This window comes from Rhodamnia argentea, chromosome 9, assembly GCF_020921035.1.
Source record: "Rhodamnia argentea isolate NSW1041297 chromosome 9, ASM2092103v1, whole genome shotgun sequence".
Lineage (NCBI taxonomy): Eukaryota > Viridiplantae > Streptophyta > Magnoliopsida > Myrtales > Myrtaceae > Rhodamnia > Rhodamnia argentea.
In genome coordinates this window covers 19,918,630-20,061,061 of record NC_063158.1, presented here as the reverse complement: position 1 = coordinate 20,061,061, position 142,432 = coordinate 19,918,630, and the positions used below count along the sequence as shown (strand labels likewise).

General features: G+C 38.8%; 10 protein-coding genes across 16 annotated transcripts in view; 4 read left to right on the top strand and 6 right to left on the bottom strand.

Annotated features, from left to right (window-relative positions):
- The first annotated feature begins 17,617 nt into the window (after nt 1–17,617).
- Nucleotides 17,618–24,427, top strand: LOC115755984 (3-oxoacyl-[acyl-carrier-protein] synthase I, chloroplastic-like). Its single transcript, XM_030695635.2, has 7 exons — nt 17,618–18,224; nt 19,816–20,247; nt 20,822–20,995; nt 23,007–23,120; nt 23,192–23,293; nt 23,829–23,895; nt 23,984–24,427. The coding sequence occupies exons 1-7, from the start codon at nt 17,763–17,765 to the stop codon at nt 24,049–24,051; spliced, it is 1,419 nt and encodes a 472-aa protein (XP_030551495.1). The 5' UTR covers nt 17,618–17,762; the 3' UTR covers nt 24,052–24,427.
- Nucleotides 24,428–25,816: 1,389 nt separating this feature from the next.
- On the bottom strand, nt 25,817–28,912 carry LOC115755990 (60S ribosomal protein L18a). The gene is made up of 4 exons (XM_030695646.2): nt 28,753–28,912; nt 28,277–28,392; nt 28,092–28,155; nt 25,817–26,354 (listed from the first exon to the last, which is right to left on the bottom strand). Exons 1-4 carry the CDS (start codon nt 28,765–28,767, stop codon nt 26,013–26,015), a joined length of 537 nt encoding a protein of 178 aa, XP_030551506.1. The 5' UTR covers nt 28,768–28,912; the 3' UTR covers nt 25,817–26,012.
- A 1,397-nt stretch (nt 28,913–30,309) lies between these two features.
- LOC115755991 (60S ribosomal protein L18a-like protein) lies at nt 30,310–33,131 on the bottom strand. 2 transcript variants are annotated; one of them, XR_007199664.1, is made up of 5 exons: nt 32,739–33,131; nt 32,181–32,256; nt 31,378–31,492; nt 30,940–31,262; nt 30,788–30,908 (listed from the first exon to the last, which is right to left on the bottom strand). XR_007199664.1 is itself a non-coding variant. In XM_048284998.1 (4 exons), the coding sequence occupies exons 1-4, from the start codon at nt 32,968–32,970 to the stop codon at nt 30,566–30,568; spliced, it is 483 nt and encodes a 160-aa protein (XP_048140955.1). In that variant the 5' UTR covers nt 32,971–33,131; the 3' UTR covers nt 30,310–30,565. The 2 variants fall into 2 exon arrangements, 1 of the variants encoding a protein (XP_048140955.1); XM_048284998.1 differs by lacking the exons at nt 30,788–30,908; nt 30,940–31,262 and adding an exon at nt 30,310–30,625.
- Nucleotides 33,132–69,123: 35,992 nt separating this feature from the next.
- LOC125316705 (cytochrome P450 710A1-like) lies at nt 69,124–71,940 on the top strand. The gene is made up of 4 exons (XM_048285756.1): nt 69,124–69,883; nt 70,101–70,504; nt 70,786–71,016; nt 71,598–71,940. Exons 1-4 carry the CDS (start codon nt 69,265–69,267, stop codon nt 71,898–71,900), a joined length of 1,557 nt encoding a protein of 518 aa, XP_048141713.1. The 5' UTR covers nt 69,124–69,264; the 3' UTR covers nt 71,901–71,940.
- Nucleotides 71,941–80,427: 8,487 nt separating this feature from the next.
- On the bottom strand, nt 80,428–83,334 carry LOC115756002 (40S ribosomal protein S14-3). The gene is made up of 6 exons (XM_030695663.2): nt 83,207–83,334; nt 82,425–82,544; nt 82,289–82,334; nt 81,371–81,456; nt 80,976–81,105; nt 80,428–80,649 (listed from the first exon to the last, which is right to left on the bottom strand). The coding sequence occupies exons 1-6, from the start codon at nt 83,207–83,209 to the stop codon at nt 80,582–80,584; spliced, it is 453 nt and encodes a 150-aa protein (XP_030551523.1). The 5' UTR covers nt 83,210–83,334; the 3' UTR covers nt 80,428–80,581.
- A 4,450-nt stretch (nt 83,335–87,784) lies between these two features.
- Nucleotides 87,785–93,330, bottom strand: LOC115755999 (phospho-N-acetylmuramoyl-pentapeptide-transferase homolog). Of its 4 annotated transcripts, none has more exons than XM_030695658.2 (9): nt 93,107–93,330; nt 92,551–92,625; nt 92,050–92,267; nt 91,486–91,936; nt 91,308–91,372; nt 89,947–90,140; nt 89,537–89,745; nt 88,053–88,250; nt 87,785–87,901 (listed from the first exon to the last, which is right to left on the bottom strand). In XM_030695658.2, exons 1-8 carry the CDS (start codon nt 93,242–93,244, stop codon nt 88,068–88,070), a joined length of 1,533 nt encoding a protein of 510 aa, XP_030551518.1. In that variant the 5' UTR covers nt 93,245–93,330; the 3' UTR covers nt 87,785–87,901; nt 88,053–88,067. The 4 variants fall into 4 exon arrangements, with proteins under 4 accessions (XP_030551518.1, XP_048141028.1, XP_048141027.1 ...); XM_048285071.1 differs by lacking the exon at nt 87,785–87,901 and having other exon boundaries at nt 87,908–88,250; nt 93,107–93,191; nt 93,231–93,330; XM_048285070.1 differs by lacking the exon at nt 87,785–87,901 and having other exon boundaries at nt 87,908–88,250.
- Nucleotides 93,331–97,026: 3,696 nt separating this feature from the next.
- On the bottom strand, nt 97,027–102,914 carry LOC125316532 (la-related protein 6A-like). 2 transcript variants are annotated; one of them, XM_048285073.1, is made up of 11 exons: nt 102,602–102,913; nt 102,285–102,366; nt 101,055–101,149; nt 100,907–100,969; nt 100,745–100,824; nt 100,478–100,562; nt 98,726–98,773; nt 98,554–98,619; nt 98,313–98,450; nt 97,645–97,738; nt 97,027–97,559 (listed from the first exon to the last, which is right to left on the bottom strand). In XM_048285073.1, exons 1-11 carry the CDS (start codon nt 102,842–102,844, stop codon nt 97,432–97,434), a joined length of 1,122 nt encoding a protein of 373 aa, XP_048141030.1. In that variant the 5' UTR covers nt 102,845–102,913; the 3' UTR covers nt 97,027–97,431. The 2 variants fall into 2 exon arrangements, with proteins under 2 accessions (XP_048141030.1, XP_048141031.1); XM_048285074.1 differs by lacking the exons at nt 97,027–97,559; nt 97,645–97,738 and adding an exon at nt 97,814–97,862 and having other exon boundaries at nt 98,290–98,450; nt 102,602–102,914.
- Nucleotides 102,915–106,187: 3,273 nt separating this feature from the next.
- LOC125316564 (mannosyl-oligosaccharide 1,2-alpha-mannosidase MNS3-like) lies at nt 106,188–114,405 on the bottom strand. Its single transcript, XM_048285221.1, has 6 exons — nt 114,175–114,405; nt 110,622–111,583; nt 110,188–110,449; nt 107,655–107,852; nt 107,308–107,456; nt 106,188–107,171 (listed from the first exon to the last, which is right to left on the bottom strand). Exons 1-6 carry the CDS (start codon nt 114,250–114,252, stop codon nt 106,913–106,915), a joined length of 1,908 nt encoding a protein of 635 aa, XP_048141178.1. The 5' UTR covers nt 114,253–114,405; the 3' UTR covers nt 106,188–106,912.
- A 2,054-nt stretch (nt 114,406–116,459) lies between these two features.
- On the top strand, nt 116,460–120,159 carry LOC125312450 (nuclear intron maturase 1, mitochondrial-like). Of its 2 annotated transcripts, XR_007199755.1 has the most exons (3): nt 116,460–118,760; nt 119,018–119,118; nt 119,245–120,159. XR_007199755.1 is itself a non-coding variant. In XM_048285523.1 (2 exons), the coding sequence occupies exon 1, from the start codon at nt 116,665–116,667 to the stop codon at nt 118,756–118,758; it is 2,094 nt and encodes a 697-aa protein (XP_048141480.1). In that variant the 5' UTR covers nt 116,460–116,664; the 3' UTR covers nt 118,759–118,760; nt 119,245–119,366. The 2 variants fall into 2 exon arrangements, 1 of the variants encoding a protein (XP_048141480.1); XM_048285523.1 differs by lacking the exon at nt 119,018–119,118 and having other exon boundaries at nt 119,245–119,366.
- Nucleotides 120,160–141,739: 21,580 nt separating this feature from the next.
- Nucleotides 141,740–142,432, top strand: part of LOC125316588 (gibberellin 2-beta-dioxygenase-like) — a 2,314-nt gene continuing 1,621 nt past the window's right edge. The window contains exon 1 of the mRNA XM_048285318.1: nt 141,740–142,224. Within this exon, the coding sequence (XP_048141275.1) occupies nt 141,818–142,224 (407 nt within the window). The 5' untranslated portion in view covers nt 141,740–141,817. The remainder of the gene's footprint in view (nt 142,225–142,432) is intronic.

Below are 142,432 nucleotides of genomic sequence, written 5' to 3'. Positions count from 1 at the left end.
ATTACTTTGATACCAAAAGTTTCAATCGGATCGCTTTAGTGCCAAGTTTTTTGAAAAACAATCGTTTTAGTACCAAGTCCGATTTGCTCCATCTAAAATTTGATGTGACATTATTTTATTATTATTTGAGGTTGACGTGGCTTCGGCGAGGTCCAGTCAGCAATTTAAAAAGGTAAAAGTCGGAAAAAAAATTACTAAAAATAAAAATACAAACTCAATTAGTTTACAAAAATTAAAAAATCAAAAAATTGGAAAAAAATAAAAAAAAAATGCAAATTATTTTAAAATAAATTGAAAAATTAGGTTTAAAATTAACAAAGAAAAGTCAAAACTAAAAAAAAATGTGAACATTTGTAGAATAGGCGGCGAGGGCTTGCATAGCCCTCGTCGTCGCTAGTAATTACTAATGAGGGAGGGGCATGGTCAACAAGGGTTGCCGAGCCCCGCCTAGGCCCTTGCCTATGGCCGGCGGGGGTCTCTGAGCCCCTGTCATTGCGGGCGATGGTTGGGGGGAGGGGGGTGGCGGCGGCGGTGAGGGCTTAGCAGAAATGTCCTATTTTTGAAGTTTAAGGTTTTTTGTTAAATTTTTTAGCTAATTTTTAAATTTATTTTAAATATAGTTTGTATTTTAAATGAATTTAATTTTTAGCTAATTTTACATTAAAAATTAATTATTAATTACACGGGGCAATTTTGGCCGAAAAATTTCGTCAGAGGCATCAAAGTCATTCTTTTATCTCCAACTTGGCACTAAAGTGATCCGATTGAAACTTTTGGCACCAAAATGATCTCCGTACACAATTTTTGGCTCTAAAACTGTACTTTCATACCATAACAAGCCATTGTATTCATATACATTTGTTTGGCAAGGCCTATGACTGGAGGTGACAAACTTGATGAAGTTGCTTGGTGACTGAAATGTTGTTCTTGCTCCACTTAGTGAGCACTTTTGAGGATGTCTGAACTTTACAACAGTGAGTAGACTTTTGGCTTTTAAAGAGTAATATGTGAAGTAGTTTTAGTACATTCTTCGAGATAGGTCTTAGCGCTGTCTCTCCGATTAGTGTCTTTGGATTGAACTTCCTAACACAACTTTAGCCTAGGGTAAAATAGATAAAACCCATTAGCAGGTGGAGATTTCTTAGGGCCAGTTGCATTCCTTCGGTTTGGGCGAGAGATGACCGTTGACTCTGGACTAATTATGAGCCTTGTAAGCATCGATCCATTTCGGTGCTTACTAGTTGCAAGGAGATGCTTTTCGAAAAGATAAATGATCTCCCTACGTTCTATGAAATTGCGAAGGATGGCAGATCCAATGACCAGTATGGCAAGACTAGGGTAAAACTCATCATGTTAATTGTTGGTTTATGAGCCTTTCACTTAATGTGTAACTTGGTCTATTTACCTACGTAAGCAGTTAAATTATTGCCGATGATGAAGTTTTTTTCATCGGTTGATTATTTTAAGGGATACAAACGATCATTTTTCGAAAAATGTTTTCTAAATTATTCATTTTCCGTAAAACAAACGCACCCTTAAAGTATGGACGTTTTCCTTGACCGTGAATTGTTGATTATCCAATTTCAATAGATATGAAAATTTGGAGAATCATTTTGTGAAAAATCATTTTCATGAAAATGAGCACACCCCAGGGCCCAGATACATGTAATTTTTCAAAGAGAATTCCCTGTAATAACAAAAAGAATTTATATGAATTATAAAAGGAAAAGAAAATGGTAACAAGTTGGTTGACCCAAAGTCAAAACAGAAGAAACCGACCTTTCCCCCTCAAATTTTAAAACCTCAAAAAGGCAACGCAGGGTCTTTGTGATCGATTCGAAGACCCATTTTTCTGGGTTTAATCCATGGATGAGCTTCTGAGCTCCGAGGAAACATTAGCAGAAACACCCTCAAAATCTTCTCTCTCTCTCTCTCTTCTTTTTTTCTGGGTTTGTGGGTGGGTCGAACAGAGTGAGAGAGTGGCCATCATGGCGGGAACTGCACATTACGCCCTCAAAGTGCTCGAGGTCTTTCTCTACTCCTTCCATGGCAGACGCTCTGGAATTATCAGGGCTCTTACTACCGGCCTGTGCTCTCTCTCTCTCTTGTGGGTTTTGTCTGATATGAGTTTTTGTACCGACAATGTGATCCTGGTATCTCTCTCTCTACTAGCACATAGAGTGATGTACATCCACTTCAATTTGTTTTTCGACTCACTATCATGGGCTTGCTTTGATGGGTTTCTTGGATCGCGCAGCCCTAAATTCATTTCTATCCCTCAGCATCGTGCTTTGCTGTTTAGTTTTTCAAAGTGTTAATGCACGACCTTGCCCTGTTTTCCTCCTCAAGCCTTTTGTGGCAATTTTCGATATTTTGGTTGTTGATGCGAAATTCTCTTGGCTTTTCCACAAATCACCAGATTCAAGTGTGTTGACGCCTAAATTTTGACTAATCTATTTTTTGCATAAAAATTATAAAAAATCATCTCACATAGTTATTTTTAGCGTACATTGCATTGGCATATAATAGGGCAAGCAGAGCACTTAATTTAGCATGCGTCTAGACTTGGCACGGGATGGAAAAATACACCGAGAAGATTTGAAACTTCAGGGACTGTATTGCAAATACTTAAAACTTCAGGGACTGTATTGCAAATACTTAAAATTTCGGGGACTGCATTGCAAATACTTGGAACTTCAGGGACTGTATTGCAAATACCAAAAGAAGATGAAGAAGGGAAGATGAAGAAGGGAAGATGATGAAGGGAAGGTGATGAAGGGAAGATGAAAATGGAAGGTGATGAAGGGAAGATGAAAATGGAAGGTGAAGAAATGAAGATGAAGAAGGGAAGATGAAAATGGAAGGTGAAGAAATGAAGATGAAGAATGAAGGGTGGAGAAATTTGGCTATAAAAGAGGGAGAGAGAGAGTAGAAGAGAATTGAGAGAGTTTTTTAGGAAGAGTGGAAGAGAATTGAGAGAGCTCTTGAGAGGAGTTTTAGAGAGAGAATTTGAGGGGGGAGTGGAAGAGAATTGAGAGAGTTTTGAGAGAGTTTTTGAGATGAATTTTTAGAGAGGAAAAAGAGAGTTCTTGAGAAAAAATCAGAAGAGAAAATTCGAGAGTGAAGAAAAGAGTTTTAGTCGAGCATCATCTTCGACGAGTCCCGACACATATTTCGCCTCTCGCCACCCAACAACGCCATTACTTGCCATTTTCGACGACAGCCGCGTTCTTCCAACTCCGAGATCTCGAATGGAACTATAACGTGTATGTGAGTAAGATTTTGTGTAATAGAAGGTAATATTTTCCATCTCGATCTACAAAAATGTAATCGTTTGGTTTGAATATTTGTTTGTCTATTTTAGACATGCCACGTGTTCCAAAGTTTAGCATTAGTACATGTTAATTTATTTTTGTAAATACTCGTGATTGGCTGCGTTTTCTTTCTTTCTAAATCATCCATGGTGTATATCGCACAAAGTTAAATGTTTTACATTCTCATAAAAAAGAAGATAAAAAACCAAAAAATTGCATCTTTGAATTTCAAGTAAAATCCATCAAAATTGCCAAATCAAATATTTTTCATGAAAATGGTACCGAAAGGGCGTTAGAGTAATCTAGCGTAACCAAATCCCCGAATTCAAAATCTCCGGTTCGCGGAAATAAGATAGTTTTCTCCCGCTATTTTATTTAGGTTTCTAATCAACCTACCGAAAATGATTAGTGGCGACTCCAAATTCAAAACACGTTGCATGTTAATTATTTGAACCTTAAGTTGCGATTTGGTATGGACTTGGGAGAGTCCGAGTTAGGTTAGTTAATTAATTAACCCGATAATCCATTAGCCCGAAAATTAACCCGTCTATTTTTTTTAGGTCGCGACAGCTTGGCGACTCCACTGGGGACTCAAAGAGGACTTAGGCCAGATAATTTCATGAAAAAGAAATCACTTGATTTGGTAAACTTTGGTTGAATTCTCATTCTTAGGTGTTAAATGTTTTTGCAGATTGGGAGTTATAAGGGGAGGAGTGATCGGCTAACCCTTTGTTTTGCGGAGCTTGGTGAATTGGAATTGTGATTTAACTTTTGAATCATGGAAGCGGTGTTTGCCTTTAATTGTTGTGCATGATTTATCGTATTTGCACTACATTGCACACAACCCGTGACCGGACTCCGGGTCACACTAATAGTTTTAAGATGGTATTTAGATGGTGCTTTAACCTTGGCGGTAAGGTTTCGCTAAAGGTTATCCCATCTGGATCCCGAAAATTTTTCAAAAAATGGCTCAAGGGTCGTTCTCATGCACGTGAGGCTACGACGCATGATAATTGCCCTTGTCGACCGAACCAAGCCGAAGTGATTGGACCCGACTAGTCATGACTATTGTACGCGAGGTTGCGACTAGTCATGATGACTGTGCGCGAGGCTGCGACATGTCGTTTCGTTCATCATTTCACTTTGCAAAAGCTTTTTGGATAGATAGAATAAGATTTAAACTCACAATTCATGCGCATGTCTTTGTGATTGGCATTTTCTTCGTATGAGAGGTAATTTCTTGTCTTTTGTACCCTGTTATCTCATTTTTATTTTGGGCCGGTCCATGGTTTAGGTTGATTGTTTAGAAGTTTCATTGTCTTATTTCCAATTTCGCACTTTGCTTCCGTAGCTTTTACAATTTCATCAGTTGTCCTCAATTCTGATTTGGCTTATTCCTGTTGTACGATTTTTACTAAATTCTACGATCGAGCTTTGAGTAAGTGCCAAACATGAAAGTTGTAGACCTATGTTTCAACTAATATCTTACAAAATTTCAGAATTAAATTCATAATTTAAGATGGCCCTTCGTTTTTTCAACAACATGCGGTTATAACAGTTTTCTGAACATGATTTTTTTGGAAAGACACATTAAACTGATTTGATCCGCGCATTTCTAGTCCGATTGGCCAACATAAAAGTTGTTCATCATCTTCTCAACTACAAGCTCGTAAAATTTGGACATGTTTTGATCAACGTACGAATTAATACGAATTTTTTCGTAAAAGCGGACAAACTGAAAATTACATGTTTCAATCCTTTGGTCATGATCACTTTGTTCATTTGAGTCTAGAGGGATGCCATGGGCCGGCTCGCTATTCTTGCTCCCCTGTACTAATTTTGGGTTTGTTATCGTGCATGGTAATTTATCACGGATCCTCCACATATTACTCGATCGATCGCAAAGAGGATGACCGACATTAACGCCACTATCGGTGCTGCCCCGGACGAGAAACTTAACTCATTGACCGAGTGCTTTGAAGGGATGATGTCCCGAAAGATGGAGGAAATGATGGCCGCCTTCACCACCAAACTGCAATCATCCACCTCCAGCCCGCCGCTAATCATTCCTGCTCAAATTCCTCCTCGCGGATAACTCCGGTAAAGCCCCGGAAACTGCTGCTCCCTATCGACAATGCCGCTAGAAGATGTGATCATCACAGGCATGAACTCGAGCACGCCACCCGTAGTCCCAATCCCTCAAGCCAGCCCCGTGACCCCGGATTGAATGGTGATGCGGCCAAGTCGTTGGCCCAAATGGAACAGAGGATCCGAGAGGTTGAGGGGACTCACAACATACCCCAGGTCGACACTGTCTGTCTTTTCAAAGGTCATTGTGCCGGAAAAGTTCAAGATGCCCAACTTCGAGAAGTATGATGGGACTTCCAACCCGGTTCAAGACGTCCGGATGTACCAGGCAAGAATGAATAAGCATGCGACCGGACCATAGTTGATTTGGAAGATCAATACCGGGAAAACCTCTTCGAGCAAAAGGTACCCGGCCACTTCCCAATCAAGAATACGAGCCATACCAACCTTCCGCTGGTGGTTCTAGCAAAGAGACCGGGCTGATCATCCCTACAAGTTCCCGAGCAACGGCGGAAGCTCAAGCTCAAGGAGTCGATCGCTCACGGCGAAAACAAAGTGGGAAACACGTCGCCGGTGTTAGCAAGTAACACCGCCCAATTCGAGTATCAATTGCTCGAAAAATCAGAAGATTACTTTGATGATGAGCTCACCACCTTGATAAGCCGGTTCGGAGTCGAAGGACCTCCCGAGTTGTGATCCGAAGCAAGTGATTATGGATCCTCAAACAACAATCGTTGGTGTATGATCCAAGACAAAATCGATCGATCATTGGAATGGCCAAAAAAGAGGTGGAACCAATCTCGCATGAATACTCATTTAATTCCATGTATAGTTCCCCGCGTGGGACATTTTTGACTTTCTGGCTGTCTAGAATTTGTCTAGAGTTAAAGGGCGAATTTTCTCCTATCTTATCAAATGCGTAAGTTCCTTGTTAAGCTAGGCCAGTAGCAAATCAATTTGTGGACGACGCCCCTGAACGCCCGTAAAGAGAGATTCCGAATAGCCTTACTTGGGAGAATACGAGTAAAAGACCAAGCGGGCTCAAAGATGGGTAACTCCGTATCGTCCCAATTGGCTCTCGGTCATTTCAAACTCTGATTTAAGCTTATTTCATTCTCGACAGGGGATTGCCAACTGTTTTGAGAACAATATAGCAAAAAGCGAACCAACCGTGGACGCCAACATCACCACAACCTAGTGGTTGGGGGAATGACAGTGGTCCGAGGCGTCCCAGGTTCGATCCCGGGATTTGGCATCAATGTACAAAGACTAATAAAAAACCTTTTTTGCTTGGCAGTCTAGTATCGGTTGAAGTTTGGCCCAGATGGTTACAAAACTTGAAGAGATAACATCCCGGACATACAACCCGATCTAGATGAGCCGATCTTTTCAATTCAAAGTTCGCAAGAAATGCATACAAGGGTAAAGCGGTATCGTTTCAACTCATTTAGAACATGAGGACATACATTGATGCTTTCCCTTTTGATTTTTACGAAGGGTCACCGCCTTTTCGGATAGGAAAGTATCCATTCTCCCCAAAAATTAATGAAATGAGAAATTCCCGGAGCCTTTGACAATCTCATGGCTTGAACCAGATAATGAAGTTTTGCAACTCATTTGCATGAGCAGGGGCAACTCCCGATCCACGCCCCTAAGAAGTTTCTTATGTGCTTGCGAATTCTGTCCACCAAGATAAAAAGTTGCTGCATTTTAGATGCTCAAAAACACTCATACATTGCATAGTTTGCGCATGACTGTTTCTCATGTTTAATTTACCAACTCTGAATAAGGAACATGAACTACATAAGATACATCGAATGTGTGGAATGGGGCAGGGCGGGATGATGAAAGGCAATCCTTTCCCAAACACGTCCCATTTTTTCGGGAGAGTTGAACGATGGCTAAATTCCGCATTTCTCGAGGTAAAGAGTTTTCTTGCGAAAGGTACGATAACCGAAGTGACGGAGGCGTTTATTTCTCTATCCTAAACACTACAGGTTATCCGTTGATTGACCCATTTGAGCGGAGGTTTCACTTCTACAACCCTGTCAAGAACCACCCCACATTGGGGCAAAACAGAGGTGATTCCATTAGTATCACGAGGCAAAATGGTTAGAAATTTTCTTGTTTGGACTAACATTAATCTTCGGATGATTCTTTGCATTTATACTCGAATTTTGATTCAAGTGCCTTAGGATGATGAAGAGCATTCATTTCTCTATCCTACACACTATGTCCTTTGCATAGCCCACTTGAGCACGCAAATTCATTTCTTGAACCCTTGTTGGTGATCATTTGCTCATTCCAAAGACGAAAATAGCATTTTCCCAAGGATTAGAATTGGAGATGGTCGGGTCAACGAGAGAATTCCCGAATGGACTCATTTCTTGTATGCTAGATTTTTTATGTTTACATAATTTTTCTTTGTAAATGTTTATGTTTGTTGTAATTCCTGGTTCAAAATCATGGGATTGTAAAAAAAGGAGAGGCAAACTCGGCTTAAAGGAGAAGGGCCCGCTCTCGAAAAAAAAAAAAAAACAACAAAAAAAAGTAAAATAAAGAGATGTCGAAGAGCTCTCAAAGAAAAAGGAAAAGAAATCTCTTCTCGAAAAAAAAAAAAAGAAGAAAAAAAGAAAAATGAGAGTCGGGAGTAAGAAAAGCAAAGGCCGATCTCATACGAAAATTTCAAGCATAGGAAAAGCAAAGTGCCTACCAAAAGTAAGGCCAATGCACATTCATTTGTAAAGTACTTCTGAATTTTGAATGTACGTTTTTGCCTGTTAAGTTGTAAATTCCATGTACATGTTTGCATTGTGTCTCTTGCAAATCCTTGACAGACACTTGTTGTGAAGAAGACTCCCCAAGAAGTCGGTTTGCAAAGTGCAATTTTCAGTAGAAAACTACCATCCCTCATTCAATGATGGTATTCTTTAAGAAGACATTTCTAGAAGACCAAGATCGATGACTAGTCGGCGATGATCACCAACGTCAAGCCCCTTCTCATTTAATTTCTGAGCCAAAACGAGCCTTTTTGTTCCTCGGTCCCCAATCCTAGCCTACGTTATAACCCTCCAAAGTCTCTTCCGATTAGGGTACTTGAATTAACGTAGAGTTAAATGATTTTAAGCATCACTCGAAGAAGTTCGAGCAAGATTATTTCTCTCTCATTTTTGCGGGGCTCTTGACTTCTAAATCCGGAGCAGATGATGAAGAAATTCATTTCAGCAGCATTGACTCAACTAGAGTCCCCTTTGTAAACCTTTGACCTAGCTCTCATTACGGTCCTAATCAAGACCTCCAGATTGGCTCGGTCGTATCAATTGCGAGATTACTTGGATCCTTATCGAATGCGATGATGGAAAGATTGAGTGATTTCTCTTGAATCCTCGAGACAGGGATAAATAGCTTTTCTCGAGAGTGAGAGAAAGCCCTTTCGGACTGAAATCCCCCCATTCAGCTCACATTCAAGGTATTCGTAATGTGAGAACCTCCCTGGACAAAATTGGTAATGCAAACTTGACAGAATGGTTATGCATGAACCATAGTATGAGTGATTTCATTATAGTCATTGTTGAATATGTTTGTGTGTGTTACCTCCGACATTCTATGATAGGTAATACATTCCCGATGTTCGAGTTCCCTCCCAAGGTCTCGAAATTCATCCAAGGATTATTGAATGAGCAAGTTTTGCTGGCAAATGCCTACCAGGTACGATACGAGCAATCTGTTTCGTTCCTTGATTAATCGTTTGGAGAACCCAAGTAAGTTTTCTTAACCCCTTTTCAAATTAACAACTCTTCTGATTCAATTCGGGCAATATGCCCCTTTTGTACTTATCGATTCCATTCGATGGTGCTCCTATCAAATATTGTTCAATTCAAGCAATATGCCTCTTTTCTCGGGACGTGAAGACATATGCACTGGCGATCTTGACATCTTATCAAATCATAACGACGTAGCTCTTATGGTTTCAATCTCGGGACGTGAAGACATATGCACCGGCGATCTTGACATCTTATCAAATCATAACGACGTAGCTCTTATGGTTTCAATCTCGGGACGTGAAGACATATGCACTTGGCGATCTTGACATCTCATCAAATCATAACGACGTAGCTCTTATGATTTCGGTTTCGAATCACGAAGACGTATGCACCGGTGATTTTGACCTTTAGTCGGCTCATAATGACATAGCTCTTATGATTTTCGGCTCCTTTATCAAATCATGAAGATATAAGCACCCATGATTTTGATCCAAACCAAATCATAACGACGTAGCTCTTATGATTTTGGTTCCCCTTTGTCGAATCGTGAAGACATATGCACTGGCGATTTCAACATTTAATCAACTCACAACGACGTAGCTCTTGTGAACTTGATTTCACTTCTTTCGACTCACAACGACGTAGCTCTTGTGATCTCAAACGACACACATATCTTGCGCTGTCTTGCATTAGGGAGAAGTCTCTGATAACGAGATAGGCCAAATACCTTAAAATCCTTGCAACCGCAAAAAGAAGCTTGGAAATTAAGAGAACCATTAGCTTACGAGAAATTTGGTAAAACAGGTATTCTTGTATGCGATCCATGTGCAGGTCTCTCTAACATGAAAAAGGGAAATTATGACACATGTTATTTACAGTCTTGCATATCATGCATCACTTCATTACATAAAAAATGGGATTAAAACTCCCGCCAAAAAGTTCATCCATAATTTGCACTATCAAAATTTAGGTTTCAATTTTGTCTTTGAGCGGAACCTCTACGAGCCTCCACTCAAAGAGGGGCAACTGTTGACGCCTAAATTTTGACTAATCTATTTTTTGCATAAAAATTATAAAAAATCATCTCACATAGTTATTTTTAGCGTACATTGCATTGGCATATAATAGGGCAAGCAGAGCACTTAATTTAGCATGCGTCTAGACTTGGCACGGGATGGAAAAATACATCGAGAAGATTTGAAACTTCAGGGACTGTATTGCAAATACTTAAAACTTCGGGGACCGTATTGCAAATACTTAAAATTTCAGGGACTGCATTGCAAATACTTGGAACTTCAGGGACTGTATTGCAAATACCAAAAGAAGATGAAGAAGGGAAGATGAAGAAGGGAAGATGATGAAGGGAAGGTGATGAAGGGAAGATGAAAATGGAAGGTGAAGAAATGAAGATGAAGAAGGGAAGATGAAAATGGAAGGTGAAGAAATGAAGATGAAGAATGAAGGGTGGAGAAATTTGGCTATAAAAGAGGGAGAGAGAGAGAGTAGAAGAGAATTGAGAGAGTTTTTTAGGAAGAGTGGAAGAGAATTGAGAGAGCTCTTGAGAGGAGTTTTAGAGAGAGAATTTGAGGGGGGAGTGGAAGAGAATTGAGAGAGTTTTGAGAGAGTTTTTGAGATGAATTTTAGAGAGGAAAAGAGAGTTCTTGAGAAAAAATCAGAAGAGAAAATTCGAGAGTGAAGAAAAGAGTTTTAGTCGAGCATCATCTTCGACGAGTCCCGACACATATTTCGCCTCTCGCCACCCAACAACGCCATTACTTGCCATTTTCGACGACAGCCGCGTTCTTCCAACTCCGAGATCTCGAATGGAACTATAACGTGTATGTGAGTAAGATTTTGTGTAATAGAAGGTAATATTTTCCATCTCGATCTACAAAAATGTAATCGTTTGGTTTGAATATTTGTTTGTCTATTTTAGACATGCCACGTGTTCCAAAGTTTAGCATTAGTACATGTTAATTTATTTTTGTAAATACTCGTGATTGGCTGCGTTTTCTTTCTTTCTAAATCATCCATGGTGTATATCGCACAAAGTTAAATGTTTTACATTCTCATAAAAAAGAAGATAAAAAACCAAAAATTGCATCTTTGAATTTCAAGTAAAATCCATCAAAATTGCCAAATCAAATATTTTTCATGAAAATGGTACCGAAAGGGCGTTAGAGTAATCTAGCGTAACCAAATCCCCGAATTCAAAATCTCCGGTTCGCGGAAATAAGATAGTTTTCTCCCGCTATTTTATTTAGGTTTCTAATCAACCTACCGAAAATGATTAGTGGCGACTCCAAATTCAAAACACGTTGCATGTTAATTATTTGAACCTTAAGTTGCGATTTGGTATGGACTTGGGAGAGTCCGAGTTAGGTTAGTTAATTAATTAACCCGATAATCCATTAGCCCGAAAATTAACTCGTTTATTTTTTAGGTCGCGACAAAGTGTTAGGGGTTTAATTTTTCGTTTCTATTATTGATCCTCACCTTGCAGAAAAGAAGAATCTCGGGCCACCATTTTCAATCGGAAATAGAAAACAAAATGAATCTTCTTCATTGTTCAGTCCAATTGTAAATTTTTTTCATATGGGGTTTTTGGACAATGGTATCATATCGTGCTACTCCAGAAAGGTTTAATAAGTCGCTTGACGTAATTTAAGATTGGAGGCTGATGATTATTTAGGCGCTACATCAATATTAGTCGGTATGTTAGAACGAAGAACTGTAATTACAGCTAAATCGAGGTTCATCTGCATATATGCTTACTATGTCAAGTAGTTCTATAGTGTTTCTATCTGAAGAACTAAAGCTATATTCCAAGTACAATCAACTTCACCAATTGGGATTTCGGATGTGTTGCTTTGCAGTTTTTTAAGCTCTATGTAAGCAGTTTTCGGTAAAGTTTTAGATTGGATGGGTGTCTTATGAACGATGACCATTTTTGTAATTCATTTTATTGATGGTTCATGTGTTGTGAGTTCGGAGAAAGACGCGCAGTGTCCGGTTGGGCTTCCAAATGGGACATGGGAAGTTAAGGGCGCACATGATAACACTTCAGAAGCAGAATTTCTGCTTCAGAAGTGCTTCTGAAGCTGAAATCCGTTTGGTAAAGACACTTCAAAAGTGCTTCTGAAACCGAAATCCGTTTGGTAAAAATATTGACTTCTAGTAGGAATTTCTACTTCTAAAAGAGATTTCTACTTCTGGTTGGATTTTTGGCCAACTTTGAGAAGTAAAACATTTTTACTTCTCGCCTTCAGAAATCACTTCTTCGACTCCGTCGACCAATGCCCGCTCGTCGGTCCCCGGCCGCCGGTCCCCGCTTGCCGCTCGCCAACCGCCGCTTGTCGCCGGTATTTGATTAAAAGTAGAAAAATCAGAAGTAGAAATTTTATCAAACGTCTTTTTTTTTTATCAGAAATCAACTTTTGATAGAGAAGTTGAAAATCAACTTCTGCATCCGATGGTGTTTCAGAAGCAGAAGTGTTGCCATGCGCGCCCTAAGCCTCTGGAAATGATGGTTCCTAATGACCTTCCCGAGCTAGTGCTAGGTATTAATTTTGCCTGGTATTTCATGCTAGAGCAGGAATGGGTGGAACCGGTCACCGCTGACTCGGGTTCGTGGTTGCTCGCTGTTGCATTTTATGTTTGTCGGCGTTCCGGCTTCACAAAGAGTGAAAGGTGTGACACTTAATCCCCTTTCATATCCACCACTTTGAATTAACTTGTTGAGCTAGTATATGCCAATCAAGACCAGCAGGTTATTATGCGAATGGTCGACGACGATCTAGAATGAATGTAGGAAGACTTTTCTTAGCTTTGTCTATATTGTGAATCTCATGGTTGAATAGTGATTACAGAATCGAATGCCCTAGCATGATGTCCATTTTGCAATAGTGATGTCATCGTAATTATGAATGTCCCTCTCCACATGATGCCTTTTATGGTAAGCATTGATCCATTTCGGTACTTCTACTTGTAGGGATATGCTTTTCCAAATGATAGATGAACTCCCCACAGTCTGCGAAAGCATAAAGGAGTTCGGCGAACCCAATGACCAATCTAGCACGACGATGGTAATTACTCATCATGTTAACTGTTGGTTTATGATCCTTTGACATGATGTGTTGCTCGGTCTTTTTACCTGTGTAAGCAGTTAAAGAAACCCGAGTCATGCTTGGCCATCGAGATGTCTTCACCACATAAAGATGAGAGTGATCATTGTGGATGCAACAGTTATGGGCAAAATAAATCCTTTGCAACATATGTGAATAGCTCTGCTGATGATTCCGGGACACAAAAAAATGAGACTGATGCTGCTATAGAAGATGGCAATAGTGATGGAAGCAGCATTCATGGCCAAATCCTTTGGAACGCATGTGAATAGCTCTGATGATGATTCCCGGGAAAGTGTGTGCTTGCGAAAGCATTAGCTTGTATAATCTACTTACAGGTCCATTGACTGCAGTTGCCTTTTAGTGCTAGAGAAGATAGAGCTACTGAGCAAGAACATTGTTCTTACAGTTGAAAAGTATAAGGGAGATTCATAATCAGGCCAATCAAATCTAGGAATTATAGTTGGTCTCTCTGGTAGCTACCACTTCCCACTTTTTGCCTTTTCTTTTGAACAATCTGCTTGGAGATTATGCTACATTGTTGTTTCTAAGTAGTGCATACCATTGCTCACAAATTGAGCAAAGAAGCATTCGTAGTCATACAACCATCGAGTTCCTTCAACTGATGTTGCTAGAATTAGGAAAGTAAAAAGCCTCGATATCTCTCGCTCTGTCCGTAACATTCTTATTTGAGAATGTATTTGTGCTAGGCCTCCATGAAAGCTTACCTCCTGTGAGGTTTTGCTAGTGTCTCCATAAAAATTTCCCCGGTTGCAGGTAGCGGTTTTTAGCAGGATGAGACCTATCATAATGCTCTACTCAGGTTGTACACATTCAGTCAAATAATACAACAGTTGAAACCCCTTGGCACATTGTAATTTGCACACCAAACAGGATAAAATGGCCAGATGACACCTTCGCTACTGCTCATCTTCTTCTTCACTACACATTTGAAATTTTAGTGTTGCAACTGAGAGCTCTCCATATCTGCAACTGCAATTTTGTGCTTATTAGTCTACTTTTCTTCATCATCCGCCACTTCACTTGAGCATGCCTTCCTCTTCCGTGTCTCTTCGTCTGAAAATCCACTTGAAGACGGCGATTAACGTACATTGTTGCTTCCAATTTCCAGAGGCAAATGTTAGAGTGCAACTGGGCCAATGATGCATCTATTGACTCTATTACACTTGCTTCCTTCTTCTATATGTGCAGCCTTCACGGAATATCGCAAAGCTAGAATATTCTCAATTGGAGTAAATGGGAAGGTAAAAGTAGAGGCGGCAAATGGGTCAAGAACCTATATTCTAACCCATATTTAAGAGTGTGGGTCGTAAATGGGTTGCTTAACAAACTTGAATGGGTGATATATGGGCCACGAACAACTTAATGGGGTTTTAAATATGTTATAAATTGATCATAAATAGGTTAGCTAACTATCTTAAAAATTAATTTTTTGTATTTTAATTTTTTAACTTATAAAATTATCCACAATGTTTTAGTAATATAATTTTTTAAATAATTCATAGGTTTTGCTAAATTAGATTAAATATGGAAATGTTCTAATAGTATGGTCAAGTATAGGTTAGGTGGTTAGATTTGTACTACATAAAAAGGGTTAATACTACGAAAAATCCCAAACTAGATATTTTATAGTATTTTTAATTTTTCTTTTCTTTTTTTGCTTTTTTCTTTTTCTTTTTCTCTTTTCTCCTTCTTCCTCCTTCTTCCACCTTCCTCCAGCCAAGGCTCCTTCCTCCTTCTTCCTCCACCAACCACGGACCTCGGCGATAGCCGACAGCCCGACAATTGGCCATGACTCCGGCCGGCGAGCTCGAGGCTCGGCCAATCATGGGGATCTCGGGCTCACCCGAGGTCGTGAAGCTCAAGCTTGTTTGCGGCCGGTGGCCATGGCCAGCAGCCATTCAAAACTAGAAGGAAAACAAATATAAAAATAATAAAAGAGAAAAGAGCAAAAAGAAAAGTACAAATAATTAAAACATTTGATTTTTTTTTAAAAATGAAATGAAAAACAAAAAAATGGTTGAAATGAGTGCATGGAGGAAAATTGATCCATACCAAACGACGGAAAATATTTTTCGGGTCTTTTTGATATTTTGGCCAAGCATAGAAAAATATTTTAATTTTTCTGGAAAATAACTTTTGGGAAGACGTTTTTCGAAAACGAAACATTTTCCACCAAACAAACGGAAAAATGACTTTTTGGAAAATATTTTTCGCGAAACAAACGAAGCCTAAATCGCTTGAGTTAACCCCAACCGCATATCTATGTCAGTAAAACAGAGTCACATACGCGTAAAAATCTATCCGACATAGAGCGATTAATATGTTTACTTGGTTAATAATCAGCGCTCGACACGTTAACAGGCTCTGCTTTGAACTCTCTCTTGGCGATCTTCTATAAACGGCGCATCGGAGCTTCTCCCGGTTGCTTCTCCTGCACTTATTTGCGATTAGAATCTGTGTACTTAATACTTGATATGGTATAAAGAAGTTTACAATTTTTGAGTTGTTGACTCGCAGTTCAATAGCTAAAGCTCATCATGATTAGGCGGTCTAAAACTTTTGGGGAACTTACCCAACAATTATTCTGCTCAACGAAAGAATTGTACCCACAACCGATGGCTTTGCTTCATTAAAAAAAAGAGAGGGAAATGCAGAAGTACCATTTTACAGTAAAAGCATCACAGGAAGAGGATCAATCAAACTCCCCCATGCAAGCCATCTTCTAGTTCACTACATTCCCAACGGCCCACCAATTTATTTGCCATCCCATTAGGATCAGGGTCAAAATCTACCATATCTACCGCAATCATACAGTAGTTGATTGTCCTAGGAGCCGCCTAATTGTCGGCTTAGATCACACCAGAAGTTTGAAAAAAAAAAAAAAAAAAAAATACGTTTGTCTCTCAAGTCACTGGTAGTCCGGTTTCTTTTTCGTCTCGCCAATGCCTCAAATTTGTACCAGCGATTCCAACCATACCTTCCGTGCACGGTCCATGAGGGGCCGCTCAAGATCCTGCTCGACATTGTCCAACGTGCGCGACGAAAGGTGCTTTTGGGTCGTCAGTACAAGTTCTGGGTATGATCCGGTGGGAAAAAATGGTTTTTAGATATTGGTGTCCATGAAAAAGTTAAAATCTTTTGTGGGATTTTGCATGAAACCCGAGATTTTTTTTTTTTTGGGCACCCGAACCACCCTTTCTTCAGCTCTAAAATGGAGTGAAGATACAACTAGGGGTGATCGGTTTTCGATCCGATCCGGTTCCCCTCAAGAATCGAGAATCGGACCAGTGGTCTCGCTTCTCAATTTTCCGGAACCGAGAACCGAACCACCGGCCCTATCCGGTTCTCGGGCGGTTCCATTGGACCGGACACATGTAAAAAAAAAAATATATGCACCATTCCTAACTTAGAGCACATTAGTTTGGTTACTTTCAAAAAATAAAATTGAGTGTAACTAAAAAGACTTCTACATAGGAGAATAAATAATAGAGAGTGCCAATAACTTCTCAATTTGATAAAATTTCTTAGACACTCTTGACAAGTAAAGAGAGGGTAACTTTTTTTTTTTAAATTTTGATTGGTCCGGCCAGGGCGGTCTAGTCCTAGGACCCTAGAATCGGGAATCGAACCGCTCTCTCTAAAATCAGAAACCGGACTATCGATCCTGGTTCGGTCCCGGTCCGAGCGGGGTGATTTGCTCACTCCTAGGTACAACGACTCCTTTAACCTTTGAGAAATTGAACCTATATCAAAAGCACCCCATGGAACGGGTACTCGAAACCTAAGTAAATATTTCTAACTTCTCCCAAGGCCATACATGAGCAGTCCCGATTAGGACAAATCATCGCATGAATTCAGTATGCACGTAATAAACTATATCCGAGCCACTACTAATTGTAGATCACGTCAAGTAGGGCGGTTCCAATTCAGCTCAGTACATGCCTTTAGGTTTAATGACCGATCGCAAATCGAGCCGCCCGTCTGGCCCATCTGACCCAATCAGAGCTCGGGGTCGGCTCGAGGGGCAGGTGGGCAAGTCCGAGCACAATCCCCAGCTGAGCTCGGTCGGCTTTTCTGGTCCCCCGACCCGAGTCGCCCGGGCCTACGCAATTTCCGCTACTCGGAAAGTTTTGAGATTGGATTGATCGATCCGTCCAATGATGAGGTCTAGTTTCGAATCGAAAGATGGTCGATTCAATGGGGGCACAGGAACTCGTGCCCCACAAGCGGAGATTGGCCTAATAAAGAAGAGTAACAACATATAACATATTGCAATTCCCAGCGACACTTGTACTGCGTCTCTCTCTCTGTCCTGTCTCACTTCCGCAGCAAGCTACGAGGCGAGTCATTTCATAAATTCCGCAATCTCCCTCTTCTTCTTCTTCTTCGTTATCATCGCCACCACCATTCTCTCTCTCTCTCTCTCTCTCTCTCTCTCTCTCGCCACCATGCAATCCCTCCATTCTCCGTCCCTCCGCGTCTCCCCCCTCGGCCCGCTCCGCAAATCCTCCTCCAATGCCTACCCCCACGCCGGCCCGCGAGGCCCCAGGCGCGTCGCCCTCCCCGCCGTCAGGTCCTCCGCCCCGGCAGCCGTCTCCGCCCCCAGGCGCGAGAAGGACCCCAAGAAGCGCGTCGTCGTCACCGGGATGGGCCTCGTCTCCGTCTTCGGCAACGACGTCGACGCCTACTACGAGAAGCTGCTCACCGGCGAGAGCGGGATCGGCCCGATCGACCGCTTCGACGCCTCCAAGTTCCCCACCCGCTTCGCCGGGCAGATCCACGGGTTCTCGTCCCAGGGCTACATCGACGGGAAGAACGACCGGCGCCTCGACGATTGCTTGCGCTACTGCATTGTCGCTGCCAAGAAGGCGCTCGAAGATGCTGATCTCGGCGGCGATAGGCGCTCCAAGGTTTTTCTGATTCTGGGCTTTGATTTCGCTTGTGCTTGCTGTAATTGCATGGTCGGACAGTCTTTTTAATTATTGGATCTGAATGGTCTCAGATTGCTAAACGTTTTTCTGGAGCACCGTCGTTTCTTTTTTAGCTTTGAGCTCAGCGGTAACGACTCCTGGGCTCTAAATTAGATGTCAAGCCGATGGTAATCTATAGTTTCTCATTTCTCGTGTTGAAACGTGCCAAGTTTATTGGACATTTCTTCGTGTCCAATTCTGATGTAAAGGATGCTTGCAAGTACTAATCCATTTTCATTGTCCTCCTAGTTGAGCTAACTCCAGGAAGATCAAGTGAATTCTCTGATGAGAAAATGGTTACTGGTAGTAAATTTGTAGACAAGGGTGTGGCACGTTTGATGGCATTGCAATCGTAGTGCTTTAAAAGTTGATCAAGTATTAGAAGTGACTTTTAGAATGGAAGTTTTACACTTTGGGATCTGCTCTTTCTCATTGCCAATTTGAAACTAGATACTGGTGACATCTTTTTGCCTTGTTCCTGTCTAGAAAGAACAGCTTGTCTGAGTTGTTACCGGCTGATCAACATTGTTTTCCCTTTGGAAAACCTTTTTTAAACACGTATTCCTTTGCTTTCCCTTCGGCTATGAATTTTTCCTGGTTCAGATTCAATAGTCATTGTCTGTCCTTTATTTTGTCTTCCTCGTTTACAATGCTTGTAACAGCATCAACGGTGTCTCGCTTAATGCTCAAGTTCATTGACTGTTCCATGTCTAACTTGTAGCCCAGCTCCTCTGGTTTACTTATTAACAGACATTTGTCCACATGTTTTGCAAATACCAATGCATCAATTGCAATGTTAGAACAGTAACGTCAAATCCTGTGCATCCTATGATATGCACTTCCTCTGCTGAAAATGATGCTTGTGAAGCACAAACATGATCTGACAGACTCGCGTGCATTGGTTTGATGAACTTCTGTTTATTGAATGCAATTATTAAAATATAGATATTCAGTTTCATTGGCATTGCACTGGACCAGCAGTTTCTGCTATTCGGATAACTTCTCTACTGTGTTTGGAAAGTGAGGGAAAATAAGGGGAATTGCAATTGGGGTGGAAAATATTGAATAATTTCAAATTTTTGTGAAAGGGTGAGGAGGAAAAATTTCAGCTTTCCAGTATTTCTCTTATCTTTCACTGGTGAGCCTACCAAACAAAGCGCTTTCCTTCAAGCAGTTATGAAAGCAAAGAGAGATGAGCATGGATGTCTGAGGGAATGGCACTAACATTTTATTGTACTTCTCTCATATTCTTTGTGTCGTAGGAGATAATTTGCGAAACCCTCTATATCTGTTGAATAACTTTGTTCTTGGGCCTAGAGAATGAAAAAATGGGACTATTGCAAGTTTGACATGCAGATAACAGCAGTTCTATTTGTTGAATTTCCTTCTCAGTAGCGTTTCTTGGCTGTGGAGGCAGTAATTCTGATGTTGCAATGTTAGGCCTGTGTCCAGGAATTGTGGCTTTCCCTTTATAAGCAGTCATTCTTTCAAAATGACAAAATCACTAAATTGCTGACATTACTCTACACAGATCGAAAAGGAGCGGGCTGGTGTACTTGTTGGGACAGGTATGGGTGGTTTGACTGTGTTCTCTGATGGCGTACAGAATCTAATTGAGAAAGGTCACAGGAAGATAACCCCCTTCTTTATTCCTTATGCCATAACAAACATGGGATCTGCGTTGATTGCCATTGAAATTGGTTTCATGGGTCCAAATTATTCCATCTCAACTGCATGTGCCACTTCCAACTATTGCTTCTATGCTGCTGCCAATCACATCCGTCGGGGTGAGGCTGATCTGATGATTGCTGGTGGCACTGAAGCTGCCATTATTCCCATTGGCTTGGGTGGTTTCGTGGCATGCAGAGCCTTGTCTCAGAGAAACGATGATCCACAAACTGCGTCAAGGCCTTGGGATAGAGATCGAGATGGTTTTGTCATGGGTGAAGGAGCAGGAGTTTTGGTAAGCTCTGGTACACACTTTATTTTTCCTTATTGTCTATACATATATGAGGTTTTTTGTTTTCTTTTTTCACTGAAAAGTGCTTCAGTTTAAATTTTAGCAGTCTGTAAAAAGACACGAACTGCTGCTAAAAGTGCTGTGTTGTTAGAATTAGATGCTGTCTAAATATGGTCTGGGACGATTATCGAATTGCTGGATCTGCCACTTTTTAGTTTTGAGAAGCATGTCGATATTCGTGTATTTTTTCCTCTCCTTTTCATCATATATGTCTTTTATTTTTACAATAGAAGCACTTGTCTGACATCCATAAAATCATGGGCAGAATTTTTCATTGGTGATGTGCCCATTGTAGTTTTCTTTGGAACCCGTGTTCATTTGGTTCTCACTGTGCATCAGGATACCTTGTTTCATCTGTGTTTCCCTGTATATGGACATCTCTCTCTCTCTCTCTCTCTCTCTCTCTCGTATGTTTGTGTGCTTGTCATCTGTATCAGCTTGCACTATTGGTATCAGACTTTTTCCAAAGCAAATACTTTTCCTGGGCTTGTTTGTCAACTTCTAATTCGCTGTTCAGGTAATGGAGAGCTTGGAGCACGCAATGAAAAGAGGTGCACCAATTATTGCCGAGTATTTGGGAGGTGCGGTCAACTGTGATGCTTATCACATGACTGATCCAAGGGCTGATGGACTTGGTGTTTCCTCTTGCATTGAGAGGAGCCTTGAAGATGCGGGTGTGTCACCAGAGGAGGTAGTCTGTGCTTCCTTTCATCAAATTTTTATCGCAGTATTACTTTCCTTCAGCCTTCACGTGGTGCTCACCATTGTGGGCTTCTGCAATGAATCTCTTTTCCGTATATTGTTAGTTTTGTTATACATCCTCAATTTTGAGGGAATTACTTATTGGCTGAGGGATTTTACTGAATTCGTCACGCATTCTTCCACAAAAGAAAAGCTAGCTTGTTTTCCTTTCAAGTTTTAGCATGATTATCTTCATGTTAACTTGGGTCCTTACTTTTTGCATGAAACATGCCTTTGCACTTGCCAAATAAACAACAAATAACGACCAAGCCTTTTCCAACTGAATGGGGTTGGCGACATGATATGCTGTACTATCTTCAACCTTGATACTGAAGTACTCAAGATCTTTATTCAAAAGTGCTTGTCCACATCATTTTGGCCTTTCCAGTTTTTTATCAAACCATCAAGTTTGTAGTTTTTAGGCGTACAATCTTGTTACTATTGAATGTTATTAACTCCAAATTTTGTGCCACTGCTACTACAAACTTGTGTGGTTCTGGCACTTTGGTCTTTAGACAACTGTAGAAATTATTTAAAATGAGAGAGAGAGAGAGAGAGAGAGAGAGAGAGAGAGAGAGAGAGAGAATCAATATTACCAAGTGTTCGATGATTTATGCACTTGTGCACCTACTCAAACATCATCAATCAACAATCACCAAAATGGTGCAAGTGTTCGGTGAATCAATATTAATAAGTGTTCGACGATCTATGCACTCGTGCACTACTCAAGCATCATCAATCAACAATCACCAAATTATGCAAGTGTTCGATGATCTATACACTTGTGCACTAGTCAAACTTCATCAATCATTTGAAGGATATCACATGAAAAAACTCCTAAGTTGATATTTTTTTGAGTGGCTGAATTGGGAACAATTATAGCTAATGTCAACCCTAGTTCCAAAAACAATTGATGGGCGAAGATGTAGGTCTTTATAACAACCATGTGGAGCACATACCATCTTTCCTCACTTCTTTGAAAGCAATCTAAAGAACATATCTTGCTATGTGCGCGTCACATGGTTGAGAGGGTGTTGCTAGTGTCAATCCTAGAATCTGATATGGCTATCTCTCCTCACCGTTGGTTTTTGCAGCCCTTTTTGGTGGATGCCAATCACTGGCCATGCCAAATCTAAATTGGCAACATAACGACAGGCCCTTCCGAAAAGTTGTGAGGGTTGTGCCTGAGTTGCCATTAATAGCAGGAAATTTTATTTGGTTATGTAATTTAGGCATCACTTGATTGGATTTTTAAGCCAAAATATATGACAAGCTTTCGAGTGCTACAGATAAAATAAGCTACTGGAGGACTTTATCCCCCTGGCCAAACAGGTACACTGGAAAAGCAAAACAATTCAGAAAAACTGAAAAGCAGAGATAAAATTTGAAGGAATTAGGAGATCCTTAGTACTATCATGCTGTTCAATCATGAAAACACTGAAAGTTTCGTTGTAAGTAGTTAATGTTTGAAAACACTAAGTTTCGTTAATGTGCGTGTGTCTGTGTCGTGATGAGACTTTCCTATCTGCCTTGCCTATGTGGGTATGGAGAAAGATGAGCTTTAGATGTGTCAACTGAATTCATCTTCAACGACAAATATGGCTTGCACAGCCTGTTGATTATTTCTGATCATGATGGCTGCTCAAGTGATGTCACAACTCATACTAGGAATAATGCTGCTCTATAGTCACTCATGAGGGAATTTAGATGTAAGAGCTGATGGCTCCAAACAAAAAGCTGTCATATTTTGGGCCGATCTTCAAATGGTGGATGCCTTATGTTAATAGTTTAAGGAATTCCTAAAGTTTATAAAACATCTTTGTTATGGGTAGTCACCCCACATCTGCAGAATCTGATGATTGCCTGTCATTATCTGACGTCATGTCTGCCTTTGGAAATTGAGCATATAAGCTACTTGGTGCCAGAGATAACTTGATTGTACAATTTCTTTAACTGTTCAGGTGAACTACATAAATGCGCATGCAACTTCAACTCTTGCTGGAGACCTGGCCGAGATTAATGCCATAAAAAAGGTGTTCAAAAATACCTCAGGGATCAAAATAAATGCAACCAAGGTAATCTCTCTCTCTCTCTCCACCCTTTTTATCTCTGATTGACTTGTTCTAACAAAATTATACTGTGTCAGTCTATGATTGGACACTGTCTTGGTGCTGCCGGAGGTTTGGAAGCTATTGCCACAGTGAAAGCAATCACAACAGGGTGGCTTCATCCCTCTATTAACCAGTTTGTACGTACTTTCTATTTGATCAGCTTATAACTAAATAGCTGTCAGCTGCGAAATGATGAATGCTGATTTAATGAATAGATCAATATAATTCACCTCAAAATGAGCATAATTTGTTTGGCAATATGTTGTCAAGTTATAATCTACAAACTAGTGTGTAGTTAAAACTGCTAACTTTTAACACAAGAAAGTTACAAATTATCTCTGTGCAGTACTTCAAAGAACAAGGCGTTCTGAAAAGAAACCTCAAGTAATTACTACTGTTGCTTAGAAATATTAATGCAGACTAAAAACATATTTAAGCGAAGTATGTACTTTTTGTGGATGAGATATTACAAAGGGAGCAGATGACAAATGAGAACCATAACATTAATAGTCAATCAGTCAACTTCTTAGTTGATAGTCTTTCTCTTCCTCTGTCACGCTTACACGTTTCTACTTGTCTGTAACCAACTGTGTTGGAGAAGAACTTTGCTATTGTAGAACCATTTGTCTGCTTTGCTATATGTGTCTGTGACATTCATTTTGTCAACTCTAGAATCCTGAGCCCTCTGTAGATTTTGACACTGTCGCAAACAAGAAGCAGCAGCATGAAGTGAATGTTGGTGAGTGATTCCCCCTGAATGGGTTGGTATTATAGTGACATCATTTTGAACGGTACATCTGAGGTTAATTGTGCGTTTGTGGTTGCAGCCATATCAAATTCTTTCGGGTTTGGAGGACACAACTCTGTGGTGGCCTTTTCAGCATTCAAGCCTTGATTATGCTGGACCATTGATACGGGTAACCTGAATATTCATCTCATTAGTGGGAGATTCCGGAATTCATTTCTCATTGAGAGCTGCCTTACCCGCTAATAGTTTAGGTTTGCCAGATGCCTTCCATGTCATTCACAGTTATTCAAAAATTAGTAGCTGCCAACTAGGGGTAGAACTTTTTATGTCACTTTTATCTTTAAATAGAAGCTATCTGCCAGTTGCTAGAGAGTTTGTTCAATTTTGAGTCATCTTTTGGCAGAGGATATGCTTTATGTTATTTACTAAGTGATGAGTTATGATTTTGTAATTGTTACGTTAAGTATTCTGTTCCGGGCATGGAAGGGTATCTTTCCAATAATTCTATGTGAGCAAAAATGGTGTTCTGGTAGCATTGTGTGTTCGTGCTCTTGTGGGATGACCCATTTCGCTGGTAAGTGTCTTTGATCTTTTTTGGCTGAGAAAAGGACCTCCAATCATAGCAGAACTTCTAAGCAAGTTTGGACCAATCTTAGAGAATGGTTGCACTTACATTCAAGCCTGTTATCTTGCAGTTACGTAACATTGACGCACTGAGATGTGGAATTTTTTTGAGCAGCCGTTGTTTGAAATTATTTTCAAAGAAAGGAACGTTTCTCAATCTGATTACTGAACTTTAATGCCAATAAAATATTGCAGTGAGACCAATCATTTCTCATCTGTTTTTCCATATGGTGACCTCTTTAAGTTGCTTGATGGTTGTGACATTAATGTCGCATGTTAAGATCGGGTCATCAGATCATTAAAAAATGTAAACGTTACGAGGAACCCTTGCACTTTCCATCGCCTCTAAGTTTTGGTTAGGTTGTCTAAAATATGCTTTTGCAGGAATAGGTTTTTGTCGTTCTATTTAGGACCTTTTTACAAAAAAATAGAGGTAAAGAAAAACCTGATATATAGAGGATACACCGCTAGTAAAAGAAATTCTTAAAGCATCAATAAGCAATAAAGGAAATACGTCGAGGCAAGGCTAGGCACGGCCCCTCGCTTCCCTGGGAAGCGGGCTTGGCAGACACGTTGCCTTATCTTCAGACAAGTATTATTTGTCGATATCAATCTGTGCCGATGACTGTGTTCGACAATGCGACACCAAAGAAGCATAAGGGTGATAAGAGCGTGTTGGGTTAGACTTGTCTCTATGAGCAAGATATTAGAACCGGTGTACGAAATTGATTTACTTCTAATACAGTTAAAACCGTGAGTGCGTGTAAGCGAGTGAACTATATTCAATTACACGACAAGAATCATATCGCTTCGATTGACAAATGAGCAACTTTCTGGTCTACATACTGATGGTTGAAAAATAAACCAGTGACAAGAGTTCTTGAAGGAGTTAACCTTAAATTACTGCTCCATTCTAGTCGACGAACAAGGCCAACACAACACTTCCGCTGCGCCACATGGCATCTGGCCTCATAGTCTAACCGTTAAATAAAATATTTTCTCCAACTTGGGAACTGACAACAACAGGTAATCAATCATCTCTTGTCGGGAAAACCTCAGATGCTTTGATTATCATTCCATCATCCTCTTATATTGCGGGGCTATAGAAATGTTGCATATAATCAAGATCCAAGCTACAGGTAAAAAGACAGACCATGATTCAAATGATGGGTAGATAGAAAAAAAAAAAAAACCGAGATGGTAGCAACATGAAAGCTTGAAAGCTCCCCATGCCCTTAAAGAAGAGCTTAAACTGGATATGAACGTAAACAAGAGGTGAGCTAAGGACAACATGCAAAAAGCCAACATCACAGCAAGTCGTTGATCACCCAAAGTGTAGAAGAAAACAAGGATAAATTCCAAAGAGCTCGATGTCCTAAGATAAATGACAAACTTCTCACAAAAGAAAGGGGGGAAAAATGAGGCTGCTGAGTGTTCACGAAAACTATCGACGACCCTATAACTCAGATCAACAACTGCCGGTATTACATAAACAAATTGGGCCTTGATGCCTTGTAGGTGGTCTTCAGCTTCCTGGTTGGTGGTCTAACCTTCTTGAATACCAGCGGGAACTTGATCTTCGAGTTGTGGAACTGCTTGGTGCTCTCCCTCTTGCAAAGCTTGGCCGGAACAGTGGCTGTCTTGATGATCTGGATACAGGGGAACCTGACTCTGTGGCGAGATGCCATCTCGGTATACATCTGCTCCACAGCCCCATTCAGTGTGGTATCTCGGTATTCCTTATACATGTTGTGGTATCCGGTTCGGCTTTGGTAACGGAGCCATATCCCATAGTTATTGATCTTCGTAGGGTTCTTCTCAAAAATCTGCCAGAGACACTAGTAAGCAAAAGGAAAATGGCGAGGCTATCTCACGTGTAGCAACTCAGACCAAAATGGCATCAGCCCTCAAGGACAAGACAAGTACTTGGAGCTGTAAAACATAGAATAGAGTGATAAACTCTTCTTGTTAATCGGTCACAGTATTCTGCATAGTTTCTATCATTGGATAATCCAAATGGCATCAGCCCTCAAGGACGAGGACAAGTAATTGGAAGTGCAAAAAATAGAAAAGAGTGATAAACTCTTCTCGTTAATCGGTCAGAGAATTCTGCATAGTTTCTATCATGGGATAATCCAAATGGCATCAGCCCCCAAGGACAGGACAAGTAATTGGAAGTGTAATAGATAGAAAAGAGTGATAAACTCTTCTTGTTAATCGGTCAGAGAATTCTCGGATAATCCATTAACTAATATAGGATGTGCATATATAATTGCCAGGTTCTGCTACTGACAATGGGTATGCATACTAATTTTGAATGTCCATGATGCATTCGTTTATAACTCCATCATGAATCTAGGCAGAGATATTATAATGAGCAGGCATAGTATCAGAGATTGATAATGAATGTTTTATACAATATACAGCCTATCTGCAGATTTGCAGAATGCAAATCCCAAATTACATATTCCTACAGAGGTTTGGAAAGGAAAGCACTTGAAAATAAGACAAATCTCATTAACATAAATCTGCTCCTGTCTAAAGATGGTCAAACAATAGTTGTTATCCATTACACAGTAAGGGATGGATAACACAAAACTTGCATTAACTTTCGGTTCCAATGAAAAAATCCTAGTAAAATATAAAACCTTACCATTAAATAGAAAATGTTAGTTTAAAGTGGGGTCAAGCACCTCTTAATCTAATGGCATATAATAGAAACTGAAAAATCCAGCTTTTGGAGTTTCAGAAACTAGTCCACATTCAACCTTTGAAAGATGGAACTCCTAGAACTCTTGAGATGCACTTGCATAGAAGAAAGGAAATCGATGTAGAAACATACAGCTTTTCTCCATTCTTACCGTACATACAAAGAACAGTTCCTGATCTTAGAGCTACATAGTTCATGAGGGAAGTGTCCACCCTGTCTATGCCTATACTTTTCTCCAAAGATAGGATCTTCTAGCTACTTTCTAAGTCCATTTTCTGTATTTACACAATCCTATCTCAATAGTGTAGGAAAAGCTCAAAACATCTTTGCTTAATTCATTAAAACGATGCCAAACTTTCTAGAAATCAGAGGCAAAAGGACTTACAAATCTTAACTCCTCTAAACATTGCTAAAGAACATACTTTTTTTTTAAGGCGAAAGCCACTCAAAAATCAAATTAATCCGCTCAGGCCCTAGACTCCATCGGCTTTCCCAGGATTCCAACGTCAGATTATGCTAGGTCCACAAATTTGTATATAAGGATGTTAAGCATGTGAGACGAGACCATAATTGATCTTTTCAGGGATAAAAACTTCCAATTGATGATTACCACGAATGATATTGAGAAAACTCATCTGAGGAATTAAGGACCATGAGGGCAAAACCAAGCTTCAACTTCTGGTTTACAAAATAGTACATCTAGCAGATATAGGGAAGCAAAGCAAAGGTTCCTAAGAAATCAGAACAGAACCTCACGAACAAATTCCATGCAGCTCCTATTATTATCATGAGAACACTGGAAATCAATTCAAAGAGCAATCCCACTGCTGAGAATGATTGACCAGCGAAATACCTCGTTGATCGCAAGAACCTGGCCATTGCTCTTCTTGACCTTCTTCAGCTTCCTCAGGAAATACCTAACCCAACATCAATCGAAACCAAACACTTAAACGAATTCTCAACAGAGACGTTCACATTTCGTGGTATCACACACAATAGCATAGTGCCCAAAATCCAAAGATTTCATTACTCGCGTACCAGAACTTGGACTTGGCGCGGACCTCATTGGTGGCCCACAGCTTCATTCGATAGATCTTCGGGTGCTCATCTGCCTCAGTGGGCAGGGCTCTACCCACAACCTGGTACTGGTGAAACTGCAACCCGCAAGACAAAAATTCCTCAGGGAAACAAAAAAATAAAATAGAATAAAATAAACACAATCCCCCGAACCAACTTCTAAACCGTAGCAGCACCTTTTCCGAATACAGAGGAAAGAAAAATTCCTCGTAAAACAATGGAAATTGAGAAATGCACCCCACTTTTCGCAGTCAGTCAGATGTTCCACGATGACCAGCCACCAAAACCTCAAATTTATGGTTTCATTCTTCCTATCGAATGATGCAAGAAGCCCGACATACACACGCGACGAAGTCGTTCGATGATCCTAAACATTTTCGCCAATTGGGCAATCGATGCGACCTTCAAAGGAGAGAGAGAGAGAGAGAGATACAGACCCTGAAGGTGACCATTTCCTCAGACGCGAGAGGGAGAAGACGATGAAGATCTGCGAAAGCGCGACGGTCCCTCTATACTTCCCTCCTCGTTGCTGGAGTGGCTAGCTAGGGTTTTCTATTGCTTTTATAGGAGAGAGGCACAAACCCTAGCGCTTGTTCTCTCTCTTTCTGTTTTCTCTTTTTACTATTTAGTACTCTTACTACTTAGCCTCGGGGAGAAATCTCTATTTCAGTTTTTAGCACTTTCAAATATTAATATTCATTACCTTAATTTTCATATGAATCTTAAATTCTTAGGAGAAATTTAATAAATCAATCGGTATCTTAGTAAAACTCGACAAACACTCGATTAATATTTTTATGGGCACCCATGCACTACGAATAATAAGATTTCATCTGAGATTATTTTCACTCTCGAACATGCATAATTTTCTGTGGCGCAACCGATGTTTGTTTTTATCCGATCAATGGTAAAACTTTCCATTGACCCGCAAATCATAACTAGGTGTAGGAGTCCCTCATCCTAGGCACCCTATTAAAGCATGCCCAACATTGTCAAAGCACACATCTCCATACTCTTATTAATCTTATTAATCGTCTTTGGTTATAATTGAGTAATTTGGATAATTTAAATCTAGGTTTGTAAGTGAAAAAGATGAACAATCTTTCACTTGAGCAAAGGGTTTAGACATAAATTTTTCTTGGTAATGAAAATATTTTCAATAAATAGTGTCAAGTAACATGAGCAATTATTTTCAGAAAAATATTTTTTAAATGATTTATTTTTCGCAAAAGAAACGGAGCGTCGAGCAAGTCAAGCCATTATTTGACTCAAAGGTCCATTATGAATCTCTTTCTAGAAAAAGACCTAACTTCATACTCTTACTTGAAATTCTCCTTAGATGTAGTACACATAAAGGGACAGTTGAAATAAAGTGAAATGCTTTGAGTGAATAAAATGGATTTGCTTTTCGATGAAAGATGCACGAGGAATACGTCTCGGAGGCTACTATTTCAAAGTTATGACTCATAATTCACAAAATGGTCATATTAACAAGTGTCTTTCCAATACTTAGCTTGTTGAACGAGCCTTGGTGTTCTGAAATTGCATCCAACAGACAATCAGAACGACACAAAATGTTTAGAAAATATAACATAGTTCCACGACCGAATTTGGTAAATCACGGTTATATGAATAATTACTGAGTTGATTAGAAAATAGCAACTAAACCCTTATTCTAAGTCAATAGCCCATGAATGTAATACACAAGTTCATCATTCACTGTCAACATCAAGAACGCCGAGTCAAATGAAAACCGATCATACTCTCAACTATGGTCACCAAAACTACTAAAATAAATATGGACACCAAATCTCAAATTTGGTCACCCAATGTTGTCATATCACTGCCGTTGACCGCTATTAACAGCACCATGGCGACTATATCAGCTTGAATGTGTCATACTATACTTGCTAATGATTCGAAATCTGGAGACTAAAATGAACCAAAGATACTAGAGTGCTGCAACTCATAAAGTTGAAACCAGATCGAGACAGGATAAAAAGTTTACTGATCTCCATGGAGTAAGCCCAGATTCGCTTACCTGATTTTGCAATTTATCCCAAACAAGGAGGCAACGGCAAATGGAAACCTTATAGAGACCTCGCATTATTAGTCTTCCACCAACCTTACAAGTTACTTTGCATCTAAAGCAGTATATTTAGATAAAATGACAGGTAAAATAGCAACAAATTTTTTTCGGCAGTCTCAAGGCATCACTGTACAACTATTCTGGAGTCCCTTGGTATGATCTCACCACCTATGAGGCCCCCTTGTCGCGCCCACAGTAACAGCAAGAACAGCAAGGAAAGACTGAAATGTCAAAGATGAACTTTATGTTAATGTTAAAAAATTTCTCCTATGGCAAGTAGAATAACTTGCAATCTTGAAGTTGGAATTACACAATAATGCCCTAAATAATGAAAAAACGCAATATGGAGCAGCTCACGCATAAACAGGAGTTGCAACTTGCAAATGGTATCAATTTTTTTCTCGAGGGAATGCCAAGCATGAACCATAATGAGCAAATAGTCTACCAAAGGGATTAATATTTTCTCCAATTATTCATCAGCACAATTAGTTTACTTAAAGTAAACTCTACTGGGTAGAGACATATGTTTTTTGACTTATAACTTTCGATACTGATATTTCTTGGCTAGGCAATTACTGGGTGTCATTATCAGCCCATGCAGCTAGAACAATCAAGTTCCTCAGTTTCCGGCTGAGTTGAAGTTGGTGCCTAGAACTAGTAGACTGAGGAGGAAATACTCTCTTGCAGAACCTCCATTGAAAATGCAATAACACATGTTAATGCTGGTTAAGTAACATTCCTTATGTATCGAAGCGAAGGAAACAGATTTTTTGGAGTAACTTCCACTAAGCATGGGATCAAGGCTTAATGCAAATCCAACTAGAGAATTCTTGAAGTTCTGAGCATTCTCCTAAGTTGCTACACCTAAAATTAGTTGAATCAATATTAGCACATCTGGAAGTAACTTATCCATTAACACAAGCATGTCATTCTTAAGCACGATAAGGTATAAGGATGGAGAATAGACACTTACAGCTATTGCACAAGCAACATATCCAGGCTTTTCTCGCCGATCTGGGCAAGCACAAATAAGGAGAAAAGTCCCAATGTACCAGGGGATGCCACCGAGAAAGAAACCAATCAAGAACCTTGCAGATGAGATAACGTAATTAGCATCACTTACCACATCACTTACCAACCTCAAGAAATCCCAAAAATTTGCAAATAAGTCCACCATTTTGGAAAATAAATTGCTTGTTCATTTACTTCCATACGAGGCCCTTAAAAAGATTGCTCCACCTCTACTTGACAAAAATTAGAAATTATTTGGTCTGAAGCTACCCACAGTATGAGAGATACAGAATGCCTTCCACTTTTTTCATTTCAAAAGGTAAGGTTGCATTGTTCCCTTTTATAATTTATGTTTCTTCTAACTATAATTACACTAAAACTTGCTTTGCTTACCACCTCTCTCTCTCTCTCTCTCTCTCTCTCTCTTAGGATTTTTACCAGTAACACAGACAATTGGCTAATTCTCAAGCAATGCACACTTCTAAAAAGGATACCAAGTTCAAAGATAAACAAAATGATTTATGCATGCAACGACAAATATTCACACACAACTTACAAATGGAAAGATAAATCAAGTGATAGATGATTTTCATCGTGAGCACTGTGAGAATGTAAGCATGCAAAGATAGTTTAGCTCCTGTCCTCCTAGTGTGTTACAAAGAATGCGTGCCCATACAAATTCTCCTAACCCTTATTTTTGCACTAGAAAACACTCAGGAGATGCATTGCACAGCTAGAAAGAGATGGCTCATCCAAATTACTTACAAGAACCAGCCGATACCAAGACCGCAGCAAGGTAAGCGATGCTCTCTAACCGGTGTTCCCTCCACAATTGCATAACCTTTAATGTACAAGAACCCGTAATGAGATATGGAGTCATCGTAAGCAAACGAAGTGTTTGTTCGTCGAAACCACAGGAAAACAATGCCTTTCCTCTCATTGCAACAAAATATATCAAGTGTATCATTTCTTCTGGATCATGCAACCAAGACACAAAGGTGATCACATCAAGTCACGCTGCTAACTATCATTCGAAATCTAAAATTTTCTGATTTGAGAGACGGTTCGAAGACCCAACACTTCAAAACCAAACAAACAGATCGTCATGTTCTAGGTGTAATAATCAATATGTATGCCAAAATGAAGCCAGAATCTCCACAGGATAACGTAATCCTACCAAAATATACAGAACATCAGGACAAAGAAACAGGATTCAATATTCCAATTCCATCCTGAGGCGATCCTTAACATGCTCACAAAACGAATTCGGGAAACCAAACTCGAAACTCAAAAGAATTAGCGTATGCACGACGAGATGAATACCCGCGACGGTTTGATAACCGTAAGGATAGAACCGGGGACTGCCGGTGGAGCCCGGAGGTGGAACCGGGTGGGGGAACCCGATGACCGGCGGAGGGAACAGCTGCTGCTGCTGCAGCTGCGGAGGAGGAGGAGGAGGGTTATAGTAGTTCGCTACGCCTTGGAACGTTCCGTAGTAGTTCGGGCTCTGCTGGGGGTCGCCGATCAAGCCTCTGCTTTTATCGTCTTGACTCATCTTCGACGTTCGCTTCCGCTCGGCAATTCGCTCGCGGTTCCCTCTCGATCGAAGAATCGAAAACTGCGAGCGAGGCCGATCGCGGATCTCCGTCGACCGGCGATGAGATTACGTACGGTCCTCTTCTTCTCCTCCTTCCCGGTCGTCTCTGCAATGGAAATTGGAGGAAGAGGAGGAGGAGGAGGAGGAGGAAAGTTTTTATGGTTGCTCCAGTTGGTACGGACCACGGGTGGTCTTGCTTTTTTTATTTTTTAATTTAAATTATCGATAATCGAATATTAAATTAATTTTATCCATTTTTGCCTAATTTTGTGGAGGTTTCAGTTTTAGTTTTTTTTTTTTTTTGGGTAAAGAGTTTCAGTTTCAGTTGTCTACCGGTAGCGGTAATTAACCCGTTTTGTTCCAATATCAGATGTCACTTTTAGCAAGATACCTTTAATTAGTGAAAAATGAATGATTTAAAAAATATTTTTTTTTAATAAAAAAAATTATTTATATCACTTAAAGAAATGAATAAAAAAATATTTTCATTTTTTACGAAAATATTTAAACAATTTTTGTAGTTGATAAGACAAAAAAATCAGGGATTAATCATTTCATATAGTGCAAGCAATTATTTTTTATAAAAAAAAAGAGAATACATTACTATTAATATGCATTGTATTATTTGTTTTCTTTCATGATTAACAACTCTCAATTCCTAAAAATGCCACACAAAAATTCCATAATCACTACAGTGTATTAGTGCAAAATTAGAAGTTTGAGATAAAGTACTCATGACAAATGTATCCCTCTAAGAACTATTATTTTTATCTCTAAGTGAGTCAACTTGGGAAAAACCTATTTGATTACTTTATTTGGCCAATTAACTTAGTGGTGAAGAAATGTCTGCGTACATATGAATTTAAGAAAAAAGTTATGAATAAGGACTTAAAATATCATCATTTTCTTCAATAAAGGTCCTGGTTGGATATTATTTCAAATAATGGCCCGAAGTGCCTTCATTTTTTCAAATAAGGGGCTGAAGTGGATTTTGTCTCAAATAAGTGCCTAAAGTAGACTTTATTTCACACATGGACATAAAATTGCCATATCGATCTCAAAAAAGGGTCTCACCTCGTAAGCCAAGGGCATTTTCCTCCTTTATTTTTTTCAGTTTTTTTTCCTTTCTTCTTTCTTCTTTATTTGTATGTTTTTTCTTTTCATTTTCTTTTTCCCTCCCTTCGCCAACCATGCCTCATCAATGATTGGCTAAGATTGCTAGACTCAAGCGAGGGTCGCCCGCCCAACCCTCGCCCAACCTCCACAACCATCGGGGAAGAAAGAGGGAAAAAAGGAAAAAAAAACAAAAGAAAAAGTAAAAAAAAAATTTATATATATACACACACATACACACATACTCGTAGATTTTTTTGACAAAATTGTGACATCCCGAATTTTCATAGTTGGAAAGTAAAACAAATCCCAATTGATATATCTTTTGAGAAATTTTTTGAGAAAGCTATCTAGAAATTCTACGAGAGTTATTTTGATATTTCATAAAGAATTGCTTGGCTTGTTTAGGGAATTTTCGGAAAAGGGTATTAGAAAGATATAATAGGATGATATAGCTCATGAATTGATATTCTAAATCAAATAAACCAATGTTAAGCTAAATCGAACTAATAGTAAGTCAATTTTCTAAAGAATAAGAATAGGGTCAATGAGGGTTTTTTTCCAATTTAATTTAAAAAAAAATATTTACGAAATTATTTTTTTAAAAAAATTATTTACCAATTTGGGCCTCACTTGGCGCTTGGGCTGCCGAGCAAGCCCCGTTGGGCCCGGGCCCCAGTGCTTGGCAGCTAGGCTACCGAGCGACCCAATTCACGAGCGGGGCTTCTTTTTTTTTTTTTAATTTCGTTTTTTAAGTGTTTTAATTATTTATATTTATAATATTTAGTTTATTTCGTATTTTTTTAACATGTTTATATTTATTTTATTTATAATTTTTTTCTTGTGAAGCTTATCTTTATAACATAATTAGCAATAATTAATGTAAAAATTTATTAAGATCTATAATTAATAAATAATGTTGTAATTATGTAATTAATTTAAAATATTCATAAAATAAAATGTAATATAGCCGCAGGAATATGTTGGAAACCGCAATAATAGATAGATGGGAAACCGCAACAAAAGAATTAAAAACAACATGGAAAGATTAAAAACCGCAGAGAAAGAGTGGAAACGAATAAAAAAATGGCAAAACTTTGGAAGAGCAATCTCAACGCTCGGGCGTCCGTTTGAGACGATTTTTTTTTTATTTCAAGTAATTTTTTGAGACGAATCCATTGGCAAACCGCCATGGCTAGCCTTTTTCTCCAAAAAACGCCGTTTTCCTTCTCAATTTTGCATTTTCTCCGTTCGGTGCTACTTCTCGATATCGAACGAACCCTCCTTTTCCTCTTTCCCCAAACAATTGTCAAGAGTATTTTGTGGGGTTTTTTTTCCAAAATTTCAGTTGAGAGTATTTTGTGGGGAAAGAGGAAAAGGAGAGTTCGCTCAATATCGAGAAGTAGCACCGAAGGGAGAAAATGCAAAATTGAGAAGGAAAACGGCGTTTTTTGGGGAAAAAGGCTGGCCAAACCGCCTACGGCCGTTTGCCAATGGATTCGTCTCGAAAAATTACGTGAAATAAAATAAAAAATTCATCTCAAACGGACGCCCGAGCGATGAGATATGCTCTTCCAAAGTTTTGCCCTTTTTTTACTCGTTTCCACTCTTTTGTCATGGTTTTTAATCTTTCCATGCGATTTTGAACTCTTTTGCCGCGGTTTCCCGAAAATACTCAAAAAAATAGGAAAACCCATCTAGACGATCTCGAATCGTAAAAATCCATCGTTCGTCACCGCCAATGGCAACGAATATTGATTAGGACGCCATTTCGCTTCAGCCGACCGAATTTGAGCCCGATCCGATGTCCTTGACCCGATCTGCTGGTTCTTGACACATCACCGTTTCGCCTTCCGATTGGATTTCCTCATGTCCAATAGATGAATATATCATGAAAATCTCATTTTTTTTCATTTATCTTACTAAATTTATTTTATGAATATTTTAAATTAATTACATAATTACAACATTATTTATTAATTATAGATCTTAATAAATTTTTACATTAATTATTGCTAATTATGTTATAAAGATAAGCTTCACAAGAAAAAAATTATAAATAAAATACATACAAACATGTTAAAAAAATACGAAATAAAATAAATATTGTAAATATAAATAATTAAAACACTTAAAAAAATGAAATTAAAAAAAAACCCCCGTCGGGAATACTGGCCGCTAAGTACTGGCACCGGGCCCAACTGCTTAGCGAGGCCCAAATTGGTAAATAGTTTCTTTAAAAAAATAATTTCGTAAATATTTTTAAAAAAAAAATTAAATTGGAAAAAAAACACGGTCAATGCTAGGTCAAGGATAAATTGATTTTCTAAAGAAAAGGATAAGGTCAATGTTAAGATAATGCTAAGTCAATAAAAAGTCAATTTTCTAAAAAAAAAAAGATCAATGTCATTTTCACGTAATAAATGAGGTTCATTAATTAACTATACAAATGGACCAATTAAATAAGGATAAGTGGCTATCTTAGAGACCCGAGTTAATAGTCTAAATAAATGGACCAATAGGAAGCAAGCTTATTAATAAAACTTGGGGATTAAGTTACAAAAGTCAAATGTCATGAATGTTCTAAAAGAAAAGATCAGTGTCACTTTCATACATTAAATATAGTTCATTAATTAAGCAACAAATGAACCAATCAAATAACGATAAGTGGCTATTCTAGGAACCTATGATAATAATCTAAACAAATGGATTAATAAGAGGCAAGTTCATCAATGAAACTTGAGAAATAAGTTAGAAAATGTCAAATGCCATAAATGTGTTCATATCTATAGAGAAACTTGGCGAGCAAATTGTTAATAAAGAAAATTGAAAAAGAAGTGGAAAATAATAAATACATTCCTAATTACCATGAATGAAATTACATTAGCAAGATTAGTAAAGTTAAGATGCTCTCTAATATAATAAAATGAAATGTCGGTAATAACCGAATTGAAAAGCTTTCTTAAAAAATTATAAAAAGCGACAAAGCTCGACGACACAAAGACGGATTACGGCATGTCAATCGGCTTGCGGGTGCGAGGCAACCGGCGGTCCACACCACCATGAGGGATGGCGTGAGCTTGGACGGCACCCAATGGGTAGCGACTACAACCGTCGTCCATTGATGGAGGTCGATCGTATTTCGAACTCGTTAATTGTATTTAATTAGTTAAGGTTAATTTAGAGATAATTAGCTTGATCTAATTACTAAAATAGTTGATTAAGATTGTAATTAAGATGATTAAAGCTTCTTGAACATTTGGACCAATGGGAAATTACCAAGAACTTATCCTAGGACCAAGATGACAAGTGGACCAATAGAAAAATGATAAGTAGCTAGAAGACAAGGCTATGCAATTAGGCTTGCTAGGTGACCTTTTATTAGAATGATAAGTGGCTATTAATAAATAAGGTCTTGAATTCAATAAGCTTCTTCATTAAGATGTTTGACTTTTAGGGAAAAATCTCATTATTATATCCTTGAAAATTTTCTAGAGCAAGATCATGGGGTTACCCCACTATAAATAGGGTGGTCTCCATCTTGAAAAAGACTAGCCAACACTTTCTCTCTTCTTGCCCCCTCTTTAGTCGACCACCTCTCTCTCTCCTCTCCTCTTGTCGCTTCAAATTCCATCACCCAACCGCCTTATCGCCTCATTGCTCCACACGCCCACGCCGCCTCACCTTTCCATCGCCTCAAGCTGTATGCCCGTCGCCTCATCCACCGCCACGCACGCTGTGGTCCGTTGTCATCGTTGTTCCGTCACCATCGTCGTTCCATCCCCGTTCCATTGTTATTATTTAGTTTTATTAAAGCGGTAATTGGAAAAGAGGTAAATGGGATTTATAAATCTAATATGGTAATATATGTTTATTACTTGATTTGGTGTTACATCTTCAAGTGATTGCATATGTTTATGCATTTCATGGCATTAACGACAAGTTTTTAGTTAAAATTGTATGGAAAGGAGTTTGAGGACGCCGAGCGGGGAATAATCAAAGACGGATTGGGAGTTGCCAAGGCCAATCGGACCGGTAAAGAACTGATCCCAGACTTGGTTGGGTTTGGAATCGGTCCCACCTAGCCAGAACAGAACCGGTTCCGCTCTCATTGGCGGAACCGGGTCAATCGGGACGGGGTCCAGACCGGACCGATTCGGTTCAGCCTGGGCTGATTCAAATCGAGGCCGAGCTGTCCGGTCTTGGATGGTTCCAATGTTCGACTAGATTTCGAGTCCCGCCAGAATGGTTTGTTGGATTTGAAATGATTCGATTAAACCCTCGTCTCACCTTTGTCCCGACGTTTTGCACATTGGATAACATGAAAAGATAATAATCGGCGTATGCGTGTGCTAGATTGTAGATTGGCATTAAAAGACATCTACGCTTCTATGTTAGCTCGATAAGCTTCGCGGTAGGGGCTTGGGGGTAAATGACGTATTTATCAAGTGGCCGTTGCTCTTGAATGGAAAACCAAGTGTCATCATCCGCTAAAAGTTTACTTAAGGCCATGGCGTATACGTTGTTTTATCATTATCAAGTGATTGAACTCATGTGCCGTCTGTCACGTAAAGTGTCCACGTTGCCCGGTACTAGAAGTCTCGATATAACCTCGAGAACAAGGATGCCCGAAAAGTGAAAAGAAAAGTAAATGTATTGTTGCATGTTTTTCTTACATGGAAAAGATTCGATTGGGAAAAGTACATGCTTTGTTGCATCTTTGATTTACATGAAAATGATTCGATTGATGATGCTTGGCATTCTTAAAACTGATTACAATATAGCTTCATGTCAAATATTTTTACACCGTTGAGTTGAGTACTATTATGATATTCTTGTCTTAGGCTTAGGAATTTCATTTGTCGGGCTGTTTGCTCACCCTAATATCTTTCAGGAAAGAAAATGAAGTTTCCACGAGATCCACTATTTGGTTATCCCGCCCGTATGACTCACCTCCGCCAAACTTTAATTGATGTGGAAACTGGCATCACATATGTCCGAATCACCGCAATTGTATGGATCGATCTTGGATTGGCACACCGGATACCCATTGAGTTCGTTTTGTGGCATGCACAAATGAGAGAGGGCATGACGAGAGGACCACCGCAAAACCTTAATATCCATGGCCGATTTGGTCCTCAAGGTAGAGCAACTTCTTGAAGCAGAGCTTGCTAAGAAATATGGTCATCTTATCCTCTAATGAGTTGATGGTCTAGCGGATCGGTGAGATGTATAAATGATTGGATAGCCTCCAACAATTTTTGGTGTATAAGATAAGTTGGGAGGTAAAGTGTTGTGGGTATATGAGAATGTTTGACATGTGTAGCTTTCCTAGATTTTGGATTGTAAAATAGAATAGGAAAGCTAGGTTTGACATGAGGAGTATTAAGCGATGTACAAATGGCATGCGTTGCCCACTATATATAATACTAAGAATGTTTGTAAATGCCTTGGAAGCTACTATGTCTGCTAATTAAATGGGATAGTAAATCCTTTACGTTTAAGAATAAAGGTTGGCAGAAAATAAGGAATTATACTAGAATTAAATTTAGTATCCTATAGTTGAGAAAACGATGGAACTAACAACTAAGGTCTTTAGGCAACTCTACAAGAGAAAGAGACTCTTGGAAATTGAGTTAGTAAATTAGATGTCTAAGATAAATAAATAACGGGGCAAGTTCTGGGATTGTTACAAAAATGCCCTTTCTTCGACAATCGGAATAATTACATGCTCGCCGGCCGGCCAAAAGTCCTTATTTAAGACGATTTGACCACTTTAGTACCTTATTTGAGATGATTTAGCCATTTTATGCCTTTATTTAAAACAAGGTCCACTTTATACCCTTATTTAAGAAAATGAGAATATTTCGTGCCCTAATTTGAGATTTTCCCTAAAATCAATGATATGACAAATTTAATTCTTCGTACCAACCCGTTCCGGAGATCTCTTCTAAGGCCCTTTATGAATTTTAACTGTCTTATCTAAGACGAGCTTCCATATATTGAAAAAGTAAAATCCATCTATACTTCTTGCGATTCCAGTGAAAATTTCTATAACGGTGAACACAATTTTTTTTTTTTTTTGGTTTCTTTTTTTTTTTTTTCAACCTTGTGCGGCAAACAACACAAGAGACCTACATGAAAAATGCAGAAGATTTGCACAGTGTATTATATAAATTTATTTCTTTTTCACTTATATATACACAGTGTGTGTATATATGTGTGTGTGTGTGTGTTAGTCTCTAGGAAGGGCTAAATCCTTGGTTGGTAATGAATTTGGATTGCAAAAAATAAATGGGCCAGTTACAAATTCGTGAAGGCTTGGACTCATCATCTAGCCCACCAAATGAGAATGCACATGGGCTTTTGAAAAGAGTTATATGGATAGTGGGCCAGTCACGGAAGGGATTCCAAAGGAAGTCTAGGGCATTTCCCAACCATAATAAAGGAGGTCCTTCGCTTGATCAACAAAAAAAAAAAAAAAAAAAAATTGCTGTCGCTTCAAGATTTGGGCTCCAACAAGGAAGGGAGTTATGGATGCTCCCACGGCAAAGACAATTTTAGTTTATCCAAGTCAATCCACGCTTGCAAAAATATTTCAATTTTTAAAGAATATGAGAAAAATGGGGGGCGCTTGGCATGATGGGTGACCAGGGTAACGTACTCCAATTCCTTCGGAAATGATAAGATCTCCGGCAGAGGACATGAGGCCCTCTGCCTATGGTGTGTATATGTTAAGTGTGTGTTCTCCATCTTAGTTTTGACTTATCGTAGGCGAAGGAGCGAAATGGCATCTCGCTTGGTCATGTGTGCAATAATGCTGTTGGGTGAAAGAATGTCCATGCCTAGATTGATAGGACAAGCAAGCTCTTTTGAACGCGCGAGTCAAACACAGAAATAGAGTTAGAGTCGGAGAGCAAAAGACTGGAAGCAAGTTGTCAAGCAATTTGTTAGCATTAGTCTTGCAAGCCAATCGGTCTATCGTCATGCTAGAGTTATTTCAGTTAGAGTAGAATCGGCTAAAGAAGAGAAAGGTTTGTAATACGTTTATTTCACAGAAAACTTCATGATAATGGAAATTATTTTTCATGGAACAAGGAAAATATTTAGTTTTCGTTTGTTTGGTAGTTTAGGGAAAGTGATTTCCTTCTTGCCAGAAGAAGAAGTTTTTTGTTGTTTTCCGTCTATGAAAAACTGTTCTGCAAATCAATTAGTTTTCTGTCTTCTAAAATCCATCCTAGTGGATACAACTGCTGCCTATAACTTTATTTGTTATGTGGCTTACCTTTTTATGCATATTTATTATACCGAACATTGTTATGATATGATTGCGATCTATGCTAAAATAGTCATTTACCCCTAGATGTCCTATCAAGTTGCCAAAAAAGCATCCAATGTGACATTTGATGTAGGGGTGTGCAACCGGACCGGATTTACCCGGAACTCGGATCGGACCACCAAAAAAATAGGATCAGGAATTGGCTCGTGCTCAAATTGGTTCGGGAACCGGTTCCAATTTTTGGGAACCGGTTGAAACAAGTTTGGTTCCCGGTTCTTGGTGAAGACCCATCCAAACCGGTTTTAGAACCGGTTTTAGCTACTGTTAAAAAGAAAAAAAACTATCTCGCTTCTTTTGCCAACCTTGCCAATTTTGCAAGTTTCAAAGTGGGCTTCGAGTCTTTTGACTTGCAAGACAAAAGGAGAGATTATTAGCGAATTTTGGTGGTAGTGTGATAGGAAGAACTGCACTTGTTAATTCAGCGTTTTGTAAGATCATTATTGCTTTTGGTGGATTGTAACTTCTATTTTTATATTTTAGATTGTTGCTTTTGATGGATTGTTATTTTTATTGCTCATATCGGGGATTGTTGCTTTTGAAGGATAATGAGTTTTATTATTCACCTTTTACTTTGGATCATTTCATCGATACTCATATTATTTTGATGAAAAAATGAAATCAGAAAAAGAAAAAAAAGGAAAACAGGTTCTTGGGTAAACCCTCGAACCGAATTGAAAAACAGAATCGGTTCCAAAACAAGTTCTAGAATAAATAGGGTTGGTTCTCGGTTCCAAAAATTGAGAACCGGTTATAACATGGTCGGTTTCAGGGTCTAGATCCGGACCCTAACCACCCGGCTCATGCTCATCCCTAATTTGATGTGCGAATTGTGAGAAGGCAATAGTGGACTAGCTACTCCACGGGAACAATAGCTATTTTCTAGTTTGGTTGGAAGAATATAATGGTTATTTCAAGACAACGTAGCTATTTGTAACCGGAATTTCGTTGGCAATAAGCAAGGAAAAATATAAAGGAAAATGACGACAACACCCCTTGAAGAGATACAATCAAACCTAATTCGTTATATTACATATTTTCAAGAGAAAATACTAGATTTTATGGATAATTGTAAGCTCTGATTTCTAATAACCATCATTTCGGTTTACCACCACAGTTTATTACCCTTTGTCATCATAATTCTACTATGCGTAAATACGTTTAAACTACAAAATTGCTTTTAAAAAATATACTGTGTAAAAATAGTTGATAATTTGAGAATAGTGATATTTAAAAAAAAAATACTGGTCTTTTATATAATAGTAATTACAAAGTAGAAGATATGATTGTTATGATATAACAGCACTGTATTATGATAAATCATTTCATATATGATAAATTGTCATATTATCGCGCAGTGCGTGCTTGAACTATTTAATAGACTTATAACCATGAACTAAGATTTAATTACGCATTAAAAGAAGCCTTAAAAATTTGTTGGAAAGATGCATTTATAGTTGCTCAATTCTATCTTCATTTGTCATTCTTGATCTCTTCTCCCACCTCGTTACGGGAGATAGGGGAACCGTTTCTTATATCATCTGGACAGTGAGACATCAACATGGGATTCTTCTTTGAAAAACATACGGGGCAAACTTGTTTTGGTTAGGAATAAAATGTGTTTGGGATGAGTAGCAAACCAAACACGTAGTTGTACTTTTGCTACAACAAATGTTTGGACTTGGTCTTTATCTTCTTTCTTATTTTTTTTTAATAAATGCATTGAAGGTCCTAAAACCTATCACGAAAGTGCAATTGAGTCGTAAAATTTTCAAGAAATATAATCGAGTCCTAAAACTTGTCATAAAAGTGCAATGGAATCCTATGGCTTTCAAAAAGTGTAATTGAGCCCTAAAACATATCAAGTTGGTGCAATCAATTCTAAAACTTGTTAGTATTTTCCATTTATCAAGTTGGACGGAGTAAATAGAAGGAGTTAATTGCACCAACTTGATAAGTTTTATGACTTGATTACACTTTTTGAAAGTTTTCGGATTCGATTGCACTTTTTGTGACAAGTTTTAAGACTTGATTGCACTTTTTGAAAGTTAAAAAGTTTTAAGATTTTCAGTACACTTATCTCTCTTTTTTTCACGGTAACGGCCGAAGGAGATAAGTATGCCAACCGTTTTCCCCATCCTTTTTGCTTATAAAAGAACACATTAGTCATTTTCCCATTAAGTTGTCTACGACGCACTTTAGTCCTGTGACCAGTCAATTTGTGATTTGCGTGACAACATGCTCACATGATTTGAAGTATTATATATTCAGTTTAATGGTTGGGTGATATTTGGATAAATTTTCACATATCTCCGTTGGTTCCACCTCTTAAGGGTGCCCTCACCAACTTTCACTTTATTTTTGTAGCGCTCCCAACAAAAATTGAATCGAGACCACGACAAGTGACACTTGACCCATAAAATCAGATGATAAAGAATTTTTCTTATATTACATAAGACAAAAAAAAAAAAAATGCAGATTTCGTGACAAAATTTTTAGCGACCACACAACACAAATATCGTCACTGAAACTTAATAACATGATGAATGACTATTTTGTCGCCTTTGTCCTAACGATTGGGTGATGGTTTCATATCATATCATATAAAAAGTGCATAAGATATGTTCATTAGAAATCCTAAAACTTATCACAAAAATGCAATCAAGTTCCAAAACTTTCAAAAAATGCAATCGAATTCTTCCGTTGACTCTGTCCAATTTGGCCAATAGAAAATACTGATGTGACTTTTTAGTATTTTCTCTCTTCTACGTGGCGATGATGTGGCTAATATGACGTCGTTTTGGTCAAAATCTATTTTTAATGTAATTTTTATCTGAATTAATTTAAAAATTTGACTTAAAAAAAAACCCAAAGCAGGACCAGCGGAGCCCTCACCGCCATCACCCCATCACCACCGGAAAGGGCTGGCGATGGTGGGGAGGTGGTTGGCAGGGGTCGTCGGACCCCGACCAGGGGCCAGCTGGGCCTTGTCCAGATCTGCAGAGACTGTTCTTCAGTTGATAGCTCTGCGGTCTCAAGCTTGTCTGATGAGAATAAAAGCAATCTGAATCTAAAGGCTACTGAGTTGAGGCTTGGTCTCCTTGGATCTCAATCTCCTGAAAGAGAACCAAAAATGTGCTTGCTGAGTTCTGGAAAACTTGATGAGAAGCGATTGTTTCCTTTGCTTCTTTCGGAGGATGGGATCTGCTCGTTGCTGCAGAAGAATATTGCTTCAAGTCTAAATATACCGAGGGAGATTGGATGTTTCAAGTCGTCGGAGCTCGGTGACCCCACCCACCACTTCCACACCCATCGCCAGCCCTTTCATGCGATGGTGGGGCTGCGGCGGCAAGGGCCCTTGCCTGCAGGTTCTGCTTATGGGTGCTCTTTTTTTAAAGCTTATTTTTAAAATCAATTAAAGTAAAAATTATATTAAAAAATAGATTTTGATTAAAACGATATCGTTTTAGTCACGTCATCGCCACTTAGGCGAGAGAAAATATTAAAACAAGGCACGTCAACATTTTTCGTTAGTTAAATTGAACGAAGTTAATAGAAGGACTCGATTGAACTAATTTGATAAGTTTAGGACTCGATTGCACTTTTTGCAAGTTTCAGAACTCAATTGCACTTTCATGACAAGTTTTAGGACTTCTAGTGAAAATATTCCAAAAGTGCACATTCGTCTCAAAATGGTGATAACTATTGACAATTGTGTATTGTCATCAATTATAATTGTCTTTCAAACCTGCCAACCCAAAATTTTACTGTGTGGGTTCGCCCCAAATCTTTTGCAACGTAATACTTTATGCTTTTAGTGAAAATTATTCAAAAAGTTCTAAATCTATTGTACGGCAGCTAATGCAGTCCTAAACCTTTTGAATATTTGTCACTTTAGTCCTAAAACTTTTAACGATTTTCCAATATAGTCTTTTCTGTTAATTTTGCCCGGAAATCGCTGAAGTGGCAGTCCATTTAGCGCCAAACGTCCTACGTGATACGACCGGTGCCGACATTGTTAATTTCTAATTTACAAGAAATCCAATTCTTTTATCAATATACATATATATATATATAGACTTTTTTATTTTTTCTTTTCTTTTATTTTCTTTGTTCTTCACAGGATCGGCGAGGACGACGAACCTCACCAGCCCATAGTCAAGGGCCAAAAAGCCCTCACCCAGGCCCTCACGGGCCATAGTGAGGGCCGCAACTCTCACACCTGGCTAGGGGAAGTCGTTAGCCGTTGAAAAAGAAAAAGAAAAAGAAAATAAAAAATCTATAAATATTTTCAAAGTTTTATAAAAAAAATCAAAACATTGTTCACGTTAGTACTGGCCACGTCAAGTAGGATGACGGCACCGACCGGACCGACACATCAGCGATTTCCGATCAAAATTAGTTAGAAGGACTATATTGGTAATTCGTTAAAATGCTTAGGACTAAATTGACAAATATTCAAAAATTTTAGGACTAAATTGGCACAATTAAAAAGTTTATGACTGAGCTAGCCATCATACAATAGGTTTAAGATTTTTTGGATAGGTTTCCCCACTTTTTTCTTTCGACGAAGATATTTCGTTATAGAAACATTAGACTCTTTCTCTAACAAAATCCTTTACCACAAACCAATTCTGGTTTTTAAATTTTAAATTTATTAGCTTAGAAGCATTTTAATATAATAATTTATTAGCCATATTATGCTCTAATTCTTTCTTGTAAATTTCCATTAAAGTGCTGTTGACTCTAGTATTTTATTGGAATAAATTGTTGTAAGATGTAAGTATAAGTTTTAAGGCTCCTTCGTTTAGCGGGAAATGAATGATTCAAAAAATATTATTTTAAATATTATCACTTGTATCGTTCTAAACAATTTGCCAAAAAAAAGAATTTCATTATCGGCAGTGATTTCTATTTATACATTTTCATGCACGATGAAATTTTTCTTTTCTTTTCTGTTCGTTCATTTATGTAAGGGATATTAGCGATCATTCTAAAGGAAGTGTTTCAAGAAAAATTATTTATTTTTTGCGAAATAAATACGCATAAATCGTGTGTTGAAAAATGCGACAGGAGGGAGGAGCCGCGAGTTGAGTTTGAACTGTCAAACACCAATCTCTTTGCACTGTTGTTTGCCTGACGCAATTCGATGACAACCCCACAGAACCTAAGTTTAGTTTCCAGTGTTTGCTCCATTTGTACTTCGTTCTGAAACACTTCTGAAAAAACCAAACTCGAGTCCTTGCACGCATCAACTCGGGGTTCCTTCCAACCCTGTCACACGCAAAACACATTGAACGACAATGCGTTGTTTGTGATGTAACTAGCCGTCTCTCGTTCCTCGTAAGAGGAAAGGGAAAGATTGTCGAAACACCATTTTGGAAATTGACTTCTTTCTTCTAAGAAAACAAGCAATAGAGCACGCACGTAGCGCCAGCTCGTGCAAGAATAAAAACAATAATAAAAGATTCTTGAATGGACAAAGAATGCATGAAGTTTTAAGGTTTGATCCATTTTAGGATTTGGTGGGATGGGAGGGGAAAGATTCGATATGTGGAAAGGGCGAGACGTTTCAAAAAGCACCTTCTAGTTATCTTAATCAACTTCTGTATTACGAATTCTTTATGGGTAAGTTGAGTTCATTACATCGTGAATTGGCACGCAATGCTCCTGCCAGAGCAATGTAGACTTAATGCCGGAACGTCTTGTCGCCTTCAATCATGTATACGTGCAATCAAGGAAAAAATATGCATAATCTTAAGAGATACGAAAAATCAATCGTAAAATTCTCAATGCAAGTGTACGAGTCAATGAACGTGTCAAACAAGTAATATAATGATGAGAAAAGATATCGTCCGACAGAAATTGATGATTAATAAACTAATTAAATACTAAAAATGGACTAATTCTAAAATTTATCTATCAAGTAAAAATAGAATTGAAGATAATATGAAATTGTCAATCTTAAAAGCGAAAGTTCGAAAATAGATGCAGTAAATCAATCAAATAAATACGTTAGAGCATCCGATTTTTCCATAACCACTAGATATGAATTTTAGATCATTACACATACAAGAACGATATCAAACATGTGATAGCGGAATTTCCTCTTCTATTTACTATCCTATCTTTAGGTGGTATAGTAAACCTACTCAATTTATCAATCCACCATATCTCTATGTGAATTTAAATAAACATAAGTCCATTAAAATTTGTGAATATTATTGATTTACAATGAATCTTTTGGATCACTTTATCACCGAAAGACACACAATTAACATGACATATTTCTATCCACATTTAATTCATGGTTATATATTATAAGGTACAATTGTATATTATCACTTTTTAGTCTCAAGCACGCACATCAGATCATTTAAATGGTGGCTAGTCACTTAAAAGTATTAAGCACAATAATATATAATTCACATGAATGAAATCACTTGTAGTAGGCTACATCGAGAAAATTAGAACATAATAGAAGAAGAAATGAAAATATAAACTAAACCCAACATCTTGAATCAAAAAACAAGAGTTGTGTCACTACTTTCGTCTCTTCTCTTCAAAATACTTGAAAATCTCCAAGAACAATAAAAGAACGATAAAAAACCTTGACGTCTTTTGAAGCTCTCAATGTTATCCTATTTATAGGATAACATCCAAGACTCCTAAAAATAAATATATCCATAAGGATGACATTAAGAGCTCCTAAAAATAAACAAATCCCTAAGCAAAACATTAAGAGTTCCTAAAACAAAGGCAATACCTAATTTTTCACATAAAATTAGGCAATAAATCACAAAACTTCTAATTTGGTCTCTATCTTCTAATGATTTTGTATGTGGCATCTTGATTTCCTTCTTTTTTTCCTTCTTTTCTCCATTTCTTATTATCCTGCATAAACAAGGAAATTTTGAATCAATAGAAGAAAATACAAATATTTTCTCACAAATATCAGATTATTTGTTGCTTAAAATAGGTAAAATAACTTTATTTTCATAAACTTATCACCGGAGCACTGTGGACTTAATGCTGGAACTATCTTGTGGCCTTCAATCACGTATATGCACAATCAAGAAAAATATACGCACAATCTTAAGAGATAAGAAGAATCAATTGACATTTAGAGAACTCCTAGATGTGGATGTATATGCAATATCCTTTCAAACTCAAGGTGATGTAACTTAAGATGATATGGAAGAAAGTCAACTGAGTTTGAGGAAATTATCCACAACGCTCGAGTAGATGTGCCTTAGTAAAGACATCAGCAATTTGATCAATTGATGAAGTAGAGGTGAAACGAATAGTGCCACGAAGTTTGTGATATTATATAAAATGACGGTCACTTTAATGTGTTTGGTACGCTCGTGGAAAATACCATCACGTGCTATTCAAATAGCACTCTGGTTGTCGTAGTAAATGACTGACCCACCATTATGAAGGATTCCTATGTGTTCTAGTAACCATTGCAACCACAATAATTTCGATATTGTATCAACAAGAGCACAATATTCGGATTATATACTAGATCGAGTGATGATAGTTTGTTTTTTGCAACGCCATGAGATAACCGAGTTACCTAGAAAGAAGTAGCAACTTGTGGTTGACATAACGAAGAATTTGAAATGACTGCAGCCAAGTAAGCTGTACATAGCGCGGTCATAAACCGATGAGTAATGGGAAAAGCGCAAGGGATGTCAAGATGAGCAATAATGAGGTACACAAGACCACCAATTAATTATTGTTAGAGTGTAAGTTCTGAAGATGAGTCTCATCTTTGTAATCAAATTTAGCATTAGTCTCCCTGGAAATTTTAGCGATCTTGTCATCAACTAAGTCCCACTCTAGAAAGAAAATCAATAACATTTTTTCGATTGAGAAAGTTAATAACCAGAGAAAGCCTAGCAAATAGTCAAGATGTTCTTCTTTTCAAACTATTGATTGAGATGTCGTTGGACCTTAGGTGATGCCGTTATGTTCATCGCCCGCAAAATACATTTGAACTTACAACCTTCATTTCAAATCTTGGGAGGATTTTCGAAAAGGAACGCCTTATGATGAGGATTTGAAATCCTTTACTCCGATTTAGATCCGTATTCATTTGGCACAATAAGATTTTTCTGTTGGGAAAAATCCCTGGTTGACTTTGAAGTTGACAAAACAATCCATATTCTTTAATATCTGAGTTAATGCAATGAAATACTTATTTTGCAGATTGTCCTAATGTATATTCGAGTGTTAAAGAATGGTTACACATGATTGAATCTGCAGGGTAAGGCTCGGACAATGTCTAAGATTTCCAGACGATGTTTGAAGAACTCGGACGTTAATGCGAAGCTCAAGCTCTGAGAAAGTATTTCAAGTGCAACGACCAAAATATTATGAGATATCTTCGAGATGATTTAATTGAGAATATATACCATCACAATAGCAAGCAAATCAAGCTGGGTTCGCTCTTGAAGATTATCAATCATGAAGATAAATCAAGGACATGAATTAAGGGAGATGAGGATGTCTAACCTTATGAAGAAATCTATATATGGAAACCCAAGATCATAATTGTGTGGACGATTTGAACTAACAGAAGATTCGTTCTTTGGTTAACCTCAACGGCTACGAGATCTTTATATACAATCTTGTCCAAACAGGAAGTTTGGAGAGTGATTCTCTAGAGATCTTACAATAGGCATTTGGAGGAGAAGTATAAAAAGAGACCTCAAGGTTGAAGAGCAAACAACGAGAGAACCAAATCTTAAATTTCAAGATCAAGAGAGCGTCACATCATTCATATATTCTCGATCCAAACACTATAATACTTAGAGAAATTCGTTCAAGTGTGTGCATGATAGATGGGAAGTCTATTGACTCGAGAATCATCATCGAATCGTAACCTCTTAGCTATTCACTAGTGGAATCCAACCGATTGGTTGCTAGAATGAAGAAGTAGACATAGGCTTGAATAAAGCCAAAATACTATAAACAATTTATGCAAATTTTCTATCCCTTCATCTCCTTGTCATTTTAATTTTATAGTTGCATTGTGCACGTTGTCGAATCTGAGGACGTTTCGGATCTTGCTATCGATCATACTCCGAAATAAGATATGAGCTTGTTTAAATTCCATATTGATTTCAAAAGTTTTTTGAAATCACCTATTCACCTCCCCCTAAGTGATAAAGCTAGCCCAACATTTTCAAGTCAGCACCTATTACTTCGACCATTTATTGCGTCATGCAATACGATGACGACTTGACAAAAAATAGGTTATTGTCCAACTTTGCTTGGCATCTAAATTTCCATTCCATTTGATTCTTTGGCATTTTGAAAAATCAAACTTGAATTCTATCAACAAATGGACAATGTGTCATCAGTGAGACAATAGCTCTCTCTCCCATTAGAGGATGAGTAGAGCTAGACCACTTTTTACAAGTGCAAGTTGAACGGGTTAATTCAATTCCATATTGGACATTAATTTCTTCCTTCTAACAAGCAAGAGAGAATACAGATAACAAAGGAAAAATGACATAAATGATCCGTAAATTTTGACTCGATGTGCAATGTCATCTTGGAACTTCTAATTTGTTCAATATGATCAATGAACTATTGGTAAATGTTCAACATAGTGCTTCAATTATATGCCGAGCTCGATCCTAAAAAATGAGGATTTATCACGTCCATCTTTTTATCTATATACTTTAAAAAATTAAATAAAATTATGATATTTACATGTCTATCATTATTTGAAAAAGTTGATTGTTATATTGTGATTTGAGATGAATATTATATTTAGATAATCCACGCTTGAAGTGTTAAGGGCGCGCATGATAACACTTCTGCATCAAAAATTAATTTCTTACCAGAAGTTGATTTTTCTAATTCTTCTTAGAAGCATAATTTGATTTTTCTACTTCTACTCCAAAAGTTATTTCTTATCACAGAAATTCATTTGGTAACGGTTGAAAATTTCTACTTTTGAAACATTATTAACACAAAATATTCTATGAAAAATTATTATCGGTGACCAAAAAATTTCTACTTCATTTTTGAACTTTTTAAAATTTCTTTAAAAATAATTTTATTATTAAAATATTATTTAAATTTTAAAAATAAAAAATTATTATTTATTTTTTCTCCGACGGCCGAAGAGGACGACTCGGTGGCGGCGGCCAGCGCAGTAGTTGATGGTTGGCGGTTGTCGGTGGTTGCGGCCGGAGAGGATTGGTGGTTACGGCGATCACGGCCGGCGAAGGTTGGCAATAGGCAGTGGTCGGCGGTTGGCGGCGGTCGGCGGTGATCGGTAGCTGCAGCGGTCAATGTTGAGAGCCACGATGGACAGCGGCCGGCGGAGATCGGCGGTGGTTGGCTATTGGAGGCAACCTGCGGGTGGCAACCGACGGAGGTCTGTGGTGGGCGGGGGCGGGCGATGGCCGGGAGTTGGCCGTAGTCGTGGGCGGCGGCCGATGGAGATTGGCGATGGGCAATGATCGGCAACAATCCGCAAGGACGGAGGTTGGTAGAGGTGGGTATGATCGAAAAGAAAGTGAGGGCGTAATAAAAAAAGGGTAAGGCGAGAAGTACTTCTTGAGTTGAAAAAGCTATTTTTTTAACTTCCCAAATTAGGGGAAAAACAACTTCAGAAGTGGAAATTTACTTTAGAAGTGGAAATTTCTTTTAGAAGTAAAAATTTTTACCAAACGAATTTTTGCTTCAAAAGTTACATTACTAAAAGGATTTCTGCTCCAGAAGCACTTCTGGAGTAGAAATCCACTTCCAAAAGTATTATCATACGCACTCTTAAGTAATCGAGAGTTATCATATCAATCATGTAACCCGTCAAGATGAATTTTAAGAACTTTAGCCCATTGTGCTGGAGAGTCAAATGCTTTTCCCTAACCCTCTTAATCTTCAATAAAGCTTCTTCTAGTGTTTTTATGATAGTAAAATGTTTTGGATCTAAATCGGAAAAATAAAAATCAAATACAATCTCAAAGAACATACCCATACAACATAACAATACATACCAATCAGTTCAACATTATCAAGTTTGGCCTTTGATGTCCATGGTGGAATTGGAGGAGTTTGGCACCCTCGTCTCATCGCCCATTTAATGTGGTGGATGATACACAAAAGTCTCAAATGACCTCGAAGCTATGACAATTCTGGTGGACGATGTGCATGAGAAGGAGCACCACGTGCACCACATGGCTGCAACGAATATGAATGAGATGGACGTTCTGAATCATAAAAATAAAAATAAAAAAATCAAATACAATCCCAAAGAACATATCCGTACAACATACCAATACATACCAATCAGCTCAACAACATTAAGTTCAGCTTTTGATGTCCATAGTAAAATTGGAGGAGTTTCCGGCTGGTGACCTTGTCTCCTGGCCCATTTAATGTGGTGGTTGATACATGTCACGACCTACCCTTTCCCCTCCCGAGGATCGTTTAGGTTTAGAGGCATTACCTATCCATTTAGGCGCAAATTCTCCCAACTCTTACCTCGCGTGACATTGGAATTCGTTTTTTATGAACTAAAATTCTAAACCATTGAGAGTCGCCACTAGCCTTTGGGGTCGACTAGAAACCAATCGAGATACGGGAGTATTATCTCAATTTCTACGCAACCAGAGCATCTAGGTTCGGGGACTTATTTACGCTAATTATTTTAACTAACGCCCTTTCGGTACCTAACCAATTGGTATTCCTAAAATGACCATGCATTTGACCCGTTACACTAAAACTTAAAGACGTCTAACCAAAACTAGGTGACCAGGCACGATTTTTTTTGTCATTTTTATATGATTATCTATTTAGTTCTCAAGCTAAAATTCATAGGAAGGAGCTTTAACAAAAAGGAAACTTCAATGCAATTTTAGCGAGATGCCAGACGTTGACTAAAAGAGAAGAAAAAAAAATGACTATCCATTAACAAAAAACAAACTCTCGGATCGATTGCAAACTCGAATAATCGGACACGAAACGTGATCGGGTATATAACAAACTAAACAGGAATGCACATCGGTCGACCCCCATTGCAAAATAACGACGAAAGAAACTAATTCGGCAAAAATGTAAAAGCAAAGATTGCTTGGTTCTTCCGATTTTTTTTTCCTTTTCGATATCTTTTTTTACTTTTCTTTAATAAATAAGAAAAAAAAATCTGACTCTACGTTATATAAAAGAAAACGACATGAGTTTGTACAAAGCGGATTACCCCTTTTTTTGCTTTTCTTTTTCATGTCCCCTTTCATTTTTCTTTTTACACACAAAGAGGACGTGTTTCCGATTCTACTTTATATTAAAAAAAATTGGGGCTGCCTTTTATTAGAAGAAGAAAGAAAATAAAATATCAAAACAAAGGCCTCAACTTGACAAATCAGACACTAATTGGGTTCTTCCATGAGGCGTGTCCATAGACGTCCCTGTCTACAAAAAAAAATTTAGAAGACTACCCTTTGGAGTTTCCTCTTGAACATTAGGCTCTGGATTTAAGTGCAAGAATAGTGACCTCAAACGTAGACATATACTGTTGCACGTATAGAATGAGATTAACCAAACAGCAACAAATAAAATGAACGACAAGAAGAGAAATATAAGCGAACTGCTCCAAGAGTTGGGACTAAACATATTCTGCAATAAAAAAAAAAAAAACTTGGTTTTAACCCAAATGGGTAAATAGGTTTAATTCACGTTGGAAAACTTTCGTATATGCATTACGAAGAGGAAAAGTATTTGACCAAGATGAAACTAGATTGCACGTAATTTCCAATGCGTTGATCGGTTCAAGGGATGATTATGCACACATATGAAAAAGGCGTCGCGAAGCGGGCTGTGCAAGGACCTCTACTGACTAATCATATGGCCTTTCACCAACACATTTGCAGCTGTAAAACCACACCAATTAAAACCGAATCTAGGCTAAGAGGAAACAAGAAAACAGCGGGGTATACAATCGTAACATAGAACAAACAGATTCCATATTGCTAGAACTACAGTATCCACTTGAGTATGAGTTCGCCGGACCGAGGAAACCAAGGGTCTCGGCCCGGCGAACCCGAATAGTTAAAAAAAGAGAAAAGGCGGACTCCACGGTAGTATTCTACCCGTTGAAGCCCGGAACCTCAGCAAATGGTGATGAATTCCCTCTAGAACCCAAAACGTGGGAGCCTTCCTTATGCTTAAGTGCGTTCAACCCTCACTCATCTCTTCTCCCTTTTTTCTTAAAAATCTGTTCTTTTTCTTATTTCTCCGAGAGAGAACGATGAGAGACCCCCCCCTCTCGCGTTCTCGTCCCTCCTCTGTTTTTATATCTTCCACCAACTAACATTATTTTGTTCTCTTCACTCTAGGAAATTCACCCCCCCTTGCACCACAAGAGGCAACACCTTCCTAATCCTCTGCTCCTCCCTATCTCAGGCGAGATTTTCTGCTGTTTCTGCACAGCAGCTATTCCCTATTGATTGCCTCTAAACAACTGCCCAAAACAGCCTATAAGAGTCGCCCACCTCGGCTCCACTTCAGCTCTAACTTGCCAGCAGTGATTGAATATCATGCTCGCTCGCTGAAGGTGTTCCGCATCCGGTCTTTGGCCGAAATTTTCTATTGCTTCTTCTCCGAGAAGTCGCCCCCAAGTTATCTTCAAGAGCCATCCACATCAGCTTCACGTCGGTTCCATATCGGTCTCAACTTGCTTGCTGATCTAAATTCATCATTCCTTTTGCTGCAACCGAAATTCTCTGCTGGATTTCCTGCTTTGCACGATCGCCCAAATCAGCCCCTAAAGACCGATCGGCTTCAACTTGCAACTTCCACTTGCCTCTATCTTTCTCTGGTCATCATTCTTTTTTTGTCCCATATGCTTTGCTCCTTGGCTCTTCGGCCTCTCTCAATAGCCAATCTCGTGGCTTGCAGCTTCTTGGGAACTGGATGACTCAAGCTACAATCCGGCCATCGCAAGTTGTTTTCTAAATCTTCGGTCATCATTCTTCTTTGCGTTTGGTGTTCTGCTCCCCTGTCCTTTCAGCCAAAAATCTCCAAGTGCGGTGTATTCAGCGACAAGTTGTTGGTCTTGGAAACCAGCTTAATCGGTTTCCATTTCTTCTTATCCTCTAGTGTAGATAATATCTTCTTTTGCAAATTATATTCTCTGCTGTAGATGATATTTCGAGATATTCTCCATTCGCAAATTCTTTGTGTAGATCTCTCTCTTCTTTTTTTTAAAACCGGGTCATCATCTTCTTCTTCTTCTTCTTTTCTTAACGACTCGATCCGACATCCTTCCTCTTTCTTTTTCTTTTTCTTTTTTTCCATTTTTTCTTTTTTCTCTTTTTTTTTTCTCTTTTTAAAAGCACAATGGGTGAATTTACATGAATCGACCTATTCCATTTTGTGGAGGAATAATAAAATACAAGGCTGACAAAATTAGGTGTCAACAATACACAAAAAAGTCCCAAATGACCTCGAAGCTCGACAGGTTCGAGTGGACGAGGTGCACGAGAAGGTGCACCATGAGATGAACATATGCATTTCTCCTAACAATATAGATAGGTCTGAAATCCAAATGCACCTCACAAAAATACAGACATGAACCAACATGCTCGCAACTAGTCATCTTACCTAATTTTCCATTGACAACTCAATGGAATTGTCGGCAAGCCTATACTTCGACAACCTAGACTTGCAATAAATCCACAAACAAATAAACGAAAAAATTAGAGACATAACTCATGTATACATAACTCCGTTGCTATTTAATCGGAGATATAACTCATGTATATTATAATTAGCATATTGCACCTCTCGTTATATTACTCAATTACAAGCGAAAAATAGTATATGTAAAAGTAACTATTCATGAGCCCAAATCCAAACTACCAATGAAAAAAATATGAAGCTTAAATTGTAAAGGCTCTCTAGTATCCAGGAAATGTCTTCTTGAGACCCGAGCTAGGCGGCTCCCCCGGACCCCTACCCGCTCAACGTGACCCATGTGCTTTCATGTCGTTGGGGAAAATAAACCACACCCCAACATGAAGAATCAGTTGAGATTTAGAGAATCTCCTAGATGGCGATGGATCTTCAATATCCTTTCAAACTCAAGGTAACGTAACTCAAGATGATACGAAAGGAAGTCATCCGAGTTTCAGGAAATTACCCAGAATGCCCGGGTAGATGTGCTTTATTGAAGACACTAGCAATCTGATCAACCGATGAAGTAAAGGCGAAACGAATAGTGACACTAAGTACGTGATGTGATATAAAATGATGGGTTACTTTAATGTGCTTGGTACGCTCATGGAAAATACCATCACATGATAGTTGAATAGCACTCTAGTTGTTGTAGTAAATGACCAACCCACCATTATGGACGGCTCCTACGTGTTCTAGTAACCATTGCAACCACAATAATTCTGATATTGTATTAGCAAGAGCATGAAATTATGATTCTATAATAGATTGAGTGATGATAGTTTGTTTTTGTAATGCCATGAGATAAGCGAGTTACCTAGAAAGAAGTAGTAACTTGTGGGTGACATAACGAAGAATTTGAATGATTGCAACAAAGTGAGCCATACGCGGTGCAATCATAAACTAACCGGCAATGTGAACAACGCAATAGATGTTAGTACGAGCAACAAGAAGGTATATAAGACCACCAACTAGTTGTCGATATAGTGTCAGATTCAGAAGGTGAGCCCCATCTTTGTCATCAAATTTAGCACTAGTCTCACTGAGAATTTTAGCGATCTTGTTGTCTACTAAATCTTGCTATAAAAAGAAAATCAGTGATATTTTTCCATTGAGAAAGATAATAACAAGAGAATCTAAAGCCATCTCAAAGCCCAACTAGCCGGGTTGCCCGATATCATTCTTTTCAAACTGTTGATTGAGATACCATTAGACCTTGGTGATGTCAATATGATCATCGCCATTTGAGCTTACAACTTTCATTTAGAGTCTCGGGAGGATTTTGGAAAGGAAACACCTTATGATAGGGATTTGAATCCTTTACTCCAATTTAGGTCTAGATTCGTTTTGGCACAACAAGATTTTTCAAGTTAGCACCTATCACTTTGACCAATTGTTGCATCATACAATACAATAACGACTCGATAGAAAGTAGTTTATTGTCCAATTTTGCTTGGCATCTAAATGCCCATTCCATTTGATTCTTTGGCATTTTGAAAAATCAAACTTGAATCCTATTAGCAAATGGACAATGTGTCATCAATGAGACACTAGCTCTCTCTCCCGTTAGAGGATGAGTTGAGCTAGACCACTTTCTACAAGTACAAGGTCATCTGGTTAATCCAATTTCGTGTTGGACATTAACTTCTTCCTTCCAACAAGCAAGAGAGAACACCGGTAACCCAGGAAAAAAATGACATAAATGATTTGTGAATTTTGACTCAATGTGCAATATCATCCCCAAACTTTTAATTTGTTCAATACGATCCATGGACTATTGGTAAATGTTCAACATAGTGCTTCCATTTGTTCAAATGACAAATTAGACATTATTTTATGACATGTTATGCCAAGCTAGATACTTAAAAATTAGGATTCATTATGTCTATCTTTTTATCCATATACTTTAAATTTTTTTAAAAAAATCAGGGAATTTACATGTCTACATTATTTGATAAAGTTATATTGTGATCCGAGATAAATATTATACTTAGATAATCCACACGTGAAGTGTTAAGTGATCGAGAGTCATCATATCAATTGTGTAACCCATCAAGATGAATTTTAAGAACTTTAGCTTAATGTGCTTGAGAGTCAAACGCTCTTCCTTAACCCTCTTAATCTCAATAAAGCTTTTTCTATTCTTTTTACGATAATGAAATTTTTTTGAATCTGAATCATAAAAATAAAAAATCAAATACAATCTCAAAGAATGTGCCCATACAACATACCAATACATACCAATTGGTTCAACATTATCAAGTTCGGCCTTCGATGTTCATAGTGGAATTGGAGGAGTTTGGCACCCTCGTCTCGTGGCCCATTTAATGTGGTGGTTGATACACAAAAGTCCCAAATGACCTCGAAGCTCTGGCAGTTCTAGTGCACCTTCTTGTGTACCTCATCCGCCACGCGGCCATAATGAATATGAATGAGATGGACGTTCTGAATCATAAAAATAAAAATAAAAATAAAAAATCAAATACAATCTCAAAGAACATATTCACACAACATACCATTATGTACCAATCATTTCAACAATATCAAGTTTGGCCTTTGATGTCCATAGTGGAATTAGAGGAGTTCGTTGCCCTCGTCTCCTAACCCATTTAATGTGGTGGTTGATACACAAAAGTCCCAAATGATCTCGAAGCTCTAATAGTTCCGGTGGACGAGGTGTACGAGAAGGTGCACCACGTGCACCACGAGGCCGTAACGAATGTGAATGAGATGGACATTCCGAATCATAAAAGTAAAAGTAAAAAATCAAATACAATCTCAAAGAACATATCCACACAACATACCAATACACACCAATCATTTCAATAATATCAAGTTTGGCATTTGATGTCCATAGTGGAATTGGAGGAGTTTGGCGCCCTCGTCTCCTGGCCCATTTAATGTGGCGGTTAATACACAAAAGTTCCAAATGACCTCGAAACTCTAAAAATTCTGGTGGACGTGGTACACGAGGAGGTGCATTATGAGATGGCTATATGCATTTCTCCCGACAATGTAGACAGGTCTGAAATCCAAATGCACCTCACAAAAATATAGACAAGCACCGACATGCTCACAACTAGTCATCTTACTTGATTTTCCATTGACAACTCAGTGGAATCGTCGGCAAGATTATACTTGGACAACCTAGATTCCAAGAAATTCACAAAAAAGTAAACAAAGAAATCAGAGACATAATTCATGTCTACATAACTCCGTTGCTATTTAATCGGAGACATAAATCACGTATACTATAATTAGTACCTTGCATCTTTCGTTATATCACTTAATTACAAGCGAACAAGAGTATATAAAACAGTAGTTATTCAAGAGCCAAAACCCAAACTACTAATGAAAAAAATATAGGGAGTAAATCGTAAAAGGCCTCTAGTGTCCAAGGAATGCCCCTTGAGATTCGGGCCAGGTGGCTCCCCCGGAAACACCTTTCCCCCCCCGTGCTCAACATGACCCACGTGCTTCCATATCGTTGGGGAGTACGAACCACACCCCTAAATAAAGATTTAGTTGACATTTAGAGAATCTCCTAGATGGGGATGTACGTTAACATCCTTTCAAACTCAAGGTGACATAACTTAAGATGATACAGAAGGAAGTCAACTAAGTTTCAAGAAATTATCCAGAACGCTCGGGCATATGTGCTTTATTGAAGACATCAACAATCCGATCAACTGATGAAGTAGAGGCGAGACGAATAGTGCCATGAAATACGTGATGTGATATAAAATAATGGTTTATTTTAATGTGCTTGGTACACTCATGAAAAATACCATCACGTGATATTTGAATAGCACTTTGGTTGTTGTACTGAATTACTGACTCACCATTATGAAGGACTCCTATGTGTTCTAGTAACCAACCACAATAATTCCGATATTATATTAGCAAGAGCATGAAATCATGATTCTGTACTAGATTGAGTGATGATGGTTCATTTTTGTAATGCCATGAGATAATTGAGTTACTTAGAAAGAAGTAATAACTTGTGGTTGATGTTACGAAGAATTTACATGACTTCAAAAAAGTGAGTCGTACGTGGTGTGATCATACCGTACGTTTTGCAATCATAAACTAACCGGCAATGTGAACAATGCAATAGATGTTAGTACGAGCAATAATGATGTATATAAGACGACCAACTAGTTGTCGATAGAGTGTCAGATTCAGAAGATGAGTCCCATCTTTGACATCAAATTCAGCATTGGTCTCATTGGGAATTTTTAGCGATCTTGTCATCAACTAAGTCTTGTTGTAGAAAGAAAATTAGTGATATTTTTCCATTGAGAAAGATAATAACAAGAGAATCTGAAGCCATCTCAAAGCCTAGCAAATAGCCGAGTCGCTTGATATCATTCTTTTCAAATTGTTGATTGAGATATTGTTGGACCTTGGTGATGCTGATATGATCATCGCCATTTGAACTTACAATATTCATTTAGAGTCTCGAGAGGATTTTGGAAAAGGAAATGCCTTATGATGGGGATTTGAATCCTTTACTTTGATTTAGATCCAGATTCATTTGGCACAACAAGATTTTTCAAGTCAGCACCTATCACTTTGATCGGTTGTTGCATCATGCAATACGATGACGACCCAGCAGAAAGTAGTTTATTGTCCAATTTTGCTTGGCATCTAAATTCCCATTCCATTTGATTCTTTGGCATTTCGAAATCAAACTTGAATTTTATCAGCAAATGGACAATGTGTCATTAGTGAGACACTAGCTCTCTCTCCCGTTAGAGGATGAGTTGAGCTAGACCACTTTCTACAAGTACCGGTCAATGGATTAATTCAATTTCATGTTGGACATTAGCTTCATCCTTCTAACAAGCAAGAGACACATAGGTAACCCAGGAAAAAATGACATAAATGATCCGTGAATTTTGATTCAATGTGCAATGTCATCCCCGAACTTCTAATTTATTCAATATGATCCATGAACTATTAGTAATGTTCAACATAATGCTTCCATTTGCTCAAATGACAAATCAGACGTTATTTTATGACATGGTTTATTATATGCCAAGCTGGATCCATAAAAATGAGGATTCATCACGTCCATCTTTTTAACCATATGCTTTTAAAATTTTAAAAAAATTATGGTATTTACATGTCTATCATTATTTGATAAAGTTGATTATTATATCGTGATCTAAGATGAATATTATACTTAGATAATCCACATGTGAAGTGTTAAGTGATCGAGAGTTATCATATCAATTATGTAACCCGTCAAGATGAATTTTAAGAAATTTAGCATAATATGTAATTTTTTAAAAATTTTTCAATGTGATCTTGGGACTTTTTAGTACATGTTCAATTTAATATATGGACTGTAAGACCACGTTCAATTTTCTACGCTAAAATTCAGCGGTGATAATAAACTTGAAATATATGAATCGCATTACACGTTGAGTCAATTCATGAATCATTAAGTTATTATCGTTTTTCCTCGTATGTTGGGAAGTCATGAAATTTGAATTCCCCTGAATTTCACACGACCAACGGTCGGACCTGACATATACAACTGGCCATTGGTACGTAAGCCGTGTCTGCAACAAACGCAGACAGGGAAAGGCCCTAGGGAACGAGGGAATCCGGTGTTGGATCTCCTGCGACTCGCCTGCTGACTTTCCCTGCCCAGCGAACAGATGCTGTGATTATTGACAGAATCGATGTCCAGAAATTGGGTGTCGCGCGGACAGACCGAGGTCCCCTGAGCTTGTTCGGAGGTTAACGTAACGGGACACTTCCAAAAAAAAAAAAAACAACCCTCCGGTGATCGGTCTATTGCGAGCCCGATAGCCGTTGGATCACGAGGGCATGAAATGTCGGATGTTTATATAAAGTCTTTGAAGCGTTTGCGAGAAATAACGTTTTGTGTATCAGAAGTACGATGGGGTGCACTTGAATACGATACTTTTAGAACAGTAGAAAGTCTTTGTAGTAACGTTTTGGTCGATCCCTTGAGGAATCGTAGAAAGTCCTTGATATAATTTTAGCTAACAAAAAATAAATGATAAAGGTGAGGAAATGGTTGATAAAAAGTAACTAACGTGCTACATTCATGTGCATAATTAGGTAATTATGCATAAAAACACAAGAACTCATCCATTTGATACATAATTCCGGGTGGCATGATGAACAATACGATACATGTGAGTTGGGTTCACATAGCGATAGCATCTGAGCCACCAAGCTGCTCTACCCTGCGATGAAGATAAGAAGGAGGCTCTGGATTTGTCGTTAAAATATCGGTATTAAATTTGCAACCGATATAATAGAGAAGTAAAAATTGTAAATATTGCTACGGTACTACAAGTAGGAAAAGGAGGGAATAATTAAAATTGGCGACGCCTTACCATGCTGTTAATCGACTAATTTATTAATATAATTGATTCTTAAACAAGTTAGGTGCACAAAATTACTATTTTTTTTCCAAACTATCTTATTCTCTTTGGAAACTTCTTGCATCGTAGCATTACACTTTGGAAGAGCAATTGTCGATTTTGTAAATTCTATATGTGCAAAATTTGCATAAGTGTGAATTGTTTTACGCGTAATTTTCATTATCTCGTGAATAAATTGATACTTTTTGAAAATTAACGCATCTTTGTTATACTAAAATAGTAAATTGTGGTCCTCACGACAACTATTTAATCTATGTGATTTGAAAGTTTTGATATGACATTGTTCTTCTCGCGGTCTTTCCTCAGCTAAGCCATCTAAAAGGTTTGTCTCATGAGGTAGGTAATTCTTATGCAGTCATTTCAAGATTCAAATGTAGCTGCTTTTGTGAAGCTTCTTTTTCTTTCATTCTTTCTTTTTGCTGGGCAAACCATGTACGGTCGAAAGTTAAATTTTCCAACTCTTTCGTCGGATGAAAAATTCTTTGTGCTTCAGAATTACCCTTTATGTCGTTTTTTTTACAAAAAGACAAAAAAAAAAAATGTGTCTCGTGATATTGAAGAACATAACTTGGCTTATGCCAGATAGTAACATGGGTTTGATATAATTGACAAATTGCGAAACACATATTCTTCTTAGATAATTCGAAGAAAGTCATTAGCTGACAGGTTTGACAGTATTGTTAGATATTTCTGATCATAGGATGTCCCAATCAATAAGTGCTATACGCAAAACACGCGATGATGATATATGGATTTACGGTTGAGATTGTGATGTCCCCGACAATACTATTAGAGAAGAATTTGCCTAATTCGAATGATGTATTTTAAGTAATTATTTGGAATTAATGTGACTTTAGACGTTGATTATCGATTTTCCAAGGATGTTTCGAAACATGCCTTTGAATTATTCATAGCATGTACTTACAATAAATAGTCGACCATAACATCGGGCATGGTATACTCGTCTTGGTTTATAACTTCCGATACGTACTTTGTCACACATATGTTATAGCTATAAACACCATTTTGATTGAAATGTGAATTACAACTTTGATAGCTATTACAGCGAGTAAACAATGCAGCATATGTAATACCTAATTTGAGATTCCTCTCTTTCTCTTTTTTTATTTTACCTTATTGTTTGTCGGTGGAGAAAAGTGCTTTCAACTTTTTCTTAGTATTCCTCTAAATGCCTGAGCATCAATTATCTAGTAAATACTACTCTTTTGATCGTTTCTTTGCATGTTCATGTACTAACATTCAAATAATGCCCTTTGATTTCTTCTGTTTCAGCGCGTGCTTAATCCTTATGAAGCTAACAGCTGGATCAAATGAGAGTAAATTTTAATTGGCCGTTTGACCGTGCCAAAGTTTGTATATTGCTAAGGTCGCGTGACCACAAGTCGACCAACTTATTTTTTTTTTCCATACCTTGAAAATGAATTGCAAGTTCCTTTCAATGAACCTATCTTGCCAAGAATGCATTCGACTCCACATGAGCTATAGGTCTGGTTGGGGTCCAACACGGTGCCTCGTTAGGGTTTCGCGGCCTTGGGCTAATAGTCGGCCTAAGTCATGAAACCCGAGGCGAGACAAATCTTGTCGACATCACAACTTCTCCAGGTGAGCAAGATTTAGCTAGGGTCGTGCGAGCTCAATGTTGCCACGCTGGGTGTCACGGTCTGAGCCGATGGTTTAGCTCCGAAGCATTATGCAGAGTATACAATCCTTCGTTACTATGGTAATGCACAAATCGATTTAAGTAGGCAACACCTCGATGCAGTATTTACTAGTTTGCAAGATCTTTTTTAAGAAAGCATGGAAGTATATCGCACGCATAAATGTCTACTCATCCATTAACAAATACGACCAAGCAGTTCACATCAAAAGACTACCATGATATGAGATTTTGAATAGTTGAACCCCTAAAAAGGTTTACATGTATCATCTATCACGGCATAGTTAGACATCACGGGTACGTAATACGACATAACATATAAATTAAGAAAAATTAAAAAAAAAAACATCAAAATACTAAAAATTTGCATGCTACATTGGCTCGCACTCAACCTAAGCAAACATGAACGACATGCCATGGACAGAGCCTGAATCAAGGCACTCATGGCGGGTTTTAGTGGGGATCGCTCGGATCAGATCACGAATCGCGCAATCTTATACGAGATAGACGACACTAGATATCGATTGTCTTAGCATGCATGATATCTCTTGCGTGAAGCAAGCAATCGAATAATAAAATAGACAGAGTAAAAAAATAAATTGGACACCAGATTTACGTGGTCCGGTTATAGGGAAGGTTTAAGGATTTACCTGGTGTGAGATATCAAATTGTTCGAGTGAGACCTACGTCTATAGGGAAAGCAGCAACAAATTCCATTACGGATCAAGTGATACAGTGGAAATTACAAACCACACTCGAGTCGCTTAAACACTATCGGTGTTTCGCAACCTCCAATTACATCTAATAACCAACAAGTGTTCAACCCCGCAATTCCTCATAAAATAATCTCTCAATCTCAAAAAAGAATCCATAAATCTTACTCACAAGATTTAATTAGCTTCAAATACTAGGAATGCGAATTTAGTGACTCATACCAAATCCGTATTAACAAAAAACACTTTCATATTTTATTCAATCTAGAAAAACTCATATCCAAACCGAGATGACTGTATGCGATAAGTGAGCAAGAGATCAAGTGAGAGCGAAAGAAATGGACACATGACACAATTTGATGGGTCTAAGTAAATTATAAACCCATTTATGACACATTTACGATTCATATTATGTTTAAATCAATTTATGACCCATTTATTGAATAAACCTAACCCATATAATAACAACATTTATGGGTTAAGAAATGGACACATGACGCAATTTGACGGGTCTAAATTCAACTTAGCATAGATAGATCGCATGGAATTTCTAAAAATCCTCAAAATTATCTCGTAATTCCAATCACTTTATAGTTTTGTCTCTTTTGCATATTTCTATTTAATGACGTGGAAGCAACATTTGTTTCCGGAAACTACATATCTACGGAAAAGAAGCTTCATGAAAATCCTGGGTTGTTAGGTAGAACAAGGTCTTTCTCCCCTTACAAAGTTGGGTGCCTCAACTTGAAGGGACATTTTCGATGAATTTTAACTAGGTGACGATGGTATCTTTCGTTTTTAACCATCCTTTTTTTTTTTTTTTGGTACAATTTTTTAACCATCCTTAGCCTTGTAGTTCCCGGTATTCACCGCCCCCTAAGAAAAAAAAAGGAGCTTTATTCCATAATATGGTAAAAAAAATTACCAATTTACGTATATTTTAAAAAAAATTACCAATATAGGGCATGTGCTCCTCTGTGGGAGGCGCAAATGCATCTTTATTTTTTAACGCCACATTTTTTATGTTTTACTTTTTTTCATTTTATATCTATAATAACGTTTATTTATAACATTTATATTTATGCAACTTTATAAATATGACGTTGTTTTTCTTTTTAAATCTTCTTTTTATAACATAATTATTAATAATTAATTTAAAATTTATGAAGACATATAATTAATAAATAATTTAATATTTATGTAATTAATTTGTTTAGTATGTGAATAATTAATAGATATAGATAAAATAATAGATAAAATTGATAAAAAAAATAAAAATAAAAATAAAAATGCATAAAATAAATTGATAAGATATATAAAGATGAAATATCTAGATTAAAAGAAAGTGCAATAGTATATAACAATTCATGAACTAAAAAAAAATTCTGCAAATAAACAGTGTAATACTAGACCTACCGAACGTTGAAGACAACCCGGTTGCGGAACAGGAGGCCACGTAGGAGGACAACATCATCATCAATGATACATTTGGGTTATGGATGATGTCGGATACCATTAAGCAATTTGAACATGTGACGAACATCAAAAACTGACAATCATGCAAAGGAGATATTTCGGCTCTTTCATCAGAAAAAATTCTGTTCGTAGTGACTAAAACGATTCTAATCTTGATAGCCTCCCAGACGGACATCAACATTGGTTTCGAACTTAGTATGTTCTTTCAATCATATCTAGAGAAATATAAAAAAATATATATGCTCCGTTTGTTTAGCGGAAAATATTACAATTTTGAAAAATGACCATATTTTCCTGTGTTTGGTTGAAATCTAAAAATAAAATAGAAAATATTTTCCAGTGATTGAAAAGAAAAAATATATTTTTTTTATTTTCTTCGATCATTTCATTGTTTTCCAGGGAAAATTTCAAAAAAGGGCCCGAAGTGGTCTCCTTTTCTCAAATAAGGGCCTAGAGTAAGCATTGTTTCAAATAAGGGCCTGAAGTGTTCAAATTGTTTCAAAAAAGGGCCTATTCAAAGGGTGTTTTTGTCTTTTGATCTTTTTGCCTTTTCTTTTCTGTTTTTCATTTTTTTGTCCCCTCTCCTCCCCTCCTGTTCATCATCTCCCCGAGCACGACTTCTTCATGGGAATGTCACCGAAAGATCGTATCGCTCGTTGCCCACTGCCACCGCCAACGACTCTCCAAGCTCGCCGCTACTTCAACCTCCCGGCTGGCACCCATCTTCCCCCTCGGCCCGGTGGCTCGCTTCTCTCCCTCTTCCTGCGGCCGGGCTCCCACCGTTGACGAAGAGCTACTCTACAAAGCTCTCTCGGTCTCTCGCAATCAATGTATTAATCTCTCTCTCTCTCTCTCTATGCGTTGTCTTCTTCTTCATCGGCTTTGCTCTCTTCCCGGACTGCTCACATCTTCCTCTCATTACTCTCCTTAGATTAGCATCTCCATATAAAAGCTTCATCTGGACTCTTCGCCGCTGTCCTCCTCAGCTCAATTCGCCTACCAAATCCATCTCCGGTCCTCCCCAATCCCACCCCCTAAACCACCGACGGAATCTCAACCTTGCTCATCGTGCGTCGCACCTTCCCTCACGTCACGCCCACTCTTCGCAACTATTTACCTCGAGGAGCCGCCGAGAGCACGGGAATGTTGCGGTCGTCGGCTTCGGCCGTCGTCCCGCTCGTCGCCGTTGCGATGCTGCTAGCCGGCTTCTCTGTGGCTATGGAGGAGGAAGTCGTCACGTGCTCCGGCGTGGTTCCGATGAGCGACTGCGTGGACAGGATCTCCATCATGGACTTGATGAGTGTCGGCGAGGGGCGGACGCCGAACACCGAGGTGTTCGGGGAGGCCGTGTACCGAGATTCGGCACTCGCACCGGCCTGGCGGCATGCTGCTATACGTGCCTTCCGGGGTGCACTTGACGGAGAGCTTCAACCTCACGAGCCACATGACGCTTTACTTGGCCAAATTCTACTCTTCGGTACGAACGAGGCGACGGAGAGGAGTGCGGCTGGCGGCCGAGGGGAGATGGGTGTTGGGTGGGATGTCAAACGAGTTGAGCTTGGGGAGTTGGTGGCGGTGGCAGTATGCAACGAGCGGTGCGGGTCTTTCGGCGGCATAGAGGACGTGCTAGGGGAGATGATGAATAGGAAGGGGGGGAGAAAAAACAGAAAAGAAAAAGGCAAAAAGATTAAAAGACAAAATTGCCCTTCACGTAGGCCCCTTTTTGAAATAATTTAAACATTCCAGGCCCTTATTTGAAACAATATTCACTCTAGGCCCTTATTTGAAAAAACGAGACCACTTCGGGCCCTTTTTTGAAATTTTCCCTTGTTTTCCATGTACACTTAAACATTCCAAACTAAATTCGTAAAGGGATTTCAGTCAAACATTCCTAGCCCAGTCACACCCTTGACCAAGCATGGGTGTGACGACAGTAGCCCAATCCCCGGGGCTTCAACATTTCAAGCAACCCCTTCGCTTTGCTCTTGTTTCTGCGTCGGATACCATTAAGCAATTTGGGTCCTAAGACGACATCATCCACAACCCAAAAGTATCACCGATGATGATATCGTCCTCCTATGTGTTCTCATGTTCCAGAATCGGATTGTCTCCGTCGCTTGACGGGTTTAATATTACATTGCTATTTGCCGGTTTTTTTTTTTTTTTTCTCGTTCATGGATTGTTATCTACTATTGTACTTTCTTTTAATCTGGATATTTCATTTTTATGTATCTTACCAATTTATTTTATGTATTTTTCTTTTTATTTTTTTAACAATTTTATCTATTATTTTATCTATATCTGTTAATTATTCACATACTAAACAAATTAATTACATAAATATTAAATTATTTATTAATTATATGTCTTCATAAATTTTACATTAATTATTAATAATTACGTTATAAAAAGAAGATTTAAAAGAAAAAAAGTCATATTTATAAAGTTGTATAAATATAAAAGTTAGAAATAAATATTATTATAAATATAACATGAAAAAAAAGTATAAAATAAAAAATAAAATAAAATAAAATAAATAAAGATGTGCGCCGGAAAAAGACTTGCAGACACCTGCCACGCCATCGTCCCCACCTAGCTGATCTAGTTGGCACCCCTCCGCCGTCCGCCGTCCTAATTATATCTCCGCGCTACCTCTCTCTCTCTCTCTCTCTCTCTCTCTCTCTCCACTTTTCTTCTAGACACTTCTAATCCAACATCCTTCCGACGGTTGACCGGAATATACACTCTGTCGCCGTCGCAAACGATAAAACCGCCCATTGCTTCAACCACCCAAAAGTAGAGAGAGAGAGAATGACCTCCTCCTCCTCCTCCTTGTTCGCTTCTCTCTCCTCCCTCGCACCCCATCTCTTCTCTCTCCTCGCCCTCCTCGTCCTCCTCGAGCAGGTCTCTTACCTCCTCAAGAAGCGCTCCCTCCCCGGCCCGCCCCTCGTCCTCCCCTTCCTCGGCAACGCCGTCCGGCTGGTCGCCGACCCGACCGTCTTCTGGGACCGCCAGTCCCGCCTCGCCGCCTCGTCCCCGCTCGGCCTCTCCGCCAACTACGTCGTCGGCCGCTTCATCCTCTTCGTCCGCGACTCCGAGCTATCCCACCGGGTCTTCGCCAACGTCCGGCCCGACGCCTTCCACCTCGTCGGCCACCCCTTCGGCAAGAAGCTCTTCGGCGAGCACAACCTGATTTACATGATGGGCCAGGACCACAAGGACCTCCGCCGCCGCATCGCCCCCAACTTCACCCCCAAGGCCCTCTCCACCTACACCTCCCTCCAGCAGATCATAATTCTCAAGCATCTCAAGAGATGGGTCGATCTTTCATCGCCACCGGCGGCGGCGTCGGGTGAGCCGCGAAAGCCCATCGTGCTCCGGCTACTCGCCCGTGACATGAACCTTGAGACCTCCCAGACTGTCTTTGCAGGTGATTCATGAAATTTATGCAACACTATATGTCCTGCCCTCGAGCTAAAAGTTTGCCAACTTTGTATTTTTAACTTTTTAATCTTATCCCTCGTAATTTAAGCTTTTGAATATGTCTCTGCTGCGGACATGGATAATGACATTGCAGCAGCAAGTGCCTGTAACCATTCTTTTTTTTTTTTTTGGTCCTGACTTGATGTCACTTCAATGGATGGTAGGGCCGTACTTGAGCCGAGAAGCTCGCGAGAGGTTCAATGTGGACTACAATCTGTTCAACGTGGGGCTGATGACGCTGCCCTTCGACTTGCCCGGGTTCGCCTTCCGGGAGGCGAGGCTCGCCGTCGACCGGCTCGTGGAGACCCTGGCGGCGTGCGCGGGGAAGAGCAAGGAGAGGATGGCGAGAGGGGAGGAGCCGTGCTGCCTCATCGACTTCTGGATGCAGGAGACGGCGAGGGAGGTCGGCGCCGCAAGGGAGGCGGGGGAGGAGTCGCCGCCGCACTCGGGGGACAGGGAAATCGGCGGCCACCTCTTCGACTTCTTGTTCGCGGCTCAGGACGCGTCCACTTCGTCGCTGCTGTGGGCCGTCACACTCCTTGACTCGCATCCGCAGGTTCTTGCGAAGGTTAGCTTCTTTCCTTCTTTGGTTCAAAGTCTTAACGTTAAAAAGATCAAAAAGACAGTTACCGTAAAAAAAAAATAAGAAAAATAAATACTACCCTTCTTTGGGGGTGTGACAAAGTTAGTAAGACAGATACCCAATTTGGGTTTGAATTGTCAAACTTTGGTTTGGTTTGATTACATAAAATTTGAATAGCTTCGGTATCAAAAACAAATTGAGCCATCTTTGATCTTACTATTAGCCTAATTGAACCATTTTCGTACCCACTCTTCATTTTGCGACAGGTGCGTGAAGAGGTTGCCGGAATCTGGTTGCCGGATTCGGACCCATTGATCGCCAGCGACCAGCTGAGGGAGATGAGGTACACGGAGGCGGTGGCGCGTGAGGTCCTACGGTACCGGGCCCCGGCGACAATGGTCCCCCACATCGCCAGCGAGGAGTTCGCGTTGACCGACACCTACATGGTCCCGAAGGGCACCATCGTCTTTCCCTCGGTGTTCGAATCCTCATTTCAGGCAAGACTATTAGTGCCGGTCTTATCATCGTGCTCACGTTAGGCTCCATTTATTTCGCCGAAAATTGAGTGATTCGAAAACTATTTTCTAAAAAACGAGGAAAAATATTTTCGCCGTTCATGAAAATATTCAAATATAAATTGTTGCCGAAAGTGCAAACATTTTCAATTGACTAATTATTTTAAGTGCCACAAAAGATTGTCTTTGGGAAAATATTTTTCATATTAATCATTTTTCGTGAAATAAACAGGATCTTAGAATCATGCGAAAAAATGTGCCAAAATACATATTAAGTATATTTAAATTGGAGTACTATATTTTCCAAGATGAGCGACTACACATGACACGTGAAAAGAATTTAAAAACATTTTTAATCAGTTAATTAACAAGTGCTTTTAGAGTCATCGTTGACGGAATTCTTTATATTATTCAATGGATTGGTCAACTTACTAATTCGCGTCAATTTGGTGCAATTGTGATGTTATCATGTTAGTGTCAGATTTTCTCTAGCGACCTTAAACCACGCTAGACAGACATCGTTACCGTGGCATGCCGGAAATTGACGTCCCCGAGTTGTGCAGGGGTTCACCGAACCGGACCGATTCGACCCGGACCGGTTCTCGGAGGAGCGGCGGGAGGACCAGGTCTACAAGAGGAACTTCTTGGCCTTCGGGGCCGGGGCCCACCAGTGCGTGGGCCAGAGGTACGCGCTGAACCACCTGATGCTCTTCATCGCAATGTTCGCGGCGCTGGTCGACTTCCAGCGGGACCGGACGGACGGCTGCGACGAGATCACGTATGTCCCGACCATCTGCCCCAAGGACGGTTGCAGGGTCTCCCTGTCCGTGCGATGCGCTCAGTTCCCCCGGCTCTCCCTGCGTTGACCCGAGCAAAAGGTCGAAAATGCCCCTCCGCGCCGAATTGTTGTCCCTGGGCGGTACAGTGATTGTTGGATTTCTCGAGGGTGTTTCAGTCAAATGAACTTAATTTTTCTCTTTTCTTATTAAAAATGTACAGACATTTTCAGTGACGTAGGATTCTTTGGTGGGGACTGTTGGCATCGATTTGGGTGGATGTGTGTGGGACATTGTCGGGTATTTTTCCAATTTATTTTTTTTTAAATATTTACAAAAATATTTTTTAAAAATAAATATTTACAGATTTGGGCCTCGCTCGATAGTTGGGTTGCTGAGTGAGGCCCGCTCGGCAGCCCAACTGCCGAGCAAGGCTGGCTTTTTTTTTTTTTTTAAGTGTTTTAATTATTTATATTTATAATATTTAGTTTATTTCATATTTTTTTAACATGTTTACATTTATTTTATTTATAATTTTTTTCTTGTGAAGCTTATCTTTATAACATAATTAGTAATAATTAATATAAAAATTATTAAGATCTATAATTAATAACTAATGTTGTAATTATGTAATTAATTAAAAATATTCACAAAATAAAATTAGTAAGATATATGAAATTAAGAAACCCCCTTCTTAATTCAATATCTTTATAAATTAATCAATCGAAAACCCATCTAGACGATCACGAATCGCAAAAATTGCTATTAATAAATCCTGAAAATCCTAAAAAAAAAGGAAAACTCATGTAGACGATCCCGAATCGCAAAATCCATCGTTCATCACAGCCAATGGCGATAAATATTGATTAAGACGTCGTTTCGCTTCAAGAGACCAAATTTGAGCCCGATTCGATGTCGTCGACCCGATCCGCCGATTCTTAACACATCACTGTTTCGCCTTCCGATTGGATTTACCTCATTCAATCCATCTAGAAACGCACTACTAATACATTCCGCATCACTCTGGCAAAAGTACAAAAGCTGATAAAATTTGTTGTTTATGAAATATAGGGAAAATGCCAAAAGAAGGGTTTTTTTTTCCAATTTAATTTTAAAAAAATATTTACGAAATGACATCTAGATCCTCATCCTCCTTAATTTCATATATCTTACCAATTTTATTTTATGAATATTTTCAATTAATTACATAATTACAACATTATTTATGAATTATAGATCTTAATGATTTTTTATATTAATTATTACTAATTATGTTATAAAGATAAGCTTCGCAAAAAAAATTATAAATAAAATAAATATGAACATAAAATACGAAATAAACTAAATATTATAAATATAAATAATTAAAATACTTAAAAATAAAATTATAAAAATAAAAAATAAAATAAAAAAACCTAGCCTTGATCGGCGGCCCAATGCCAAGCAAGTGGGCTGCCAAGCGGGCCTCGCTCGACAACCCAAGTGTCGAGCGAGGCCCAAATCAGTAAATATTTATTTTTAAAAAATATTTTTGTAAATATTTTTTAAAAAAATTAAATTGGAAAAAAACCCGACATTGTCGTTGTCAATTAAATTAATAAAAAGAAAAAAATTCTCTCCCTTTTCTTTTCTTATTTTAGAATTTGGATAAGATTGAATAATTTTTGGAGGAAAAAATAGGAAATTGTAATTTTTTTTAAAGAAATTGTAATTGTTTAAGGTTGTGCCTTTGTAGATGAAAATGAAAGAGGTAGGCTGCCGATACAACAGAGTCATAGTTGAAAGGCTACCTCACTAAAGAAAGGAGCTTTTGCTTCTACAGGAGCCTCCAAGCCCGTCTAATAACTCGGCGGATTGCTTGGATGCGTTCCTTATTTTAACGTGCTGATGTTCGCACGTCATGCACCCCAATTGCCGATTTTATCTCTTTTCTTCCATGATGACAGGAATACCTTCTAGTTGCTTTACGTCGGAGAGATCCCAAGGTCCAAATGACGCCTTAGACGAAGCAGTTTAAGGAAGATGTCTTATGAGTGGCCCCTTTTTTTTTGTTTCTTTTTTATTTTCGCCCTTTTTTGTGTTGAAAAGCGTTGTGAGAAGCTGACGTGGCTTTGTCTCGTACCTTGTTGGGGCACCAACATACCCCCACACGTGGGTGAGTCGATTTCTTGTGATGCGAGGTGGATTGCAAAGTGCCTTCTTTCTAGGGAGAATGACACGATCTGAACTTTCACTTAATTATATAATAAGATCCCTAAATTTTTAATGTGTACACTATGGTCTATAAACCAATTTGCAATGTCATCTCTAAAGTATAAATTTGTTCAATACGGTCCCTAAACTTTTGATGCATGTTCAATTTGATCCTTAAACTATATGAAAATATTCAATGTTGTCCTTCCATTAATTTAAGTTCAGGAACAACATTGAGCATTTTCATATAGTTCATGAATTAAATTGAAAATTACCAAAAGTTTAGAAAGCACATTGGACGAATTAAAATTTTAGAAACAACATTACACTTTGAAATTAGGTTGAGGACCGCATTGAACAAATCTTATGGTACAATACAATTACTTTTTTAGGGCGCTTTCCACCCGATACAATTATTTGTATTGGAAAGTTCTTTTAAGATAGGGATAAAGGTAACGCTGTATCATTTCATTTTTTTTTAAAATTTTATTCAATTTCTTTCTTAGATAATTGATTTTTTGGCAATTTGGTCGTCAAACTAACTATATGTATTTTGTGTTCGAAATTATTTGTCCATTTAAAAAGTAAAAATGAAATACGGACTTAGTAAGTAATGTTGTTGTGATATCCTGCGTGATTTCTAACTATATTTAGAAATATGAAAAAAAAAATTATAAAGGAAAAAAAAAAAAAACACCAGCTCAACACCGACGCCACTTTCGAGAGTCAAGTCCCTCGCCGCTTGCTACGGCCGGTGGATGCGTTGGCGTGTCATCCAACCTTGGTGAGTGCTCGCCTAGGGTTCCGCATGGCGGTGGTTGGGGTCGCCAAACCTCCGCGGCCGCCCGCCTACGATTAAGCAAAGCATCATTTTTTGTTTGCACTTGCTAAGGCTGCCGCAAGTCTGAATGATAGCGATCCAATGTGCACTTGATCCTATAAGGGCACGCAAGGCAATCCTTTTTCCTTAGAAATCAACTTCTTTTCTACTTCCGGAGAAAAGTAAATTTTTTTTTATTTCTTCAAATGCTTCCAACTACTTCTTTAGCAAAAAAGTTCTCCAGAAGTAGAAAAATGAAAATACATAACCAAACGGATTTTTGCTTCAGAAGTTACGTTACCAAATAAATTTCTACTCTAGAAGTGTTGTCATGTGCGCCGCCCTAAGCTATCGTGCTAACTGTATCATGTGCTGCTTGCGGGATATGCAATGTTCAAAGTCCAGCTTCCGAATTTTTCTGCTCACACAAAAGACCCCACATAGGGGGTCAAAACTACATAGTAGAGTTACAATACAAATTTCAAGAGTACAAAAGGGAAGAAAAGGGCAAAAAACTTAAACTACAAAACAAGGAAGTGGAAAGAGAAACTTGCGAGGGGAGATTTCAGAGCTCCCATATTCACCATGCCAGGATTTTTGGTGAAAAAAGGGATAATATTGAAATTTCACGCAAAAATTTAGGACTACATTAATAAAATTGAAAATTTTATGAATGAATTGACATCCGTACAATAAGTTTAAAATTGGTTGAAAATTTTTGCAAACATAAGAAAGTTCCATGTATAGAACTTTCTTATGTTTGCTAAAACAGAGCTTTTCGCTCACAAATTGTATGATTTGGAATTATTCATGTGGCCACCGAATCGGTCTCTCTACGCCCACGATTTTAGCCTATTAAACTCTAAGCTAGACCAAGGGTGGGTCGGGTAAAAATGGTATGACTCAAATTGACCAATTTAACACATTATAGTGTAATGCAAATTTAATTACCCATACCGAACTCGACCCATACCTAACCCATACCCGACCAGACCCATATTGCTAAGGCATTTCCATATTTAAGCCAAGTGAAGAGAGTCATAGAGGTGGGTCGGGTCTAAATAAGTTGTGATCCCATTTAACACTAAAAAAAACTCATTTGTGACCCAACCAACTCATTTAACAACTTAATCTATAACCGAAACCAACCACACCTCATCCATTTATGACGGAACCAACTCAATCTATAACCGAAACCAACCTCACCTCACCCATCAATACATATGACTTATTCTATTTGAGAGAGAGAGAGAGAGAGAGAGAGAGAGAGATTTGTATGGGCTTGAATATTGTGTTTGATTTAGTATGTGGTTCTACATTATTTATCGAATAGATGGCCACTTAAAAGGAGATCTCTCGGTAGGTATGTCATTTGCGAACGAACATGGCGAAAAGTGGTGGACCGCGCATCAATTCAATCCGATAAGGGCGGGGAGTAATTGTAGGACCAAATAGAGAGCTCAGATAAGGAGCGATTCCTAATTCTTAGGATGATAGCGAGAGCAGGAATAAATGGAATCAACCATAGCTATCAAATCCTAAGGTTCATTTAGATTGGGAGAAATAGTTGGGTCCCGAGTAATAGAGTGGGCATGGTGGGAGCGTAGTCACCTTTTTAGCTTCATCTAGGCTTTTTCATGTGATTCGTGATCTATTTTGACGTACAAACTAGGAGGGTTGGTTTGTTGTTCTCTTGTAGATGTTCGGCGAATTTACAATTGCACTTCGCTTGGGCAGAGTTAAGGAGTTTGGAGACATCACGAAGTACACCGGTTGCTATATAGAAAATTTCCAACGTCGTAAGTCGAAGTTAGTGAATTGTAATGCAATTGTTGAGGTTGTTATTTGTCAAGGATACACAGTTCCAAGGTTGTGGTATCTGAAGTCACTGGAAACTCATATTTGAGGGTAAAACACTTAATTTTCTTGAGCATTTTTCAATCCACCATGATTAGCAAAATATCATTCCGTTCTTTTTTTTCTCCCCCAATTTTTTGATTCGTAATAGTAACATAGTACAATAAATTTGTCGAGAGGTGCAAACCTCTCAATGGATGTTTCAAGCCAAGTTTCTGGATCCTATCAAACTCAAGAATGTCAAAGTGAAGCAACACAATGAATTTGCAGAGAGAGTTGGATATCTGATGTAAAACTTGTTTTGTAAAGCTTGTGCGTATCTATTCTAGTATGAATTGAGCTTTTTTGAGATTTTTCTGGCCGGTTGTGATGGAAATCATGGCATTCGGAGCTTTGTTGGCCGGCATTGTGCACGACATCAAGGCTTTCAAATGCGCCGATCGTCGCGACACCAAAGGAGCATATGTTTAGACCAGAAAACACCGTCCCTGCAAACTTTCGAACCTAAGGTGTCAGTATCAAGGTTCTTGACTCGTTAACATCATGTTCGTTAAGTTTTCGGCAGCTGTTTTCAGACGGGTGCTTCGGATTAGGCCTCGAAGGTAGCATAGTTTTCGAACGGCTCGCCTGCATCACGGCATCCCTGCATCGACATTGTTTCCAAAACTAAGGCAAGCAATGTCTGGTTCTTCGATTCAACTTGAACAACATCAGTGGATACATGTCACTCCTAAGTATGGCTCTATTATAGATCTTCTCATGGACTTCAAATTTTGCTACTTTTAGCTGCAAGTTGTTATTGTGTTGCTTTAGTTGTAGCCAATCATCCTCACTCCGATTTTGCTGCACCTGTAAAGCAATGGCTCTGTTATAGATGTATCATGCCCAGTGCATACATCTACTTGGTGTCACGATTGAAAAAAAGACCAAATCTAAGTGATGCTTGCAGTTAGATCTATCAAAATAGGTTATAAACTCATTTCTTAAATCATATAGGATGAGCTGAATTGTTATATCGGTTAGTTACATTCAATGAATTGGTCATAAATGGATTTTCAGTTTACTTAGTCTCAACCCACCTTTGTGACTCTTTCTTCATTCTCTCTCTCCATCATTCGATCTCGCGTTCACCCGCTCCGCACTCTCACATCAGTTTGGGTATGAATTTTCCTAGATTAGATTAAATATGCAAGTGTTTTATGAGTATGGATAGGATTTGGTATGGGTCGCTAGATTTGCATTACAATAAACGAGTCATAAATGAGTTAAATGAATTTGTTTGAATCGATCTATTTTTTACCCGATCTAAATCCAATCCAATTTCTCCTCTTTGACAGATTTACAAATAACCAAGGATTATAAGCAGAAAACAGCAAATAACCATTGCCAATGCAAATGCCAGCCTCGAAATTTCTTTACTTGTCTAGTGTACCACCATGCCAAGTCAATTCCATGAAACACATCTGACCCAGCTTGAATTGTTTCGAGTTTCGAAACACATCTGATCGATTTTTAGAAAACAAAATGGTGAATCTTAACAAGAGCATCTTTAATCGATTGAAATATGGAATAGGAGAAACATAGAGCCTTATTGCTAGCAAATCTACTGTTGTAAATTTCGACTTTTTATGAACCAAGACAAAAGAGAAAAAATAAAAAATAAAAAGAACTCTCACAGACAAGTAGCTAAGATCAGAAGATCGGGTTCAACATACATAGTGCTTAGGATTTTTCGAGTTTGACAAACAAGTCAAAAAAGTTCGACAAACAAATCCGAGAAAAACAATCGAAGACGAGAAGATTGACAGAGTGTGCTCGACGAAGAAGAGTATTGCTCGATGAAGAGTATGCTTTGAGAGAGAGAGAGAGAGAGAGAGAGAGAGAGAGAATGAGCCCAAATTGCGAGAATGATGGCTAGATGAAGCAATGGAGAGACATGAATTTCCACGTGGATTTGCCACGTGTCATTCGACATTAGGAATTTGTCAAAGCAATTTGAAGGAAGTTAAAAAGGGCTAAGGGTGAGTTTGGTTCGACATTTAGAAGTAGCATTTGGCCCCGAATGCTCCTTTGAAAAATGTTGAACCGTTTGGCAAGCATTTCGAAGGAGCATTTGGCCAAATATTCCTCTTGGGAAGGCTGAAAGCCCAATGCTAGAAGCCCCAGCATTAGGCTTTCAAGATTTGCATTCCCCCAAAGCTCTTTCCAAATGTCGAACCAAACCCACCCTAAATGTGGCACGGGTATACTAGTTCAAAATTTTTTATAAGACAAAAATTAGTTTGGAGTAAATGTAGCTCAAGGGAAAAATTACAAAAAAAAAAAAGGTATTAAATCTATTGCACTTGTGCTAATTCATTCATAAATCTTTTAATTTGGCCAATTTAGTTCTAAACTTTTTGATGATTTGGCAATTTAATTATTTTGAAAACCGCCAATATGGATGCCGATCGGCGCCAATGTAACCAATTTTTGTAATTTCTTTATAATTGTTTTATTTTTTTCTTCTTTGTTTTTCATTATAATTTTTTTTCTTTTCCTTTATTTCTTCTTAGTTGAACACTAGACACGAGGCCCTTGCTAGTCGCAAGCGAGGTCGTTGGCAACGGGCGAGGGCCACGAGGCCCTTGCCGGTCGCAAGCAAGGGTGGTCATGCAATGGCCGTTTGGGCAAGGACTGCGGCCCTTGCTGCCCGCCGCCAGCGAGGGCAGTGCGGTCCTTGCCCACCGCCGGTGAGGGCGATGCGGTCCTTGCCGGACTTGGGCAAGGGCTAGGATCCTCTCCCATGACTGGCGAGAGTTTGAAGAGGCTCATATATGGAACGTCTCAAAATAATACATGATATCCTTGCTCAAGGGCCTTACTCGAGGACCAAGACTACTTCTATTTTGGCAGCATTTTCGACTATTACAGCAGATTCAATTTCCTTTATAAATAACATTTAAAAATTATTAACATCAATGCTAGTCGTCCTACGTGGGATGACATCCACACCAACAATCTTTGGCTAAAATTGATCGAAATAACTAAATTGAAAAATCATCAAAATATTTATGACTAAATTAGCTCCAACCCTTTGGACCAAAAAAAAAAAAAAATTAGCTCCAACCCAAAAAAAAAAAAGCCAAATTTAAATATTAGAACCAAATTAGCATTAATGCATGTACCAACTTGAAATTTTTTGTGGTAACTCTTGTTGTGGTTTTTCAAGTGCTGTCAGAGATTGACAAGAACAAAAAATACTGATTGAGAATCAACTCCACAAAAACCACGTCAGCAAACACGAGTTTGACTCGCGTAGTAAATTGATTCATGACATTAATGTTTATCCAATCATTTCACATATACTCCTCTCGGTAAGTTTTTAAATTTAGATGACTATTTAAGTTACAGCAGATATCTCTCTTAACTTTTGAGAGATTTCTACTCTCCCTCTTTACGGAGCGCCAAAGTCGTCGTTCTCTCTCAGGCTCAAGATGTCATTTTATGCATGGTTTTTTCCAGATTATTTTGGTTTGATCATATTAATCAAACCACACCAAAACTTAATCTTAGCTTGGTTGTAATTATAAATGTACTCTTTGCCTGGGACAAAGATGGGTAGTGAAAAGATTTCCATTCCTCGCAGTGCCACTGCAAATTCAACTTTCCTCCATACATGAAGAGACCAAAAGATCCACAGGGCAAAACTGTTCAATCCACAATTAAGAATCTCAAATGCAACTATCACGATCCACGCCATAAATCTCCAGAGAATCCAATAATCAAGTATTCCAGCTTAGCCGTTTTTCAGAAGTACAAAAATAGTTTCTAAGAGCAAAACTGTTCTGACCCCAGAATCGAAGCTAATATGAGATACTGAAACACTGAAGCTCTGATAAGAGAGATGAAAGACACTGGCCTACAGCCTTCTTCCTCTTCTACCGCCCTTTCTTCGAGTGCTATCAGTTGGGATCGGCGTCACATCCTCTGGACAAATATGAACAACTTGAGTTAAGATCGAACAACACATGAGAAGGGTGCAAAGATGGTAAAAATAGACAAGATCGAAATGACATATGAAGATTCCTATGGAATTGCATGGGAAAATGCTTGCACAAAGTTTATATTACGCTTGTCCTAGGCCAGCGTAATATTACCCTCACTGCTTTCATTCAAAAGATTTGCAAAAGTCCAACCTACCACTGTGATACCACTGTGATTATCGAATTTGACCAAATAGCTGAGATTTTCCATCACCCAAGTACAAAAACAGTTGCCATCGTTTTGAATACATTATCAAGATAATGACTTACCTATGCGACCAATTTTCATTCCAGAACGAGCCAAGGCTCGAAGAGCAGACTGGGCGCCAGGACCAGGAGTTTTTGTCTTGTTCCCGCCAGTTGCACGGAGCTTAATATGAAGGGCCGTGACGCCAAGCTCCTATATCCAAGGAAATAAACAATTACAACAAAACTTAGGAAAATGTAGTTCAGTGTATCGACTCAAACAGGAGCCTCTCAAAGAAAAATTAGAAGAGAAAACCTACAAGTAGAAGAATGACTCTAAAGTACGAGGGTGCATGGGAATACTCTGAGAGAGAGAGAGAGAGAGCAAAGAGAGAGAATGCATGCATGCTGTCTCCAGGAAACATTTTTACGTAAATGGGGGAATCTTTCAGGATATTTTAACAGAAATGAGAAGAAACCTTGCATCTTTGGGCAACGTCCTGGGCAGCAAGCATCGCAGCATATGGAGAAGACTCATCTCTATCAGCTTTAACCTTCATACCTCCTGTTGTATGAAAATTTAAACAGCTATTATACAGCAGTCAAAATTTTTTAATGCAAACATGAAAACTTCCAAAAAAGGAATAGGCAATAGATCATTTGCCCAAAGTTAATCCCTCAATATAGCTACAGTAAACCAAGCTTGTCCTCCTAAAATTCCTAATGGGTGCGCATCTCTTCTTCAATGATCACATTAGACTAGGAGCCCGAACATCCATTTCAACTCAAAGAGACAACATAAAACAAATGAGAACAGAATTAGGCAAAAAGCTGTAAGTGTTATATCATAGAGGACTTAGTCTCGGATTGGATACTGTATTCTAGTCTAGAATGCATACTGTTTTATGATTCCAAGTTTCTATCTTTCAGCTTGTAACAGTAGGAAGCCGCTGTAATTTGGCTACAATTTTCCGTGATGAATTATCTATTGAAAAGACTTTTTAGATCACCTAATTTTGCCTAAGCAACCACTTCCATCTTTTATTTGTGTTCTTTTCCTTTTCCTTTCCACAACTACATTATCCACAGCTTACTTTACCAACTCTAAGCTTTCTATATGTCAGTCCATTTGTACATAAAATAACAGTTGCGAAAATTTTGATGCAGCAAAATGTAACGACCAAATGAGGCGAAATCAGGACTCACCATACTCCTAACTGGTCTAAACATTTTCTTTGCTTCTCACAACGTGAAATGAATCATTGTGCCTACAAGGGATTTCGATTGTTCGACATCCTACTCAGCGTGCATACAACCAAAAAAAACAAAAAAACGAAAAAACGAAAGGCGATTTGCACAGGATCCAAAATTAAACAGTATAATCATTATTTGCTTACCAGTAATACGGACGAGGGTCTCTCTACCAGATAAATCAGTCACATGCTGAAGTTCAAGCAAGAAAACCAAATTCCAATCAAGGGTGTACAAAGGGACAAACAAACTTATAAACTAAATCAACCACAATACACTTACAATGAATGTGTCATTAAAGGAGGCAAAGATGTGAGCCACGCCAAAGACATACTCTCCCTCTCTAACGGCAGGACCAAGGGTGACGTTTTCTTCCTTCGGCTCTCTAACCTTCCTTTTCGACTAAAACAGGGTAAAAAGACAAATAGGCGAATTATCATTAATGGAATTCCAATCAAATGACCAAAACATGAACACAAAAAGATTACAGGCAGCAAGTTCGAGTAACATCCTAAAAACGTAAGAGCCAACGAAAGAACAATGGAAACAAATCACACGACATATATCATCTCCTGAACAAACCATTTTAACAAACGCTACAATGGATGGAGCCAGTACAGCTTGAACTGCCCACGAGCTACTAGCCTCGAAGAAAATGGGCTAGTTAAAAAAAGGGTGAGCTAAGATCCGCCCAGTTCGAAACTTCAAAATCGGATAAACAAAATCTTGAACAGGAATAGATCTAATCGAAGAAGGACGGGCCGAATCTTCAACATTTTGAGAGGCACAAAGAGGCGGCGCCGCCACAGGCTCACAAGCTCCAACCTTTTCCACTAAGTGAACATGGCTATATCAAGCACAATTTAAGGGAATTCACGCAACACCCAGAAGCCGAGCTCTAGATCTATCCACAGGCGTGATCTCATCTCTCGGTCAGACCATATGGACGCAGGATTCAAGATACAGAAGTCCCCGCAAATCAATGGAAACCTCAGGATCATGCTTCGTTGTGCAGATCTCTTACTCAACGAGAAGAGAGAGATATACAGGACATCTTTGCTCACCATAGCTGCAAAATTTGTCGAGTCGAGAGCTCGAGTGCTTAGGGCTTTGAGGACGATCTTTGGTGCTGCGTCGGCTGCGAAGATATCAGACCAGAGGAATGGGCGCTGCTTATCGACTCAGTTTTTATACGGCGAGTTCGGATTAGGGTTTTTATCTTAAATGGAAGGAAGCTAAGCTGTGAATTCCCGAGACTACCCTTTTGGCATTTTCCTTTTCCCTTTTTTCTTTCTTTACAATAGTTATTCTTTGTTTTGTCTTTTCATTTTTCTACCTTTCCATTTTGGTGTTTTCCAAAAGTTGTTCTCGATTTCGAAATTGAATATCTAAGGGTTGGGATGGGACACACATGGTCATTAACTTTACCAATGGAAAAAGTACAAAAAAAAGTTTTAAATATATTGCATTGATACAAATTCAATCATAAACCTTTTAATTTGACTAATTTAGTCTTAGAATTTTTTGTAATTGCGTCAATGTAGTCAAACTGACCAATTTTTACCGAAAATAACAGATATAGACGCCGATTGTCCCATACAATTTTTTAATTCTTTTTATGGAATTTTTCAATATCTTTTTTTTCATCCTTTTTTTTACAACTCTAGCGATCGAGGGCATCACGGTTCTCGCTAGATCTAGGTGAGCTCTCGAATGCCAACCCACGGTTGGGAGAGAAAAGAAGACAAAAATGAAGAAAAAGGAAAAACAAATCCAAAAAAATTTAAACGAATTTAAAAAAAATTAAAAAATATCCACGTCAAGATCGATAATGCCACATAAGATGGCCGGTGTCCATATCAGTAATTTTCTACCAAAATTGGTTCGATGAACTACATTAACACAAATTCTTTAAAATATTTAGGACTAAATTAATATAATTAAAGAGTTTAAGATTGAATTATTCCCAATTCAATAGGTTTATGATTGTATACATATATTTTCCCCTTTACCAGTGCTTTTATCAATTGCTTTACCTCAATTATAATAATAAAAGAGATTTAAAATCATATGATAAATACACGAGCAAAAATCTAGTTAAATGAAGACAAGCGCAAGCCGTCTTTTAGCATGCTCCAAAAATTCTTCTACGGTGCTCTAGAATCCAATTTGATGCAATGGCTAAATTCAATAAATTAAGGCTCTATTTATTTTGCAAAAAATAAATAATTTGGAGAATATTTTCCTAAGAAATGATCGTTTCTATCACTTAAAATAATTGATTAATTAAAATTATTTTCATTATGGACAATAATTTATGCCCGAACATTTTTTCTGGATGATGAAAATACTTTTGGTTTATTTATTTTTGTAAGCAATACAAATGTTTATAAGAAAATATTTTTAAAATTATTCATTTTCCGTAAAATAAATGGAACCTAAAAGAGGGGCACGATGCTGGGATTTGATCCCAAATAGAAAAAATGAGGTGTGAATTATTAGCTCGACATTAGACTTTGAACATAGTGAAATGTCTAAGAAAGATCATATAAAAAAAAAAAAGATGATTTGAAAACTCGCGGCTTTACTTTGTAATACTATACTTTGGACCGGAAAGCCAACTCTTTCTTATGCTTATCCCGTGACGCTATACTCTAGATGGCAGGGCATAAGTTTACCCAATTGCATATGTTTAACCAAGAATTTTTGAATTTTTATTAGTTTCACTACCAGTATCAAAACAACTTTCCAATTTTACCTATATGGGAAAGTTACCAAAAAATACTAAACTTTTAAGTTTTGTCAATTCGGTCATAAGCATTTTTACATTTTGCCAATTGAGCTCATACGGCCAACTTTGATAAGAAATTGTTGAAAATGATACCGACCTATCTATGTGGTAGGACCAACATTAACGTGAAATTTCTTTAATTTGTTTAATTTTTGGCAAGAATTGTTGCAATAGGATAATGGCTAGGAGGTTATGAAAGGCATTATGGCATTAAGATTTTCAAGGTTTAGCCAAGGCTTAAAATAGCTTGACGCGGGAATGATAAAAAGTTTAACACCTCTCATTCTTATTACTACATTTTCATATACATCTATAATTTCATAGTACAGTAAGTCAAGATCCGACAAGACATCACTATCAAGAGCATTCTTCTAAGGCAAAAAGAAAAGAGTTGGGCAACAAAGGTTCATTTTTTTCATTTTTTTTATTTTTTAAAGTGGCCGATCGTCGGCCATTGGGCAAGGGCCCGTGAGCCTTCCCCGATCGCCGGCGAGGGTCGTAGTCCTCACCGACTATTGGTCGAGGGTCGTGGGCCTCGACCAATGGTTGGCGGTATCTTGCCAGCCTTTAACGATAAAAAAAATATAAAAAAAAAAAGAGAAAAAAAATTAATAATTTTTGTTTTAAAAAATCATGTCGCCTTCGAGCGTGCTACATAGAACAGTTGGTGTCCATGTCTTTTGGCCAAAATTTAAAAAATATGAAAATGATTTAGGACTAAATTAACACAATTGATATATTTAGGATTAAATTAACACAATTATAATAAATTTAGATTTTTTTTATAATTTTTTGTTCCAAAATTAAATTTTGACCATCCAAAAATAAATGTGTAAAGAGTTTTTTGCATTATAACCGTGCTTATAAATAATGTACTTTGAATGAGATTGACCAATAAATAATACCATCATATGGTTTCACTCATTTCCTTTATAGTTTTAGCCTTCATTTGTTTCCCAAAAAATGAGACATTTCTAAAAAATATTGGGTGGAGCTTTTTCCACTCCCTTTTTTGCTATCACACTCCTTGAATTAGTGTTTTCACAACAATATCCTTTGTGGTTCCCACCTTTTAATATATCATACCCATTAATAGATTACTAAATTCAAACATGAGTCCATTTTGTGTTTACTATCTTGTTTTTTTCTTTTTCTTCACTATCTTTCTCTTTGCGTGTTCCTTGTTTTCTTCCTCACTACCTTCTTTAAGTGGGTCCTCCGTCGCGCCTCCGACCCAAAGGCTCCATTAGTTGCACCGTTTGCTTGCTTCTCCATCTTGCCACTCTTCGCGGCCTCGACCCGACGTCATCAAGACCTTCTTGACCATTGTCTTCTCCTCCACAAAGGGGCACAAGATCAACAAGGCGTAGCTCGACTCCACCGTGTGCCTAAATGATTTTGAAGATGAAGATCCAACTAATTATGATGAAGTTAAGGAACTTGAGAGACAGAGAGAGAAATGAGAAAGAAGCAACCAACTTGATGATGCTCTTAAGGTGAAAACGCCACCTCTTCACGACGGAGTAGACAATAGTCGAGTAGGTCTCAATGACGACAAATCGAGGTGGCGAGGAGTGACGAGGTGGAGAAGTGAGAGAACAATGCAGCCAATGAAGTGTTTAGGGTCAGAGGTGCGGTGGAGGACATGAAGAAGGTAGCAAGGAAGAAAATGATCAACATGCAAAGAAAGAGAAGAGAGAGATAGGGAAGAAAAAGGAAAAAGAAAAAGAAAAAAGTAAACACAAAATAGGGTCCACGTTGGAATTTAATAATTTGTTAGTGGGTATGATGTACTAAAAGATAGGACCCACAACGGATATTATTGTCAAAACGCTAACTTAGGGAGTGTGGTAGCCAAAGAGGGAGCGAAAAAAGCGCTACTCAAAATATTATTCAAAGTCATTCTTCAAGATAATGGCAATATTTTTCGGTATTTGGCTACAACTTTAAAATAAATAGGAATATATTTTCCACCGTTTGGTATAAATTGATATGAAAAGTCCGAGTGATTTTTCTAAAGAAAATTACCAAAACATCAATATTTTTATTTTTTTTTTCTTTTTGTCTTTTTACGGGCCAAGGGCGAGCTTGGCCAAGACCGGCAACGCCCAATCTAGTGAGGTCGAGCTCGACCCTCGCCGGCCTCAAGCGAGGTGCTAGCAAGGCTTGAGCTCGTAGGCCACGGCTAAGCTCCACCTCGCCCAAGGTTGGCGAGGCATGTCCCTCACCTATGGCTGGCATTGTCAATCGCTAGAGGAAAAAGAAAAGAAAAGAACAAAAACAAACATATTAAAAATAAGAAATTATTAAAAAATTAGGTTTTTTAAATATTTAAAAAGAAAAGAAACGCCAACAAGTGCATGGAGGAGAGATGGGGAAAATGATTTCCCCTCTTAAGAAAGGGGAAATTATTTTTCACTTTGAAGATATTCTTTTCATTGGTGAAAAATATTTTCTTTGACTAAATTTTTTTTATTTTTTTTTATTTTTTTTTTTATTTTTTGTAAATCAAACACCAGAAAATCCTGCGGGAAAAGTAGGCATGGATAATAAAATGTATGGAATTTATCAAATCAAAAAACCCTTTTTGGTAAGATGCTTTCAAAGATTAGACCTCACACGGCCGGCTTACTTAGACCTAGTGGCATCTTTGATGAAAACCAAACAACCTAAGGAATAGAAAAGTAATAATGGAAAATTGAGTCTATTTCCAAAGGGTCAAGGCCTAGGAACTAAGCCCTCTTCAGGAGAGGAGGAATTATGTAGGGCGTTGGTAAAGGACTGCTTACTGCTTAGTCACAAATCCAATCTATCTCCCTCGACGTCTTGTGGATGGCGCACAAGAAAGAAAATTGGTAATTGCACTCAAATTGGCAATTGCTGCACGACAAGAGAGTGCAATTACCGAAGAAAGCCGAAGCAGCTGAAGATGAGGAACAGATAAATATGAGAGATACTTTTAGCGCGATTCTAATGCAAAAAATTAAATATGACCATCTGTTAACTCGGTATGAAATTTCAGCCAGAGAAAACGGCATAACAACAAAAGAATTGGTATCTAAGTAAACATTCCAACTAATGAAACGAGAATTACCATGCTCTAACTAATATAGTTCTCTAAATTACTCAAAAAGTTACGCTGATATAAGACCCACATACCCAGCAAACAAGGACAGCACAGACGATAAAAGGTATGCCCCCGCTACAATAATCGGTTTCTTGAAGCCATATAATTCAAGGTGATGATGAAGTGGTGCCATCTGAAAAATGCAATTCTCATATCCACGCAGGCATTTGGTGGCTTTGAAATGTGACACCTGAAATGTAGATACGATCAATTCCAGGAATTAGGCAAGGCAACGTGATATGAAAAATCATCACCATGGCTTTCGGCTGTACACGCTCAATGCAGGACAATTGGCGGTAAATGCAAAACAGAAGTAACGAAACTTTACCTGTCATGAGTAACAAATACTGGGGAACTTCTTGAATGTGCAAGAAGTTTGATTTACAACACAATGAACCTAAATGCCAACATCTTTCAACTACTACATCAAATAAGCAGGGGATGGAGAATTTGACTCAAGGCCTCTCTTACTCAGATAACATATGATTAAAGTAACTTGAAGACCTACATGTTCTGTTGAAACAGAAAAAAGTTCAATATAGAAATGTCAATTAGTGTCAAAAGGTAAATATCGAAACAATCTTTATAGAGAGTTAAATTTCTTGTGATGCTTAAAAAATATCCCCATTGCTTTGTTACTGACTAACTCCCTGTCGAAAATCAATTTGCCTGATCAACAACAGGTGATCACATACGGCATTGGAATGCCAATATTCATGGAGCTGTTATCCCCAAATTCTGTCCACTGATTCCTTCCTGGTTATGTTCATATAGTCTTAAAACCCAAAAGGTAGCTGAAACCTAGACCTGATCTGTCTGAGAAAAACCTGGTACTGTGACTCAAACCAATCTTCAAAGATAAAGGGTTTAGCAGGGCCCTTGTTCTTGAGTACATTTGCGACTTCTTCTGGGATCAAGCAATAGATCTTCGGTGCTAACAAGTAACCTTCCTTAAATCTGGCTCTGGATTAAACTTACCTAAGACAGAAGAAGAAATCAATTCTTCTGATAGTGGCTGACCAAGCAGTAGCATTGCTCTTTGAGATATACAAGTACATATATATCCTAGCACTGGTAATCACCCCCATAGGCTATTGATTGGTTAAAAAAATACACCAGTATTTATGGTCCTCTTTCGTGGTAAGTAGCCCTCCTCTAGATGAGTACATCCCTATGTCAATCTCATGTTGAGGTCCCCGAAGAGGAGGTCACAAATCAGATCTTCTCAAATTTGTACAATAATCTTCAGTCAAACACAAGCTGTTTATCGGTAAAAGAAATGAGTGCATCGCAGGATCATATTCCCAAAAATCTAAATTTCCTTGACCTCGTTGATGTAATCTAATTGATGAAATGCCAACAATATCAAAACAGCCAGGCTACGGTTAGTTACTCTGTAGGGACAAAGGACACTGCATATTCTTAGTTGAAAAAGTATATTGTAACCAAACTGTATTTAAGTATTCCATGACTAACCTGCAAAACTACAGAGAATGCTTCAACAACGAAAACCCCAGACGAAATGAACAATGGAAGGAACATTCCTGTACAGGCTGCCATTGCAGCTAGGGCTCCACCAAGTGCTAGAGATCCAGTATCACCCATGAAGACAGATGCTTTGTACCTATTATGCAAAAGAAAACCAACACAGGCTCCAGCCATTGATGCACCGAAGATAGCAAGGTCTACCTTCCAACATACACAGTTGTTAGTATACTGAAACATACAGAGAAAAAACTGACCCTGTGCCACTACTAAACCTCAGAACTGGACGCAATGAAACTCTCAGGATTAGTTTCTCTTTTTAAAAATCTATTCAGATTGTTGAACTCTTCAGATGCACGAGAAGACACTTTGCATCTATCTGCACTCTTCACAGTACTCACCAGCACATATTGGAAGCACGACAACTGACATTGCTATAAAAGCCAGTGCAGAAACCCCACCAGCCAATCCATCAAGACCATCAGTTAGATCAATCCCATTTCCCATAGACACGAAGCAAAATGATGTCAACAGAGAATAAGACTTTCCCAGGCATACAATGCCCAATGGCGCTGGCAGAGGAACCAACTTTTTCCTGCATTAAGGCGGCAAATGAGTGGATTGTTGAACTAATAGATGGGTGCTTACTAAATAGAGAGGCCATGCCACAGTAGGAAGTAAACATTTTATAAGCTAAACAAAAAAAAAAATTATAAAACTTGAAAATACAACCAACTACATATAACATGGCATCTTAATAAAGTGACATAATCTACTTCAACAGATTCGCAACAATTTTCTCACAGATTTTGGCTGTCTAATACTGAACATTCAGGATGTTCTCATAATAACTTTAGTACATAGCCCAGCTCATTAATAGTAAAGAAAGCGAGGAGGGAGGAAAGAGGGGGGGGGGAGAGACAGAAGGGGAAGGGAGAACCCCTAAAGGATAATATAGGGTCCCCTAAAATAGAAAGAAGCACTTTCCTTTTTGAAACAGAAAGAAGCACTTTCTTTCTTGAAAAAGAAAGAAACTTACAACATGATATAAGCAATTACAAAAGTTGAGACAAAGACTTGCCTAAGTCTCAGCTTTACTAGTACTAAAGATAACATCAAATAAAGAAAAACTCATGAATGCGGAATGAGATGCAAGTGCTGATATCCAAGAAGCGAATCACATAAGTGAAATTCCTTTAGAAGAAAATAGTACTGAAGGTTGTTGATTGATCATTTGTTAGTGGAAGGATTCAGGCCTAATTGATCAGTAAATCTCAATGTTCTACTAAAGTCCATTGTAAATTTCACAGAACTCCAAAAGCTGGATCAGTCAAGAAAAAGTGTGTCTCAGTACTTCTTGACAGAACACATGCTGTTATCAAGAAAGTTGAGTCATTAATGTATACGATGTCTGCAAACAGACAGACTCTCCTCCAGTTAATTTTGATCCCAAAACTGTTCAACTTACACTTAAGGTAATTTGCACCGTGCACCTAGTTTCACTATTTGCCATTACCATTCAAGCGATGACATTGAAGAAGATTACCCATCCGATCTCTTTCCATACCAAAAAATAGTAAGTACCTTAAAATGTGGGGATTTATATAATGCTCACACAGCATTTTAGTGTCTTCCATCAATCAACAGATGAAAGCACCAGACAATTTTTCAGTGGTGAAATTTTGTTAAACATTGGCACAAGATTAGATATGTGAGTTACCATCAGATAAAGGTTGATCAGATTAGTTACAAGAAGGTATACATGCCATAAGGTGATGATATCCTTGTGCAATCCAGCCACAAAGCGAAACTTGTCGCGACAACAACCTGTAAAACAATTAAGAATCAGTTTTGAGAGTTTTATCAAAAGGGTTCTTTGACTAAAGACACCTTAAGGAGACATCTGAATCTGTGCAGGGAACTGATTTAAGAAAGCTTGCCTCTAACAACAATTTCGCCCAGGCAGATAAACCACGATTTCGATTCTCGAGAAGGCTGAAGTTATCATCTATAAACCCAATTGCAGCAAATGCCAGAGTCGCTACAGTAGCTGCATTAACTTCAGTTGAAGAAAAACCAGCTATGGCTTGTGCAACGGCCACACCAACGGGCACAAAAAACAATCCACCCATTGTGGGTGTTCTCTTTTTCAAATAATGTCTCACAGTTCCTTCCTTACGGATGATTTGGTAAATATTAAAACCATCAAGTAAGGGAACAAATATGTAGCCTACACAGGATGCTATAACAGCCGACATGAAAAAAGGGCGGGTCAAGTAAAATTGTGGCAGTGGTAATCTGACAATACGCCAAGCACACCAATCCAATAATAAAAGGAAGGTCGTCAGAAAAGTAATCAAACCCATGTTGTTCAACATCCCATATTTGATCCTGCAAGTATACATATTCGAAAAGACCAGATTAGTATGAAAAGAATCTTCCTTCGCATTGCATCCATAAGCATCTTTGGTCACATCCGACTTGATTGAAGCAGTTCTAAATACCTGCGTTTCTTCCGGCGCCTGCCAATCAGTGCAAATCTATGAGCAGTAATTGTTAATGCATCATTCGTTGATACTTTATACTTAGGCAAATCCACGTCACTGCTCGCAGTTAATATCAATTCACTGTCACTGTCTTCACCATCACTGGATGACATCATATAACCGCTGGTACCCTCACTGCCATCCCAATCATTAAGGGGTGGAATATCAACTGAGTCCTAGAGAACATCAAAGAAAACGATGAATACTGTTAGATACTTCAACAGAATAGTTAAACAAGGGCATGAACCAACAAGAGAACTAGCGCATGTTACTCAGAGATAAAGAGAAACGGGGTACCGAGGCAAGATGTTTATTTTCTGAAATGGATGATGATACAAAGTAAATTTTATTCGATTCGCATATAGCATAGAAGATTCAAATGCAAGTGGATAAAAGCCTAAAACAGCAGAAACTTGCGTGGAGCAAAACATACTTTTTAGTAGTGTGCAAAAAGTTTACCTCATCAAATGCCCTGTATGAAACGAGTCTCCGCCGCAGACGGAAACCAAGCCTTTGGAAAATCATACCATCTATCTGTTTGAGAAAAGAGCAGATAAAAGTGATTTGGGGGCACATAAACAGCGTATAGCCACCCAAGTTCAGACTCTGTAAGCTACAAAAAAAATTAATAACAGCACCAGGCCTAAGCACATCCAAACGACCGCACAGAAAAGGAATCCCACAGAACTCAGACGATGTCTTCTTCACGTCCATATTGATTTCACAGTCCATAGAACGAAATAGCAATCCACAGAAGCAAGCATCCTCCTCCCCCTCCCCCTCTCTAAGCGAGCCATCCGCTGTCTCCATTCCATTTTCTCCATATGACCGACTGAGAATTTCGAATCAACTCAATTAACTGATAGCAAGAGATAGCATTTCGCAATCGACGCAAGGCCCCATCGACTCCATTCCCGATCGGCAAGCTCGTCATCTCTCTTCCCGCACCGAAAATACCAAAAAAACAAGATAACAACGATAAAACCGACGAAGGGAAGAAGAATCAGAGTCAGACCTTAAGACCGGAACGAGCACCGACGGAGCGACGCGCGGGAGGACAACGCGATCGAGCGGAGGAGGAGCGAGCAGCGGGCGGGAGCCCGCCGACGACAGATGCGCGATCGCATGTGACGGAGGACAGCTGAGCACGCATGGCGTATCCGGCGATCGGCTGCGATCCTGAAGATCGGCGAACACGAGCGGCAGCACAGGGGGAATCCAGAAGAAGAAGAAGGAGGAGAAGGAGAGAGAGAGAGAGAATATTCGATCGGAAATCCGAAAGCAGTTTTCATACGAGCGGGAGGGAAACTGACCTCGCTTCGGAATCTTCGCTACTGGAAAAGAATTGGAGTTCGGTAGCTGAGTTTGAGTCCCATCACGCGCCCTTCCGGAGCGTGCGTCAACTTAGGAAGGAAAAATAGCAATTTTGCTGTCCATGTCAGAAGCTAAAGATCTGTACGGTAACATTTTTGTTACTAAGGAACATATTTAGAATAGAAATATTTTTTTATATTTCTGTTGCAGGCTATAATTTTCAAGAACAGAAATACGTTTGACAAATACAAAAAAAAAAAAATATTTTTTCACCAAAAAGAAAGATCCTCAACCGCCGCTGCCGGCGACCTACGACGGGCGGTGGCGGCGGCGGCGGCGTCAACTCCTCGCCGACGATAGTGGGCTATGGTGACTGCCCTCGAGATGTTTCTAAAAAGTGTTCCAAAATTCAGAAATAATTTTTTTTTTGTTTCTTATTTTTGCTCCAAAATATTTTTGTTTCTTAAAAGTACTCGGAATACTTTTAGAACAATTTTTTAACATACGCGTTTATGTTCCCAAAGTGTTCCGGGAATACTTTGGGAACAGAAACACTTTTTCTAGAATGTTACCATACAGACCCTAATTTTGCTCGAAATTCAAAATCGCCTCTCATAACTTTTTTTTCTTTTTCCTTTTTATAAATTTCGAGATGATCTTTGAAATTCTGAATGTTTTTCCCGCAATTTTCGTAAGGGGATTTCAACAACGAATTTCGCTGCCACCGATTTAACATCTCCGAGAAAAGCGTGAGTTCACTCACGCACACCCTCTTTTTCCGATTTGGTGTATTTTGAATTAGGGTGTGTCATGTCATTTTGGAAAAATTCCAGGCAAGAGCCTGATCGCAAGGGCATTTTTGTCATTTCACTTTTATTCTTTTTTCTTGCCTCTTCCTTTTTGTATTTTTTTTTAAGAATTAAAAAAAAAAAAAACAGACGCACAGAAGTAGTGGATGTCCACAAACTCTGGAGATAAAAGTTTTCGGATGTCCACAAACTCTCGAAACTGATTTTTAAATTGCAAACCAGTTCATGATTGAATATGGCACACCAAAGCCTCCTTAGAAAATCACATCACCACCTTCTTGTCCAGATAAACTTAAGCCTTCACCATCTCCACCTTCGTCGCCAAAGGAATCTGTTACTTCTCCTTTACGTAAGCCGATCCAAAAACGGGTAAAAAAAAAACTCTTATCCCACCGAACTCTCCTGACCGCACACATGCGTTCCCAAGCCAAAACCACCTCTAGTATTATCCAGCATTTGTATGTTCCAACCTTAAGACTTCCCACCGGTCCAGCCCTTAAGCCTTGAACCTACCGGAATCAAATTTCCTCCTTTGAAGAAATTCTCTGGCCCACAGTAGAGATATTATCATGCACCCAAGATACTTGCTTCCAATGATGTCGATGCTCACGAACGACTCAAAAGATCCATTCCCTCCGAGACTATCTTGAATTGGCGGACAGAAAATGCTCTTGCTCAGAATGTGATCCCTAATACGATCGATGTCCGACTTGAACAAGTAGAGCAGACGACTGCTGTGTCCAAGAAGATGTTAGAAGACGTTCAGAAGAGGCTTCATATATTTGAGATTAAGCAGATTCCTTCCAATCATTACAGGAAAGCCAGACCCCTGAAATTGAAAAGCTCAAGCATAAGTCCCAAATCGTCCAGAGTCGAAAGTCTTTTTATCCTTCTGAATCTTTTCTATTCCGTTCTATTGTCTCAACTCCAAGATCCGAATTCTCTCTAGGACCGTCTTCATTGTTTGCAGATGTTTTCTACTCAGCCGCTCCACCACCCAAATCCATTTTCTTGTCTCTCCGAGAACGCTTGAAAAAATTGGAAAAAGACAAAGTGTCTCGAGGGAAAGACAAAGTGTCGCCTTCAGCACCCCCTCCCACCCTTACCCAAATCCCCACCGCCTCAATCACGTATGGTGTCAAATCCTCTAAAAAGTTTTCTTAGACACCAAGTCCAGATTCCTGCCATCTCTGCCATAAACCTGTCAAAACGTCCTCAAAATGAATTATCTGATTCATCTGATTCCGAATTATCCGATGAATCCTCCCAGTCTGCTGATGTCATGATGGCATACCTAGTTCCGGAAGAAGATATGGCCTCAAAGCCAGAAGTGGTACATCCAAACACTTTTCCTACTAGAACTCCAACTTCATCGTCATCCAAGGTATACTTCACCTTAGATGATCTTTCATACCATAAGTGGCCCGATTGACTCAAAGAATTCCATTCCTGTTTGACTACTAGGCACCTTACTAAACACATCACTTACAAAGTACTTCTTGAATTTTCTAGTAGATTCACAAGAGCTTTGAAAGATTGGTGGAAGGTAGCCGTAGAGCAAGACCAAATGTATTTTCTAACTCAAACTTTGGATAATGCTATCTAGATTATTAGTTGTTCTTCATTGGCAAACCTGACAGCACTCTATAGAGCTCAAAAGTGTTGTTCTATGGCCAGAAAAGATCTTGACAAGCACTTCAAATAGATGGTCATGCTCTTTTATCTACTTGATGCAGATTGGAATCTCAAACCAGCCTTCATGTTTTCTATTCCCAAAGAAATCAGCCAAGTGGCTAAAAAAACTTTGAAAGCAAGACAGAGGCTTATAACAGAAGCCATGCTTGGAAAAATTCAACAAGCGGTTCACATTGCAATCAAATAATAATGCCTCAGAAAAGAACCTTTTGAGAGTTATCTTCGAGAAAACAGAAAATTTGTCACGTATATATAAAAATATTAGCGGTGAATTTTTTCTTATATTAGGAATTCCCGATTAGATTTTTTTTTTTGTTGACTAGGTATATTAATTTTGGGATGACTGGATATATAACTTACATATATATTTTTGATAAATTTATATTTTGACCCATACCTTTTTTTTTTTTAGGGGGTCAAAAACTCCTAACTTATTGAGAATACTTAAAACTAATTATGTGCGTGTCAATATGGCATGTCGATATGCTAGACTCGCGTATCTCTGCCATGCCTAAAGCGCTAACCACGCATCAATCACATATCGGAAAGTATCGAGTACGACACGAAAGTTCTTGAAAAGTGTCGGTGCTACGTAAGTTCTTACCACTTTCTCGAGGGACGTGGTTCTCTACGACGCAATAGCACGAATAAAGCGGTACCCAACATCAATGTGTTTCGCTAGCCCCTAATACATCTAATTCAAAAATTCCACATTGCTAGCCAAACCTCTAAGCCAAACAGCTTCCTTGATCCCTCTACTGACGCCGTTAACTCTGTTTCAATTGTTGACAAGACAACTACCAACGGAAATTGCGCCACAACCCACAAAAAATCACAAGCGATCTTATCACCGTCTAAAACTACGTAAATCTAAAATGTAAGAGTCGTCCATTGTTTTCCTTTGCGTCTCTAAACTTGTTCTCTTTCTTAACTTTGATTAATAGCTTAACCCCTTCGATTGTTTGGTCTAGATTTTCAATCATCTTATACCTTCCCCAACAATATTGAAATGTTTACATGGACAAATTGTCAACACGGAACCTGACGCCACGAAATGCGGAAGAAGAGATGACCAACCCTTTATCTTCAAATGCAGAGGTTAATGAAATCAGACCACAAAAATTGGGGCATTCCTTGTTTTAAACCTCCACATATCTTTGAAGACCTCAAATATTGTTCTCCACAGCTTTTGTATATGCCACACTTCACAGAAACTGGACAAGTAGCAGTTTTTCGCCAACTCAGAAAAAAAAAAAAAAACTTGTGAGATAGGCATTTGTCACAAGTTCACAATGAAGTCCCAATATCAGAAGCTAAAGCACAAGCTGACCAGTTGACGGAATTTTCTTACTACCAAATTACAATCCCTTTGCTCGCAAAACATGAATGCCCAGCTCCATCTCTTTCGCACAATCAATCCACCATAAGTCCACTACCACCCGGAAACATTCAATTAAAGCTTTGAGCAATTAATTAACTGAGCATGAACCTCACATTTCACTCCGTATGATAGTAGATCTGCTTAACTTAAATCAGGGACTGGAGGTCTACCACGTCCCATAGTGAATCCTCTCGTTCCATCAGGCATTCTTGGGCCTGGAGGAGGTTTTGAGGGCTCAACGATGTGTGTAAAAGTTGTAGTTCCATGCCCTGGCAAAAGATTTATAACCATTGGCTATCCATACCATTTAAGACAAAAGAACAAACAGAAATAAAGTAATTCACTATGGCATACCATGTCCATTCATCCCGCGATGATTGTATCTCCTTGGTCGCCCATGGTTTCGACTTCTATCCCCATTTTTCTCCTTTGGAATACGGTCTCCATCCTTGTATATGAAAGGAGAGACATAACAATAAAGGGACAAAAAGGGCTTGAAAATTCCCCATGTTTGCTCATTCACTAATGCACCCCAAATTTATCCATTGTTGAAAGGCAGGAAAAAGATTATTCTATTGGCTTTAAACCATCACCCCTCTCTTTTATTCAGGTGGGAATATGGAAGGAAAGCATAATTCTATTGCTGATCTAGTATATAGCTGGAAATCCTCATTTTGTCTGGAACTTCTATAATTATCCTTGTACAGATAAAAGAAAGGCCTATAGATAAGGTTAAAATTGTACCCACTTTTCTTTTCCTTTTACACTCAATCAAGTAAACACCGGCTACTGTTGATTAACCACTCACTCTCTATTTAACTTCTATCCCCCTAAGCCAGTATTTTTATTATTCATAAGTGACAACTCAACTTCACACATGCGTAGCGTGGTGCCCGCAAGCTAAGTCAACATTACTATACAAAAATTACCATCCCAGATAAAGCCAAATTAAATAACATTTTAGACTATAAAAGAGCTAACTCAAGTCATAGTCACAACATCAAAGATGCAGAATCGCTCACCTCTTCATCAGGCACACGATCATGATGCTCACTTAACTTGTAATCTTCCTCAACACCAACTTGATCGAATAAATGAGCAGAACCATTATTCTCAGATTCAGTAACCCTCCAGTTTACTTTTCTCTGCCCTTGCTTGCCCTGAAGCAAAAGGAACAATTTCTTCCCTTTAAAAAGGAGGAAGGAAAGCGAATGTCCAATCTTTGATCATGCAGAGAAAGAGAGGAAATTTGAAACTGACTACCATGCGCTTAAGAATCTTGACATGCATGCCATTCCTCCAGTCCTCTTCATTATTCAAAGCAGCAACCTAATCAAGTCATCAGAGAAAAGTCAATTCCTGCAGAGACAGCTCATTTAATTTTTGTAGTAATAAATGTTTTACAGTATTAAATTTAAAAAGACTTGATACTCACCGCTTTCTCAGTAGCTTCCACAGTCTCATATTCTATGAGAGCATGTAACTGCAACGACATGAAAGTGACTTACGATAAAATAGCTGGAGAAAAATTGGCCAAACCTAGCCAAATGTGTAGCTCACGGAATCACACACAAAAGACCTATGACTATTAGACAGAGTGAAACTGTGCCAACTCTCAAAGAAAGGAATAATATCAAGCATCATGTCAGGGGCCCACCAATTCGAAACCCACATCCACTGAACCACCACGATGCACAAATAAGACCACTATTTAACATTGGCCGAGCAGAAATAGGGGCAGAAAACTTGAGCGTGTATTGAAATCACCTCAACTAACAGAGAGGAACATTTATACAAAGCATAGTTTACATTTATCCTTTATAAGAATTTATCGCTGATGATTAGATAGCAAATCATGATCAAAATTATGCAAGACAATACTGAAAATAAAAATGTCTTGCGAGGTTTCCTAGGAAACAAAACAAAAATCTTCCCAACCACATGATAAAAATGTCAATACATGCATCTTATGGTTGCACTCATGTGATGAGAGGAAACAGAACCTGCAATCACATAACGAAGACCATTCTTCAAGAAAATAGAAAACGAAATCTATTCAGTTTATCCACCATAGATTTCTGGCCAAAAGCTAATGTTGATTCTTTCTAACTAAGAATATTTCCAGACCACGCAGAACACTGGCATGATTGGTATTCACAATGTGGGAAAGTGCCTTTGGAAGAAACCTAATCCTGCATGTAAAAGTCGTACAAGACATTGACCAGCGGCACAGCAGTGTTTTCTATGTTAAGAGGCCAAATGATTACTTATTATTTTAACCTCGTGGGGTTGGATGTAGTTGAAAAAAAGGACTTGGAATAAGCAGCATATCGAAGTTCACCAGGAAATGCAATAAATATAATGGGGCCATCCATCTGAACCTCGGCACATGTTCAACGAGTTCACGAGGTCAACAAAGTATTTCGTGTTCATCCAGGATATCCATCTAGGCCTCGGCTCATGTTCATCCATTTAAGGTTGAGCCCCAAACGTTAAGCAAACTTATTCTAGTCATAAAAAGGTCCATGTTCTTTTAAACGGGGTCCTATCAGCATGAGGGCAGTGCGAAGAAATGTTATTAGTTACACTGGTTTAGACTTCCAATGGCACTAATGGACACGATGGAGACATATCAGCCTTAATTGGCTGTCATGGTGGATCGGTATAACTATCGTATTAACATTTGGATGAGCAAAATCAACACAGATTCTCATTTGGCCCTTTTGTACATAACCTCAACTTTTATTTCAATATGCAGAAAAGTCCCACAATTAGAAGGTAATATGAATTCGAGGTTCGTTAATAATATGGTGCTAGAAAAGGTTGCAGCCAGCTTACTGTATGAGGAACTATATTATTGAGAAGTAGTGACTTTTCCTCCACTAGGTGTCGAACAAATAAAACTTCATTAACCCCTAGACATAGTATTATACAATCAATAAGGTTTCAAACTCGAGAATGCACATTAAAAGTTATATTTAAAGTCATCTTAGAGCTCTCCACGTGAAAGTGCTTTACAGTATGTTGAGGTCTTTTCACACATCTAAAACAATTCAAGTAAGCTTCTACTTGGTCATCGATCAATACTCGACAAAAAAATAAAGCAAAAAAATTCTAGACCTTCAGTATCAATCCCATGTATCATTAAGTCTAGACACACGAAAAGCGAAAGCATCTAGATGAATACCTTGGTGCTATGAAGTTTTTCTGACTTGCCATGCTTTTTTGGCTCTTCTACAGCACTTGGATCGTGGACAGAGATACTCTTCACCCTACATACCAAAGACGTCAGAAGTGCACACACGTGTTACAAAAAGACGAAGAAAAGTGAAGCAGGTGGACAGGATTTTCCTTTAAGGAAAGGAACTCTTGCAATGAACGTAAAAATAAGAAACATAGGATTTTCTTTTAAGGAAAGGAACTCTTGCAATGAACGTAAAAATAAGAAACATACTTTCCAACTTCAACAAAAATTCTCTCAAGGTTCTCCACCGAGTGATCTTCTGGCAGGTTCTCCACCAGAACAGTACGAAACTAGAGTGCAGATATTCAGAGTTAAGAAATCCACAAAACACAGTATGATAGGAAGGAAAAATTTGGTCTGTTCTCAAGATACCAGAGCCTCTGTGCTTGGAAGAGGATGAAGACGCTTCACCTTCTTCCCATCTGAACTCACAACCTGCAGTACAAGAGGAAGTTGTTGTGGACCAATCCAATGCAGGACCTACAAGCTTTACATAACTACAGAATGAAAAAGAGCTCACCAAAAATGTAGACTCCTTCAGTGCAGTTGTAACAGCTGAATGATCTTGGGTTAGCTTTTTCATTTTCCTAAAAGAAGCAACTAATCCAATAGGTACTGGAAAAACATAAATCAGAAGTTTAAAAAATATATGTGTAAATACACCATTCACATAAGCGTGCTACATATCCATGGTTAGTGTTAACATGAACTCTGAAAATGTCATGAGACCAAGTAAGGCAAAGCGTGACCGACATACACAAGAATAATAAAACGAAACAGAGAGCAGAAAAAAAGTTTATCATTTGAGTGGCACCAAAATCAGCAATTTTGGCTGTTCGGGCTAATACAATGGAAGATGATTAAGCCAGTGTAGTTGCAAATAAACAATTTCAGAAGAATCTAACGCGTGTTCCAGTTACTTCCAACAACAAGTACCATTAACACATAGAATGAAGGTGCGATGGACCATCACTCCAATGCTGACGCATCCCACCACCTCAAATGTTTCCTAGAACCCTACCAAACTGCTCTCACTGCTCCGCAGTCTCTTCCAAAAAATTAAAGGAAAAAAAACCACATACAGATATCCCTTCACCCCAAAAAGAGAAACCTCCTTTCTCTCATGTTTCTCCTGTTATTCTTGATTTCCTTTCCTTAGGTCTTCATGGACAGATTCCATCTAGACAAAACTTAGGCTCCGTTTGTTTCGCAAAAACTTGTCACTTGAAATAATTAGTGCGTGATAAATATTTTCATTATCAACGACAATATATATCTAAACATTTTTGTGGATGATGAAAAATTTTTCATAAATTCATTTTTTGTAAGCGATACAAATGATTATTTAGGAAGATCTTTTTCAAATTGTTAATTTTCTGCGAAACAAACGGAACCTTACATGAGAGTTTCTTCACGATTCTTAAGAGTTATAACAATTTATAGAGCATTCACATGCGAAGATATTTTGTTGTGAAAACAATAAATTAGTCATTTAGTGATCAAGAATTTATCATCTATTGTATAATAGACAAAGGAAACTTGATATCCTAATTGAGCCCGATTTCCCCGTCAATAAATAGACTAACACTCCGCGTCTTAGTCAGCTACCCATCTTAAATGATGTGGAACAGCTTAGAAGAGCATACAAAAAACAAAAGGAACATACTCAAGAATCGGCAATAGCCACTACAAGCCACTGATAATTGTACTGAACCCATCCTAATAAGAACCATGAAAGGAAAATACTTACCGAATCCTTGTTTGTTCTTCTTAATCAAACTCGTCATGTACTTATCAGTGGGCAAGTTTTCATCGCTGAAATAATACTCCACCTGCAAAATAGAAGAGCATCCCATCAGGACAAGAACTCCAAACTAAGTGCTTCATCAACAGAAAACAAAAAAAACAAAAAAAAGCTTAATTGAGAAGGCACGTCGAGTCATTTCCACTCGCACAATCTTAACCCGTACGCTAAAGAAGCATGCCTTAATATCACTGAAAATATCAAAGAACACAACCCACAAAATGTTTAAACTAGAAGAGACGAGAGAAAGAGAGAGAGCTTGCCTGCCTGATGATCTTGCGCTTGAGATCATCAGTGAGGAAGCCGGTGGCAACGGAATGAGCGAGGCCCTCATCATTGCCGTGATCGGGAGCAACATCCTCGTCAGACGACGGCGATTGGTCCTCCGAGCCCTTCTCCTCCGGAGATCCGACGATGGCATGATCGTGCCGCGGCGGAGGCAACGGGAGACCCGCCACTTCGCCGTTACCGGCGAAGGCGGGCTCCACTTCGCCGTCCGGGGACATGGAGAAGGGCGAGCGAGGGAGGGGGCGAGAGAGAGAGAGGAGTCGGAGGGACTCGGTGGAGAGCGAACGATCCCGCCTTTTTCTTCTCTCTCTCTCTCTCGATTTCCATTGTGATGCCCCGCGTGCGATTTTATATAGTCAAAGCACAGAGGCCCCTAGAGAGAGAGAGAGATAGAGAGAGAGAGAGAGGTGGGGTCAGGGAGGTCAAAATGGTCATTTCGTTGTCGCCTGATGAAGTCAAAACGCAAAGCGTTTTAGGACATATTTAAGGAAAGAGGGCTTTCCTGTCTAATTTGTTTGGTATTTATTCAGGTTTGTGTGTTTTCTACGGGATTTAGGTCAAATACGTGATCCTGAACAGCCAGACACCGCTATAGCTCTTTCTATACCGAAATGTAGAATTCGCCGCATGTGCTTGCAGGTGATGTGGGAAAATTATAAAAAAAAAAGTCTTAAACCTATTATAATTATGTCAATTCAGTCATAAATTTTTTTTTTTTTACCGATTCAATACTAAACCTTTTATAACTATGTCAATTCAGTCCATCCGACAACGTAGTATTTTAATATTTTGTTTGACCTCGCCAACCTCAAGCAAAGCTTGCCCTCGCAAGCCATTGGCGAGGACGCACCTCGCCGTCCCTAGGCAAGGTCGGCCTCGCCAGTGATCTAGCAAGGTCTCGGTTGGCCTTGCTTGGCGACGGCAAGGTCCAGATCTAGGCTGATTCAAAATCACTTCTACCAGGAGCTCCATGGTGTATAGAAGGCAACAGTGACTTGCCAACTTAAACAAGACCTAGGTTGACCTTGTAGTCGTCGGTGAGGCCGGTAGAGACCTCGCTAGATCCGGGCTAGTGAGGTTGATGAGGCAGGCAAAGTCGACCTCACCGGCTGTTATCTCTTGCTAGTCGTCAGCTAGAGGAAGAAAAAGAAGAGAGAAGAAAATAAAAAGAAAAGAAAAAAAAAGAAAATTTTTAAAAAGTATTAAAATAATATGTCGCCGTATGGCCGACGCTAGCCGAAGTCCATGTCGGTTCCGGTTAGTCAAATTTGACTGGATGGACTGAATTTACATAATCACAAAAGGTTTAAAACCGAATCGGCTAAAAAAAAGTTTACCAAGAACCGTATCGGTAGAAATTGGTCTACTTTCAAGTTTAAGGACATAAGGATAGGTTCCAAATTCTAAAAATTGGGGAACCGGTTCCGATGGACAGGTGGGAACAAGTGTTTTTGATTTTTTTGTTCTGTATTTTTGTGCGGTATTCCATGTCCGTACGATGATGAATGCGTAATCTGAGACTACTAATGTGAGCTTCTATTTTCGGCGATATCCGGGGACTTTCGCTTTGTTGATATTTTATATTTTTCATGTGTCGAAATATGAGTAGCAGTAAATGGTGATAATTAGAGGTGGCGTTACTTAATTGTCGGTCTGAATTCATCTTACATTTAATTGTGTGACTCGCGTCTGTATTAACTTTTCGAGTCAATTTGCATATCTCGACTGTACATTTATGTTATTTGGAATGGAAATAGAATGTGTAGATGACAATGTCAGCAAATCTCTACAAAAGTGGAAATATCAATTTAAACTTGTTATTCTTATGGACAAGTCTGTTTTATCATCTGGAATTCACATGAATTACATCGAAATTAGTACTGTTGCTGATGCTGCCGAGGTTGCTAGAGACAGAGTATAAAAGCTACAGATTGGTCGTATGCAAAAATGAAACTTCAGAGGGCAAAAATGAAACATCATCAGCATTTAATAGAAAATTTGGTCGTGTTCCAAATCAAAGCGCATTATTTATAAACAATAAGGTTTAACACAATATGCACTAATCTTCACCCAACACCAATATCTTATCCTAAATCTTCAAAAACTTATACGCTATTAATAAAACAACTTGATATAAGGAGAAAATGAAACGTTACATAAATTGGAGAACTCCCTAAAGTTATTTTAGCTCCGATCAAAAGTTAGCTTATTAGTGCCAATTTAGTCTTAAATCTTTTGACTCTATCCCGTGCGACAGGGTCATGGTATGTATTCTCTAGATTAATAAGATTTTCGACCAATGAAGACTCTAAACTCATAAAAATAGTGAGAGGGAGGTCATTGACGAATTTATTTTTTTGGGTCGAACCATTGATGAAGTGACAATGTGCTTAATTGATATTTCCAGAGCGATTAGTTTTGTCGTACTCTTCAACTCGGCCAGCCTAGCACGACATGATTCTAAGAATATTTCATCCTCCTATGCATCAATCGATCAAAGCTTCCTTCCATATGTCACCTTTCCAAGTTGATTAAGCTTTTTGGTGCACCGTGTTTGATTATCTGAAGCCTGCGACATTTGCTTAGGTATAATGATCTTAGATTCATCAATTCCCCATCTTTCGGTCGGACACATGGGGTTTGCCCGTCAGGAAAGATTTGGCCGATGGGGGAGCTCATAGTGCTATTTGAGACTAGATTGGCTACTTCAGGGATTTATTTGAGACAAAATTCACTTTCATCCATCTTTGGAGAAATCGATACCCTTATTTGAAGTTTTACCAACAGAAGATATTGACAGACACCTTTGCTTGAATTATGGTCCTTTAGAGCAACCATAAAGGATAACAAGTTCTGAAATAATAAGTAACCAATTCTCAGTATGAGAGACAGGAGACCACTGAAAGGCGCTTGCAACTAGGATGAGCACACCATTGTCGATTTCACCGGAGAACAACTTTCCGACCTGAAGAGGGCTCACACTAAGATTTCGAGAATCGACACTTGTTGGCTATGGTCGAGGAGCTCAACTCAGGAGAAGGATTGATTTTGGTTGAGAAGCTCGAACCTGGTCAAGGGGCTCGCAGTGGTGGTCAAAAGCTCGCCGGAGACAACAAGACCGGGGACCGTAGGCTACTTTGCAGAGGCTGCACTTGGGTCTCACTGTACTGTCTTAGAGTTTGCAAGGTGCAGGCGGCTGCACTTGCACAATTGGCGATTTGTCACACGGGCTCTGATTCATGTGATAATGAGGTAAAGGATTGAGAGAAATACCCTGCGCCATGGAGAGACCACACATGTATTCACAACATATTTTCAGTGTCACAAGATATATAGGAAACCCAAGATTACAGCGTATTAGACAATCAGCATACGCATCTATTAAGATACTATTTCCTATTCCCAACACGGAGAGTTCAAATTACAGTTCTGCAAGATCAAAACTGTTCAGTCGGCGCCAGAAACTGTCAGTGGAAATCTATCACACCCTAATGAGCAGCAAGCAGCTTCATTCCACATTCGTATAAGCACTTGAAGGGAACAAAGGAATTGGCATTTGTATGTCCGAACAAAGTTTTGATTTCACAATCATCAACTATTGTGCCAGAAAGTATAACTGAAAGAATTAACATACATAGCAGATGTTGAAAAAAGGCTCGATAAAACCACTCTTAACTTATGCTTCACCTATAAGACAGCGCCAAAATCTCAAGATAACAACCTGACGTGAGTATACATTCAGACAATAAGGTATCGTGTATCGACTCCCATTAGCATCATTCCAGAGAATTTCGCATCCGGCTCTCTGTTGACACTTGAGTGTGTCCAGTCGCTCGCTCTGTTTTGCATTTGCCAGAACAGGTCAAATGGGCTCCGAAAGGTAGAAATGACGGGATGAACTGGAAAGCAAAACATATGGTCCAACCACCCTATACTTGACATGCTAAAAATCCTTTATCTATTGGTACAGAGAAGAAAAGAATCGAATGAGGAGCTATAAGACTTATGAACTGCCCCAGTCGAAAGAGCGTGATGCCAGTGCTGCCATAATCAAAGAGGCAGAAAAATTTGGGAATTTGAAATAAACTCTGATTTGGGACAGCTCGTTGTTGTGCAAGGCGCATAACAGATGGATGATGCTTTATGGCAGAATTCGCTGCAGATAACCCTCACCAAACAGGCCATGCTTCCTTTGGGTCCTAGAGATACCAATAAGCAAAAAAGGCAGTTTGGCTGTGATCTTTCTGATGTATTATCTTCGGAGAGATCACGATGTACTGTATGTGTTAGCTACTCCTGACCGCACTTCTAATAGGCAAAGGGTGAGCTTCCGTGTTGAAAACGAACTTATCCAAGGGAATGACATCACTGTCCGAGAACAACAAATACAAATATTTCAGCGTCTCTCCCAAGAAGAAAGTCTCCATTTTGTCTCTCCTTCGAGGAGGAATGTGGGTGACGTCATCAAGAGCACTGTAGCCACCAGTATCGACCTTCGTGTAATTCTCAAATGCCTCAAAGATCTGCCAACCCCATTCACGGTATCTGCATCACAAGAATTTGATCACAACTGCACTCAGAAAGATGGGTGAGCAGGTGGATATGGACAAAAATCTAGGGTGATGAATGGTCCTGGGAATAACAAATAAAGCATATTCCGAAAGAAATTAAAGGAGCATACTTTGGGTCTTCTGTAATGCGGTACAGAACAAACAATGATTCCACTGTTTCAGGACGCAAAAGATTATGAGTATCAGCACGTTTGATAATAATGTCGCTCAAATACTTAGAGGTCTTATTTCCACCATCAAGACCCTCTTCAGAGTACTCCTGTTCAAATTAAAATGCACATTAGATGCATTAGCAATGCAAATCAAAAGAATTATTACAAAGTGCTTGACATACAGTCGTATAATCAACTATCTCCTAAAACAAACAATAAATCAACTTGACTTATTAAAATTCCCTTTAACCAAACTCAAAAAATTGAAGTTCTAATCCAACAGCAAATTAAACGGAAAAACCTACCTCTGTATGGAAGTAAGCAATTTCCGGAGCAAGACCAGTAGAGGTTACTGAATACATCTGAAAGCATGTATGCGTCAAATCTTCAGCAAGCTTCAAATTTTCCAAGTCATCAAATGTAAGTAAATTGTCTTTCATTGCTCTCTCTTTTGTCTTGCCTTTTGTCGCACCGAGTGCAAGTGTACCAGGAAGGAAACATACCTAACAGTCATAAAAAGTCGTATGGTAAAATGAATGTGCTTATTCATATGTAATTTGTGGGGTGTGTGTGGGTGCTTGTGTGTGTGCGTGTGTGTGAGAGAGAGAGAGAGCGCAAAGCGTCAACATGAGCTCGATAAAGATAAATGATTTTTATGGTAAATTTCAGATTGATCTGACAGAAAATGCTTTAAAGAATAGAGAACAAAAAGAATTACCATCTCCAGAGCAGGCTTCATGAATTTCAAATTTTTTGACACATAGATCACATAGATTTATTTCCTCTGGGTGAATATTGACTGTAAGTGCAGAAATTTGAAACTACAGCATGTCAGGATTCTAGGTATATTTTTGAGTATGATAGCTATATATATTACCAACATTAAGATCGTAAACATTTCCTGGATTCAAGGAGGAGAGAAAATTAAGGAAAGGCTTCTAGATTTAAGCTGAAAGGTATGATCCTTCCCATGCACAAACTTAAGCACGTAAACAAAATCATCTAACAGATGGAGACCTGGGAGAGATTGTGCCAACAAAGTTAGTTCAGCATGTGTGTTAGTTTTCTTAAATCAGAAACCCAATAACTGATGTACTTTCAGCTAATTCAGCCATTGTTTGCAAAGATAGTGGTATACTGACCAGATGTCCAACGTTGAAAGAAGGGAAAAGTATGTTTTATTTTTTCACTTTTGCCAATCAGTTCTTACATTCAATGCTGCTAATTGTCATCTTTTCCCAGCATTTTATGGTCATCTGTTCTTAAATTGTGTTAAATTAAACAAGGATTTTACTGGGTTCTTAGTTGGCGTGAACTCAGGTATCAAGAAATACATATTTGTAGTTTGAACTCTTAACTAGCCCAGTTGATGAAGGCTTTCTTCCATAATTCTCAGAGACTGTAACAGGTGACACAGACAAATGCATAGCCAAAGCAATATTTACTCAATAACCAATGTAGGTTAAATATTGCAGAAAGATCCACTTATAGTCAGAATTATGGTCATTTGGAATGAACCAATTGCCATTTTGAACCATATATAGCTAGTGCAAAAGCAGCATCCAGCGTTCAGAAAGAGATGATTGTTTAACATACAGGGACTCAATGCCCTGCATAATTGAAAAATTTATAGTGCCATGACTTTTATTAGAATGGAAGAGGGAATAAAGGATTCACAATAAAAATGTGGCTGAAAACAGGGTACAGTCTCAATAAAGGTGGCTGAAAACAGGGTACAATCGCAATGACCCATAGTTATTAGACGGGATTTCAGTGAATTTATATAAACTCCGACTTCAACTTAACTTTTGAAATGAAAAGAGTTAAGCAACTCAAATATATAAATAGCATTCCGGCAGAGGAAAACGGACAGATAAAGCAGCATCGAGAGTATGAAATGAAGAGATGCCAAAATATCAAGCAATTGCCATACTCCAGCCAATTTGCAATCTATTGATGATGACTAAAGGATAACAAATACAAATGAACAACCACATGGCCAGAGGATGACGCTCAAGGTCAAGAGAAGATTCTAAAGTACTACTAGGTCAAACAGCCTCTACCAAGTTCAATATTAATGAGCTAGGTGTCATTAGACACGAAGAGCGGTGAAGCAAATTGTAGTTCAAGCCTACAGGAAATGAAGTTATAAATGCGAGAATACAGGTGCTTGAAATAATATGGTTATTTCATCATGGTCTAGAAATGTTGAAGAGAACTTCTATGCTCCGCAAACAAAATAAATTCGTAAGAAATGACATTGACTGCTCAAAGCAAGCTGATATATCAGCAATCATGTCGCTAGTGGCAAAAACTAGCATGGCTTGAATGGTTAGTTGTATCACTGATTTTAAGCATCCACTTGTCAAGAATAGTCTCAAATTTTCTGTAACAATTTTCCTACTTAATTGTTATAACCTTCTTTCTTCCCTCAGTTACTTTAACAAATTAGATCTGGTAGTGGAAATTGCATAAAGCCTATCTCTAAACAGTTAGCTCCCAGGATTTTCCTACTTTGACCCCAAAAAAAAAAATTAGCTTCCTGGACATCTATAATTCCTACAGTCAATGATGTAGGACTTCAAACACCCTCTTTCATATGTAAGTCAGATGAAAGACAATGTAAAGGAACCAGCGAGGTATGTGGAATAGAAGGTCAGGGGAGTAAGGCTAATGAGGATCCATAGGAGGAATTATTAACTAACAAGGAAGTAAAAAATTGGGTCGAGGGTCAGATACCATAGTGAAGTTCTAAGGCAACTTCCAACATTGTAAAACTTGAATTATTAGATGAAAATACAACTATTTTAGAGCACTTCAATAGTAGAAACCACATACCAGGTGATCCATTTTAGGACTGAAAGCACCATTAGAACCGTAAGGCAGTTCTCCCACAAAAACCAAGCCATTCGGGACTGATCTATGCACAAGCCGGTTACGGACACCCTTCATAGCTTCAATGTACATGTCGTATAGGTAGGTCACATTACTATTTTCACTACCTCCCTGATGAAGCCACACTTTCAGCAAATACTCATAATAGCTGTCCCCCCGAGATCCTAGCCTGATATTTTCTCCGCTAAATTGACCAGATTGAGGGCTGCACTCAGCAGACAAACGTCATCAGAAGAGAATGGAAGATGAATCACTAGAAACCATATGCTGACGAATGGGAAATCATCATTAAAGTATTCTGCAGCACTCATTATGATAATTGATGTTGCTTAAGTAATTGTTCCATGTCTACAGGAATGAAATTAGGATTATCAAACCTTATGTAGATAGGAACCAAGCCCTCCACCTTGGGTAGAGTCTTCAGATGATCCAAGACTTTCATTGCTTCCAAACTGTATTTTGGATCACCAGAAACGGTACTGAGATAATTAAACTCAAGCTGCAAAGTAGAAACTTCTGAAGTACTACTCAGTCCATCAGGAGCCGGAAGTGCTGAAGAATCACGTAAAATCACATCACTATAAGGTACCGAAGTTGGACTAGCAGTGAAAGCAGATAACAGACGATCAGCCAAATCCCTAGCAGTATCCAGGTATACTGTTGGTTTGGGACCATTTCTTGTCAATTTCATCCCTTCATCTCCTCCACTTAAATGATAGGCACTCAAAAGACCACCCAAAACACGTATTGTCGTCTCGAACAAATTGACTTGGCCTTTGTGTTTAATCCTGTCTAATAGCTGAGTTTCAATCCAAGAACCTGCTTCTGAGACAATTTCATCAGCACCCATTATAATAGCAGTATCAAGAGCATCCACGACTGTTGCACCTAAACCTCCTAATCCATCAACACCACGCTGGCTGAGAGGCATGAGTTCATCATAGCCCATTGCATGCTTCTTGTAGCCAGACCATGCATGGATAAAAGCATCCTTAACCTTTTGTTGTCTACTTACCCACTTTAATCTGGAACTTGGATTCTCAGCTTCACGACTCAAAGAGTTTTTTCCGCCCTTCTCATCAGGTGATAAACGAGGAGGAAGCCTTGGGGGTTTCCTCCAAAATTTTCTAAGTCCACTGATACCATCACCATTGATCTTGTCCCCTTCATTTACCATGACATTTTTTGCTAATCCACCAGAAACTTCGGGTCCTGAACTTGTATGTGTCAAGAAAAGATATGCTAAACCAAAGAGCATCACCAAAGCAAGAAACTTCCCCGTACTACAACTTAACCAATCACGCTTTACGTTTTGAGTGAGCAAGGTCTGATTTATCACCTGGGAAAGCCAGATATGAAAGAATGCAACCAAAAACTTTCCATCAGAATCACATGCTTTTTCTTGGACAAACTAAAAGCTCAATTTATTTGTCAAAAGAAAGGATAACCTGAAAGGATATTTTCATGAAGGAAAAAAGCAACTATTTCATTCAGGAGGGCTAACCACATTATAGGCCATTTGTTTGCGCTAACTTTACTCATTACGACTAAAGTGCATAAGTTTGACAACACCAGTAAAAGAAGTAGAACAAGTCTGTCTGTCCCTATGAGGTATAAACAATCATACTCATAACGATCAACAATATCGGATTCCTTCAGTTATCCAGAATACCCCAAATATGACAGTAATCTGGATAAAGCTAGTGGCTCCTGCCAGGTCCAGGAGCATCATAAGCTTCCCATCTAGTTTATACATAATAGCGAGAACGTAACCTGAAGAGATATTCACGACCAGGACAAATTGAATAAGTTTTCAGGTAAATGCCAGCGGACAAACAAGAAAGATAAGGGGGAAAACTGAAACTCAGTATAAACTTTCATAGCCAGAAGGGGCAACAGAACCACAGAACTTTCCTACTTAAGCTTTTGAGAAGTTCAAGCGTGACAAGATCCCCCAAGGAGAAAATAAGAGTCTGTGCTTGGTTTATCTTTTGAGATTTATGTATTTATCCATCCTAGATATTACTAGGAAGCATTCCAGTCAGCTATTTTTCTTGGCTCAAGACGCTCATTTGTGCTTCATTTCTCAGAAAGCTTGAGATGCACAGAGGTTTGGTTCTCTGTGATCTTCGGTTAAATTTCAAGCAAATATCACCTCAATGAGATTCAGGATTTTCATCCATTGGTCTTGCTACTCCTTTAGAAAAATTCAAGCCCCAAAATCAGACCGGTCACTTAAGCACATCATCAGAATATAACATAGTGTCTTTCTCTCTTTTTTCTTTTCGCTTTTCTGACAGGAAAGCAGATGAAGGGAAGAGTAGAAATTGAATCCAACATCTCGAGTCTCAGTAAGGGTGGACAGCCATCAACAAATCCTTTGATCCTAAATTTCAAGGACAATTTCAACAACAAAGAACGATAAACAAGCTTAATCTAAACTTAAACATCATGAAAATTCTGATCTTTGTGTAAGCATTCAAGTGATACCCACATGACCAGACAATATCATTTTTGGCTTTAATAGACCGTACAAGACAAAAGATCATGATCATTTGTACACAATGGAACAACTAGGGCAGTGGCATCAGCATATTGCACTGTGATGTCAGAGTAAACACGTGATCATAGCATGTGATGGAAATCAATTAAGCCTATACTTTGCATAGCATGCAAAACACCTGAGCAACCTCAAGCCCATCTCTACATCACGACTTAGAAAAAGTACTTTGCTACTTAATAAGTTCACTAAGAAAAGACCAATGTTCGCAATTCATGAAGTTATCTAAATGACCTCATTCAGAATCCCTGCAAGCTTAAGATGGAGATTCCTTTAGAAGGAGAAGGTAATTCTTATCATGCGAAGATTACACATGAGGTAGAGACATGTGCTGCATCAAGCCAATGGAAAAAATGACTGTCTCCAAAATTTAGGCACCATGTAAGATGACAATGTGAGATTTTGTGGGACCACCGCCAACTGTTTTAAAAGCTTGAGTTGTTATATGAAAATGTCCTTCAATATTTGAACATTCTGCCACTTTCCCTCACGCTTAGTTTGGTCTTATTGCCTAGTATTAAGCGTGGAAATATTTCATTTGGGAGGCAAATAGGGGACCGAAAAGATTTCAACCCAGGACCTCTTGCTCTAATACCATGTGAGATTTTGCGAGACCACTGCCAACTGTTCTAAAAGCTTAAGTTGTTAGATGAAAGTGTGACCCAATATTTAAATATTCTATTAAACTAGCATCTCGCGCGGACATCGAGATTGGTCGGTCCCCGCACACCGCGTAAGCCAAATGACCGACACATACATACTTCTTCCCTTAGAAGATGATCGGTTAGCTAACAATGAAACACCCAGAACAATATATACAAGTTAAGAATCCTGGAACCCTTCCAATACACCTCATTTGTGTGCACACCTTATGGTATGGCTACTGGGTGGTGAGGAGATTTCACGAGTAATTCCTGAAGGAGAAGTTAAGCCAAAGAGAAACAATTTATCTGAAAGATAAGAAGAAAAGTTCCTAGCAGAGAGCCAACAAGACAATGCGGACGGATGATACATGTGCAATAACTTATTTTTCCCAGCTGAATTAAGCTAATCACCTATTCCCAAAAATGAGCAAGCCTTGACCAGATAGAATCACTACCAGAAACGCACACAGCTCAGATAAGTCCTGCCAAAGCTGGACTAAGTCGATACTTGTTCCAGTGGACGCCGACCGATCAGATTAACTTCTAGCAAAAAGCATCGGACGTCTTTTCCTATGCCACTATGCAAGTACTCTAAAGCAACCCGATCAAAAAAAAAAAAAAAAAAACGAGCAAGATCTAAAATCCTGGGTTTTGAGCTAAACAGCTCAATCACGCAGGAAATCGAACACGAGGAGCACGGGGAGGCGAAGCAGAAGCTGGACGAACCTTGTAAAGCGATCGCTGGCGGAACTTGGCATTGTCGTAGCTCACGTCCTTCATCGAATACGGCAAAGAGTTGGACATGGTGGATGGATCGCTCTGCGTCTCTCTCCTCTCTCTCTCCGTCCGATCTGCTCCACGCGGCGACGAGGCCCTGATGCACAACAGAGAGACAGAGGCAGGAGGCAGAGACAGAGAGAGATCAAGAGTCCGACAGCAGCAAATCTCGGAGACAGAGAGAGAGAGAAGATTACGAGGCGGATCGATCGGCCGCTTGCAAGAACAGAGAGAAAGGGAGTTGCTTCGTTTTTGCAGGTCAATGACCGGGCGGTGGTCGTTAGTGGGTAAATCGAGAGCTTGTGGAGAGGAGTCACCATCCCCACCACTTGGTCGCATGTTCCCTCTGTTTTTTCTTCTTCTTTTCTTTTTAATTTTTTTTTAATCTAGAAAATCTCAAACTTTAGATTTACTCCAAATCTACCCCGAACTTTTCTTTGGCAAAGGGAAAAAAAAAATCCAAACTTTAGATTCAATCTGAAATCTACCCGAACTTTTCTTTATTTAAGAGAAAGATCATCAATGTTTACTCTAGTCCGAAATCTACTCCATTGGCCCCCGTTCAAAATTTGCCATTAGCCATCTCTAATTGTCATATTCTAGAATGATTTCATTTTGAAGATAATTTTTCACATTGCATGCGAATTTATTATTGACGTGGAAATGTCACGTCAAAATTAGGACTAGAACATGGGGGTAGATTTGAAAATATATTGAAAGTTGATATTTTTTTTTATGCAAAATCAAATTCATGATTGGACCTAAAGTTTGGATTTCTTTTTAGAGAATTAAGTCAGTTTTAATACATGTAGCATTTCTTATCAAAAAGGTCATAAATATATTACAATTGTGTTAATTCAGCCTTAAATATTTTATTCATCGGTTGAGTCTTAAAACGTTTTGCGATTGTGCCAATTTAGTCCATTTAAATGGCTGACGTTGACGTGGCAAAATCTAATATTATCTTATTATTTTATGAATTTCTTAATTATTTTTTTATAATTTTGTTTTTTTCTTTTCTTTTTCTTTAGGGCTTAGGGCCGACGACCTCTATTGGCTCCCGGGTGAGGTCGGTCGGTAGCATACGACAGTGGTGAAGTTGGCTAGTCGAGCGATGGGAGTGGCAGACAATTGAGGAAGCCGGTTGGTCAATCTTTCTTCCTTGAGGCTATGTTCTTTTTTTTTTTTTTTTGGATCGAGGAAACAAAGTGAGAGCCTGCTTCTCAAAAGTGATTTTAGAAAAAAAAATCAATTTTATTTTATCGTTGATCTGCTCCAAATTTATTCCGGAGAACAGAATCAGAGAATTTGAAAATCATAATCACTTACAAACAAGTTTTTCATTCTTTTTTTCTGTTCGGAGAAACATAATCGGAGAATCAAAAAAATTATCAAACATGCCTTAATATGCAATATGGTTGATTAACTTAGGGTGGTCGGTCCCTAACATGCAATCAAAAGAATATTCGAATCGAGAACTTAATCGGTAGATTTGGGAATTGCCAGAACCTAATCAGCCCTTATATTTTGAGTAAAAGATCAAATTCTTATAAAGAAATATTAAAGTGGGGCTGTTCAACATTTCCGAAAGCAGAAACGAATTAATTCTCCCTCTTCCAATGTCTTGTTGTCAAAAAACTAAGAACTATATTGATCCTAAATTTTATTTAGGATTAATATCATAAAAAACCCCAAACCGATACATCTATAATAAATTGACGTAAAACTAATTTTTTGACCATCAAAAACTCTAAACAGGTACACATGTAACAAATTTACCCCAAGCTATTTTTTCAATCGCTTAAAATCCCAAACCGATACATCTGTGATAAATTTATCCAAAACTAATTACTTTGACCATCAAAAATCCAAAATTGTTGCATACGTAACAAATTTATCCATCGTTAATTTCCGTTAAATTAGATTAATACCACGAAAAATTCTTAATCTATATAATGGTGGGTAAAATTTCTAAACTTGGACATCCGACAATTGCCATGTTTCATCCAACTTAGCAATTTGACGATAAAATTTAACGAATACTAACGGAAGGTAAACTTGTCACAGGTGTGTATTAGTTTGAGGTAAATTTGTCAAAACCGTACTAGTTTAAGATTTTTGAGGGTCAAAAAAATAGTTTGGAGTAAATTTATCGCATGTGTACCGGTTTGGGGTTTTTTGTGATATTATCTTTTTTATTTTAATGTCTTGAGGAAGAAAAAAGAAGAAGAGAAAATTGAGATTTAGTCCCTATCAAATAAATAAATTTTCGCAATTCATGATTAAAGTCGTTCATTTTGCCCTAGCCATGGAGGGAGGAGTCATGTCCGGTTCACTACAGTGGAACCACGATGAAGCCCAGCTTTTCCCGACCGGCGGCTGCTTTTCTAGATCTCGTATCTTCAGGTTGGAGAGCAGCTCCGAAGACGTTGATGGTTGATGCTGAAGTTGAAGGGTGGTCGTTTCCCATGCTGTCGAGGAGATAAAGCGATGTCGAGGAGGAATTTCATCAAACACCTATCCTGCACTGTTCCTCCTGCCATCCCTCGGGCGTTGTCCCGGCCTTTTGCCTCGCTCCCGACGCTTTCCCGCCAAAGCAGCCAAGGAGCTCACCAGAACCAAGTGATTCAAGATCCGTATTCTCTCCTTAAGGAGGATCCCGTCGACCTTGTTTCTTCTTTATGGGTGAAATCCTTCTCTTCACCAACCAACATCGTCTTCCCGAACCTCACGGGCTTCCTGGCGAAATTTGACCTCTGGGTCCTCGCCTACCAACGGACTTGTGCTCATGCGACTGGCACATTCCCGCCTCGCAATGCCATTCATTTCAGCGCTCTCCATTCTCTCCTATCCCTCAGAAATGCAGTTACTCGCAACCAATTCAAGTGGAACGACAAGACCCATCAGCTGGTTCGCAGCCCTTTTGATAAAACAGGCACGAGGCTAATCTCTAAAACTAAGCTTAGGGCCATATTGGAGTCGAGCGAGCCCTGTTTCCAAGATAGGGTGGTCCAAGAGGTTCTACTCATGATTCTCGAGCCGGTTTTTGAGGCTCGGTTTTCTGTAAAATCACATGCTTTTCGGCCAGGAAGAAATGCCCATACTGTTATTAGGACAATTCGGAGTAATTTTTCGGGGTATTTGTGGTTCTTGAAGGGTGATGTATCTGAAATATTGAACAGTTTGGACATAAATGTGGTGATGGGTCTCTTGGAGAAGGCTATCAAAGATAGAAGAGTGATGGGACTGATCAAGTCAGCATTCAGAGCCACGGTCAGGAATCAAGTGCCAAGGGATGACAATGAGAAATTGAGAACAAAGAAGAAAAAGGGGACCAAGAAGAAGATTCTGCAAGAGAACGAGCCAAAACCAGATCCTTTCTGGTTAAGGACCTTTTTCGACTTTGCACCTGAGGAGGCTGCCAAGGTACCCGATTATGGTTGTTGTGGCATTATAAGTCCTTTACTTGCTAATGTTTGTCTGAATGAACTGGATCATTTCATGGAACAGAAGATTATTGAGTTCTTCAAACCATCTCAGTTTGATTCCATATGGAAAAGTTCAATTGATGATGGATGTCATAATCCTTCTTGGCCTGAGTTTGTTCCTTCTAGTGGGAAAGAGAAGACAAGGAAAATGGATTATATTAGGTATGGGGGTCATTTCTTGATAGGAATTCGAGGGCCTAGAGATGATGCAGTGCAAATACGGAAGGAAATTATTGAATTCTGCGATGTACAATTTGGTTTGAGGCTGGATAATTCCAAGTTGGAGATAGAGCATATCAGTAGAGGTATCCAGTTCTTGGACCACATTATCTGCCGTCGAGTAATACACCCAACACTCAGGTACACCTCTACTGGAGGCAAAATCGTGAGTGAAAAAGGTGTGGGCACTCTGCTTTCAGTTACTGCTAGCTTACAGCAATGCATTCGTCAATTCAGGCGTCTTAAGTTTGTTAAGGGTGATAAGGATCCTGAGCCATTACCTTGCACTCCAATGCTTTACTCCAGTCAAGCTCATTCAAATGCTCAAATGAATAAGTTTCTGGAGACCATGGCAGATTGGTACAGATATGCTGACAATCGCAAGAAAGTTGTGGGATTTTGTGCTTATGTGATTCGAAGCTCTCTAGCTAAACTCTATGCCGCGAGGTACAGACTAAAATCTCGTGCCAAGGTATATAAAATAGCTTCGCGTAACCTTAGCCGCCCATTAAGAGAGAGTAGCAACAATTCTGCGCCTGAATATTCTGATCTTTTGAGGATGGGGCTTGTTGATGCAATTGAAGGCGTTCAGTTCTCACACATGTCTTTGATTCCCTCCTGTGATTACACTCCCTTTCCTAGAAACTGGGTTCCTCATCACGAAAGGGTATTGCGTGAGTATATCAAACTGGAAGATCCTAAATTTTTCTGTGAGATACATAGATCGATAAAGAGGCGGGGTTTGAGTTTGCCTCAAGATGAGGTATCTGATATTGTATGGGACTGTAAAGTTCGTGGCTTAAGGCGTCATCAAATTGATGTGTGAAGGTTGGTTCACTCAAGCTCTTCTTTAACAATTTGATAGGAATATAATGATAATAAAATTTCCATTAACACTGCCTAGTGTCAATCCTTTTCCTAATCATTCACTTGATAGGCTACGGCATTTTTTACCAGATGTAGATCGATATATTCCGACTGGATAGCTGTAATAACATTTGTTATAATTTATGGTGCAGAAATACATCAAAGTAACTTTAGCAGATTTTTAAGTCATTCTAGCTCGACCTTTTCTTTTCCTGCAGATAAAACGATCAAACTCTTTTAGTCTTGGCTCAAGGTTCTGTAGCATACTAGTCGACTTATGAAACTTACCAATTTCCACCTTGCTATATTTAATGCCTAGGTAAGCCTTCTGTTCCATTTTTGTGTTCTCACTCTAAGTATTCTGCATATCTCCACCTGTGATGTTTTATGTTGCTATCAATTATGTAAGTTTTACCTCTCAATAGCAGTCTATGATATTTTATAGGAAGAAGTCTCCTTGGAAGAATGAGTTAAAATCCTGGGGTGCCAAAGGGAGGACTCCTAAAAGTGAGTTTGAAGTTTTTTCGCCTTATTAATCCCAGAGGCAGTGGTGGAAATGTGAGCAGTGCCTCAAATTGGGTAAGTTCATGGTATCTTCGATCTTCATTAATGTACCTCATCTATCTCTAGTCAGAAACCTTGAAAAATCCCATCTGAATTTTTCATTAATGAGTAAAAATGTCTTAGCCAAAATTAAACAATTTCGATAAAATACAGTCCATAAACAAAGTACCACCAGTTTGCCTTTACAAAAGGGAAAGAGTAAATTTATTCTGGGTTTGTATTAGAATGATCTTGCATATTTTGCAAAAGTGATCATTGTAGGCTTGATCTTCAGGCCTTGTGATTTCCTTATGCCCTTAGGAAGATTACATGATTAATTTCTACAGATGCATCCGATCCTGAGTAAATATATCTTGTCGTAATTTGTAAATTTTATACATCGTGCTAGCCGAATGAAGCAGTTCACTTGGAAACTTGCTTTTTGCCCATCTAAGCTCTTTGGCCTGTGTTCAGAATCCTTTAAGTTACTGAGAGAATGGCCAAAACACCATCCCCCAACCAGTGCAGAGTTGTGATCTATTGAGTGGTCATTTTTCATCTTCCCTGCTGCAAATGGATCTTTTTCTTCTTTGCATGAAGGTTTTCATTGGACAGCCAGGTGGCTCTTGAGACCTATGAGATTCCATATTATCTCTATTCTTGCCTTCAGTATGTGGGTTTGGGTTACCCTTCAGGTTACTAGAAATCGCCAGGTACTGGATCTGTTACCCTGATAGTTTATCCTCCATGCCAAATTTTGCCGATTCTTGACTATATGGGAATGGGATAAGTGCACCACAAACCTTAAAACTTACTGTAAAAGTGCAATCAAGTTCTAAAATTTATTAAATTGGTCTAGTTAAGTCACTCTATTAAATCTGTCCAACTTGCTTATGGAAGATGCCGATGTGGCTTTTTTTGTCACTTCCTTATGACAAAGTGGCGCCAATATGGCACCTACCAAGCGCTATATCAGGAAAAAACTTAGTAATTAAAAAAAGAATAGAGAAAAATAAATTATAAAAATAAAAAATATAGTTAGTGGATAAAGACCAAAAACCTGCACTGTTCATCTTCTCTCTTTCTTTCGCTGATGCGCAAGGTTTCTTTCATATTCTATTTTCTACAAACCTAAGCTTTCTGTCTTAGAGGGAACAGCACTCGCACTCTTGCCTTTGCTACTTCTCCATGAGCGTCAGCTATGGAGCACTCATTGCCATCATAGTGCGAAGCCACAATGACACGCTATGCTGAAATTGATCAACCATGATTATCTTCTGTGCTGCGAGTTTGAGCAGCTCCTCAGGAAGATTCGTCCAATTGTTCACCACGATTCGAAGCGTTGTATTACAAATTCAAACCCACTTCGAATAAAAATTTCCTAAAGATCTTTGAAAACCCTAAACAAAAGTTACTGGAGGTGACAGGCAAATCTCCTTTTAAACTTAGTGCATCTTGTTATTTTGTCTGTCTCATGATGAATTTTCTCTCTTTAACATGAAGCCCAAATTTAATGGAACTCTTCCTCATTTGAATACTTGAAGAGAAAATGTAAAGAATATGGCGGAAGAAGATCAACAGTTTGTAGCTTGGACGTCAATGAATGAAAGGAGATTAACAGTCTAAAATTTGGTCTTTATTCATTATTATTTCCATTTTTTTTAGTTTTTAGTTTTTTATTATTATTTTTAATTTTCAAGTGTTTTTTTTTTCTGATGTGGCGTTTGATGGGCACCACATGGACATCAAATGTCTTAAAAAAAAAAAAATCATGTTAGCATTTTCTGTTAGCCAAATTGGATGGAATTGACGAATGGACTTGATTACATCAATTTGACTAGTTTTAGAACTCGATTGCACTTTTTAACAGTTGTAGGACTCAATTGCACTTTCGCAATAAGTTTTAGGATTTCTAGTGCACTTGTCTCTTATTATATCTTCATCGTAGGATATATATTGGACGTTCAAGGATTGGGGTCTATATTGGAAAGCTTGTAGCAAATGTGGGAAACACTATGTGCGTCAGAAATATTTTACTACTCCCACATGTAAATATCATTGTGTTGCCTGCAATACATAGATGGTGTAAACCAGTCTTTCTGGACCCAGTTTGTTGAGGATTAAAGCCCTCTTCCAGCTGTCTTAGTCTGTTTTTGACCTTCTATCTGCTAAAATTCATTGGAATCCCGAATCTTCTAGAGTTAGTTATAGTGACGTCAAGGGAACAGAGTCAAAGCTGTGCATATCATCTTACAGCATCCGATTGGATTTGCTCTTTAGCAATAACTTCTGAACATCCTTTAGAGTCCCACCTGCGATTTTTAGATCTCTCCCTTCCAGGTAAACTCTTTCTTGTTGAAAACAGTGATGCTATTGAACCGACTTAACACCGGGACATATAATTTAGATGCTTTTGAGGACAGGTGCTTGAAACTAGTCTGAAAATATCCATCCTGACACAGTGATGGATCCACATTGTGAGGGGTGGGGGCAATTGCCCCCACTCATATGTTGGTGATATTTTAAATAATCTATCTAATGTTTTAAGTTCTTTTTTCCATTTATGCCCTCATAAAATTTCTAAAAAAGGTATTAACAGAAGCTAGTGTTGCCAAGTTCTGTTATTTTGCCCCTAGATTTAATAATCCCAGTCGGATATTCCATGTCATCCATTTCCTCCTTGCAACTGTACATTCACTGTGATGCTGTTATGCGATCCATAGCTAGCCTTAGACAACATTGATATGATGTTTAAAAACTTCAGAGAGGAAAATCTGATCACTTGCCTAGCTGCTTATAGATATTCCGAGCTCTATTTAAAATGCTATCACAGTCGTCGAAATTTCTGCCTTTCTGAGCTGTGTAGAAATTTCATACGCTTTCCAACTCTTGTACCTTTCACAACTTTGTTGACGAAGCATAGTTTTCGCATTAAGTCTTAATATTTGTTCCTCAACCCGCGTAACTTTCATAAATTTCTGCAAACTTGAAAATTTCGAGCTATTTCATTCAAAGCCGCTTATTTTAAGCCAGTCTTCATCTCAGTTAATGACACTGACATTGTGGTTATGCAGGTTGAACCATCAACTCTGTCAAATTCCTTTGTTGTGGGAAAAAAAATTTGTCTTGCAACATGTATATAATAGTCATGGTTAGGGCGCACGTGACAACACTTATGGAGTAGAATTTCTGTTCTAGAAGTGCTTTCGAAGCAGAAATCCATTTGGTTTTGTAACTTCATTTTTCTACTTCAGGAGCATTTTTTTGCTCCAGAAGTACTTTTCGAGCCACTTGAAGAATTATTTTTTAAAAAAAATTACTTCTCTCTAGAAGTAGAAAACTCAACTTTTGGCTAGACTTCTGGCTAGAAGTTGATCTCTTGAGCAGAAGTGTTGCCATGCACGCCCTAAGCTGCCATATAGCGTGCTCCTGTTCATTTGCTTATAACCATTTACATCCTTGTCCTGGTGTCCAAAAAGTGTGAGATGTCCAGCCATCAGAGAATGTGAAAGGTGTACGAGCAGATTTCACTCTACCTAAGGGCCACATGCAGGGTGTGATGATAACATGAGGGATTTCAACTGTTGCAGTGCTGTCGATTGGAGGAAGTCAGCAGTTTGTGACATTCAGGTGAGGGTATAGTTCCATATTTTCGACTGTGCACCTTAAATGAGATATACTTGAGTCATATACATCCTTAGATGACAAGAGTCCAAAGATTTGGCCATTTGGTACACGAATGAGCTAGGCTTATGCCAGTATTGGCCCCATTAAGGGGACTAGTTGAGGTGCATCATTTTCATATCTCTGTGTTCTCAACATATTATGTGTAAATTGTTTTACGACAAGTTTTCAGTGACATAAAATTGAAACAACCTTGCCCATTCATTGTGAAATTGTTGAAGCACATATATGGTATATTGTCACATGTATTGCTGATTCGATGCGCTCTTGTCTGGATTGATATGGTTAATACCCTTAGTGCAAGTTGTATGATAGAGCGCATTATGACTATTTCGCAACCGGTGCAAGTTGTGTCATAAATTGCATTATGACTATTTCCCTGCCTTCAGGTGGAAGCCAATGTTGCACTCTGTTTTTCCTGATGAAAGGACGTGGGTGGATCAAATTCTTGAAGACTACTGCGGCTTGATATTTTGAGCTTCTCTACTCTGTGATGCACTTATATCTTCCTTACTCCACAGATTTATGGTTCACACTTATCCTTTTTGATCAGGCTACTCTTAGATCACATACTAAGATTCATGGCTGATGCGCACCCCTACAGTTTGCGACTTGAAATTAGGCCTGTTGGGATCACATGTTAAATTCCGTTCATAGTTCATTTGAAAATCCTGTCCTTGCATATAGCATTGTAATTTTTGCTGAGCGTGCTAAGAAGTTCATTTGTTTGAATTTTGTGTAACTTTCAAGTTTATCAACGTTAGTTCCACACTAATGTATTGAGTTTGTGTCAAGTACCTCTAGATCAATCACAGCCGCCACTGGTGCCGACCGCCACCTCGCCTTTGCCCACCATCACTAGCGTTCCAAGTATCTCACAATGTTCAGAGAGGCCTAGGGCAAGAATTTGAAAGGGTGTAATGATTACAACCTCTATGGCTGGAAAACATTCACACGTCGACGCTGTCATGATTGGTGATTTGGGTGGGATTGGTGTGAAAGTGAGTCAGAAATTTCAGCTCCCTTTCTTCTGTGCGGTGCGAGGTGTAGTTAGCGTCTTTTTCTCTAGAAAGTTGGAATGAGTCTTTGACCCAACATTCTATGTGCTGCCAAGGTAATCTTTGTCAAGAATGGAGACATTCTTGTCTGGACCGGATGGATGAGTCGCAGTCATTGATTATGCGGCTTGTCCGACATGATCAAAGTTTGCGATGGGCTCGGGTCCAAACAAGTATCTTTCCCGAAAGACAATCGAACGCACGGCTGTCTACTCGTAAATTAAAGAAAAAAGGCGACAAGATCGGTGATGGACTCATATGCCAAAGAGTGCTTGCTTCTCTTTCGCTTGCATCAATAAGCGTCACAATATTTAGGGCACGTTTGGCCGCGCATGTTTGATAGATGCATGCAAATACTAAACACAATATGGTTGATAGTAGCGCTTTTGCGCGTCCCAATGCTTGAGATAAAAATGCATGGAGATGGTTTTAGGAATGATTGTCCAAAAAATCTTAAACCTATTGTACGGAGGCCAATTTAGTTATAAATGTTTCAATTGTGCCAATTTAATCGTAAAATTTTTGAAAATTTGTCAACCCATATTCAAGATCGACCAGCCTCTTATCGGAGAGTCCACGCATTCAAACTCAATGTTGATAAGAGTCTCATTAATAAACTTCATCATAAAGACTTTGTCAAGCCTACAAGACACCTCGAGACACCTACAAGCATTAATTAGCTCGTAGTTTTTAAGGGCGCGCATGATAACCATTCTATTTCTTTGTTTCTATTCCGAACTTGTTTTTGGAATAGGTTTGGAATAGAAATTCGTTTAGTAATGTAATTCTATTTTTCTATTTAATTTGTTCTAGAAATAGATTTGAAAGAGAAATGAGAAGCTAAAAATTGTAGCTTTTCTATTCCAAAAACAGAAATGAGAAATAACTTACCAAAACCCTTCGTTTTTTCTCAAGTCCTTGTCGCACTCTCTTTGTCACCCTTCCTTTGTCGGTCGCCACCCACCACCGCCAACCGCAGCCGGCTGCCGCAACCACTACCCTTGCCGCCCACCATCACCAGCTGCCGCAATCATCGCGGCCGCCGGAGTAAAAAATAAATGATAATTTTTTATTTTTAAAAAGTAAATAAAAAATTGTAATAAAAATTTTTTAAAAAAAATTAAAAAATGTAGTAGAAATTTTTTGCAAAGGATTTTGTGTTAATAATATTCTAGAAGTAGAAAATTTCAATCGTTATCAAAAAAACTTATGTTCTAGGAATAGAAATTTTATGTCTCTTATCAAACGCGTTTTTTTGCTTAAAAACTCATTCGGACACTAGAAATAAATATTTCTGGCCAAAAATTGATTCTAGAAATAGAATGGTTATCATGCGCACACTAAGTGTTTCTTGTTTCTATGTAGTTTAATAATTTCTAGGTTCTAGATTAGACTTTAGTCTTTTACTCTTCTTTTGTTTGGCTATGAACGACCATCAAGTTTCAGTAGAAAGGCAAACAAATTTAATTAATGAAAATTGCCTAGTGCATTTCCTTTGAATCTTAAAGAATTCATACCATTGAAAACCTAGAAGAGTTTCCATTTCATTCTAGAAGGGTCGAAGCTTTTCAAAGTCTGCATATTTAAGAGTTGCAACCATCAATCTAGAAGAATCGATGCCCTTTCAACTTATTTGGAGGCCTAGAAGAACAACCATTGAAGTTCCTATTATTTTCTTTATTCTGTTCATTCACGGTTCGTCCACTTCATCCCATCATCGACATTCCTACAGTGATCATCTTGAAAACTCAAAACACGAAAGTTGTAGATCCAAGGGTTCTCGAACTTTTGGCGTCGGAAACAAGCCATTCTGATATGTATCGACAAAGTTAAGGCCATTCTCATGAACTCGTGCATAACTAAAATTTTTGCTCGTTTCATGACGGAGTTTCCGTGCACATAAGTCATTCTCTCAATCCTATCGTATCGGTAGTCATACCAGGACTGCATTATTTGGTATCAAAGCTTTGGAGGAGAAGACAATGCCTCCAAGACAAACAAGACGTCGAGGTGGCAAAACCATTCAATTAGAAGAAGTGCACAAACTTTCTGAGAACTTGCAGCAGTACATGCAACAATAAATTGATGACTTGATTCGAGAAGTTCAGCGTCTAAGGGCTGAGATAAACAACCCTACACCCCATTCTAGAACTGGAGAATCCAACGGTGATTCTTCTTATTCTTCGAAGAATGTTCAATCTTTTTCCCGAAGGAAGAATGCACCATATCACGCACGAGAAGTTTGTGATCCGGATCGGGAAAGGGAAATCATCCAAAATTTTCAGGTATTGATTCTACTAACAAAATTGTCAGTTGATTGACACTTGTGAATGAAGTTTTTGAGCATAGGAATGTCCCGAAAGATTGCCGAGTTGGCATCATTGAGATGCGATTTCGAGGTAAGGTTATAGCTTGGTGGAGACACGAGAAGCAAACTCGCAAATTTGTCGGCAAGACTCCAATCACTTCATGGAGAAAAATGGAGGTCGAGATTTGAAAGTGTTTCCTTTCTAAAGGATACAAGAGAGAGCTCTATCAAAGGTACCAAAATCAGAGACAAGGTATGAGAACGGTGGACCAATATACTAATGAGTTCAATGAGTTAGGGATTCGTAACAACATTCAAGATTCGGAATAGGTGTTTGTGAACAACCTCTTGTATGGTCTTCAACCCCATAAACAAGAGGCCTTGGAAGACCTTGACATTTGGGATTTAAAAGATACACATCAACATGCACTCAAAGTATAGCGATCTCGCTCTAGGAGGTAACATCCCTCTACATCACCAAATCGAGCAACTAGAAGTACCATAGACATTGCCAAACTTGTTGAAGCTACGGCACAATCTACTAGTAAAGCTTTCTGCTAGGCAAAAGAACACCTCAAGTGCAAATATTTGTGTATGACGCTCACGTTGATACCAATATTTATTTTTGGATCACTTAAGTGCCAATTTTTTTGAAAAATGATTATTTAAGTGCCAACTCTAGTAAGGTCACTGGAATTTCTTGCCGTTGGTACTAAAGTGATCATTTTTTCTCCAATTTAGCGCTAAGTGATAATTTTTTGGATCATTTAAGTACACATTTTTTTTTTAAAAAATGATTATTTAAGTGCCACTTGAAGAAGGACTAAAAGATGAAGAAGTTGTTATTGAAGATGAACAAGTAATTCATGCTGATTCCGACGAGCTTCTCATGATGCAAAAGATTTTCCTCACTCCTAACAATGACGCTGGAGTTCAAAATCATGTTGCTGATGCTCTTAGTTAAAAGAAGAGCTTACTCCATACTATGCATTTTATTGTTCTTGGATTTGACTCTTTTCATGAGTTGTATATGTTGACACCCGAATTTTTAGTCGGTTTTCCTTTAGTTTTATTTTCCAAAATTCACTAAAAATTCACAAAAATCAAAAAAATTAAAAAATCAACATTTGAAGCCTTGGCCAAGCCTAAGGAACCAATTTGGAACAAAAAATAATTTTTCATATTTTTCGCATTTTTTTAAATATTTTCGAAAAATAGGAAAATACTTGAAAATTCATAAAAAATACTTTTCAAGGTCACAAAAATACAAAAAAATATCCAATATTTTTATTTTAATCCCCTTTTAATATTGACCTCAAGAAAAATTGAAAATTGAATCCAATTTTAGGTGTTTCTTCATAATACCTAAGGTTGAATTCTCATAAAATATACCAATTGAGTCTTTTTATTTGCAATTTTTGCACATTTTTAGGTCTAGACATTCAATTGCAGTCCCTTTGAACTTCAATTTGATTAATTGAGCCCTCGATTGCACGAATTGCACGAATTATGCAAAATCCCCAAAATATTTGCAATTTAGTCCCTCAATTTGCAATTTTTGAAATTACTTTCAATTGAGGAATTTTCTATACACAATTGGGCTACCCCTAAGGTTTTGACACATTCTGAATCGACTGGAATGGGTCTCGTGGTCCAATTTGGTCTAATTGACATCCAATTGAACTTTTCCCTAATTTGGGCAAATCGAAAAATTTGGGGCTTTTGTATAAATTGATGGGAAATTTTGGGAAAAAATACATTTCTAGATAGAATTCAGGCCCCTGAATCCAATTTTGAAGTTTAATTGCAAAAATTCCCGGTCAATTTGGGTTAATTTTGAAATTTTGCAAAAGTCCACCATGCGAGCCGGTTCGGACCGGTCTGATTGCCGGTCGGACCGGTCGAACCGGTCCAACACGGTGTCATCTTCTTCCCCAAGACCGCGACGATTTGCAGTTTGCCCAGTGGATTTTGACGACGAAATTGAGGCTCAATTCGAACCTAATCGGACTAATTATTGTGGGGGTTTTGATCCACAGGATGTGGCTCGTCGATTGGGATCGGCGGCGTGATCGACCATCGCCGGAGATGGCCGGAATAGATGGTCAAAGCTCCGGTGCTCGAAAAAGTCAATATCTTCAATCCCGTGTCAAATTAGCGCGCATTTGGTGATCGACGGAGGCTTGACGGACGTTGGACGGAATCCTAATGATTCCGTCACCGTCCGGCGAGCCTAAACGCGTGCGTTTGGCACGTGAGAGCCTCGGCGGAGCTCATGCCCGTGCGCGCCCAAATTCAAAACGCGAGTATAAATAGCAAAGAGAGAATTCTAGAAGGAAGGAGGCTCATTTGCTCGCACAAGCCTAACGGATTAGAGAGAGAGAGAGTTAGAGAGAGAGACGAGCTCTCGTGCGACGCCATCGCCGGAGCTTCAATCTTAGTTCCGCAAGTCGGTCGTCCGGCCAATCCAAGCCACTCCAAGCCGTGAAACCGCCTCCGGAAGTTCGTCCGAAGTTCGAGGAAGCTATCGCCACCGGTATCGCCGCTCGAAACCGCCTAGATCGGTGAGTTGAACTCTAGACTTTGTCACTGCACGATCATGGCATACCGTTGTCGCGAGCATGATTTTTTTAATTAATGTGGGCGTTTTTATCCTCATACATCCCTAATCCCAATCGCAACTTGTTTCTGCATTAACTATGTCCGGAAACCTCGAGTCGAGCCTCCGATTCATCGCGGTCCGGCCGGACTTCGGCCGGACAAATCTGGCAACTCCGGGCTCGATCAGAGCCCGAGGTAAGTGTCCTCAACTTTGCCTTAGCGTGTTTGAAGCTTGAATCTCATTGTTATGCTCTGATTTATGAGATTGTGTTTTGCGAAATCGATTCTGTGTAATCTCGATTGACGTTGATTACGTAAGTGGATTTGCTTGATTTTCATATATGTTAATCCGGACGTTGAGTTGAGTCGATCGAAGGTGGTTTTGCGTCGATCCGGCGAGATCCGACCGTTGGATCTCGCCGGAAGCTTTCTGGCCGTCCATTGCTGTGTCGTCGAGAGGTTGAAGAAGATGCCGACGTGGCGGTCAGCGAGTCAAACATGCTTAGGTGTCGCTCGTCGATTGGTCCAGCTTGGATTCGAGTCGGCTCGGCCGTTGGCGCGAGCGAGCCGGATCGGATCTGATCCAACGGTCCAGATTAATAGGTAGATTTGATTATGGACCGTTGGATCGTTTTTTTTTTTGTGTTTTCGGATATTAGGTATATTAGTTAGAAAATAGTAAATCAAAAAACGGTGCCGTTCTGAATAAGTGGTGCGGCGTCGTTTAGGGCAGATTAGGAATGAACGGCCGAGATTGAATCTAGGTAAAATCGTGACCGTCCAAGATTTTAATTGATGCGGTGTCGTTTCATGCACCGAGTCTAGTACGTCGTCGTTTTAAGTGTGTGAGGGTTGAACGGCCTGGATTAGATCCAAAGTTGAATCGCGGCCGTTCGTTTGATCCGATATACGGTGTCGTTTTGTGTCCAGGGTCAAATGCGTCGTCGTTTAGCTTAGTAAGGAGTCGACGGCTCGGATCGCGTTATTAGATTTAATCTGAGCCGTCCTTGTGTTAGACATATGCGACGTCGTTTCGTTCAGTGAAGGGCCAACGGTTGAGATTAATTCAGAAATTGATCTCAGCCGTCCATTTTATTCTTTATATTTTCGGATATTAGAAATTAGTTTAGAAAATAAAAAATAAATAGGGTAAATATGGATACGGCACCGTATAGGGTCTGAGCGGGTCCGTGGGCGGTCTGACCAGGTTGACCGGTCGTTGACCGGGTTGACCCGGTCCGGTTTAATAATAAAAAAATAAAAAGAAATTTCCAAAAATCCAAAAAAATTGTAAAAATACTTAGAAAATTCATAAAAATTCCCGGATTTTCACCAAAAATTTCTAAAAATTTGTAGATCGATTCGGGACTCATAAAGTCTGGATCGAGAATTTTGAGACTTCGAGGGTTGATTCACATCAATCCGGAAAATTTCCAATATTTTTTTGAAAAAATAAATAGAAATTCCAAAAAATAAAAAAAAATAGAAAAATTCCATAAAATCACAAAAAATGGGAAATGGCCACATTCAACTGGCCAAATCGAAATTTTGTGATTTTCGGGTCCCGAACCTCCAAAAATGACCATTCTACCCTTCCGGGCCTTCCGCCCCAAATTTTCGCCAAATCACCCCGAAACCCAAATTTGAATTTTGTGTGGGTCGATAGGGCCATTTTAGACATGTCTGTATGGTTGATTGATTGAATTGATATTGATTGTTTTGAATGCGCATTTTAATTTTTGATTTTGATTGTTAGAAATAGAAATTTCCCATCTGCATGTACACTTAGAATCGTTAGAACCTACCTCACCCGATATTGCGTCTGCATGAATTTTTTAGGTTAGAAATACACTCAACATCGGTAACCGAAAGGGCGTCGATGAAAATCTCGGCGTAACCAAGTCCCCGGACCCAATAATCTCTGGTTTTCGCGGAACCGAACGGTTTCTCCCGACCGCTCGGTAAGGTTTTCCGATCGTACCTTCCAATAAATCGATCGGTGGCGACTTCAAATTGCATGTACACCTCGCACATGCCACCCGACCACACAAGGTCAATTTCGATATTTGATAAATTTTACCCGACATCGCGATTCGAGTAATGGGTCTTGGGAGGGACCCGCGATCCCATAAAAAATATATAAAAGGAGGATCGGCTCGTTAACCCTACTCCACCGCCGGGATTTATCGAACGAATTTCCGACGGAGGGTCGCGACAGTATAAAAGAAATCCTTTTTTTTTCAAGATCATTCTAGATGTGCAAGACAAGAAGCTTGCTGATTTTACTTTATGGGATGGCTTCCTTTTCAAATGTAATCGTCTATGTGTATCGAATTGCTCTCTTCAAAAAAAGGTGATCGATGACAACTCCTGATTTTGGGATACATAGTTGGCACTTGGAGAATTTGCACAAAATTATTTAGTAAACCGTACAACCGGAATAGTTCCTTTGTGATGATGTATGGACGACAATCGAAGATTGTCCTTGATCTTACACTCATTCCTTTTGCTAAAAAGCCGATTGATAAGGTGGATGATATTATTTCTTAAATAAGGATAGTTCATGAAGATGTGCACCAAAGGTTGGAGAGTAAAGCCGAGTCCTATAAAAAGGATGTCAATAAGCGGCGATGTAAAATTATCTTTGAGCCTAGAGATTTTGTTTGGGCTTATTTGCTACCGGAGCGTCTTCCCGTTGGGAGCTACAACAAGCTTAGTGATCGAAAGCTTGGTCCACTTGAAGTTCTTGAACGAATCAATACCGGCGCATATCAATTAAAACTTCTTTCTTAGATGAAGATACATGATGGGTTCAATGTTGGGCATTTAACACCTTATGTGGGTGATTCTTCCCGTAATGATAATTCGAATTTGGAGACAAATTCCTCTAAAGAAGGGGAGAATGATGCAGCCCGTGTTCAAGACAAGTGCGCTCAACCAAGAAGACCAACCTGTATTTAATATCGATGAGCCTCTCATTGGAAAGTCCCTGCATTCAAACTCAACGTTGATAAGTACGAGAGTCTCATTGATAAACTTCATCATAAAGACTTTGTCATCTCGCATGCATCAGAAGCCTACAAGACACCTCGGGACAGCTATGAGCATTAATTAGCTCCTAGTTTCTAAGTGTTTCTAGCTTCAATGTAATTTAATAATATATAGATTCTAGAATAGACTTTAGTCTTTTACTCTTCTTTTTTTTGTTCTATAAAAGATCATCAAGTGTCTTTAGACAGGCAAACAGATTAATGAAAATTGCCTAGTGCATTTCCTTTGAACCTTGAAGAGTTCATACTCACGAAAATCTAGAAGAGTTTTCACTCCGTCCTAGAAGGGTTGGAACTTTTCAAAGTTTGCATCTTTGAAGAGTTGTAGCCATCAATCTAGAAGAATTGATGCCTTTTCAAATTCCTTGGAGGCCTAAAAGAGCAACCATTGAAGTTTCTATCATTTTCTTTATTATGTCCATTCACAAACCGTCCACTTCATCCCATCATTGACATTTCTACAACTCAAAACAAGAAATTTGTTGATCCAAGAGTCCTCGAACTTTTGACGTTAGAATCAAGTCATTCCGATTTGTATCGACAAAGTTATGACCATTCTCCATTTTTCCAATTGCTCCTTTAGTCTTCCATCGATTTTTCTTCTTGAGGATTTCGATAAAAATATTACAATTAATGTAATGATCTAGGAGGGAGAGTTACCAAAAAAGTCCTAAATATATTGCAATTATGCCAATTCAGTCCTAAACTTTTTTTTGTCAATTCAGTCATAAGCTTTTTGTAATTATACTAATTTAATCTATTTAGGTGGCCGACGCCGATGTGGCCAATTTTTAATTATTTTTAATAATTTTTCTTATTTTCTTTTTATTTTCTTTCTTTTTGGCTTTGGGCCGATAGCCTCCCGCCCACCATCGACCGAGGGTTGGGGAAGGTTGCCGATCCCCGGGCAAGGGCGTGCGAGCCCTGGACGGCCTCTGGGCAAGGGTTGCAAACCCTCACCTGCGGACGGCAACCTCCACAAGTGACCCGTAGGAGGCCCAAAGCCAAAGAAGAAAAGAAAAGAAAAAAAGCAGAAAAAATTATCCAAAAATAATTAAAAATAAAAATATTAAAATTTTACTAAAAATTTACCATGTCAGTACTAACCGACTAAATGAATTGAATTGGCACAATTGCAAAACATTTATGGCTGAATTGGTAAAAAAAAAATTTAGGAGGTTTAAGACTGTTTTGGTAATTTTCCCATCTAGGACGTATAATTATATTGCTCCTTCGTTCAAAGAATATAAACCACTGACTTGATCTAGGTTCTCTATTAAATGTTTGAGGCTATCATTAAGATCAAGACGACTACTAATTAAGTCCAGGCTTAATTTGAGCTGATAATCAAAGATGTTAAGAATATGGGAGCCTCACCGTTTGGCACTCTTTGATCTTGGTGATCAAGGGCGTGTCTGGATTGACTTTTATCATTTATTTTTTACTAGATTTAAATATTATGGCGGACACATTTTGACTATTTTATTTTTTTTATAAAAAAAAAACCTTTAACATTTTGAGTTGGTTTAAAAAAACGTCTGTGGGAAAAGCTTAAGTTGTTAGGAAACCCTCCCACACGTTTGTATAAGCCAGTCTTTAGCGCGCGAGTCAAGTCGGGTTGTGGACAAAACAACATTAACAAAGTTATTGGTTAAACAGGAAAAAGAGAATTGACAGGGAATGTCGGGATTCGAACCCTTGACTTGTGCAGTGATATTATTTTAGACAAATCGTTTTTCTTAAAAGTTTAAATTAGTAGGAAACATGACAATAATGTATTTACAGCATGTTACTTAACAGGCTTTCACAAAATATAAACATGGACTTTTACATTAGCATATCATCTTTCCACAATCTTTTGAAATTTGATTTATACTTAAAATTTGGTGGGAACGTAAGAAAGTACCTTTTGCTTTTACTTTTTGTAGAGTCACTAAGGAACTTTTAAAATTGAGCATCCAACTGTTTGTCCTAGAAACTTCACCAGTTAAATATCTCTAGTTCCTCTTTTATTCTATGAGACTAGTTTTTCTTTTTTATTCATCAACAAGGATAACCTTTGAACATCTAGAATCTTTCAAAAAGACAAAATTGAAATCCGTGATTTGCGACGGGATCATCGTTCTTTAGGGCTTTTGTCCTTAGAAGAGTCGGCAAAATGAAATGACAAATTTGAACCAAATACGTCGTTGTAAAATTTGTAGCGAAAGTTTGGTGGCACATGAGGTCCTTTGTTTTTTCCATTATTATATTTTCTGTTTTGGTTTCTGATGTGTCAACAAACATTATGTGTTCATTCAATGACATGTGATCTTGTCGCCCATGTCCACATCAATAAAACGAAAAAAAAATATCAATTGATAAATTATGAAAAGAAGAGGATGGCTGTGCAACACACTTGGGAGCCTCGGTTTAAGAAATAAACAGTAGAATTTCCACTAATTTAATCCTTTCTTTTTACAAAATTGGCGGCTTTAACTGCCGAATCTTCAAAAAAGGAAAAAAGGGGCATTTGACGAATTGGAAGGAGCCGTTGACCTGTTACATGAGCAGATTCGAGACATTGATTTCAATTCCCCATACATACAATAATTGGGAGCACGAAGGCAGTTGAGATCCTATGCTATGATTGAAGGACAGCTTAGGGTGCTGTAACGAAATAGTATGGATTAGGTTTCTTTTTTAATTTTTAATTTTTAATTCTCTTTTGATTTCTGCAATTGCGAGCCGACGCATGTGTTGGAGCCAACAAGAATCTAACTCGAACGTGTCGAGAGATCCCATTGCTCGAAGTCTGGTTGACGGACTCTTGTTGATCTCGACGGACGCGTCAACCTAGTTTATTGGATTTGAGAAGAAATGTAAGTACAACGACTCAATCAGTCTAGGGCTTGTGTCGGAGTTAAACGCGTAACTTTAAAGACCCAAAATCAGATTCTTACCATGGCATTCGTACATGTTCGTATATCATAATTGCTTGCAAGTTAAAATGATTTTCGATCATAATGCACAAATTACAAGCTCTAATTGAAAAAACAAGGATTATCTCATCGTGTGCTCTTTGCGTGACCAAATAAGTTTATATTGAGAGTATTATCATACTACTTTTCTCATTGGTAAAAGTACTAATATTTAGTACTATCACTTTCGGCTAATATTCATTAGCCAACATGATTGACGGTAGCCAACTATTCCGGTCAGCAGATAATTGGACAAAGTGAGATCTTTGTCACGAGAAAATTCTTAGGATGCATCACCATCGCTTTTGACCCATTTGTTCTTTAGAAACCTGACAATTTGACTCGACCCATTTTTCCAATGTTCCCACTCTAGGAAAGGTCAGCCTTTCTATGCAATTCCTATTAAAAGATTAGCCAAGCATTTCCAGCAATTAGAACATAAAAAAAAAAAAAAAAGACACTTTGAAAATGTCAATAGCGTTTGTCGGTAATTTTTAAGAAGTTGTCCCCTTCAGTCACACGCCCCTCTATTAAGGCAAAGTTCTCAATCTAAAGTCAACTCTTTTGATCAACCTTTCCTACACAAAGTCAAACAAATGCAAGGAAAAACATTCACACAAGAAGGATGGGCTATAAAGTTACCTACATTATTAAAATAAATTCTTAGCGTTTAGTAGTTCTTTTACGAGTGGCGTAACTAACATTAGGTTTGATTCAATGAAGTACCTACCATCTATAATAATTTGATGAGGGAAGCAGCCGAGGTTCAATCGAATGTCAATTGTCATTCCCGTCTCCAATCACACATAAGAGGTCCGTCAATCCCGTGAACATTCGAAAATGTTCCTCCAAGGATGTGATCACAACCAAGATTCTCATTTTAAGATTCTCAAGAATGTTCCAATCACATGTGAGGGGTTGGTCCGTTTAAGTGTTAGATCGCCCGATTCAAATCTTGAATATTGCGTGCAACCTACTCTAAGTTAGGACCACGAGATTGACAAAGTGCTCTATGAGCCAACATGTACCCCAGCCTCTATATGGGTGCTTCTTGATTATTAAAGCGTGTTCATTGGAAAAGCATAAGCGACACTTGTCTTGTCCTATATTTACGGGCAAATCCTAATGACACTGTTACTACACACAAATAAGGCACTCTCATTATATACAAATAACTTTAAAGCTAGTAAATGGACCAAGGATACATATCCTAAAGTTCTAAAGAAATCGAATAACAAATTTTCAAAACTAATCCAATCAAATATCGATATAATTTTGTCATGCATCAATTGTCCATGCTATAAAAAGCAATTGCATTTCGAGTCAAAAATGAAGGGGGTGATTGGCTAGGAGGTTGGGCACAATGGTTGGGACTCAACTTCGCCAAGCAACATGGTTTTCATAAGCTCACCATTGAGATTGACTCAAAAATGATTGCTGAACTTGTTAATCAAAAAACTCTGGTAGATTGTTAAGTTCTTACTTTGAGTTTAAAGTGCAAAATAATTTTCGCGAAGAAACAGTTTGCTGTGCACTGAATTGCAACCGTGGACTACCCCAAGGATCCGAACTAGCTTGATCACGAGATCAATGCACATGAACAGCTTGGCCAGATACGATTGCGACCCGCCCATGGTCCATTGAAAAGACCTGAACCCTTTTCCAACACATCAAGAGGGAGTATTCGATTCTATTACAATAGATATCGATTTATTCGCCCTCAATCGGAATAAAGTGTCTGTGAAAGGAGAGATGCGAGAGCCATGGAATTCATTTTGTTCCTTTTTAGGTCATAATCAGTTGGTATCCCCTTCCATTTCACATGGACATGAACGCATAATGCCTTCCCAGCTGAAACCTAATCAAACCGGTCAACTCAAGGACTCATTCGGATTTCAGATATTTGAAAAAGATACTTTGCCTAAACTGGTTGGACTCCACTTGCCAAATACCCCGAAAGTAATTGCAAAAGGAAAAAAAATAATCTGTCCTAACATAAGGAAGATCGTACGTTTTCTTTAGAGAAAAAAATCACCAAAAATCCTAAATTATGCTTTGCGACACTTTTACCTCAAACTTTTTTTATAACACAAAAACTGAAAATTTGTATCTATATGACTCATTTGCTCCAAGTATTGTCTTGTTTAGCATTTTTTATGTGAAAAGAAATAAAATGGAGTAAATGTATCACACGAACATAAATTTAGGGTTACTAGTGTCATAATAAAAAAGTTTAAGGTAAATATGTCACATAGATACAAATTTGAGGTTTTTTGTGTCACAAAAATAAAAAATTGGGATAAATGTATCACAATGGACTTAGTTTAGGATATTTGGTGGTTTTTCCCCTTTTTCTTTTATATATTTCTATTTCCACTTTTGAAAGGATCAACTAGATGGAAATTGAAATCCATTCTTTCCATATTTTCATATCAATATAAACCTTCCATGAAAGTATATTTGTTTTCTTTGTATATTTCAATTTCCATTTTTGAGACGATGGTATACTTGGAAGTTGAAATCCCATCTTTCTATATTATTGTTTTAGTTTTTCCTCACTTAATTTGATTCCATCTTACCAAGTAAGATTTGAAAAACAAAGGGAACCAAAAAATACAAAGAAAACAGGAATCTTATAGAAATATGTGAACATATAGCCCCTGTTGTAGCATCCCAATCTCGCCACCTGCTTACCAACTGTGCTATGCTTTGATATGATATTATGTATATTAGAGGGCACATGCGGAAGACTATACTATACAAGACGGCCATACGGACATACAAGTACATGAGAACAAACGGTAGGCACGACGCTTAAGGGTATGACCTTAATAGGTTTTCACTAACTTGTAGTAGTCACACGATAAGATTATTCAGCAAATTGGTAAAATACTTACTTTTATATATAATAAACATTTTAAGTACATCATCCAAAGCCAAAATAAGAACAGACATCCGGGAGGCAATCAAAATAAACCTAGTGCTCCCCATCTCATCATCCACCACCACACGGCCACACTTATCCATAGCCTTGTTTAAGCATCCGAAAAGAGGGCAACAAACAATAGTGAGCCGAAGCTCAACAAGCAGTGCCTCTAACTGAATGACTAAACTATCTATTTTTCATTCAGTCAGCCATAATACACAACTCGCCGGAGCACTAGGACAATCTCAGCTACGAGATACCAAGCTACTAGTCAACACCAATCACAAACAATTATGAGACTCGGCAATGACTCCACATGTCATGAACTATGACCTTTGCCTAAATCATGAACTTCATAACCATGGTCGGTGTCCCATGGACAATAAGTTGAGGTGTTTATCTATTTGGTTATAGCCCTCAAACAATACACACTCCACCACGATATTGTTGGGTCACTGGTCAACTAGCTCGTCCGGGTTTGAAACCATTCCAAGGCTACCCTAGTCACACAAGAGAGGCGCTTTCTATGACTCACATTGGGAGGCACAAACCAACCTTTACTAATACCACAAGGCGCAGAAGTATCACGTAATCGCGCCATCTTGATCCACTCATCATCTTTCATCCGTCGCTCAAGATGCAATGCTATGCATTTTCAAAAAAATAAATAATAATAATAATTATTATTATTATTATGAGAACCAACTTTAATGCCATAAACACGTGCAATGCATGATCGTCCTTACTACTTATTACAAGTTACTCAATTTCACTTCGATCCTTACCGATTTGATCCTTCTAACTCTATAGGCGATCATAACCTGTCCAAGATCAATTGCATATGCTCGACCTATATACCTCAAGTTCGGTAGTTGATAATCCAGAATCACAATCATATAGTTCAACTAGCCTTTCATCCATAACAAAATCACTAAACCTCAAGCACATTTGCCAACTCAAATCCCTGCTTAAAACTTCCTAATTCTTGTTCGCTTCCTTGCGAATCTCAATCACATCACCACTCGGGGCCATTAATGAAAGTCGATAACTAAAACCATCAAAACACAACACAAGTTCAAACCTATACTCAATTACATATCCATAATTCAAATCTATCTATTTCTCGCGACCGCCTATAGCTAACTTACAATAGGGACATCCTATCGTGGACAATACACTATTCCTTAGCGACGTCGATTCAGGTTGTCCTGCGGAGCGTTCCCTTGCGGTTGTCCTCCTTGTAACGACAGTGCTTGAACTCCCTTTTGCCTCTATTGGCAATCTGTCACCTGGTGCTCACGCTGACCACACCCGAAACAAGCTCCTCCTCGGAAAGGGCACATGGCTGTTCCATGCCTCCACTTACAGAGTCGACACTCACCATTGGGTTGTATACCGATTTTCCCACGATTTTCCTTTGATTTGGAGGAATATGATATTTTCCTCCTATTATCGGTCTTTTCCCGAACCGATGACCATCCTTAGCGGGAGGTGCGAATCGCGATCCAAATGTGATTGCCCTTTCAGCTATGCTTCTCTCCACAAGTTAGGCCCTTTCGAACATCTCATTATAATCCTTGAGATTCAACAACACCAGCTGATCCTTAATCTCGAGTTTCAATCCATCCCGAAATCTTCTTGCCTTATTCACGGGGTCTTCGATCATTCTTGGTGTATACTTTGATAGCTCGGCGAACTTCACCTCATACTGATCTACTAATATCTGATTATGTCGAAGACGCAAGAACTCAGCCATCTTCTTCTTTCTCGCGCAGTCTAAAAAGCACTTTCCATCACTCCGAGACCATACCTTCGGGAAAGATCCTTCCTTGCGTGACTTCCCACCACGTGCTAGCGTCACCTTGTAGTTGGTAAACAGCCAGCATCGGTTTATCCTCTTCTGAGCATCTCAACAAGGCAAAGGCCTTCTCCAACTTCCTAATCCACAAGGTTGCAGCCTCTGGATCACATACTCCCCGAAAACTTAGGCGACTTAAGCTTCAAGAACTACTTGACTTTCTCTGACCGATGCTATCAGATTTTCTAAATCCGTTTCAAAAGAAATAAATTAACAACCAATAATTGTCCATTAAAGCTCAAAAATCTCATCATATTCACCGGATCGAATCTGCAAGGCAGTTTTCCCTTCCATGCAAGCACAACTTTAACCCGACATACCCACACTTAAAATCTGTATTTCGTGCTAAATCGAGTGATCAACGGACATGTTAGTAGTAAGGTTAGAAATCCACTTGCCTCTGGTCCTAAGCTCGAGAAGACGGAGCTCGAATCAATGCTGGAACAAGCTCTGGTCATTACTTCAATTCATGTCGATTCAAAGATAGATAAGACAATCAGCCCATATACTCATGTTACCCAAGACCAGTGGACACTAAATCAAGCGATGGATTGTCTATGCAAAACTGTTTTCCCCCACATGCAAACTAATCTTCTCATTGAGATACCCAAAATCCAATGGCAATATCGCGCTGAATCGATGAACAATAACCAATCGAATGGAAGGGTTAAGAGTTCTACTAGCCTCAGATTCAAGCTCGAAGAAAATGAAACTTAATTTACCGATCTCATTCTTCTTTGGTAGTGTGTGGCCGAACAAGCGGAGGAGGAGGGACAATGTAGGTTGGGCAGCAGGTCGGTTAGGCCAAGGACGAGGCTCGGAAGCTCACGGGACCGCCGGCATCGAGCTTAGGACCGTCAAACTTCGAGCTGGGCGAGAGGAGGGCGAGGTGAGAGAGACCGAGAGGCTAGATAGGAAGAGGGGCTGTCCATTAAGAAGAAGAGAGGAGAAATGAGAGGGAAAAGAGAGAGGATGGCTATTTATAGTAGGGGTATGGGCTCAGATCGGTTTAGGGAGCTTCGCGCTCTAATCATGAAACAAATTTTGGGGCGAACAATCCCCTAGAGGTCCAAAATAATTATTGGCGAATTTACAATTCCACTTTTAGATTTTTGTCGCGCCTGATGATAAACTAAAGCCCAATAATTCTCCGTTCAAGATTAAATCCCAAATTGCCATCACTTAATAATCCAAATTAGACATTGCCTATTTCGCTCGTTAAACTCTCTGATGAAATTTAGGTCATCACACCTCTCTTATGAAAAGTGTAAGACAATAGATGTTTTTGGCTTTTATAGCAGAATACAAACAAGATTATAGACTAAGGAGCTATGGTTGAAGCAACAAAATGATCTTTAACCCCTAGAGTTCAGTGACCCTAGAAAGAATTACTATGGATCCATTTACAAAGCTTATTAGCATGACATCAACTTTAATGGGTACCAATCACTAGGACAGTGCCCCGAAGCATCTCACTACAACTGAATGGTCTACTATCTATATGTATTTTTTTGGGAAAATTACGTGAAAAAAAAAAGTTGTAAACCTATTGCAATTGTGTCAATTCAGTCTTAAATTTTTTTTTTATGCCAATTGAGTCCTAAACTTTTCGCATTTGTGCCAAGTCAAAAGGACGGCTTGGCGAGGCCGTCCTTTTGAATTGACACAAATGCGAAAGGTTTGTGACTCAATTGACCAAAAAAAAGAAAAGGACTTATAACTGAATTGACACAATTACAATAAGGTTATGATCCGATGATAGAGTTGTCAAATATGGTAATTTTACTTGAGTAGATTAAGGAGACTTTGTAAAGTACTTAGTTCTCACGTCAAGAAAATGACAGAAGGTTCTTGCAAACAAGGCAATCACATCCTCCTAAGTCCCTCTTTATAGTATGGAACGCCCCACCTCTCTCTCTCTTCAACAAAATATTCTCGACCCATTTATAAATAACAACTCATCATCGTCTCAACTCCCCATCATCCCATCCTCATTGCCTCTCATTAACTCCCCTTCCTCTTCTTCAGTCATGGTGGTTCTATCTCAAGGGGCGACAAACCACCTTGCCTTCGTCAAGACGTGCAAGCCGAGCAGCGCCATCTTCGACGGGGTCCCCGTCGTCGACCTGTCGAGGACTGACGCCGGCGCGGCCATGGTTCGGGCGTGCCAGGAGTTCGGGTTCTTCAAGGTGGTGAACCATGGGGTCTCGCAGGAGGTCGTGGATAGGTTGGAGGACGAGGCGATCGGTTTCTTCGGCTTGCCACAGTCCGAGAAGGACAAGGTAGGTCCGGCCAACCCTTTCGGTTATGGGAACAAGCGGATTGGCCTGAACGGCGACGTTGGCTGGATTGAATACCTCCTCCTACACACCAACTCTAGTGAGGATGACAAGAGACTGTCTCTCCCCCTTTCTCAGGGAAACCAGGAATTTCTCCGGTGATTATATCAAACTTTTTCTAGTATAGGCGTACATAATTTTTCATCATATTTTCAATTTTACATGAACGAGTTTCTCAATAATTCATCGTTAAGTAGCTTATTTTATTGGTAAAATTCATTTTTCTTTGCGCTTTTGAAATATTTTCTCATTTGTATTTCTCATTTATCTTTCGTTTTTAGCTATCATTAATGCAAGCGCATAAAT

What these genes read in the sequence shown, in the direction of transcription:
- LOC115755984 (XM_030695635.2), top strand. Translation starts at nt 17,763, where the DNA reads ATGCAATCCCTCCATTCTCCGTCCCTCCGCGTCTCCCCCCTCGGCCCG. An exon ending in GCGGCGATAGGCGCTCCAAG is followed by an intron (nt 18,225 to 19,815) that starts GTTTTTCTGATT and finishes TACTCTACACAG; the next exon opens with ATCGAAAAGGAGCGGGCTGG. An exon ending in TCAAAATAAATGCAACCAAG is followed by an intron (nt 23,121 to 23,191) that starts GTAATCTCTCTC and finishes ATACTGTGTCAG; the next exon opens with TCTATGATTGGACACTGTCT.
- LOC115755990 (XM_030695646.2), bottom strand. An exon ending in CGCGCCAAGTCCAAGTTCTG is followed by an intron (nt 28,156 to 28,276) that starts GTACGCGAGTAA and finishes ATGTTGGGTTAG; the next exon opens with GTATTTCCTGAGGAAGCTGA. An exon ending in AGGTTCTTGCGATCAACGAG is followed by an intron (nt 26,355 to 28,091) that starts GTATTTCGCTGG and finishes TGTCTCTGGCAG; the next exon opens with ATTTTTGAGAAGAACCCTAC.
- LOC115755991 (XM_048284998.1), bottom strand. Translation starts at nt 32,970, where the DNA reads ATGAGTCAAGACGATAAAAGCAGAGGCTTGATCGGCGACCCCCAGCAG. An exon ending in CTTGGTATCGGCTGGTTCTT is followed by an intron (nt 31,493 to 32,180) that starts GTAAGTAATTTG and finishes CTCATCTGCAAG; the next exon opens with GTTCTTGATTGGTTTCTTTC. An exon ending in ATGTTGCTTGTGCAATAGCT is followed by an intron (nt 30,626 to 31,377) that starts GTAAGTGTCTAT and finishes TTGACATTTCAG; the next exon opens with TCTTTCCTTGCTGTTCTTGC.
- LOC125316705 (XM_048285756.1), top strand. Translation starts at nt 69,265, where the DNA reads ATGACCTCCTCCTCCTCCTCCTTGTTCGCTTCTCTCTCCTCCCTCGCA. An exon ending in CTCCCAGACTGTCTTTGCAG is followed by an intron (nt 69,884 to 70,100) that starts GTGATTCATGAA and finishes AATGGATGGTAG; the next exon opens with GGCCGTACTTGAGCCGAGAA. An exon ending in ATCCGCAGGTTCTTGCGAAG is followed by an intron (nt 70,505 to 70,785) that starts GTTAGCTTCTTT and finishes ATTTTGCGACAG; the next exon opens with GTGCGTGAAGAGGTTGCCGG.
- LOC115756002 (XM_030695663.2), bottom strand. An exon ending in ACGTTGCCCAAAGATGCAAG is followed by an intron (nt 81,106 to 81,370) that starts GTTTCTTCTCAT and finishes CCTTGGATATAG; the next exon opens with GAGCTTGGCGTCACGGCCCT. An exon ending in AATGAAAATTGGTCGCATAG is followed by an intron (nt 80,650 to 80,975) that starts GTAAGTCATTAT and finishes ATATTTGTCCAG; the next exon opens with AGGATGTGACGCCGATCCCA.
- LOC115755999 (XM_030695658.2), bottom strand. Translation starts at nt 93,244, where the DNA reads ATGCGTGCTCAGCTGTCCTCCGTCACATGCGATCGCGCATCTGTCGTC. An exon ending in GTGCTCGTTCCGGTCTTAAG is followed by an intron (nt 92,626 to 93,106) that starts GTCTGACTCTGA and finishes TTTCTCAAACAG; the next exon opens with ATAGATGGTATGATTTTCCA. An exon ending in CGTGCTTCCAATATGTGCTG is followed by an intron (nt 89,746 to 89,946) that starts GTGAGTACTGTG and finishes GTTGGAAGGTAG; the next exon opens with ACCTTGCTATCTTCGGTGCA.
- LOC125316532 (XM_048285073.1), bottom strand. Translation starts at nt 102,844, where the DNA reads ATGTCCCCGGACGGCGAAGTGGAGCCCGCCTTCGCCGGTAACGGCGAA. An exon ending in AGCGCAAGATCATCAGGCAG is followed by an intron (nt 102,367 to 102,601) that starts GCAAGCTCTCTC and finishes TCTATTTTGCAG; the next exon opens with GTGGAGTATTATTTCAGCGA. An exon ending in TGAAGGAGTCTACATTTTTG is followed by an intron (nt 100,970 to 101,054) that starts GTGAGCTCTTTT and finishes CTTGTACTGCAG; the next exon opens with GTTGTGAGTTCAGATGGGAA.
- LOC125316564 (XM_048285221.1), bottom strand. Translation starts at nt 114,252, where the DNA reads ATGTCCAACTCTTTGCCGTATTCGATGAAGGACGTGAGCTACGACAAT. An exon ending in TTGGTTCCTATCTACATAAG is followed by an intron (nt 110,450 to 110,621) that starts GTTTGATAATCC and finishes TGCTGAGTGCAG; the next exon opens with CCCTCAATCTGGTCAATTTA. An exon ending in CGCATTACAGAAGACCCAAA is followed by an intron (nt 107,172 to 107,307) that starts GTATGCTCCTTT and finishes CTTGTGATGCAG; the next exon opens with ATACCGTGAATGGGGTTGGC.
- LOC125312450 (XM_048285523.1), top strand. Translation starts at nt 116,665, where the DNA reads ATGCTGAAGTTGAAGGGTGGTCGTTTCCCATGCTGTCGAGGAGATAAA.